At 41.0% G+C, this 124,555-nt stretch overlaps 2 protein-coding genes and 1 pseudogene across 2 annotated transcripts; 2 read left to right on the top strand and 1 right to left on the bottom strand.

Annotated features, from left to right (window-relative positions):
* Positions 1 to 19,961: 19,961 nt before the first annotated feature.
* On the bottom strand, positions 19,962 to 100,077 carry LOC121449920 (pregnancy-specific glycoprotein 22-like). The gene is made up of 9 exons (XM_041654582.1): positions 100,014 to 100,077; positions 98,401 to 98,760; positions 97,609 to 97,968; positions 96,025 to 96,384; positions 94,853 to 94,975; positions 26,123 to 26,482; positions 22,074 to 22,433; positions 21,236 to 21,595; positions 19,962 to 20,233 (listed from the first exon to the last, which is right to left on the bottom strand). Exons 1-9 carry the CDS (start codon positions 100,075 to 100,077, stop codon positions 19,962 to 19,964), a joined length of 2,619 nt encoding a protein of 872 aa, XP_041510516.1.
* Positions 100,078 to 103,213: 3,136 nt separating this feature from the next.
* Positions 103,214 to 103,764, top strand: LOC121449710 (annotated as a pseudogene).
* Positions 103,765 to 118,201: 14,437 nt separating this feature from the next.
* Positions 118,202 to 124,009, top strand: LOC121449919 (pregnancy-specific glycoprotein 22-like). Its single transcript, XM_041654581.1, has 4 exons — positions 118,202 to 118,349; positions 120,831 to 121,190; positions 122,370 to 122,612; positions 123,729 to 124,009. Exons 1-4 carry the CDS (start codon positions 118,202 to 118,204, stop codon positions 124,007 to 124,009), a joined length of 1,032 nt encoding a protein of 343 aa, XP_041510515.1.
* The last annotated feature ends 546 nt before the right edge of the window (positions 124,010 to 124,555 follow it).

Raw genomic sequence — 124,555 nt, 5'->3', positions numbered from 1 at the left:
ATCATAAAAATAAAAAGCTTCAGTGTCTTTTATCTTGGCCATTCTCCCAGATATAAGATGGAATCTCAGAGTTGTTTTGATTTGCATTTCTCTGATGACTGAGGATGTTGAACATTTCCTTAAGTGTCTTTTAGCCATTTTAAATTCCTCTGTTGAGAGTTCTCTGTTTAGGTCTGTACTCCATTTTTATTGGATTATTTGTTCTTTGATGACCAATTTCTTCAGTTCTTTGTATATTTTGGAGATCAGACCATTGTCTGATGTGGGGCTACTGAAGATATTTTCCCATTGTGTAGGCTGTCATTTTGTCTTGTTTACTGTGTCCTTTCCTTTACAAAGGCTTTTCAGTTTTGGGACGTCCCATTTGTTAATTGCTTCTATCAATGTCTGTACTGCTAGGGTTATATTTAGTAAGTGGTCTCTTGTGCCAATGTGTTCAAGTATACTTCCCACTTTCTCTTATATAAATTTCAGTGTGGCTGGCTTTATGTAGAGATCTTTGATCCATTTGGACTTGAGTTTTGTGCATGGTGATAGATATGATTCTATTTTCATTCTTCTACAGATTGGTATCCAGTTATGACAGCACCATTTGTTAAATATGCTTTCTTTTTTCCATTTGATATGTTTGCTTCTTTGTCAACCCTCATCTCAGGCACATAAACTCTTGGAGCCTGTTTGCTGGCACTGTTTGGTAAGAATAAGGAGTCATGACCTTTGCAGGAAGATCATCATTTGTCAAGCTTTGCTGAAGTGCTTTCCTGTAATGATAGACCTTGAACCCTAATAAATTATTTTCTTCATTTACTGACTTGTACATTGTGTTTTATCACAACAAATGAAATAGAAATATATTTACAGAGGTTTCTGTCCTGCCCAGTCCCACAGCCATTCAGTCCCAAAGAAACACAGAAAGACTTACATTAATTATAAAGTGATTTAGCCAGAACCTGGAAACAACCTAGATGCCCTTCAATGGAAGAATGGATGAAGAAAGTATGGAATATATACATATTAGAGTACCACTCAGCAGTAAAAAACAATGACTTCTTGAATTTTGCATGAAATGGACAGAAATAGAAAACACTATCCCGAGTGAGGTATCCCAGACCCAAAAAGAGGAACATGGGATGTACTCACTCATAATTGGTTTCTAGCCATAAATAAAGAACATTGAGCCTATAATTCATGATCCTAGAGAAGCTAAATAAGAAGGTGAACCCAAAGAAAAATATATAGTCATCCTCCTGGATATTAACCTTCATCAGGCGATGAAAGGAGACAGAGACCCACATTGGAGCACCGGACTGAAATCCCAAGGTCCACATCAGGAGCAGAAGGAGAGAGAGCATGAGCAAGGTAATGGAGGAGGGTCATCTTTCTATCTGTTGTTTCATTGGTTATGTAATAAAGAAACTGCTTGACCTCTGATAGGGTAGAATTTAGATAGACGGAGTAAACAGAACAGAATGCTGGGAGAAAGAAGCTGAATCAGTGAGTCGCCATGATTCTCCCACTCCAGGCAGATGCAGGTTAAGATCTTTCCTGGTAAGCCAGCTCGTGGAACTACACAGATTATTAGAAATGGGTTAGATCGATATGTAAGAGCTAGCCAATAAGAAACTGAAATTAATGGACCAGGCAGTGTTTAAAAGAATACAGTTTCCGTGTAATTATTTCAGGGCATAAGCTAGCCATGTGGGTGGCTGGGTGGTGGGACACAGCCCCGCTGCCCCTATCTCAACAGCAAGGAACTCAGGACCACGAGGGGTGCACCCACACACTGAGACAATGGGGATGTTCTATCGGGAACTCACCAAGGCCAACTGGCCTGGGTCTGAAAAAGCATGGGATAAAACCAGACTCGCTGAACATAGCAGACAATGAGGACTACTGAGAACTCAAGAACAATGGCACTGAGTTTTGATCCTACTGCACGTACTGGCTTTGGGGGAGCCTAGGCAGTTTGGATGCTCACCTAACTAGACCTGGAAGGAGGTGGGTGGTCCTTGGACTTCCAACAGGGCAGGGAACCCTGATTGCTCTTTGGGCTGATGAGGGAGGGGGATCTTGATTGGGAGAGGGGGAGGGAAATGGGAGGCAGTGGTGGGGAGGAGGCAGAAATCTTTAATAAATAAATAAATAAATATAAAATGATTGGCCTATTAAATCAGGCTTCTTATTAACCCATATCTTACATTTTAACCCATAATTCTTGTCTGTGTTAGCCACATGGCCTTTTATCAGCAAGGCATTCTCATCTTGCTTCTTCATTGTGTGGGTAATGGCTGCAGACTCAGCCTTTCCTCTTCCCAGAATTCTCCTGTTCTTGTCACCCTGCCTCTACTTCCTGCCTGGTCATCCCACGTATACTTCCTGCCTGGCTACTGGCCAATCAGTGTTTTATTAAAGCAATACAACTGATAAATCTTTACAGGGTACAAAATCATTGTTCTACAGCAGAATTAAGTCTGAATAAATATTTTAGGAAGTGAAACATTTATGGAGTAAATGGAAAAAATCCTAATATGGAATCACCAGAGAGAAACGGAATTCCTTGCCTTCGGAAGGCCACAGTACCTCTGAGAGCCATTTCAACCTCCAAAAATGTCACATGGCAGAGGCTAGAAGTGTTCTAAAGTAGTCGGGTGTTTCTATGCCTCATGAAACAGCCTGGATTCCAATACCAGTGCATCATACATACTGAAAATCCCCCACTACGCTCACATGTGTTAAGTGAACCAGTGCCTGGGATGTCATATTTTTCCATCACAGGTGGTAACCCTGAACTTTGTCAAACAGAATTCTCCTCATATCATACTTGAACCTGGATGGAATCACATGGGCAAGCACAGAATGACTTGGCTAAACTAGGTGTTCATCTAGGTGTTTTATGCTATATAACAAAAAGGACCTGAGCAATCAGTCTCTGTCTCTATAATTCCACTGTTGTATCCATGTTGCTCACAGATAGCAGTTATGTTGACTGAATCACATTCTCTTGCACTCATTGGATCCCAGCTTTACACTCATAGCATTCTGCATCAGTTCTAGCCAAACTGAGAAAAGAGTGCTGTTGCTCTCAGACAGCCCCAAGTCAATACCTTCGAAGAGGCTCTGACAACTTCTCCACCACAAGTCAAGCTATATCCTGACACTAAAGTTCGCAAGTGAAAGCTACCACTTCCTCGCCCTCCACTGAGTAGGAATTGTTCCTTGTTGCTGTATTTAACAATGCTGTGCAGGAAACAGAGAAGAGATTTCTGTGTGGAACCTCTGACACTAGCAAAAATCTCATTAGACTATTATTGACCTCCCACCACTGCCCTGTTGAGTAGAGTATGAAGTAAGGTGAATTACAGGAAACTATAGAGTGAAATCTGAGTGCTCAGAGACAGGAGGGCCTCCTGTGCTATGATAGAGAAACACTGACTTTGTTACATGTGATCTGGGATACACAGCTTAGTGGTAGACAAACCTAGGATGGCCATGCAGCCCAAAGTGATATGTCCCTCCACATGCACTGACCACCAGTGCTCAGCATGGGCCAATGCCCTTCAAAACTTTGCTGTTTAAGACAGTCCTGTAACATGAGGGGGCCTGCTTGTTGGGGGTTTCTGTCCTGCCCAGTACCCCACAGCCAGTAAATCCCAAAGAAAATTACAGAGATTTCTATAAGTTATAAACCTGGTTGGCCCTTTAGGTCAGGCTACTTATTAGCTCTTGTAGCTTATATTAACCCATTATTCTGATCTATTTTTGCCATATGGCTGGGTACCTTTTTTAGCTGGCAGGTCACATCCTGCTTCCTCAATGGTCGGTGCAGGACTGGGGGGAATAAACTTCCTCCTTCTCAGAATTCTCCTGTTCTCATTGCATCATTTCTACTTCCTGACTGGTTTTCCTGCCTATACTTCCTGCCTGGAATCAGTGTTTATTTAAAATGTGATTGACAGAATACAGACAATTCTCCCGCACCACAGTCCTATAAGTAGGTGGCAATGAGAGAGTTCAGTCGCTGCTTCCCTGGGAAGCCTCATAGCCAGTTCTCAGGACATGATTATGAGCAGAAACCTCAACCAGGAGACCTGAACAGGCCTCTTTTCAATTCAGCGGTCCATCTGGAGCACAACATGAGCCATTCTGCTGGGGTGGATCATGAGGACTAGCATGTGACTCTGGCTACATAAGTGTGGGAGCCCACAGAAGTGAATTCATTCCCTTTGACTAAAGATCAGAAAGTTGAAACCTATTCTTGCTCTTTCAAGTTTATATTAAAGAAGATTTGACCTAAGGTGTGACTGGACTACTATATGCTTTGAGTATCAAGAAGGTAATTATTTTGCTTGTTCTTTGTATCTTGGTAAAGAAGTCTTTTGCCTTCCCCCTCTTTCTGAACTGGGCTATATGAAGGCTGTGAGAAAAAAGCTTGATATGAATCCTAGTATTTACTGATGCCCTTCAGACTCTATCAGTTGTCTCTTGTCCATTTCTTTCCTAATCCTCATACTTTCCTCCAAGCACAGATGAATAAGCAGGGTGGGACCTGACTGATGTTGTCACCTGGACATGAGACATGACAAATGGCCTTTAGCGTGGGACTCATGACACCTAAGAAATAAGTATGACTCTAGAAAAGATCTAGGAATGGTAAGGATTTGAGTAGACTTCTGATGGAACCACCTTTTCTCATGGGTATTTTTGCCCCTTCTCATATACATGCAGAGCATGTATAGAGCTTTAGTAAGGTTCAAATGGATAGTGACTATGTGACATACAGAAACTAGGAGTGATGACTTTCTGAAATTGAACTGATGTACCTGGCATGTTCAACATATGTGCTGATTAAGTTGTTTCTCATGACACAAGCTGGAGACTCCTGGGGAAATGTCAAGTAACTGTCTCCTTCAACTAGGCCTGTGGGCATGAATGGGGAGCATTTAAGTGCTATAGATTGATGTGTGAGCACGCAGTGCACTGTGGATATCGTCATTCCAAGCAGGCTATCCTAGGCTATACAAGGAAAAGGTAACTAAGTAAACCATGGAGATTATTCAAGGAAGCATCATTCCTCCATGGTCTCTACTTGACTTGCTGTTGGTTAGAACAGTGATACAATTAAACAATAATAGTTTACAAAATCAATGGACCAAAAGCAAAAGTTTGCTCTTTGAAGTGATTAACAGTTTTGACAAACTTTAATTTAATCAACTTTGTTCTCAAATGATTAACACTAATACTCGAAGTGAAATTTGCCAACTTACATTTCATTTTTCAGATTCTAAGATTCCATGAATACTCAATAGTTATTTGCTAAATGTTGAGTGACCCAGATAAAACACACATTTCAAGAAGCACAGAAACATTCAGAAACACAAAACTGATGATGCCTTTTTGGTTTTATTTCATTTTCTAGGACAGGGTTTCTCTGTGTAGCTATGGATATATTGGAACTCCCTTTGTAGACAAGTCTGGCCTCAAACTCAGAGATCTTACTATGATTAAATGCAGGTGACACCACCACCCAGGTAAAATGAACAGTTGTTAAGGATGAAAGCAGGCAAACTAGAAATAGGATGTTATGGCAGTACAGTAGGGGCACACATGAAAACAAAGAGCCAAGTCTGTATTCAGTGGGGACACTGAGAGCTTTCCCTCTATGACCTGGATCAACACAAGGATGCTGCATTGTTCATTATCCTCTTAGAAGTCCTAGACAGAACAATTAAACAAAACAAAAAATGAAAGATAGTCAATAAACCAAATGTAAAATATGTCTTCAGATGACATAAAGTTATCTGGAGATGCTCTAAAGATGCTAAAGAAGTTTGCAGAACTGGTGAGAAAACACAGGCCTATGAGCTGTATTTCCATAAACACAATTTGATGTCAAGTTTTGTCACATGCATAGAGAAAAATACACTGGAGAGGATGGGACAAGCTTAAAATGCTTTTCAGAATGGTGATGCCCACATGATTGCATGGATGCGTTCGTGCCACTTAGTTGCCCACTTCAAAATGACCAAAGTCAGAAACCCCATCCATCTTTAAAAAATTGTAATAGGAAAAGGAATCTTATGTGAAGTCTCCACTCTCAGAACAGAAATAATCCGAGTCAGCCTTTGCCATGTTTTTTAACAGGAGTGCATCCAACAAACTATGGATCAAATCTATTTAGCTATATCCACGGGGAAAGAGGGCAGTCCTTTCTCCTGTCAACTCTTCCTCACTTGAAATGGATAATTGGTATTCACCACATAATTTTTGTCCTTGTTGTACCCCATCAATAAAAAATACCCTCCTAGTACCTTGAAGAACCAGCCAGATGAGCACTGTTAGAGTGAACTGATGTATGGTCTAGTATAGTATAATAAAGAGAGGGAGAGAGAGAGAGAGAGAGAGAGACAGAGAGAGAGACAGAGACAGAGAGAGAGAATGCTTCAAGTCCTGTGGACCGGGGCATATATGAAGAGATGAAAGAGGAAGGAAGCAGGCTGAGATGGTGAGGGAGTTGATCCTTTGCCCAGCTACAACTCACAGGAAAGTGAGCCATGCACAGAGATAACCTTGTTGATGAGAACACAGGAGATCCAACCCTGAGAAAGTTAGCATGGGAGACCTAGATTATCCCCTTATCTGCCATTTGGCGGTGTGGGCTGAGGAGAGTAGTCCTTCCCCACCCCTACTTTCAGCGCCTAAGGCAAGGGGTAGAGTTGATACTGATTTAATAAGAGTGAGAGAACTTTACTTTCCCCCCATAATCTGCAACACTGGGGAGAGCAGGGCCAGCACCCTGCCAGAGCAACACAATAAAGCCAACCCTGTTAGTGCAGATGTGGGTGAGCCCAGGCCCTAAGTTGTGAGCATGGGAGAGCTGTAGCCATCTCTCATCTGTCTTAGGGCAGCAGGATCGAGGGAAAGTTAACTGCACCCTGGGCCAATCAACACCTTAGGCTGGTGGGAGATCTGGTCCTGTTGTTATAAGAACAGGAGAGCTGCCCCTAACCCATACCAGCTGCAAAACTCAGAACAGCAGGCTTGCATCTCACCGGGGAAGCACAATAGAGCCAATGGTGTTATCGCATGCATGGGGAAGACAGCCCCGAAGTTGTGAGCGTGGAAGACCTGTCCCCATAACTCATCTGAATTGTGTGGCATGGGCAGGGGAGAGATACAGTACTCTTTCTCCCCCAGTCCATCAATACATGTGGCAAAGGGAAATCTGTCCCAGTTGTCATAAGAATAGGAAAGTTGTCTCTGCTCCTCCCCATAAGCTACAACACTGAGGAGTGCAGGCCCTACACCTTGCTTGGGCAACACAATGGAGCTCCCTGTAACCAGCTGCAGCACTCATGAAATGGACTCTGCCCTTCAACTAGACAGCACAGAAGATTTTCCCAGTGGTGGGAGCTGCGGGTGACACAGCCACAATGTTATGATCAAAGGAGAATTGTCCCCATTACTCATCAGATATATGGAAGCATGGGCAAAGGTGAAATGCCCTCTCCCCACCTCATGACCATCACCACCAGAGAGGGGTAGGAGCTAGTCCTGGGTCCATAAAAGAAGGAGGGCTGACTCTACCCCTCACCATTTGCAGCACTCTGAAGATTGGTCCCTTTATCTCACCTGGGTAACACCATAGAGCTAATGATATAAGATTGGTACAGCAGCCCCTGAGGGTGTGAAAGCAGGAAAAATGGACCTATCCCTCACTCATCATTACAAGAGGCAAAACAGAAAGGACAATGTTTGGCAGCATTGATTCAATAATGAACTGACAGTAGTGGGAGCGTGCCTGCAAGCTGAAAGGGAGAACAGGTGAGAAGTGAGACAAATTCATTAATATTGAGACCTTTGTCTTTTGAGGAAAGAGGGGCCCAGTATAGTAAGAAGCTTGGATGCATCACTCAGCTGAGGTGGATGGGAGTGTCTGTCCAACTCAAAGGAAGTAAACAAATGACCTCCATGACCTCAGTGCTCCTCACTGAATCACTTCCTCTGTAGAATTCCCCCATCATGTGCTTCCACACTCACTGTCCTCACAAGGATGCTCACAATCTGAAATTATGGTGGGGATGACTTCACTGACCTCCTCCTCTATAGATCCCCAGTCCTTACACTCTGAACATTTTGATCTCTTCTCACTCTATGCAGCAAACTCCTGACTTCCCTTCAAGATGGGCTTCCTAGTCTGTCTTCCAGTCTAATATGACTGGGGCATTGTTAGGAAAAACTAGTTTGATCTTTCTGGAAGACTGGTATACCTGGACAGTCTCAGATACATGTGGGAGGATAGAAGAATAAATGTCCAAGGGTTTTGCATGTCCAGGTGATAATGAAAGCAGTTACAATTCCAGATTACATTAACTTATGCATGTGGGGGAATGACAGGAAGATGTGAATGTGTGTGAGTGTGGATGTTTGTGCAGGTGTATGTCATCCTGTGTGTATAAATGAGAGCAGATCGCGGCACCTAGATGGAAGTCAAGGAAGAACATGAGGCAACATTGTCTATCTTTCTACATTAGGATATTCTGCCCAGTCTCTGAGTTCCCCTCTTCCCACACATTATCAGAAAGGGTCCTCCTCACCTGTGAGCAGGAGCCAATACCAGGGGCTGTACCATTTGCAAGGAACTATACAGTGAGCCACAATGGAGGCTGTTGCCTGCTCTTCTCCCCACCCCAATGGAGAACACCTTTTGTTCCAGCAGTTCTGGCAACCTCTGTAGTCTTCAACCCTCTGAGCTCAACCTCTAGACAGGCAGGATCACTTCCAAGGGTAATTAATGCTTACTCTTGTCAGGACGGTGCCCATGGCCATGCTCTATCTCTTGAATTCTTAGTCTTCCATGGGGTTCTAGTAAAATTCTCTTTATATATTTTATAGTCTCATATAAAAAAATTTTATATATTTTAGTCCATACAATGAGCAATAAGGCTTATAATAATCTCTGTGCCCTAAGACAATAACTCACCCAAAGGCTGCCATCTGCTGTGTTCTCTGAACATGTTTTTTATGACACAGAAACCTAGATGATCATCATGTAGGCTTTGTATTCACAAACCTCTAAGAACATGGAAGGTAGAGCCTGAAGTGTGTCAGACATGTCTGTGAAAGTTTGAAAGGGATCAGCTGAGTGGTGCTGGGAAAGGGGACATATCCATTCCCAATGGAGTCACCACTCAGGCTGAATTGTCATGGAGGGTTTGTGTGAAATAGAAGATGATCTGAGTCCTACACCAGCGCACAGGAAGAGTTTCAGAGGGACCCTCCAATTTCCTGTGATGGTGGAGCCATGCCTTGGATTTCTCCATGTCTTTCCTGGGATGTAGCTAACCTCTAGGTGAATATCCCATGGTAGGTTCCTGCAGGGAGGGGGTTTATAACCAGGGTTCTCTGGTAGAGTAGTACACTTAGAAACACAGGAAGCAGCCAGTAGGTCTGAGAATGCTGTCAATGACCTCTAGGTCAGGGATAGAAGCTAGGATACAGTTAACCTCATGGCTCCTTGACATGCTTTTCTATGTGTGTCCTTCTACAGCTGCCTAATGATTACTAGAGGAGTTACACCTCATATCTGGGAGCTGTTCAGATCAGCACCTTGTTGTGCCCAGATTACGACCCCCAGAGAGACTACCAGGAGGCCCAGACTGTAATAAGCAAGGTTTAATTAGCATAATACAAGTATGTTCGGAACCCCTGTCCCCAACATCCCACTGTAGCAAGGTAGAGAGAGGAGTTTCATTTCTTCTGTGGGGTTAGGCTTCTAAAGGTGTAACTACAAAGAGACTTTTTGAAGCTGCTTTTGGTACGGGTGCAAGATCTCTTGCTCCCTCCCATCCTGCTAAGTCAGCTTTTTCCTTGTTTTCTTTATCACCAGATGGTTGGCTGGCTGGGCTAAGTGACCTTGTACTTGGAATCTCCCGGGTGGGAGAGGGGAAGGTCACTATCTTCCTGGGAAAACATTCTGCTAGGAAATTTTTTCTTGCCCCTTTGAGAAATACACACCTATGTTACTATTTGTCTGCAAGAGACAACTTCAGAGCTGGACTACCAGAAGACAATCACTTGCAAAGAGGGATTGTGTCCCTTTTTCCTCCCCTTGGGGAACCTGACATTCTGTGAGGTCACATAATTCCATCAGGACAGTAATAATGGTCTGGCCACCTGACCAACTATACTCTGTGCAGTGCCTCTGGGGAAGATAATCCAGGCAACCTAGCCTAACCAAAGCTCTCGTGATCATCACTGGCTGGCTCCACAAACCAATAAAGCCTTGTCTGCTACAAGCTCTAAGAGGATGTCAAAACCATGCCGCGACAAAAAGCTCTCATGTGTCATCTGGAGTCCAGGAAAGGAACAGAGATTTGAAACCAGAATTTCCTGGTCCTCTCTTTGAAGATTCCATGGTTTCATCAGTGAGAGACTGCCTGACTCCCACAGAGTCTTTCAGGGTACATGTGCATGGTGAAAGCTCCAAGTGTCTGGACTGCAGCTGACATCCTGGGGCTGAGTTTAACCAGCACAGGTTCTCCTCCCTGCAGGTAAAGACAGGTGGGATTCTGATCTTTTGTACTATTTCCTCCCTATGTGTGACCCACAGAAAGAGCCCAGTTCACAACATGGGGAAACAATGCAGTGGAAGGGATATCAAGCACAGTCCAGTCCTGACATTCCAGTGGATCAAGTAGGATAAACCATACCAAGCAGGTGGTTGCCATGGAAAATCACATACAGTTTACATGGAGTTGTACATGTGCACTTTCAATTTTTCAAATCTCTGTTTAATGTATCTAATGTGCATGATCATACTTCTTTCTCAGCAGTGCCCTGGAACAGAAGGGATAATTGGTGTACACTGCATCTCTTCTGCTATGTGCAGGCCCCCAAAAGATGGAATTCATGGCTCTGCTATTTTCTTTGTTGTTAAACATCTGGGTGCACTGCACCAATTCATACCAAGAAAAGGTTCCCAGATCTTCTGGCTAATTATGAACAAGAAGAACAATTTCCCCTGTAGCAGTATTCCATGACACTGGCTCTATTATGATTTGGCCAGAACTGAAAGGGCTGCAGCAAATAGAAAGGGAGATTGAAAGGGAAAAAAGAAAACATTATCAAAAAGATTATCATGCTTGGTGGAAAGATGGCAACCTTCATGCTAAGCAGGTGGATTCTTCATTCAGCCTAATGATGCAGGTGTGAGTATTTCTATCCCACAAGGTAGATGTCAACAACATGACCTCTAGTCATTTAGTGTCCTTGATTATGTCATTTCCTCTGCATGGAACTCTCTCCTGGGGTGTCTACATGGTTGCCCCTCACTGCTCTCAGTCAAGCATTGTGCACACTGATGCCCACTAAGGCTGAGATTATGACTCCTCTGAACTTTTTCTCCACAGACCCTACAATTTCATTCTTAGCTTTTTTTCTGTTTCCTTTGTGGTTCCAGTAAATCACTTCTAGGCTGAACTCAGGGAATTCTGGTGAAGAGTTGGTGGAAGGATCCTCTGAGCTAGCTATTAGGGTCAAGGACATCACAATCAAATCCACAGAATTGACTAACCTATGCTCATAGGGGCTCAAAAAGATTGAACTGAAAACCAAAGAGCCTGCATGGGACCAATCTACGCCCTCTACATATCTGTAGGATTCCTAACAGTGGGAATATGGGTTATCCCTGATGCTTTAGCTGGTTTTTGGCAATCTATTCTTCATACTGGATTTCCTTCCCAAGTTGAATACAAGGCAAGGTGCTTAGTTCTATTGCAAATTTATATGCCTTTCTTTTTAAAAATCTATGTGAGGCCTGTCCTTTTCTGAACAGAAAAGGAAGACTGAATTCATAGGCAGAGGAGAGGTGGAGAAGGGGATGGAAGGAGGTAGAAAGCTAAGGTCAGGATGTAAAATAAATAAATAAATTTAATTAATAAAAATATACTAAATTATTATAAACTGTTAAAGGAAATTAAGACATGAAAGGTTTCTTGCTACCTCCCTAATGGCTCCCTCAATCAAGATACCTCTTTCCTTGCTCTCATGTTTGTCCTTCCTCCATCTCCATTATCCTATTCCCTCAAATTCTCCTCAGCCCCCTTCTGCCCTTCCTTCTAGCTCCTGCCCCCATGTTCCCAAATTTTTGTCTGTTTCCAATTTCCAGGATGGTCTATATATGTTTTTCTTTGGGTTCACCTTATTACTTAGTTTCTCTAGGATCATGAACTATAGGCTCAAATATGGTATGTACTCACTCATTAGTGGATACTAGGATACTAGGCACCCTCTCTTTTATTGATTAGGGTGTTAGCATGGGTCATCCTTGTGGATTTCTGAGAATTTCTCTAGAGCCAGGTTTCTTGCTAACCCCGTAATGGTTCCATCAAGATATCTCTTTCCTTGTTCTCATTTCTGTCCTTCCTCCATCTCGACTATCCCATTCCTTCAAGTTCTCCTCGCCCCTCCCTTTCTCTCCTCTTCTTCCCCTTCTACCATCCCTTTTCCCTCCACCCCCATGCTCCCAATTTTGTCAGGTGATCTTGTCTATTTCTACTTTCCAGGTGGATCTCTATGCTTTTCTTAGGACTCACCTTTTACTTAATTCTCTAGGATCCTGAACATTATGCAATTCTTATAACCCTTAATTTAAGAAAAACATTTAATTAGGTCTGTCTTATAGTTTCAGAGGTTTAACACATTATCACCATGGCAGAACATAGTGATAAAGAAGGAGCTGAGAGTTCTACATCTTGATACACAGGGAGTGGAAGAAAACTGTTTATTACACTAGGCATAACTTGAGCATATAATTCCATAAAGCCTCCCAGCAAAGTGATACACTTTCTCCTAAAAGGCCATACTTACCCAGTCAAGGACAGGCTTTTTAATATTGCCATGCCCTATTATCTAAGCGTTCAAATACATAAGTCTATGGGGCCATCCTATTCAAACCACCACACCTAGCACAGTAAATAAACAGTAGTACTTACAGCATGGAAGACAGAGAAGACTCAAACAGAACCACTGCCTTGTTCTTAGCCTGCAATGAGCCATCACCACAGCCATTCCAGGTGAATGTTTTCAGAAGCAGATCTTACGGGTAGAAGATAGAGAGCAAGAACTTGCAAGGACTCTGACTGAAATGGGCAGTTATTTTTGACAGATCTTGGCTAGAGATTTGAGATGCTTATTTATTCTATATGTGACCATTTTACTAATACCAAGGATCTAAGGCCAGTCACTGCAAGGGTTATTTCTATAAAGAGCACAATATGATAAGATGAGAGACAAACACTAAAATTGATTTATTCAGTGACTTCTTAAGCACAATCCCTGTGCTAGATACAATATCTACTTGAAGGGACAAATGTATGCTCTGTCCTTTACCTTCCAGATGTAGAGATGGCAGCATACAAGAAATCACATCACTTACTGTCCAGTAGGTAGTCTGGGGAGACCTGAAATTCTGCAGAAACTCTCCAGAGGAAGGTGACTTAATTCTACAGTCAGAACTAACTATTTGTTTTTGTTCCCAGTACCAGAATCCCCTTAAGCTGCTAATCGCAAAGACTAACATCTTTGTAAAACAGTTCTTCCACCTCCACAGACATCAGAGAAGGCCTCTGGAGTGGAGATATTGAATATGTAACTGTAGGCAGAATGCTTATGCAACACATCTTCCATTTATTTCTTGTATAAGACCAATTTAACCACTGTTTTTTCTGTGTCTGAATATTCTAATATTCTCACATATGGCAAATGAATATTGTCACAGAAATAAGTAGGCTAAATATGAACAAGGACCTGACATTGGGAGAGAACAGCTGTCCACATTAGTCATGTCTGTTACTACTTACCTACAGGACAGAGTTCACTAGACTTATCCCTGAGAACATTCAGTCGTCAGGAGGACCTACTTCCCCTTGCAGACCCTGACATTCATATGAAGTTCCATAAGCCCCTCAGAACAGTTGGCTAAGGGCCTTGGCATTTGTACACTGCTGTTTTCTCCATGCTGAGACTCAGAAGGCCATGCCCAGGTGAGCTAGTCTAACTGTGACTCTCATGGAAACAGTGACTAGTTCCATGAGCTAGGAGATTCAGACAGCTGGTAAAGCATTTTTCTCTGTTAGCTCTAACAGGTCAGATTCCAAGCCTGCCCGCACTCTCCAGCTCATCTGAAGTCATAAATCTTGGACAATGATCTGGTGCCAGGACATTCTGGTGGTTAATCTCCCCTCTAATAAAATTACATAGTTCCCTCATCTAGACTGTCCCTGAGTCTCAAGGTTTCTTTCTTGGGGCTACATTTATTGTGAGATCCACACAATCTAGACTTGTTCTGAAACTTTGGCTGAGTTATTCCAACACATAATCAACTCTTAGCAGGGTGATTTCAGATAAATGTTTGACATTGCACGTAGTCTACTCTGAGTGTGCCTGCACTGGCTGTTTAAACACTAATGTGGGCTAAAAATAAAATAAAATGAAATAAAAATTAAAAATATATCATTTGTTCCTCAGGATGTAATTGGAAATAGCAAAACTCTATTGGAGCACATTGTCTCTCTGCCACTGTGTGTAGACCTTTGATTTTGGATATTATACCTGTATGTGTCTATAAATATAATCCGCAGTTGCCCTTTTGATCAGTAAAACTTTCCTTATGTTGATAAAAATTAAAGATTTTAATTTTTCTCTTTTACCATCATTCCATAGATATACTAAGACCAGTTGGATGTCAGGCAGTGGTGGCACATGTCTTTAATACCAGCACTCAGGAATCAAGGGCATGTGGATCTACAGAATGAGACCTAGAACATACAGGGCTATACAGAAAATCCCTGTCTGGAAAAAAAATGAAAACAAAACAGTAATAGAATATTCTCAACTTCAACTTCTCTGTGAAACAGTGGTTCTATAGTGAGTTAAGCAGTATGAGGAGGGTGCCAGGAAGTTGAAAGAAAGGCCAGGAGTTGAAGGGAAAGCTTCTTGGTTAAGAGAACTGGCTGCTCTTTCAGAGGACATGGAATAAATTTCCAACACCTTCAGGATGGTATACCATAACATTTAACTCCAATTCTAGGTAATATAATGTTTTTCCTGCACCCTGCAAACAACACATGCAGGTGGTACACAGACACACCTGCAGGCAGAACACTCATGAACATCAGCAAATCTTATAAAATTCTTTTAAAAATAAAAATGTCTTTTTTTTTCTGCTTAAGAATTTGTTGCTAGTATCTGGGTTCCCTTTTGATCATTTTGTTCCAAAGATCCTGACAAGGTATTATAGAAGAAAAAGAAATTTGTTTCTCACTATTTGAAATGGAAGTCTACAAGGGGATATCATTTGGCTAGCTGAGGGTCTCCTCACTGTGCTCTTCTTACACAGCAGAAGTCAAAGGGCAACTAGTCACACACTGCATTCAGGGCCCTTTCACGTGGTATCAATCTCACTAACAATGGCTTAAGTCTTCACTGTCCAATAATTAACCTGCTCACTTTGGCCAAATTAAGATATTTATATAATGCATTCAAGACACAGCATAATCTTCCAGGGCATGTCCTGTAACAGCCTTCCTGTCAATATTTTTTTCTTATTTGTATTGTGATGAAGAACATGTGAAAATAACTTGAGGCAGAAGAGGGATTTGAACCTGCTCATAGATCAGTGGCCATTTGAAGTAAAATCTCTGAGTAATGTGTCATGTGTTTATCCTACATTCCCCACTGTCTCCACAAATCACATGGAATTACTGAATAAAAAATGACCTGTCTCATTTCCAAAAATAAAAAATAAAAAATAAAAAAATAAAATAAAATAAAATAAATGAAAACTGAAGCTAGATAGAAAAGAGAGGAATCTTGGTCGCTTTGTATTTCATGGAACACTGGGTCTTAACCTAAGCAGGTATGTGTTCATCCCATAGCTTTTGTGGGAGTTTCTGGGTAGCTCTACAGAAACTGGTGAAGAGAAGCAATGTGGCATGACCTCATTTCAAATAGTGCTCATGAAACAAGTCATTTACCCTGTATGGGATTGTATTCTTAGGTATCTCTATGGTTCAATCCAACTACTTTCAGGGGTACTCACAATTAAGAGCATTTTGTATGTAGGAGATACCTTCTCTACATGCTACCTCTAGAATGCCTGGGCCATCTCTTTCTCATTTTAATTTTATTAGATTTATTTTATTTTATATATGCATATGTTTCTGTATAAACTGTGTTCAGGAGCCTTCTTATGACAGGGGACTTTGTAGAATACCCTGGAGATGGAGTTACAGAAGGTTGGTTGAGAAGCCAACATTGGTACTGGGAACTGAACTCGGGTTTTCTGGAAGAGGAAAAAGTGTACTTACTCATTGAGCCATATCCCCAGACATCCTTTCTCATTTCCTTGCTCTGCACATGGGGAAATCATACTGTACAATTATGGATGTTTGAAGTATATCTTGCCATGCTGATCTATGCTGTAATCTGTAGGAATCACAACTTGGAAGAACAATTTATTGTCTTCCTTTGTTGCCAGCTTACATAGAATCTTCAAGTGCTATAAGGTCTAATCTTCAGAGAAAAGTTTTCTGCATCAGATAAGCATGAACAGGGACTGTACAAATTGGCAAGAGGTCCCTTTCAATTATTATATGCTTATTAGCTGAGTATTTAATGAGACTCCTGACTCTGAGAATAAGCGAGACTCTGACTCCTGTGTCTGTTCTTGGGACTCTTTTGCTCATGCTGAGTTGCAGAGCCCAACATCAACATGGCAGTTTTTGTTTCATGTTATTATATTTTATTTTGTGATGTTTTGTTATTATCTCTTAGAGGCCTATTCTTCTCTAATAAGAGAAAGAAATGAAGTGGATTCCCATGATATAGGAAGTGGGTAGGAATGCAAAGTGCTGAGAGAGAGGAAATGATAAATGGTATATATTGGATGACCATAGAACCTTCATCTGGTGATGGATGGAGATAGAGACAGAGACCCACACTGGAGCACTGGATTGAGCTCCCAAGGTCCCAATGAGGAGCAGAAGGAGGGAGAAGATGAGCAAGGAAGTCAGGACCACAAGGGGTGCACCCACCCACTGAGACAATGGGGCTGATCTAATGGGAGCTCACCAAGGCCAGCTGGACTGTGACTGAAAAAGCATGGGATAAAACCGGACTCTCTGAACATGGCGAACAATGAGGACTGATGAGAAGCCAGGGACAATGGCACGGGGTTTTGATCCTACTTCATGTACTGGCTTTGTGGGAGCCTAGCCAGTTTGGATGTTCACCTTCCTAGACATGGGCGGAGGGGGGCGGATCTAGGACTTTCCACAGGCAGGGAACCCTGACTGCTCTTTGGACTGGAGAGGGAGGGGGAGAAGGGTGGGAGGAGGGGGAGGGAAATGGGAGGTTGGGAGGAGGAGGATACTTTTTTTTTCCTTTTCTCAATAAAAAAAAGTTAAAAAAAGAAAAGAAAAGAATCTATTTTCAATAAAAGGAAAAAAGTTCATTTTTTCAAAGTGATTATTAGCATTAACAATCTTAAATTAGATTAACTTTCTTTTAAAAATAGAAACATCATTAACACTAGACCTGAAATTTGATACCTTGCTATCTATTTTTCACATTATCAAAATTTCTATGACTGCTCAGAGTGATGGGAGTAATTTGTAGAGTAAGTTACATGAAACAGACACATACCTAGAAACACAGAACCTACAGAGATAGAAGCTTGAAAAAACACAAAAATTATTCCATGAATAACTCCTAAGTCTGAATCAATAAAGATATATGACAAAATGAACAATTTTAAATGATGAAAACAGACAAACCAGGGGTAGAAGAGAGGGCAGAGCATTAGGGGCACACAAGAAAAACCACTGTCAACCCAGTACTCAATGAAGACACTGACATCCTCTAAGATATCCAGGATGGACACAAGGATGCTGAAGTGACCACTTTTATTCAGTATTCTCTTTGATGCCATAGACATAACATTAGGCAACACAAATAAATAAAAATTGGACAATTAACTGACTATAAAATAGATCTGCAGATAGCATGAGCTTATCTATTAAAAATCTGAAAGATTCTACAGAAGTTTCTGGAACTGGTGAGCAAACACACTCATCTGAGCTCTACTACTGTAAGCTACTATTGCACACAACCCATTATATGTCCTACTTTGTCACATGCATAGGGAAGCTAAGTAACAAAGAAGACTCATATTGAACCCATGTAACACACTGGGAAGAAGAATAGAAATGATTTTATGGCTATATGGGGGAAGATGGGATGGAAGAAGAGAGTATTTGAAGTAATAACTGGAACAGTGTGGTATTTGGGGAGCAATGTGGAAACCTACTACAGTGGAAACTCCCTGGAATCTACAAAAGAGACACTAATAAAGACTCCTAGTAGTGAGGGATAGGTATCCTGAATCAGTCATTTCTACAACCACAGAAGAATTCAAGTAGTGGGACTGGGACACTAATCCAGCCACAAAATATCCAACCTGCATTCTGTCCTTCCTGAAATATATACTGGGGATAATGGTGGAAAAGAAGTTGTGGGATTGACCAACCAATAACTGGTCAAAATTAAAGCCTACTCCATGAAAGGGAGCTCAGACCTGACACTGCCTGGATGGTCAGGAAACAGAGGCTTGAAAACCCAGAAATTCAGGAAAAAAATCACAAAGATGCATGTAAAAACATTTCAATAAAATTATTAATAAAGATATTCTGTTACACTAGTAGATAACTACACAGCCTAATAGTTATTAGAGCAGCAATGAATGGCTGAGAACAGATGCTGAGAAATATAGCCAAACATGGAAACACTGGGCAACCCCACAGAAATGGGAAAGCATGGTTTATAGGAAACAAAGGTGTTAAGGATACCATGAAAGCATGGAACACAGAAACAATTAGGCAGGGCTTACAGAGGATTGAGAGACTGAAGTTATAATCCTAGATTTTGGCTGGGTTTGAGCGAGGGTATCAGCATAGAAGTTGTAGGAGTGAAGATGGGTATGAGTCTTTTGCCTGCCCTCTGGACCCATTTCTTCCTACTCAGCTGTCTCTCCCAGCTCTAATACGAAGAATGGTGGCAATTCTTACATAACTTACAGAGTTATGTGCTGTAGGTATCCCTGGGAGGCCTGCTTGTTTTTGAAGGGAAACAGAAGATGAGTGGGCCTGAGGTAGAGAGTAAGTAGGATTTAGGGATAAGGGAGGAAAACTGCGATCAGTATGTAATATATAGAGAAGAATAAAAAGGGAAAGAGAGGCATGCTAACAAGAAAAAGACTCAAGGTCCTACCGTGAATGATAATTTCAGGGTGAAAACTGTATGAGCTGCACTTACATGAAGGATTTTACATCTGTACATCAAGCAGATGGAATCAAAGCTGTTTAGAAACCAGCCATGTCCACAGTGAAACACGGGCAGACCCTTCTCCTGTCATTCTTCCTCACTTCAGGCAGCACTGGGCTTGGGTAAATTAGGTAAACAGGGAATGTATTTGAGCATACGAGATATTTTTCCCAATGAAAACAGGGCACCATTTTCACAGCAGACTCAGAGCCTACAAAAACTTGAGGATTCCTGAAATTAGTTCCCATGAATTTTGAGGGAAATATATATATATATATATATATATATATATATATATATATATATATATTTCAACAGCAATCTAAGCTCTTCAGGCCTTTGAATTTTTGTTTCCTAGATTAATGTGTTTATTTTCCTTTTAAGACAACCTCACTTTAATTCTTGGCCTTCCCCTGTATACACGTGTATCCCACGATTATAGAGGTGAGTCACCAGGCTGGCTGAACCTGAATAGTAAGAAACTAATCATTTTCACCACATAACTCTTCTCCATTTTGTACTCCATTGATAAACGAATGCCCCCACCCTGCTGTAGGATGAGAGGAGAGGCCACTCATTCATCACGGCCAGGAGACTGGGAGACTGGTCTTCGAACTGAATCGGTTGGAGACCTCACACTGATACTCTCCAGCATCCGTGCTACTGACAGGATCTATTCTGAGTCCACACTTTGTTGGGGACAGAGTCATCTTCTCTGTGAGCTGCAGATTCTCCTTATTGAAGATCCAACGGATGGAGACATCGGTGTCGGGTGAAATGCAAGTGAAGATCAAAGATCTACGTTCTGCGACTGTGGTGTTGGTGATTTGCACAAAGGGCTGTGTCACATTCTCTGTGAAGAAACAGAGGAGAATACTAAATGGGAGTCGTCCAGAGAGTTCAACCAGGCCCTCTTTAGTTCATATTTATAAAGCTACCAGTGGGAAAATTTTTGTACTGTGACTATAGACATATTTTGTGCTTTTAATCTGCCACCCAGGGACTGTATTGCCTGATTCAAGCACTGTTTCCTATATCTCCATTTCCCAATAATAGGACACACAGTGCTTGAACATGACCATGTCTGTGAGCTAAGCTTAGTTACAAGCCATGGTCTGACCTTGGGATGGGGAACTCCTCATATCATCAACATCTGTTCTATTTACCTGCAGAAAGAAATTCCCTAGGCTGGGCCCCTGAAGTGAAGGAAGAATCTGGAGTAACTGCCTCCTTTGTTTCTTTCCTTGGTGCCTTGACTTTTCATGGACCAGATACTTGTCTACTGAGCCTCAGGAGAAGGAGGTGCACTGGTGACCTACCTAACTACAGCTGTCATGGTAGTATACAGTTGACTCGACACTCTATGGGGTAGTCAGTCCCATGACTCATACAATCAGTAAAGTCACATTTCATGTTGTCTCTGACAGAAAATCTAAACAAACAGTTACAAAAACAACCTCCCCAATATCATACTGTATCCAATCCCGGGCAAAGTTTTAGAATCAGGGATTCATGGTGCTCTCTGTGAGGACCCCATGACTTCATCAGCCTGGGCCTGCCTGACTCCCATGGAGTATTTCTGGGGACATGTGCAAGATGAGAGATCCAAGTGTCTGGGTTGGAACTGACATCCTGGGACTGAATTTACCCAGTGCATGCCCTCCTCTCTGTAGGGGAGGTGTTCTGATCTATTACAGTTTGTCTAAACAATGTGTGTCCTGCAGTAGGGACCCAAACTCTAGTGGGAGACACAGTGCAGTGGTGGAAGAGGAGGCACAGCCCAGTCCTGACAGTTCAGTGTATGAAGTTAGCACAAGCCACACCCAGCAGTTGGAGACCATAGAGAATCACTTACTCTTTAAAGAAAATTCCACATATGCTTTTTGAATATCGAAATTTTTGTTTAAAACTTCTAGTGTGTACATTCCTGCATCTTTCTCAGTGACATTGTGGAGCACCAGAGATCCATTAAAGTACACCATTCCTCTTCTTTTGTGTGCAAGTCCCCAAGTGACAGAATGCATGGTTCTGACATATTCTACAATTCTAAGGACTGGCGTCCTATTCTTTGATTTGTACCAGAAAAAGGCATTCGCGTCTTCTGGAAGATTATGAACTTGAAGAAATATGCTTTCACCTTCAGCAGGATACTGAGGCAATGGCTGGATCATGAGTTGGGAAGAAGTGAGAGGATTACAGGACACAGAAAGGTAAGCTGGGAGGGAAAAGAGAAAAAAGTCATCACTGTGCTTAAGCAGATGGATTCATCAATCAGCCTATATTTGCAGGTGGGTATATGTCTATGCCCCTTAATGAAGGGCACAAACATGACCTCCTCCTTTCCAAAAGTGCCCCTGAAAGTGTCAGATCCTCTAAATGGAACTGTCCCCCTTGGGTGTCTACATAGCTTTTCCCTCACCGTCTTCAATAAAATACTACACACACTCCTAGACATGGGGTTGAGATGACGCCTGCCCTGAACTCAACAGGCCCCAAAATTTTCACTTTCCAGGTTTTTTCTTTTTGCAGGTGGAGTCAGAAAACTAAAGCTGATCTACAGTAATTTGTCTCTATGGGTGTCATACACTAAGTACTCAAACTTCCACCTGGGAAGACAGTGCAAACCGAAGGGAGGCTAAGCCATGTGTGTCTAAGCCCCACCCAGCACCGAACAATCTAAGAGAATCACTTACTCTCCACCTGGAGTTGCACAAGTGCCTCTTCGTTTCCTGTATCTGCTCTCAGGATTCGTAGTGTGTACAATCCACGGTCTTTCTGACTGACACCATGAAGCAGCAGGGATCCATCACTGTACAGCCTCTCCCTACCACTGTATGCAGGTCCCCATACAGTTGGTTTCCTGTCTGCTATATTTCGGATACCCAAAATGTTCTTGAAGTCAACCACTCCTTTGAACCAGACAAACTCTACAATATTTTCTGGGGGATTACGAACAAGTAGAAGAACATTTCTCCCTTCAACAACGCTGGGTGGCACTGATTCAATGGTGAACTGTGAAGAGGTACCAAGGCGCCCACACTTCCAAACGAAAGCTAGAAGGGAAGAGAGAGATCCTCCTAAGTTGAGCCTTTAGTATTTAACTAGAAAGAGGCCCTGTGTCCTGAGCAGCTGTGTCTATTGCTCAGCCTAATTTTGTTGGTGACTATCTCCCTATTCTACTTGGTGGATGTCAGCACATGATCTTCATATTCTCAGTGTTCCCACTTGTGATTTCCACTATATGCCTCTCTCCAGTTGTCATCAGTGCTCTGGCTTACTGCCCTGCTCTGAGTGGCACAAGGACTTGAAAGCAGTGCTTTGATCCCTGATCTCATATGAAGTGGATTGGTGTTGGGGTGATGGCTGTCCAACCTCTTCCTTTACAGACTCTCTGTCTTCACTCCTACTTTTGTTGTTCTATTCCTCTTGAGGTTGCAGTCAACATCTGAATTTCCCTTCTGGCTTTCTTTACTTCAGGTCCACTCAAACTGAGACATCATAAATTTTCTTCTATTTCTTCTATTTTTTTTAAATTTAAAAAAAATGATGCCTAGAAAAAAACTCAGATTCATGGGGAAATAGAATGAGTGAATGATGTCTCAGAACCCTATATAGATATGGACTTTAAGAAACTCAAAGGTGGGCTGGAGAAATGGCTCAGTGGTTAAGAGCATTGCCTGCTCTTCCAAAGGTTCTGATTTCAATTCCCAGCAACCACATGGTGGCTCACAACCATCTGTAATGAGGTCGGGTGTCCTCTTCTGGCCTGCAGACATACACACAGACAGAATATTGTATACATAATAAATAAAATAAAAAAAAGAAACTCAAAGGTTAGGAATACAGTATTAGTAATTCCGTTTGCTTTAATTTTTCACACTTGTTTACAGGTTATACTAGTGTGTGAATAGTGAAAGGGCTTGTCATGGGGGGAGGGTCAGGACACAGTACTTAAGTGGCCGTCAAAGGACTTCTGTTCATTGGTCTCAGCTTGCTAGACAATGAAGCAAAGACTTATATCCAGGGAACCATGTCAGTGATCCACACCAGCTTGATTTTTTTGGCAGTCAAGCTGAGAGCACCAGTCTTCAGAATATTGTGGCCATGTTTACTAACTTTGTGCAAGATTAAGGTAGCACCCTCCCTTTTTAACATTCAATGAGAGCATCATAATCCTGAACCTCTCTCCCACTCTGTATCTTCCCCTTACAAACACTGGCACTGCTTTCATGTCCTTGTGCCACTCAGGGAACCCCAGATAAAATGTCAGTACTCTCCCTCTCAAACACTTTCAAGTCCTGGTCTCCTCATCTGTGACCTGTGATGTGGTACACCTTTGAAGAGGAGTACAGAGGAAGCCTTCATTATCTACATAGACTTATCTGTCATCCCTCTGAGGTACTTCTGCTCCAGCTCAGCTCCTAAACTCTGCTGCCCTTTCCCCATATCCCATATGAGTTGAGCCTCTTCCCAGGAAAGAGCATCTCCCATATTCCCTTGGGCTGAGGGTGGGTCTGTGTTCAAAGCATGGCTTTCAGTGCTACCCCATGTTCTTTTCCCATTCTCTCCTTATGTTTCTCTCCTCTAGAACAGAATGAGAATCAAGGGCAAGGACCATTCCTGTAACATGAGATAATAGAAGCTGACCCTAGAACTGCATACTCCTATGTCCTGGCCTAGGCTTGTCAGCACCAAAAAAGGGAAAATCTGCGCAACTGTGTGGCAAAGAAACCTGGCATAGTGCCCAGTCTTCCCTGTGTTTTCATTGCTCTGGAAACATGGAATTTGCTCCCAGCAGGAAGAGAACAAAACTGCCCTTGAAGTACAAAGGTACCAGGTGAGTGATGTGTGGGGAAAAGAACAAAATTGTTCTTACTAGAGTCACCATCAGACTGGGTTCTGACCGAGGTCAAAGGCCCAAGATTTGTCAAGAATCTCACATCTTGGGTGTATGGGAGGAGATGACCTGACTCCAGAAAAAGGCTCTGAGATCCTTCATCCTGTGCAAAATTGTCCATTTTGTGGGAACAAGACCATGTTCCCACATCCTCTGTTTGTTGAACTGTATAATGGGTCTGCCCCTGTGCTCCATGGTCTTTCTGAGAGGCCTTGGACCTCTATATAGTTGATTCCCCTTGGATACCATGAATTTCCCAAAGGAAATACAAAAAGTGAAAAACAGAACATGATCTCCTGGCAATGTAGCAGACACATTAAGCAGTCAGTAGGTCTAAGAACGCTGTGACCATGATTTCCAGGTCTGTACAAGCAGGGATGAAACAAGACTACAACGTAAGTTCTTGGTTAGGGCACATACTTTTCTGCCAGTTCACTGTGTGTCCTGATGACATCTCTGGTGATCACTGGCAGAACTGTAGCTCCTGTCTCGAAAATAGCCATTTCCCAAGAGAATTCCCCAAGCTGGACCCAGGAGACAAACACTTTTCAGGACAATCTGTGTTCTCAGTCCTCCTCCTTAGGGACCATGACTTTAATGTGAAATCTCATATGCCCAACAAGACAGTTAGTTAATGGCCTAGACAGCTATTGACCTATGATTTCCATGCTGACTCTCTGAAGAAGTTGGCCAAGGAATATAGCCCAACCAAGGCTCTCAGGAGAATACACTGTCTAGTTCCACACATCACAACACTTTACATACTAGGGAACACTGCTGCCCTCTGCCATCAGGAATTCAAAACACTTATAAAATGCTTCTCCTATAGCAATACTGACGAATATCTTGCATATCATCATAGAACCTTCCTCTGGTGATGGATGGAGACAGAGACAGAGACCCACACTGGAGCACTGGACTGAGCTCCCAAGGTCCCGATGAGGAGCAAAAGGAGGGAGAACATGAGCAAAGAAGTCGGGACCACGAGGGGAGCACCCACACACTGAGACAGTGGAGCTGATATATTGGGAGCTCACCAAGGCCAGCTGAACTGTGACTGAAAAAGCATGGGATAAAACTGGACTCTCTGAGCATGGCGAACAATGAGGGCTGATGAGAACCCAAGGACAATGGCACGGGGTTTTGAACCTACGTAATGTGCTGGCTTTGTGGGAGCCTAGCCAGTTTGGATGTTCACCTTCCTAGAAATGGACGGAGGGGGGAGGACCTAGGACTTACCACAGGGTAGGGAAATCTGACTGCTCTTTGGGCTGGAGAGGGAGGGTGAGAGGAGTGGGGGGAGGGGGAGAAGGGTGGGAGGAGGGGGAGAAGGGTGGGAAGGGTGGGAGGAGGGGGAGGGAAATGGGAGGCTGGGAGGAGGAGGAAATTTGTTTTTTTTTCTTTTCTCAATAAAAAAAAATGGAAAAAAAAATAAAATGCTTCTCATGGACACCTGAAGTTGTGTCTGAGACAGAAGTCTGAAGGCAGAGCATGCTAGTGCTCACACCTCTATGAGGATCCCATGTTTTCCACAACCAAGTACAACATTGATTCCCTCAGAGTTTTTCTCAAGGAAACATTCCTGGTAAGAATCCCTAGAGTCTATACAGAGCCTGATATCCTTGGCTGTGTTACCCACCATGCATCCACCTGTGTACAAGATAAAGTCAAATGAAGCATTCTGATCTATTGCTATTATTGTACATCATTTGTATACTGAGCCAAATGCTCAAACCCCAACACAGGGACACAGTGAATAGGGAAGTTAGGCACAGACCACTCTTCTGTATGTGTCCAGTGAAATGAACCTCACCTAGCTCACAGAGTTCACAGTGAATCACTTACCGTGCACTTTGAGGTACTCGGATGTTATTGATGTCCTAGTTCCATGACTATTATAAGTTCGTAGAGTATAGAATCCGGTGTCCGTCGGGTTGACATTTTTTATCAGCAGGGATCCATTGCGATATATTGTCTCTCTACCACTGTACATAGGACCTGGCCTACTCAAATTTAAGAGCGGTGCAATTGCTCCAATTCCTTGTGTTGTATTTCTTAGACCTTTGAACCAGGCTATGGTTGTAGTATTCTCTGGCAGATCATTGACATGGAAAAAGATGTCATCTCCTTCAGCAGCTAGGGCTGGCACTTTTTCAATAGTCATATGGGCATTTGTGGACAGATGCCAGGAGCTTAAAAGGGAGACTAGAAGGGAATTGAGAAAAACCAATATAAGGCATGTGTGATCATCACTCAGCTTTGTTTTGTGAGTAGGGCTGTGCCAAACTTCCTTTGAGGACATGAGCAGCATGACTTCCATTGATTCCCTTCAGTGTCTGAGTGTGTCAGTAACTCTCTTAGAAATTATCTGCTCATGTGTCTGCCTTGTTTCCCACTCAGTGTCCCATATCCCTCCTTATACAGTATACTTCGTGTGAAGAGCAATGCTGCTCTGACTTCCTCTTCTGGAGAGTTCATGTTCTGATTTTGTGTCTGTTCCCTTTGTGATTCTCGTCAATTCATGACTTCATCAGACATACTGACATCAGATACACTAAAAGCAGTGCTTTTTGTTTGTTTCTTTGTTTTTGTTTTTGGATTTGGTTTTTGTTTTAGTTTCAGGGTTTTATTTTTGTTTTTTGTTTGTTTTTTGTTTGAGACAGGGTTTCTCTTTGTGGCGCTGGCTGTCCTAAAACTTGTTCTCTAGGCAGGCTGGACATCAAACCTCAGAAATCATCTACTCTGCTTCCCAAGTCTTGTATTCCCAAGGCTGAACTACCACTGCCTAGCAAAACCAGGAATTTGTAAGGGCAGGATTAGTCTAAACATTTTGGGAGGTTCTGTTCCTGAAAATGACCAAAATACAAGTAGATAAAGAAAAAAGGAAGGATGGAAAGAGAAATGTGTCTCCATTGATTTTTTCTTCATAAGTCCTAGGTTTGGAGCTTTTGGCAATAATTATATTCAGGTGTAAAATAAATAAATGAATTTACACTTCATGAATTTATGTGTGTATTTGTGAAGGTTGCTGACTCCTTGGGCAAATATAAATATGGATGTCACAAATCTGTATGGGGGCACATGTGTTAGACTATACATGTGTGGGTACTTGACACAGCACCAATGTGGAGGGCAGGGTAGAGCCTGCAGGTGTCTGTTCTCTCCATCTACTGTGTGGGAGCTAAGATTTGTTTTCAGGTTGTCAAATCTTTACACACTGAAACATCTTGCTAACCCACCAATTTGATTTCTATTTGAAAGGTCATGCTGTAATGGTTGAAAACGGCTGTCTTAAGGACAGTGCAGTCAATAAAATCCACTATGAATGTGGTGTCCTTTTCTCTTAATATTATCACCTCCTGTCCCCTGAGAACTCCAAGCTGCTGAGCCCCTGTCCCTCACTGTACCCTCAGCACCTTAACTAAAAACAGACACCTTGAGTCTCCTCCCAAGATCCTGTCCTCTTTATCAGACTCCTGGCTACCACTGAGAGGCCCTGCCCACACACTGAGAAAGTGGGTACACTTACCTGTGAGAGAAGTCCCACACACACTGAGAAAGTGGATACCCTTAACTTTGAGCAGAAGTCCCACACACACTGAGAAAGTGTGTACCCTTACCCATGAGCAGAAATTCCCCCACACATTGAGAAAGTGGGTACACTTACCCATGACCAGAAGTCCCCAACACACTGAGAAAGTGGGTACACTTACCTGTGAGCATAAGTCCCCCCACACACTGAGAAAGTGGGTACCCTTACCTGTGAGCAGAAGTGCCACACACACTGAGAAAGTGGGTACCCTTACCTGTGAGCAGAAGCCCCTGCCAAGGAGTACTCCCCTTGCAGAGGAGCACAGTGGACTCCTCCATTAATCTCACTCGCTGTTCTTCCTCTGAGAACAGTCTCAGCTCCAACACAAAACTCAGGCTCTGCTGTTCTTCCTCCTTCTGGGATGAGATTCTTCTCAGACAGGAGCACTTTCCAGAATCCAATGGGCTTTAAGTGGTAGGGTTTGAGTTCAAGGCACTGCTCAAGTCCTTCCACTCTCAGTGCTACCCCACAGCATGCCTCTCAACTTCCCTTTATGTTTCTCCATCAAGCAAGTCATTGAGCAACAATGCGGATAAGCATTCACATGCCCTCAGAGAACAATGGCTCATCCTAGGGATGACACCTGTTGTGTCCTTGCCTTGGGTCTGTCAGCACCAAAGAGGGAGCCTCCATCATTGTCTATGTGTCCTTATGACACAGCGACCACGCTGAGCACCCAGTCTACCCTGTGTTCTCAATGCTCATGGAATGAGGTATTTACATAATCACTGCAGGAAGGAGACAGAAATGTCTTTGAGGAATGGAAAGCGATCAGCTGAGTGATGACTAGGGATGAAGATCGGTGCTTTATCACTACTGTCACCAGTCAAATTAATTCTCCAGGAATGAAGCCCAAGAGCAGTTATGTTTCATGTGCTCATTGTTGGGGAAGAGGTGACCTGTGTGTTCTTGAAAGGACTGTAAGCTCCCTCTTCCTGTGGAGGGTTTCAAGACTACATTATGTGTTGGGTACATTATGTGCACATGTCCTCTCTGATTTTCCTGAGTCACCTCAGCCCTTTTCTAGATTATTTCCAGGTGCTAATCTTGGCTTCCCCATTGTGAGATGCCAGGAGGGAGCATAACTTCATGGGCCCGGGTATTTGTGTGCCCACTCGGGGTTGGGAGTAAAGTTGCTGAGACCATGCCTAGCCTGGCTCTTCCTGCCTGGGTATGTGGTGGGATCAGGTCTACTATAAAGGGGAGGTTTTGAAATACCAGTTTCTGGGCTGTGCCGCCAGCACAACCTCTGACTCTTTTGGGAGACAGAGCATTTGGATGGGGTTTGTGAGCTGATTGCTGCAGCTTGCTTGCTGGCAACATGGACCAGTTTTGTGCTTGGAAGTGGGGGAGTGTACTTGGCTCTCAGAGGCACAAGTGGCTCTACCATGATGGGCTGGGTGGAGCAAACCCGCAGTACCTGTATTTGACCTAGGATTGTCACAGCTTAGATTCTTAAGCTCTTAGCATTTTAAAAGCACAAAGCATTTTCTTTGTGTTTTCTTTTATTTTTAACTGTGAAGGAGCTAAGTACACAGACACAATTCATTGTATGTGCTGCTAAGCTAAGCCAGCATGTATATTATAAAGGTATCTTGACTTCAGAATTTGGATCTAAGGATATGGTGCTTTGGAAAAGAGGTTCTTCTTTTGTTTTCACAGAAGATTAGAACCTGTGCATTGCTTCTACACCGATATGGTTTCATGAAACTAGACCCCCTAAAAGGTTGCTGTGAACACCCCCACAAAGAAAATGCTTTACCCAATTGCTGACTGAGATGAACCTAGCACACAGGATACACCATGAAGGACCTGATTAATAGTGCCCCCATACAGCAGGAAGCAGTTTGGAGAGAAAAAATGTGCCCATATTCCCAAATATTGTTTATAAATGTTCTTTTACATTTAAAGGAGAATATGATATAGATATGAATAATTTACATTGGTATAAATCTTGATTTATTGATACAAATTTAAGGTCAATTTTGTTATATTATATGTATTTCTGATCTTGATTAAGGTATTGTGTTTGTGTAGCTCATTTAAAAATGTAATGTATAATTAATAAATATACGTTAATAGATAATCATCTATAATAGTCAAGTTTGTAGTCGTTATATTTTCTAGATGTGCATAGATATATTTCAGATAGGTATTTTTCATATCTTTCAAAGACTACAGAATATGGCATTTAAAATGTTTTAATAACTTAGGGCTTTTCATGACAATAAGACGCATCTGCTCCCGGCAGCACCAGCTACTTCAAGAGGAAGATGGGCATTAAAGAGGCTCCTTATGGAGTTTGCTAGCCATTTGGGCAAAAAACTGCTCTTGCTGAACTGCTTTACTGGACATGCAAAACCCACAGAGAAATGACTGCTGAAGTTGCCTAAAGGTGAGATGATCCTTTGGGGTTTTTACTTCATAAAAAAGTCTGTGAGACATTCTACAGGACACAGAAAAAAGTGACTGAGCTGTCTTTGAAATTTCCTGCTTCATGAAAAAGTCTGCTGGATACTATGGGCTTGTAGGTTGAAGATGGATGCCCCAATGGTATAAAAAAAAAAAACTTTGGGTGATTATACAGGCAGTGAGATGTCTCTGTCAATTCTAGAGTTTTGGAAATTACTTGCAATGTACTTCCTGTTTACTTAGGCAATATTTTATCCTTCTGGAGTCTTTGATGGAGTTGAAGAATTTATAGGTATAGTTATTGTTTTCCCTTAGTTATGATAAAATATAAAGCAGATATAAATATTGTAACTGTAATTCTTGCTTGGTACCTGTTTTTTATATATAATTTTACTATGTTAAAGTTAAAGCCTTCCTTTTTGTTTAAGCAGAAAAGGGGAAATGGTGTAGGAGTTCCTTCTGTGTATGTTGCTTTCATTGGATAATGAATAAAGAAACTGCCTTGGCCTAGTTGGTAGGGCAGAACTTAGGTAGGCGGAGAAGACAGAACTGAATTCTGGGAGAAAAAAAGCAGAGTGAGAGAGCCACTATGGAGCCGCCAGGTCAGACATGCTGAATCTTTCCTGGTAAGCCATGACCTTGTGGTGATATAGAGATTAATAGAAATGGGTTAAATCAATATGTGAGAGTTAGCCAATAAGAGGCTAGAGATAATGGGCCAGGCAGTGATTTAATTAATACAGTTTCTGTGTGGTTATTTTGGGTGTAAGCTAGTCAGTCTGCCAGGATGGAACAAAGGCCCGCTCTCCCTGCAACAGGTCACCTTGGGTGGCAGTCATTCATTTCCATATTACATACTCATGGGGTCCTTGTTTCAGTTGTAACACAGAATGAGAGTCCGGTTGCCCTCTCACAGTTTCAGCCTATCACCTTCCAAGAAGCTATGGCCATTTATCCCCCATAGGTAGGTTTTACTCTGACACTCGTACACATGCTCTGAGGCTGACATCCTCAAGCTCCGTGGGGTTAGAATCGTTACATTGATGGTGGCTTGGGTAACAATGATATAAAGACAACAAAGAGAAGATGGTCCTTTGTGTGACCTCTGACACTTGGAAAGACCTCTTTCAATCACGGTTGGTCTTTCTAACATCCACACCCAATCCATGTACTTAGAGAACTAGGCAGAAGATGAGTCACAGTCAGATGCTGAACGTCCTCAATACTCAGAGATGGTAGGTCTCTTCTGCTGTGAGGGAGAAACTTTGTTTGACATGTGTGAGATGAGCTACAGAGCTTGCTGATACAGACTTAAGATCTGGATTCAGATGTTTATTTTCTCTTCTGTACGTCACTAAGTCACTGCCTGCCTTGCACCAAAGAGTGTTGTATCCCTCCTGGTGTACTTATATCCACTGCTGGGCCTGGACCAGTGCCCTCCCAGGCAATGATGTTTAAGGAAATCCTAAATAGGACAGAATATGACTCCTTATTTAGCTTCCCTAAGAAACACCCACAAACAGTTCTCAGGATTTATGGATAGAAATCTTACACATGAGACCAGAGTGGGTCTGACATTCAACTAAATGACCAGACTGGATCACAACATGGGCCAATCTTTCCAGGTGTTTGATGGTGACTGAGATAAGGCATGGATCCCCAAAATTAAAGGATGAGTCACAGAATGACCTGGGGGAGAGAAGACAATGGGTTAAGGGTGAGCTTGAATAAGAACAATTGTCTTGGCTTGTGATGTTGTTTTGTATAGGTAAGAGCCATAGCAAGGTTATTCCTGAAAGGCAGCTTGCTGTATCATTTCTTTCACTTTATCTTTCTTTCTTCCTTCATGTCTTCCTTCCTTACTTCTTTCCTTTGTTCTCACATGTATGGTTATTTTTACAACATGTATATCTGTGAACCACAAGTATGCCCTATGTCACCATAAGCTAGAAGAGAGCATTGAATACCCTGGAAATGGCAATAACAGATTGGTTATGAAAAGGCATGGATTGCTGAAAACAGGACTTGGGTCTGATACAAGAGTACCACTTGTATCACTAAGCCATCTCTCCAGCACTCACAGGAAAATGTTTTCAGAGGCAGATCTGACTGGTAGAAGTCAGTGAGCAAGAACTTGCTGTGACTATGCCTGGACAGGCCAGGTGTGTTTGGCAGATATGGATTTGAAATTTAGGATTCTAATACTCTCCATATGAGACCTTTGTTCCTAATACCCACGATCTAAGCCCAATCCCCAAAATTATTTTTGCTTTGAAGAGTACAATGTGGTACAATGACAGGAAGACCCTAAAGCTTGAAATCACTGACTCCCTGAGCAGAGAGACCTGTGTTGTATGCAGGATCTTTTGGAAGGTACAAAGCAAAGAACTTTCCTTTGCCTTTCTGGAGTAGTGATAGCAGCATGCCAGAAAACACACAAAATTTCCTGACCTATAACTGAGCTATGGAATCCTAGAATTTGCCAGAAATTATCTAGAGGTGGGTAGGTTAGGTCTATAATCAAAGCTAACTCTCTATTGTTTTTAATTCATAGAGCAGACATCTTCTCAAGCTTTTAATTGCCAAAATCAGGTAGAGTCTGTGAAAAGAAGCTGCTCCTTCTTCACATATACCTGAGAAGGTCACCATGGCAAAGACATTAGATACGTGCTTGTACACAGACAGCTTCTCTGTCACTCATGGTCTGTGAGACAGATGTACACACTATGCTTCTGTTGTCTCCTTTCCAGTAATAACACATATTGTTAATGAATGTTGCCATAGTAACAAGAAAGCCTCAGATATGAACATGACAGCTGTCCAAGTGAGCACCATCTGTTACTACTTGCCTGCGGAAGAGAATTTGATAGACTCAATCCCTGAGGACATGAAGCCATCAGGAGGTCTCATATCTTCTGTCCCTCCATTAGGGTTCCCTGACATTCCTGTAAAGTTTTATAGGCCTATCAGAACGGTTTGCTAAGGGCCGGGATACTGGAACAGCTGGTTTCTACATGATGATACTCAGAAAAAGATGTCCAGTTGATTAGTGAATGCCTAGGGACTGGATGAAGTCCCTGGAGCTGGAATTGGGTAACTTTATGAAGCCATTTCACATAGGTGCTGGGAACTGAACTCATGACTTCTGAAAGAGCACCTTGTGGTATTAAACACTGGGCCATGTCTCCAGCTATCCTTTCTCATTCTCTTCCTTTTTTCCTTTGAAGTTCTAATCAATCCCTATTCACTTTCTAGATGCCAAATTCCTGTCTGCCTTTGGGTGCATTGAAATTAGAGCTTTGGTAGGACAGAATGCTGCTGCTGTTTTGGAATGCTCCAGTGCCTGGAAAGGCTCACACACAAGTGGAAGAATGAACGAAAGAATGAATGAAGATACAGGGCACTGATTTAAAGAATCTTGTGTTGGCAGATAAGAAAATAGGCAAAAGCCACAGATTGACTATTAATTTACAGTTACTTATGAATTTTAGTTATCTGCATGAAAGAGAAAGAACATGTGTGTTTACTCATGCATGCATCAGTGTATGGGTAAAAAAAAAGTGAGAAAATGTTACTGCACTTATATGGAGCTTAGGTGGCATGAGAGAGTTTGTTCTCCACCAAATTGAATCTAGGATTGAAATCAGCATAACAGCCTTGACAGCAAGTGTCTTTACACACTGAGCCATTTCTGTGGCCCACCCTTCTCTAATTTTCATTTAGAGGGAGATGCTGCCATAGATGGGAACATCAGTTTTCAGAAAATAATGGCCAATGATAATAAATCTGGGGTAGAAAACAATCTGGTTCACCTTCTTTTACTGTTTCCAGTTCACCATGGGCTTCTTGCTGCTGAGACTCTGTCCCTCTCTGTCTTCTCCCTTTGGTTACAAAGACAAACCTTAGTCTCCACTCAAGCTTCAATCTTACAAGACTCCAGACATACTCTGAGTTCTCATCCATTGTCAAGACATGGTCCCTGCTACTTTGTGTTAAAATACATGTTTGAAGCTCTATCCCACATTCCCACAGCCTTAGGTTACATGTCCTGCAGCTCACTCTTGGAAAAAGAATGTAGGCGTTATCTGTGCTGTGACCTAACTACTCTCAGTTTATAACACCTGGTTCCTCCATGATCCTGGTCACATATCTTACATTGAATTAAACACAACATGAAATTTACCTCTGCCCCTATAAGGTTATAGAAGATCAGATGTTTCTCTTTTGCCAGAAATCAGGAGAAGACTGTTCAATGATGTTGCCCAAAAATGGAGAGTGCCCTCTCAAAAAAGGCATTGAGTCTACAATTTCTTTTGGAAAGATTACCATTTTTGTTATGTTGATCCTACCTATCTAAGAGTATGGAAAAGCTTCCCATTTTCTGATATCTTCTTCGATTTCTTTCTTCAAAGACTTAAAGTTCTTGTCATACAGGTCTTTCACTTGTTTTGTTAGGGTTACCTCAAGATATTTTATATTCTTTATGGCTATTGCAATGGGTGATGTTTATCTGATTTCTTTCTTAGCTTTTTTATCATCTGTATATAGAAGGGTTACAGATTTTTTTAGTTATTCTGGTGTTTTGTTGGTATGGGACAATGATCTCTATTCTATCAATTATATTTTTAAATAAACACTGATTGTCCAGTAGCCAGGCAAGAAGTATAGGTGGGACAACCAGACAGGAAATAGAGGCAGGTCAATGAGAACAGCAGTATTCTGAGAAGAAGGAAGTCCTAGTTGGCAGGCATCATGACCCAGCCACAGAAGAAATAAGATGTGACTACTTCACTGAATAAAATGCTAAGCCACGTAGCTAGCATAGACAAGAATAATGGGCTAATTTAAGTTATAAGAGTTAATAAGAAGCCGGGGTTAATGGGCCAATCAGTTTATATTTAATGTAGACCTCTGTGTGATTTCTTTGGAATTTAATGACTGTAGGAACCAGGCAGGACAGAAACCCTGACAACATTACTAAAGGAGTTATCAACTGTAGGAGTTCCCTGGTAGAATTTTTGAAATCACTTATGAATACTATCATATCTTCTGCAATAATGAAAGTTTGACTTCTTCCTTTCCAATTTGTAGCCACATGATCTGCTTTTGTCTTATTGCCCCAGCAAGAATTGCCAGTACTATATTGAATAAATATAAAGAAAGAGGACAGTCTTTTATTGTTCCTGATTTTAATGGAATTGTTTTGAGTTTATCTCCATTTAATTTGATGTTGACTGTCAGCTTGTTTTAACATTGCTTTTATTATGTTCAGATATGTTACTTTTATCCCTGATCTCTCCAAGACCTTTTTTAAATTTTTTGGTTTTTTTTATTTAAGTCACTGCTTGGCCCATTATCTCTAGCTTCTTATTGGCTAACTCTTACATCTTAATTTAAACCATTTTCATTAATCTGTGCATCACCATGAGGTCATGGCAAGCTGACAGATAACATCAAATTAAATGAAGAGAAAGTCAAAGCAATTCTGGGACACCATGAAAAGAACAAACCTAAGAATATGTATAATAGAAGGAGGAGGAGGAGGAGGAGGAGGAGGAGGAGGAGGAGGAGGAAGGGAGAAGGAGGAGAAGAAGGAGGAGGAGGAGGAGGAGGAGGAGGAGGAGGAGGAAGGGAGAAGGAGGAGAAGAAGGAGGAGGAGGAGGAGGAAGGGAGGAGGAGGAGGAGGAGGAGGAGAAGAAGAAGAAGAAGAAGAAGAAGAAGAAGAAGAAGAAGAAGAAGAAGAAGAAGAACTCTAACTCTCATGGGCACAGAAAATATATTCAACAAAATCATAGAAGAAAAATTTCCCAACTTCTCAATGGAAACCATGAAAACCAGAATGTCCTGGACAAATGTGCTGCAGAGACTAAAAGACCATCGATGCAAGCCCAGACTACTATACCAAGCAAAGCTTTCAAAATCACCATCAATGGAGTAAACATGATATTCCGTGACAAAAGAAGATTTAAACAATACATATTCACATTTCATCCCTATAGAAAGTACTAGAAGGAAAACCCTAACCCAGGAAAGCAAATAATACCCAAAAGAATTTAGGTAACCAATAACCTCACACTAGCAAACCCCAAAGAAGGGAAACATACAAACACTACAATCGAAAAATCACAGGAATTAACAATCACTGGTCATTAATATCTCTTAGTACCAATGGACTCAATTCACCTATAAAAAGACACTAAGTGCCTACATAAAAAAACAAACAAACAGAAGCAGACTCACCCAGAAGGAATAGATGACAGGAAATAATTAAACTGAGGATTGAAATTAATAAAATAGAAACAAAGAAACAGTACCAAGAATCAATGAAGTAAAGAGCTGGTTCTTTGAGAAAATAGACAAGATAGATAAACCCTTATCCAACAGACAGAAAACATCCAAATCAACAAAATCATAAATGAAAAGGGAGACATAACAACAGACACCAAGGATATCCAAAGAAGTATTAGGTCATACTACAAATTGCTGCAAAACCTGCCTGTGATCAAGTCAGCTTCAACCCAAAGATGCAGGGATGGTTCAAATAAAAAATTCTACCAATGTAATCTCCCATATAGATAAACTGAAAGAAAAAAACCATATGAACATCTCATTAGATGCTGAAAAAGCATTAGACAAAATCCAACACACCATCATGTTAAAGGTCTCAGAGAGATCAGGGATACAAGAAACACATCTAAACATAGTAAAAATAATATACAGCAAACTGACAGCCAACGTTAAATTAAATGGAGAGAAACTCAAAATGATTTCACTAAAATCAGGAACAAAACAAGGCTGTCCACTCTCTTCATATACATCCAACATAGCTCTTGAAGTTCTGGGTAGAGCAATAAGACAACAAAATGAGATCAAGGGGATACAAATTGGAAAGGAAGAAATTAAACTTTCACTATTGGCAGACAATATGATAGTACATACAGGGACCCCAAAAACTCTAACAGGGAACTCCTCCAGCTGATAAATACCTTCAGTAACTTGTCAGGATACAAGATCAACTCAAAAAAATGTCAGTAGCCCTCTTATATTCAAATGATAAAGAAGCTGAGAAAGAAATCAGAGAAACATCACCCTTCACAATAGCCACAAATAGCATAAACTATTTGGGGTAACACTAACCAAAGAAGTGAAAGACCTACTCAACAAGTCTTTGAAGAAAGAAACTAAAGATGGTACCAGAAAATGGAAAGATCACCCATGCTCTTGAATATGTGGAATCAACATAATAAAAATAGCAATCCTACAAAACACAATCTGTAGATTCAATGCAATTCCCCATCAAATCTCAACACAATACATCACAGATCTTGACAGAACAATAGTCAACTTCATATGGAAAAACAAAAAACCCAAGATAACCAAAACAATCCTTTACAATAAAGCAACTTCTAGAAGCATCACCATCCCTGAAACTAATGATTCAATTAGTTTCAAGCTAATGAAAAGTAATGAAAACAGCTTGGTATTGCCATAAAAACAGAGTGATTGACCAATGAAATTGAATCAAGGACATGGATATTAATCTACACAATTATTAACACCTAGTTTTTAACAAAGCTAAAATTATACATTGGAAAAAAGAGAACATCTTCAAGAAATGGTACTGGCATAACTGGCAGTCAAGAGGTAGAAGAATGCAAATAGATCCATATCTATCCCCATGCATAAAACTCAAGTCCCAATGGGTTAAAGACCTCATTATAAATCTGACCACACTAAACATAATAGAAGAGAAAATGGGAAGCATCCTTCAATGCATGGGCACAGGAGGCCACTTCCTAAATATAATACCAAAAGCACAGGCACTGAGAGCAAAAATAAAGAAATGAGACCCCCTGAAACTGAGAAGCTTCTGTAAAGCAAAAAACACAGTCAATAATACAAAAAGGCAGCCTACTAAATGGGAAAAGATCTTCACCAACCCCACATAAGACAAAGGACTATTTCCAAAATATATAAGGAACTCAAGAAATTAGACATTAAAATCCCAAATAATCCAGTTAAAATGGGGTATAGAACTAAACAGAGAATTCTCAACATAAGAATCTCAAAAGGCCAAAAGACAATTATGGAAAGGTCCAACATCCTTAGTCATCATGGAAATGCAAACCAAAATGACTCTGAGATATCATCTTACACTAGTCAGAAAGGTTAAGATCAAAAACAACAATGATAGTTTATGTGGAAAGGATATGGAATAATAAAACATTCTTCCATTGCTGGTGTGAATGCAAACTTGTACTACGACTCTGGAAATCAGTATGGCAGTTTCTCAGAAAACTGGGAATTGACCTTACCTCAGGACCCAGTGATTCCACTCTGGGGCATATTCCCAAATGATGCTCAATCATACTACAAGGACATTTGTTCAACTATGTTCATAGCAACATTATTTGTATTAGCCAGAACCTGGAAGCAACCTAGTTACCCATCAACCAAAAAATGGATAAAGAAAATATGGTACATTTACACAATGAAATACTACTCAGCAGTAAAAAACAATGACATCTTGAAATTTACATGCAAATGGATGAAACTAGAAAAACATTTTGTGTGAGGCAATTCAGACCCAGAAAGATGAGCATGGTATGTACTCACTCATAAGTGGATACTAGCAAAGGATAATGGGCCTATATTCTTTGACCTTAGAAAAGCTAGGTAACAAGGTGAACCCTAAGAAAATAATATATAGATCCACCTGGAAAGGGAAAATGGACAAGACCATGTAACAAAATTGGGAGTGTAGGGGTAGGGGAAAAATAGAAGGAAGAAGGGGAAAAAGAAGAGGGAGGAGGAGTGCCTGAGGGAACAGAATAGCCTAGATGGAGAAAGGACACAGATGGAGAGCAAGGAAAGAGATATTTTGACTGAGGGAGTCATTATGGGGCTAACAAGAAACATGGCACCGGATAAATTCCCAGGAATCCACAAGAGTGAGCCCAGCTAAGATCCTAAGCATAGTGGAGAGTATGCCCAAATTGGCCTTGCCCTATAGTCAGATTGATGAATATCTTAAATGTCACCATAGAACCCTCATCCAGCAACTGTTAAAAACAGGCAGTGATCTGAAGCAGAGCACTGAGCCAACCTCCCAATGTCTAGTTGAAGAGTGGAGGAGTGAAAATATGATCAAAAAGATCAAGACCATAATGGGTAAACCCACGGAAACACTTTACTTGAGCTAATTAGGAGCTTACCAACTCCAGCCAGACAGTGAAGGAAATGGTATAGGACCAAACTAGACCCTCTGAATATGGGTGACAGTTCTATGGTTGGGGCAGACTGTGGGACTGGCAGTGGCGCCAGGATTTCTCTCTACTGCTTGTACAGTCTTTTGGGAACCCATTCTCTTTGGATGGATGCATTTCTCATAGTAGGGAGGAGCTTGTACCTTCCTCAAAGCACTGTGCCTGACCTCTCTGAGGAATGGATGGGATGGTATGGGGGAATCTAGAGAAATGGATAGAAGAGGGAGTAGGAACTGGGATTCTTATTTAAAATGAAAAAAGATAGTGTCTTTTTAAAAAAGAAAAAAGGAAGCAAAGCAATTTTACAGTATTCCTAGTTTATAAAATGAATGTTGTTTATTCTGTATTTTGGAAGAATATTGATGAGCAGACAGAGTGGACTTTTGACAACAATAAGGTAACAGGTAGTTAGTTAAGCAGGAGAGAGCAGTTCTAACTCAGTTATGACATACTAATATTAGCTCTATGATTTATGGAAAATAGGTGACAAACTATTGACCAAAGCTATGTGAGGCCACACACAAATGCAGCCTGCTCTTGTTGCTGTCGACCAGTTGGAAAGAGTGTACAAGACTCATGTGGAGAGAACTCTCATAATTCAATTTATGCTAAAATTTTAAAAAGAATTATGGAGAAACTGACTAAATAAAACATAGTGCCTATGAGAATGTGAAGGACAGAATACCAGAGAAGAGGGCTGGCCTGAGATCCAGTTCATTAGAAACAATCATGTTAAATGCATCAGAAGAGGGCTTTTATTTTAATTTGTACAAAAGCATACTAGATTGAATATATATTTTATATTGGGTCTATTTGATTTTCTGCCACAAAGTTTCCTATGACATAAATATTTCATCATTGGATGTTCTTAGCTATTTCATGAGAACTTTTCAAAATTTCACAATACTTCTGGAGACTAATACTTCTGGAGCTACAATAATTTATAATAATTTAGAAACAAAGTGTTTTGTTTAAATTTTAGTACATGAACATATGAGAAATTTTTTCTGCTGGTCCCTCAAATACATAAGTATTTTCTCAGAAGTGTATCTTTTCTTATGGGTATAACCATATTAGCATGCTAACCCTAATTAATATGATTTAATTTCCTATGATTAATTTTATCTCCAAGTGGGAATTTTCTCAAGTATATTATGTGGGATTTCCCTCTGTATACTGTGATTACCATTAATGAATAAAGAAACTGCTTTGGACCTATAGCAAGGTAGAACTTAGCTAGGCAAGAAAAACTAAACTGATTGCAGTGGGAAGCCATGAAGCCACCACCAGAGACAGATGTGCTGAAACTTTGCTAGTAGGCCAAAACCTGGTGGTGATGCACAGATTAATTAAAATTGGTTGAATATGTAAGAGTTAAATAAGAGTTAGCCAATAAGAAGCTAGAGCTAATGAGCCATGCAGTGATTTAATTAATACAGTTTCTTTGTGATTATTTCAGAGCTAAGTGGCTGGGACAAACAAGTAGCCTCTCTCTCTCTCTCTCTCTCTCTCTCTCTCTCTCTCTCTCTCTCTCTCTCTTCTTGCAACAAATTGGTGCCAACATGGTTAAGTAAAATCCACTTAAAACCTGAGAGGGCTTGAAAAGGAATTCGAGACACAAAAATACAGAGTTTAACACAGCATCTTCCTGTTTGTTGGCAGCTTGCTGCAACTCCTTTAAGAAAGGTTTTCCTGACTCAGTGGCAGCAAAAAAAAAGCATGATTTTGAAATGCATGCTTTCTGGGCTGTTGCCTATTGTTGCCAGTGCAAACTCTTGCTCTTTTGGGAGACTGGGCATTTGAATGAGGTTTTTGAAAAGCATGCTGTGGCTTGCTTGATGGCAACGTGGACTAGCTATGTGCCTGAACATGGGGCACTGTGCAAGGCACTCAGAAGGGAAGCAGTGAGGAGCTCAACCATGTTGGAATGGGCAAAGCAAGCAAAAGTACCATATATAACCTAGCAATTTAGCAGCTTGGATTCTTAAGCGCTTAGCATTTTAAGAAGTGCTTCTGGTCAGAAAATAATTACAGATATGCAATAAAGACAAATCCAGATTTTTTCAAAAGACCTATAATGGGTCACAGTAATGGATAAATGTATACAGGCTTGGGAGAGAGAAGTAAAAGAATACAGAGAGTTATGAAAAGAAGTAAATTTTTTTAGAAAATAAAACAAAGTCTTTAAAGAAACAGAGTACAGACAGTTAAAGATTAAAGAAATAAAGATAATAAAATAAATATTAAATGTATAGAAAAAGTAATAAAGTAAAAATAAGCCATGTAAAGATGAAAAATTCACAGACAGTCTGGATTATGTATATTATTGTGTTGTCTTTGAAATTTTGATTGCAGAGAGACATTTGATTCTGGAAACTGCTAAGCTAAGCCAGCAGATATATTTCAAAGATATCTTGAAAACAAATTTTGAGTCTAAGGGTATGTTGTTTGGAAAAGAGGTTCTTCTTTTGTTTCCACGGAGGATGAGAACCTGTAGAATCTTCCCATACTAACGTGATTTTATGGACCAAGACCCTCTGAAAGGTTGCCTTGAACACCTCTCAAAAAATTATTTCACCCAATAAACAACAGAAAGCAGTTTGGAGAAAAACTATCCCCATATTACCAAATATTGTTTATAAATGTTTCTTTACAATTAAAAGGGGATATGCTATGGAGATTTACATTTGTATGGATCTTGATTTATTGATACAAATTTAAGGTCAATTTTGTTGTATGTATTTTTCTGCTCTTGATTAATGTATTTTGTTTGTACAGCTTATTAAAAATGCAATGTATAATTAAAAAAATATAGATTAATGGACAATCATCTATTAAAGTCAAGCTTGTAGTCATGTTAGTTAGATTTTTCTAGATTACAGAGATGTATTTCAGATGGATAGGCATTCTTCAAACCTTTCAAAAACTACAGAATATGACATTTAAAGTGTTGTAAGAATTTAGAACTTTCATGACAATGAGACACATCTGCTCCTGGCAGCAAAAATTACTTCAAGAGGAAGATGGGCATCAAAGAGACTCCTTATGGAGTTGGTTAGCCATTTGGGAAAAAAACTGCTCTTGCTTGGACTGCTTGATGAAACAGACATACAGAACCTGCAGAGAAATGACTGCTGATCTTGCCTGAAGATAAAATGATCCTTTGGGGTTTCTGCTTCATGAAACAGTCTACTAGACATTCTGTGGGATACAAAAAAAGTGACTGACAAACTGCCAATATAGGTGGAAATGTCTTTGAAATTCCCTGCTTTGTAGAAAAGTCTGCTGGATACTATGGACCTGTAGGCTGAAGATGGATGTCCCAACAGTACAGAAGAACTATGGGAGACTGTCCAGGCTGCAAGATATCTCTGTCAATTCTAGAGTTTTAAAAGTTGCTTACAATGTGCTTCCTCTTAAGTAATAGTATATTATTCTGGGGCCTTTGATGTAGTTGGAAATAGATAGTTATAGTTTTCCTTAGTTATGACAAAAGATAGAGTATACATAAATATTGTAACTGTAATTCTTGCTTGATACCTGTTTTGTTAAATATAATTTTACTATATTAAAGTTAAAACATTCATTTTTATTTAAACAGAAAAGGAGAGGTGATGTGGGATTTCCCTCTGTATGTTGTGATTACAATTAGTGAAGAAAAAACTGCATTGAACCTATAGCAGGTCAGAACTTAGCTACGTGTGAAAAACTAAGCTGAATGATTGAAGAAAGAAGGGCAGAATCAGAGTGAAACCATGGAGCCATTGCTGGAGACAGATGTGCTGAAACTTTGCTGGCAGGCCACAACCTCACGGTAATGCACAGATTAATAGAAAATAGTTGAATTAATATGTAAGAGTTAGCCAATAAGAAGCTAGACCTAATGAACCAAGCAGTGATTTAATTAATAGAGTTTCTGTGTGATTATTTTAGGGCTAAGTAGAGGGGGACAAACAAGTGGCCTCTCTCTCTCTCCTTGCAACAAATGTAAGCTAAAGTGTAAACTTAATAAACTTCAGAATCATTGTGACTTTGGGATGATGACCTGATTTGTGAAATAATAAATGAAATAAATAAAATAAATATAAACAATATCTATCCACAAACCCATCCCTACAGAAATTACTAGAAGGAAAATCCAACACAAGGAAGTTAGCTGTACCCATAAAAGCACAGGCAACAGATAATTCCACACCAGCAAATCCTAAAGAAGGGCAACACACTCACATACTACCACCAAAAAATAACAGGAATTAACAATCTCTGCTCATTAACATCACTTAATTTTAATGGTCTCAACTCACCTTTAAAAAGACACAGAATAACAGAATTGATATGAAAAGAGGATCCATCCTTCTACTGTATACAAGAAAACACCTAAAATTCAAAGACAGATGTTTCCTTGAAGAGTTGGGAGAAGACTTTCCATTCAAATGGGCATAATAAGTAAGCAGTTGTAGCTATCCTAATATCTTACAAAATAGACTTCAAAATAAAGATAATAAAAAGAGATGAAGAACATTTCATATTCATCACAGGAAAAATCCACAAAAATAAAGTCTCAAGCCTGAACAATTATGTGCCAAATACAAGGGCACTCACATTTGTAAAAGAAACAATACTAAAACGTGAACAATTTATACAATCTCAAAAAAGCAAAGAACATCAACAAGACAAAATGATAGCCTACAGAATGAGAAAAGATCTTTACCAACCCCTACATGAGACAGATGAATAATCTTCAAAATATACAAAGAACTCAAGAAACTTGACATCAAAAAATAATCCAATAAAAAATAGGATACAGATCTAAACAGACAACTCACAACAGACAAATCTCAAATGGTTGAAAAACACTTAAAGAAATGTTCAACATCCCAATATCCTTGGCCATCAGAGAAATGCAAATCAAAACAGCTCTGATATTCCATCTTACACCTGTCAGAATGACCAAGATCAAAAACACTTATGACAGTTTGTGCTGGAGAGGATATAGGGTGAGTGGAATGCTCTTCCACCTGTGGTAAGAGTGCAAACTTTACAGGCAGTTCAAAAATCAGTAAGGTGATTTCTCAGAAAATTAGGAATCAATCTACCTCAAGACCTTACAATATCACTTTTGGGTATATACCCAAAGGAAGTCCAATAATACCACAAAGACATGTGCTAAACTATGTTCGTAGCAGCATTATTTGTAATATCCAGGATCTGGAAACAACCTAGGTACCCCTCAACCAAAAGATGGATAAAGAAAATGTGGTATATTTACACAATGAAGTACTACTCAGTGATGAAAATTAATGACATCTTGAAATTTGCAGGCAAATGGATGATTCTAGAAAAAAAAACATATTGAATGAGGTAACCCAGACCCAGAAAGACAAATCTAATCTGTACTCACTCATAAATGACTTGTAGACACAAAGCAAAGACTAAACAGACTATAGTCCCCATCCCAGAGAACCTAAACAACAAAGAAGACACTAAGATATATACATGAATCTACATAGGAAGGAGAAAAAGACAATATATCCTGGGTAAATTGGGAGAAAGGAAGACAAGGGGAAGGGTAGAGAGATGAGGGGGAGGAAGGAAGAGGAGCAGAGAAAATGTATAGATTAGTAAGAACAATAAAAATCTAAAAATTAAAAAAAGAAGTTGGAGAAATCCCAAACTAGCAAATTAACAGAACACCTGAGAGCTCTAGACCAAAAGGAAGCAAACTCACCCAGGAGTAGGAGACACAAAGAAATAAACAAATTGAGGGCTGAAAACAATAAAATAGAAGCAATAAGAACAATAAAGAATCAAACAAAGTTGGTCCTCTGAGAAAATCAACAATTTGGGCACAATCTCATATAAATTAACCAAAAGGCAGAGAGAGAATATCCAAATTAACAAAATCTGAAATGAAAAGGAGAACATAGCTACAGACACTGAGAAAATTCAGAGAATCATCAGGTCATATTTTTGAAAGTATACCATGCAAAATTAGAAAATTGTTCCACATAATAGAAACAGAAGGAACATTGCCAAACTCCTTTTACAAGGCTCCAGCTACTCTGATGCCCTAGTCATACAAAGAGGAAACAAAAAAGAGAACTACAGACCTATCTCCCTTATGAACAGCAATGCAAAAAAAAATATCAATAAAATGCTTGCAAACTGAATCCGTGGACATGCAATGATATTTCATTTGTATTTTAATAAATAAAGCTTACCTAACATTCAAACAGTAAAACAGCCACACTGATAAGCCTTTCAGATCAGGCAGTGGTGCATGCCTTTAATCCTAGCACTAGAGAAGAATATAAAATGGGAGGAGACAGCTCTCATCTCACACACAGTCTCATTCTGAGAGGCAGGATCACCATTTTGGACTGAGGTAGAGGTAAGAGCCAGTGGCTGAATGTTTTGCTTTTCTGACCTTCAGATTGATGTCCAGTTTCTATCTCTGGGATTTTATTAATTGTGCTATAAAACACATCAAAAATCATCCACCATACTCAAGTAGGTTTCATCCCAGAGATGCAGGGTTGGTTCAACAAATGGAAATTTGTCAATGTAATCCATCATATAAGCAAATTGAAAGAAAATATCATGATTATCTTGATAGATGCTAAAAAAGCCTACAACAAATTCCAACAACCCATCATGATAAAGGTCTTAGAGAGATCAGGGACACAAGGAACTTATATAAACATAATAAAAGCAATTTACAACAATCTAACAGCCAAATTAAATGGAGAGAAATCAAAGCAATTCCACTAAAATCAGGAAAAAGACAAGTCTGTCCACTCTCTCCATATCTATTCAATGAAGTTCTAGCAAGATCGATAAGACAACAAAAGGAGATAAAGGTGTTTACAAATTGGAAAGGAAGATGTCAAACTGCTGTAATCACAGATGATGTGATAGTATACATAAGTGACACCAAAATCTCTACCCAGGAAATACTACAGCTGATAAACATTTTCAGTAATGTCACAGAATACAAGATTAACTCCAAAAATCAGTAGGCCTCCTATATACAGATGATAAATGGGCTGAGTAAATAAATCAGAGAAATATCACCCATTACAATATATTCAAATATAAAATATCTTAGTGTAACTCTACCCAAGCAAGAGAAAGACTTGTATGACAAGAACTTTAAGTCTCTAAAGAAAGAAATTGAAGAAGATATCAAAAAAGAGGAAGATCTCCCTTTTACTTGGATAAGAATAATCAGCATAGTGAAAATTACAACCATACCAGAAGCAATCTACATATTCAATGCAATCCCCATCAAAATCACAATTCTTAGAAGACCTCAAAAGAACAATACTCATCTTTATAGGGAAAAACAAAAATGCAAAATAGCTAAAAACAATCTCTTACAAAGAACTTCCAGAGACATCTACATCCCTTTCTACAAACTCTACTACAGAGCTATAGTAATAAAAACCAGCTAGGTATTGGAATAAAAACATACATGTGGACCAATGGAATCAAATTTAAGACCCTGACTTTAATCCTCATACCTATGAACACCTAAATTTTTTACAAAAAAAAGGAAAAATGGTACAATGGAAAAAAGAAAGAATCTTTAACAAATGGTGCTGGCATAACTGGATGTCAAATGTAGAAGACTGCACCATGCACAAAACCCTAGATCGCCATGAACAAAACCCAAGTACAAATGGATCAAGAACCTCAATGTAAATCCATCTATATTGAACATGATAGAAGAGAAAGTGGGAAGTAGCCTTGAATGCACTGGCACAGGGACCACTTCTTAACCATAACACCAGGCACTGAGAGCAACAATCAATAAATGAGACTTTCTGAAACTGAAAACCTTCTGTAAGGCAAAGGACATAGTAAATAATAGAAAATGGCAGCCTACAGAATAGAAAACGATCCTCACCAACTTCACGTCTGACAGAGGGCTGATCTCCAAAAGAAATAAAGAACTCAAGAAACTAGACATTAAAATGCAAAATAATCCAATTAATAATGGATTACAGAGCTAAACTAGAAATTGCAGCAGAAGAATCTCAAATGGCCAAAGGAAATTTAAGGAATTACTCATAAAATATAGTCATCATGGAAATGCAAATCAAAATGATTCAGAGATAGCAGCTTACACCTGTCAGAAGGGCTAAGATCAAAAATACTGGGGACAGCTTACATTGAAGATTATGTAAATTCAAGGGATCATCCCTCTACTGCTGGTAGAAGTACAAACATACAGTCACTTTGAAAGTCAGTATGGTGATTTATCAAAATATTGGGACTCAATCTACCTTAAGACCCAGTGATACCACTTCTGGGAATACACCCAAAGAAAACTCAATTGTACCACAAGAACACTTGCTCAACATTGCTTATATCAGCATTATACATAATAGCCAGAACCTAGAAACAAACTAGATGCCTCTCAACTGAAGAATGGCTAGAGAAAATGTGGTTCATTTACACAATGGAGTATTACTCAGATGTTAAAAAGGGGATACCATTAAATTTGCAGGCAAATGGATGGAACTAGAAAAGGCCATCCTGAGTGAAGTAACTCAGACTCAGAAAGACAAACATTGTATGTACTCACCCATAATTGGATGTTATATGTAAGGCAAGGGACAGAAAGAAAAATCTACTTTCTATTTATTTGCTTTCATGATTACCATGATTCGGAGGTCGAGAGAAAGAAAAATCTACTTGACTTTAAGTCTCTGTTTGGAAAGTCATTTCTCTGACACAACGCATCAATACCAGTCCAGGGACACACAAAAGAAATAAGGGATACAAGAAGTGGAGAAAGAATCATAGCAAGAATCTTTTTTTATTATGTATACAACATTCTGCCTTAATTTATGCCCATGCGCCAGAGGAGGGCACCAGATCTCAGTACAGATGGTTGTGAGCCATCATGTGGTTGCTGGGAATTGAACTCAGGACCTCTGGAAGAGCAGCCAGTGCTCTTAACCACTGAGCCATCTCCCCAGCCCTCATAGCAGGAATCTTATGAGAGTATTCAGATTTTTCTGTGCTCATGACATAGGCTGGGAATTAATTTCTAGATCTATCCATAAAGCAAACGCTTCATTATTTCATCTCAAAGCTCAGTGATGTCATTTCAGAGATCCACATCTCAAAATCCGTAATTTTCTTCACTTTGGTTCTATTAATGCCAATGGCTGAGTTCTGGATGAGGAAGATAGAGGATCTTCAATTATTAGTAGTAAGGATGGGTATAAAATACTCTTGGCAGGCTATCTCAGGCTGCCCATTGACAAGACAGGAGTACAGTGCAAGTGTGTGAGGAGCAACATGATAGAAGAGTTTGGAGTTTGATCCTGGATACAAATGAATACATGTGAGGAATATGATCAGGTCAGCTGAACAATCTGAAGCAAATAGAATAAAGCAGCACATGATGTCAGCAGATGGAAGAAGAAATCCTAGACTATAGAAGGCTATAATAGGTCTGGTATAACCTTACTTGAGCAGGCCATATCCACAGCTGGAGTGCAGAGTAGAAGAATACTCATGTAGCATTCATGATACCTGATTGATATCCAGTACAACACACAAAATGGTCCCCACTGTACACTGGATAGTGTATATGTTTGCAATGAACCAAGTTTGAGATATCCCCAATTTCCATCACTCTAAGTCTTTCTACGCAGAGAAGACCTAGGAGAAGGTCCCTCCAACCAATTCTATCTCTATGCTGGGACTGGCTGTGTATATTTGGGACAAGCCAGAATTCAAAGGCCAGCCTTGGTATCTGTATGATAGGTCTGTGTCATGAACCCAAAAGGTAGCAGGTTCCCTGGCTCTAGATATCTGTATTTAGGCAGTTGAAGCCAAGATGAAATGTTCTCACAGGCAATGTTCAGGTTGAATGTGTCCCTTTGGGTATCATTCATTGTATTCCCAGCTTTACAATCATAAAGTTCTTTGTCAGTTGTGGCATTCATTAAAGTGAGAGTCCATTTGCCTTCTGACAGTTTCAGCCTTTCGCCTTCTATGAGACTTTGACTAATTTTCCTGAACAGGTAGATTGTATTTTGACTCTCATATACATGTTTTAAAGCTATAATACTTGACCTTCATGGACTTAGAACTGTTGCTTGTGATGGTAGATTTCAGTAACAGGTTAAGGACCATAAAAAGTCATTTCTTTCTGTCTTTCTTACTTTTCATGTGTATAGTTTTCTACTAAATGTATATCTGTGAATAACATGTATGCCTGGTGTGCACAGTTGCCAGAAAATTTGTTGGAATTCCCTTGGAAATTGAGTTACAAATTGCGTATGAGCTGCCATGGGTGTCCTGAGAACAGAACCTCAGTCCTCTAGAAGAGCAATCATTGTTCTTGAGCAGTGAACCGTCTCTCCTGCTCTCCAAGGAGGATGTTTTCAGAGACAAATATTACTAGTAGAAGATAGAGGTGTGTTTGGAAGTACGAGGTTAGGAGTTTTGGAGTTTAATATTTCTCATGAAAGACCCATTGATGCTCATACTCAAGATCTCAGTCAAATCCCTGAAAAGATGGCTTCTCTGAGGAGTACAATGAGGTATGATTAGAGACAGAAGCTAATGTTGTCTGAAACAGTGATTTCCCGGACAGAAAGAGTCCTAGATTACATTCAGGCTCCATTAGAAGGAAGAAAACAAAGTCTTGTCCTTTGCCTTTCTGAAGTAGTAGCAGCAGCATTCCAGAAAACACATGATTTCCTGTCCAGCAGCTGGTTGCAGAGTCCTGGAATTTTGCACAAATTCTCCTGAGGCAAATAGTTTAGTTCTAGAGTCAGATCTAACTGCCACCTGTTTTCACTTCCTGGAACAGATATCCCCTCAAATTGCAGATGACCAAGATTAACATCTCTGAAAAACAGCTCCTCTGCCTTCACAGACACCTGAGAAGGTATCCAGGCTGAAGACTCTGTATCCATGGCTGTATACAGACAGTTTGTCTGATACCCATGTCCTGTGTAAGATAGATCTACCACTGGGGTTTCTATGTCTCAGTTTCCCAGAGACAATACACATGATTAATGCACGTTTTCATGGCAATAAGATAGACTCATTTATGAAAAAGGCCCTGAAACTGGGACAGAACAGCTGCATGGATCAATGGCATCTGTTAACTACTTACCTGTAGGAGAGAATTCGCTATACTTAATCCCTAAGGACATGCAGTTAAAAAGAGGATCATTGTCTTTTGTCTCTCCCCATGGGGACCTTGACTGTCTTGTGAAGTCTCATAAGCCCATTAGAACCATTACCTAATGGTCTGGTCACAAGTGCAACTTGGGGGAGTCTATGCTGAGACTTTGGAGGAGACGCCAAGTTAACTATTGGGAGTTCAGGGATTGTATGGAACCCCTGCAAATGTAGTTAAGTTCAGTTGTGGTTTCTCTTCACATAAACCCTGGGAACTGATCTTAGATTGCCTGGAACAGCAATAAGTGCTACTAAACACTGAGTCATCTCTCTCATGTACCCCTTTCTCATTCTCTTCCTTGTTCCCTTTATGGATGTAGGTGATGTGGAAGTTCCCTCTGTGTGCTGTGATTAACATTAATGAATAAAGAAACTGCCTTGGCGATGAAAGGAGACAGAGACAGAGACCCACATTGGAGCACCAGACAGAAATCTCAAGGTCCAAACCAGGAGCAGAAGGAGAGAGAGCATGAGCAAAGAACTCAGGACCTCGAGGGGTGCACCCACACACTGAGACAATGGGGATGTTCTATTGGGAACTCACCAAGGCCAGCTGGTCTGGGTCTGAAAAAGCATGGGACAAAACCTGACTCGCTGATCATAGCAGACAATGAGGGCTACTGAGAACTCAAGAACAATGGCAATGGGTTTTTGATCCTACTGCACATACTGGCTTTGGGGGAGCCTAGGCAGTTTGGATGCTCACCTTACTAGACCTGGATGGAGGTGGGTGGTCCTTGGACTTCCCACAGGGCAGGGAACCCTGATTGCTCTTCAGGCTGACGAGGGAGGGGAACTTGATTGGGGGAGGGGGAGGGGCATGGGAGGTGGTGGCGGGGAGGAGGCAGAAATCTTTAATAAATAAATAAATAAATTTCTTAAAAAAAGAAAAAAGAAGAAACTGCCTTGGCCTGTTGATATGGCAGACCTAGGTAGGGAGGGAAGACTGGACTGAATGCTGGGAGAAAGAAGGGCAAAGTCAGAGAGATGCCATGGACCCAATGGAGACAGGCATGGAATTTTACCCGGTAAGCCACTGCCATGTGGCAATACACAGATTAATAAAAATGTATTAAATTAATATAAGAGTTAGCCAATAATAAACTAGAGATAATGGGCCAAGCAATGATTTAATTAATACAGTTTCTGTATGGTTATTTAGAGGCTAAGCTAGCTGGGAGGCTAGGACAAACAAGCAGGCCTTCCTCCTACAGGTAGGCAATCCCTGACTTTGTCTTATAAATGACTGTGTGCCATCTAGTCCACTGCAACAAAGGTTTTGATAGGACAGAACACCCCTGCTGTTTTGGGGGAAGTTTCAGTGCCTAGAATAAGCTGAGATATCTGTGGATGTAAGAATGAATGAATGAATGAATGAATGAATGATTATTCAAGGACACAAACTTTTAAAGGAATCTAATGTTAGTAAATAATAAATAGGGTAATATTACAGTTTAACACTTACTTGTACATTTTACACACACATATATATGTGTATTTATATGAAAGAAAGAGAATGTGTGTGTGTTTACTAATGCATACATCAGTGTATGGGTAAGAAAATGCTACTGTACATATAAGGAGGATAGAGGACATGAGTGAGTTGGTTCTCCCCTTCTACCAAGTTGAAACCTGGGACTGAACTTAGATTGACAGCCTTGGAAGCAAGTGCCTTTACTCACTGAGCTAATTTGGTGGTCCCACTACTATTATTTTCATTCAGCTGGAAATCCTGTCATAGTTGAGAACATCAGTCTCCAGAAAATAACTGGGAATGATGATCATCTTTGACAAGAAAACAATATGGTTCTGGTTCTCGCTCCCCTTATTGTGGCCAGTTCACCAAGGACTTCCTGCTACTGAACATTTTTCCCTCTCCATCCCCATTTATGCTGTTATAACAAACACTTAGACCCTCTCAAGCTCCTTTCTTAGAAGACTTTAGCCATACTCTGAGTTCCCATCCACTGTAAAGGCATGATCTCTGATGTGGGATTCGCCTCTGTATGCTGTGAATACCATTGGTTAATAAGAAACTGTCTTAGGCCTGCTCAAGGCAGAACTTAGGTAGGCGGGGAAAACTAAACTAAATGCTGGAAGAAAGGAGGCAGGGTCAAGGAGATGCCATGGAGCTGCCACTGGAGACAGACATGCCAGAACCTTGCCAGTAGTCCATGAGCCTTTTGGTAAAATATAAAATAATGGAAATGGGATAAATTAATATTTAAAAGCTAGCCAATAAGAAGTTAGAACTAATAGGTCAAGCAGTAATTTAATTAATATAGTTTCTGTGTGGTTATTTTGGGAGTCTGGGCAACCGGGAAACAAACAAGGGGCCTCCTACTACAGATCTCCAATACTTTGTGTTGGGAAACAAAACTGCAGCTTTAGCCCATGTTCCCACAAGTTTAATCAGACCACATCTACCGTAGCTTGGGCCAGGACAGAGAGTATAGGAGCTATCTGTGCTGTCACTTATATATTCTCAGTTTACAACACCGGGTTCCTCTGTGGTCCTTGTCATTTACACTCCACTTAACTAAAAATGTTGTGAAAATTCCCTCTGCCCCTATAAAGTCATAGATCACACCTTTAATATGTGCTGGGGATTGGGAGAGGAGTACTCAGTGATGTTGCCCACTCCTGGAGAGTGCTCTCAGAAGAGGCTCTTTGGACTCCCTCCATGATCACTTTCATGGCAGTTATACCTTGTTCTCATACTCTCCCTAACTTTCTTTTATTTTTTCCTCCATTCTAAAGTTTTTACAAGTACTATTTTAGAATTCTCCACATGCTTATTGTATTTACAGCATTTTCATTCCTCATGTTCCCCTCTGCCTCCTTCCATGATTTCCATACTCTCTCTAATTCATGCCTCTTCTGTTGCTATTAATATTATACATATATTTAAATAAAATTGATGAATATATGAATACAATCTAATAGGCTTATTTAGTGTTGCTCATGTGTGTATGTTCGTGGCTGACAATTTTGGACTGGATCAAAGGCTCATTCATAGAAAATACTGATTTTTCCCTCTCGCAGAGTTCATTAATTATTCTATCACCTTACTTACGGGTGGAGGCCTGGAATATACCCTTATCCATGCTAACACATAAGTTAGTGTCGTCATTATTTAGGTATTGTTTAGGCAGGCATATAGTTTAGAATTCTTAGGTAGTTTCCTTGTCATATATAGAACACACAATATCACAGTAGACATGCTGCTCCCTCTGACTCTTACAATCTTTCCACCTCAACATTAGATGATCCTTGATTCTAAACAAGGGGACTATGGCACAGATAAATCATTGGGACTGGACATCCTGTGATGTCTATTGGTGTACACATTTGGACAAATATTAGAATTCTTTGCTGGTCTCGACATGTGCAAATTGAGGCTTTGTTGTTGGCTATGGGAGGTACACTTAGCTGTATGTATAGGAATGTGTACTTAAATTTACCTTGATAATATACTGGTTTAGAAAGTGCCCATAGTGTGTATTCCTCTGGGATCAATGACATTATTAGCCAATTGTAGTTGTCTGGTATTTCCAATACCAGAAACGATTCCCCTCCTATCAAGCAGATCTTAAGTCTAATTAGACAATTGTCTGTTACCTCCAAGATATAAGTGCCACTCTAGCAACTTTGGTGATATCTTCACATGTTGTTTATTGCTGAGGTTTGTTGACATTACAACTGAGCAGGACTACCTACCTATTGTTTCCCTCTGTTTCCAGGTTTCATAGAAACTTCAATTACTATAAAATCTATTCTTCAGGGAGAAGCTATCTAGGTCAGATCCATTAGACTCCTCAAAGCCTTGTGTCCTATTAGTGCAGTTTATGTTCAATAATAAGAAAATGTTTTTAGACACTTCCAGGCCATCCTACAGGGGCTATACTGCCCAAACCGCCTCTCTATTTCTATCCCATTCAGCTTACATCCAGATCCTCACACCCCCTGTCTCCCTCCCTCTCTCCCTCCTTTGGGGCATAGCGCCTCCCTGCCCAGCCTGCTAGGACGCTGGGACCGAATCCGAACCGGGAGGACAAAGGGGTGGCCGGTAGCGAGCAGGGTGGGCCCTTTGTTCGCGAGCTAACCAGGCAGCGCGGAGTTTCGATCTGGGCACCGAGTGAAACATCCTTGTGGTGAGTGAGTGCTGCAGCAGCTGGGAACATACCTCAGCCCGCCCACACTTCCAGGCCATCCTACAGGGGCTATACTGCCCAAACCGACTCTCTATTTCTATCCCATTCAGCTTACATCCAGATCCCCACACCCCCTGTCTCCCTCCCTCTCTCCCTCCTTTGGGGCATAGCGCCTCCCTGCCCAGCCTGCTAGGACGCTGGGACCGAATCTGAACCGGGAAGACAAAGGGGTGGCCAGTAGCTCCTTTGTTCCCATAGCCTGCCCTCCGAACCGGGAGGACAAAGGGGTGGCCGGTAGCTCCTTTGTTCCCATAGCCTGCCCGCAGCGAGCGGGGTGGGCCCTTTGTTCGCGAGCTAACCAAGCAGCGCGGAGTTTCGATCTGGGCACCGAGTGAAACATCATTGTGGAGAAACATCTCTGGGGAGTGACATCACTGGGAAGGTACATCAGTGGGCAAAAAGACCTGATCCTGTAAAAGAAGATCCAAAGGAGAGTATTGGGAGGAAGAGATGGGCAGACGCCAATGCAGGAATTCTCCCAACAATCTGAAAAACAACACGAAACCACCAGAAGCCAGTGACCCCACAACAGGAGGACATGAACACCTTAATCAAGAAGAAGTAGAAAAAACTGACTTCATGAAAGTGATTGACACCCTTAAACAGCATATAAAAAACGCCCTTATGGAAATGGATGAGAAGTATAATAGAAAGTTCGAGGAATTGAGTAAATCAGTGAATGATACCCTAGGAAACCAAGGAAAAACAATCAAGCAGATAAAGGAAACAGTTCATGACTTGAAAACTGAAATGGAGGCAAAGAAGAAAACACAAACAGAGGGCCGGCTGGACATGGAAAATCTAGGTAAACGAATAGAGACTACAGAATCAAGTATAACCAGCAGAATACAAGAGATGGAAGAAAGAATCTCAGATTCTGAGGACAACATAGAGAAAATAAACACTCTGATCAAAGAAAACAGCAAGTCCAACAAACTCTCATCACAAAACATTCAGGAAAAATGGGACACAATAAAAAGACCAAACCTAAGAATAATTGGAGTAGAAGAAGGAGAAGAAGTGCCGCTCAACGGTACAGAAAATATACTTAATAAAATTATAGAAGAAAACTTTCCCAACCTGAAGACAGATGTACCTATGAAGGTTCAAGAAGCATACAGATAACCAAATAGGCTGGATCAAAAGAAAACATCCCCTCGCCATATAATAATCAAAACACAAAATATACAGAATAAAGAAAGAATATTAAGAGCCGCAAAGGAAAAAGGCCAAGTTACTTATAAAGGTAAACCTATCAGACTTACACCTGACTTCTCTATGGAAACCATGAAAGCCAGAAGGTCCTGGATAGATGTTCTCCAAAAACTAAGAGACCACGGATGCAAGCCCAGACTACTATATCCAGCCAAACTTTCATTCACTATAAATGGAGAAAACAAAATTTTCTAGGATAAAAACAAATTTAAACAATACGTAGCCACAAATCCAGCCTTACAGAAAATAATAGAAGGAAAATCACTAACCAAGGAGTCCAACAATGACCACAATAACTCAGACATCTAGAGACTCTTCACCAGCACAAATCAAAGAAGGAAAACACACAAACCCTACTACTAAAAAAGTGACCGGAGTTAACAACCACTGGTCATTAATATCACTTAATGTCAATGGGCTCAACTCAACTATAAAAAGGCACAGGCTAAGAGATTGGATGAGAAAACAGGATCCAACATTCTGCTGTCTACAAGAAACACACCTCAACCACAAAGACAGACACCTACTCAGAGTAAAGGGCTGGGAAAAGGCTTATCAAGCAAATGGACCTAAGAAACAAGCAGGTGTGGCCATACTAATTTCTAACAAAGTTGACTTCAAACTTAAATCAATCAGAAGAGATGGAGAGGGACATTTATACTCATAACAGGAACAATTCATCAGGAAGAAGTCTCAATCCTGAATATCTATGCCCCTAATATAAAAGCACCCACGTACGTAAAAGAAACATTACTAAAACTCAAGGCAGACATCAAACCGCACACACTAATAGTAGGAGACTTCAACACTCCTCTCTCACCAATGGACAGGTCAATCAGAGAGAAACCTAACAGAGAAATTAGAGAATTAATGGAGGTAATGAAGCAAATGGACTTAACAGACATCTATAGATTATTCCACCCAAAGAGGAAAGAATATACCTTCTTCTCTGCAGCTCATGGAACCTTCTCGAAAACTGACCACAGACTTGGTAACAAAGCTAACTTACACAGTTACAAAAAAATATTAGTAACCACCTGTGTCTTATCAGATCACCATGGATTAAAGTTAGAATTCAACAACAATGCTACCCCCAGAAAGCCTACAAACTCATGGAAACTGAACAGTCAACGACTGAACCATACCTGGATTAAGGAAGAAATAAAGAAAGAAATTAAAGTCTTCCTTGAATTCAATGAAAATAAAGAAACAACATACTTGAACTTATGGGACACTATGAAAGCAGTCCTGAGAGGAAAGTTCATAGCACTAAGTGCCCACCTAAAGAAAACAGAGAAAGCACATACTGGAGACTTAACAGCCCACTTGAAAGCTCTAGAAAAAAAAAGAAGCAGACTCTCTTAGGAGGAGTAGAAGACTGGAAATAATCAAATTGAGGGCTGAAATCAACAAAATAGAAACACAGAAAACAATCCAAAGAATCAATGAAGCAAAAAGCTGGTTCCTGGAGAAAATCAACAAGATTGATAAACCCCTATCCAAACTAATCAAACGACAGAGAGAGAACACGCAAATTAATAAGATCAGAAATGAAAAGGGGGACATAACCACAGACACAGAGGAAATTCAGAGAGTCATTAGATCTTACTACAAAAGCCTGTATGCCACAAAACTGGAAAATGTAAAAGAAATGGACGCTTTTTTAGATAAATACCATTTACCAAAACTAAACCAGGACCAGGTGAACAATCTAAACAGACCTGTAAGTCGCGAAGAATTAGAAGCTGTTATCAAAGACCTCCCTACCAAAAAAAGCCCAGGACCAGATGGTTTCAATGCAGAATTCTACCAGAACTTCCAAGAAGACCTAATACCTATACTCCTTAATGTATTCCACAATATAGAAACAGAAGGGTCATTACCAAATTCCTTTTATGAAGCCACAATTACTCTGATACCAAAACCACTCAAAGACTCAACCAGGAAAGAGAACTACAGGCCAATCTCACTCATGAATATCGACACAAAAATTCTCAACAAAATACTGGCAAATCGAATCCAAGAACACATCCGAAAAATTATCCATTATGATCAAGTAGGCTTCATTCCTCAGATGCAGGGCTGGTTCAACATACGAAAATCTATCAATGTAATCCAGCATATAAATAAACTGAAAGAAAAAAACCATATGATCATTTCATTAGATGCTGAAAAAGCATTTGACAAAATTCAACATCCATTTATGTTAAAAGTCTTGGAGAGATTAGGGATACAAGGGTCATACCTAAATATAATAAAAGCTATATACAGCAAGCCGACAGCTAACATCAAATTAAATGGAGAGAAACTCAAAGCCATCCCACTTAACTCAGGAACACGGCAAGGCTGTCCACTCTCGCCATACCTCTTCAATATAGTGCTTGAAGTTCTAGCAATAGCAATAAGACAACATAATGGGATCAAGGGGATTCGAATTGGAAAGGAAGAAGTTAAACTTTCGTTATTTGCAGATGATATGATAGTGTACATAAGCGACCCCAAAAACTCCACCAAAGAACTTATACAGCTGATAAACAGCTTTAGTAATGTGGCAGGATACAAGATCAACTCCAAAAAAATCAGTCGCCCTCTTATACACAAAGGATATGGAAGCAGAGAGGGAAATCAGAGAAGCTTCACCATTCACGATAGCCACAAACAGCATAAAATATCTTGGAGTAAATCTAACCAAGGAAGTGAAAGATCTATTTGGCAAGAACTTTAAGGCATTGAAGAAAGAAATTGAAGAGGATACCAAAAAATGGATGGACCTCCTTGCTCTTGGATTGGGAGGATCAACATAGTAAAAATGGCAATTCTACCTAAGGCAATTTATAGATTCAATGCAATCCCCATCAAGATCCCATCAAAATTCTTCACAGATCTGGAGAAGACAATAATCAACTATATATGGAAAAACAAAAAACCCAGGATAGCCAAAACAATCCTATACAATAAAGGATCTTCTGGAGGCATTACCATCCCTGACTTCAAACTCTATTACAGAGCTACAGTAATGAAAACAGTGTGGTACTGGCATAAAAACAGAGAAGTCGACCAATGGAATCGTATAGAAGACCCGGATTTTATCCCACAAACCTACGAACACCTCATTTTCGATAAAGGAGCTGAAAGTATACAATGGAAGAAAGAAAGCATCTTCAACAAATGGTGCTGGCACAACTGGATGTCAACCTGTAGAAGAATGAAAATACACCCATATCTCTCACCGTGCACAAAACTCAAGTCCAAATGGATTAAAGACCTCAATATCAGCCCGAACACACTGAACCTGATAGAAGAGAAAGTGGGAAATACCCTACAACAGTTGGGCACAGGAGATCGCTTCCTATGTATAACCCCAGAAGCACAGACATTAAGGGCAACATTGAATAAATGGGACCTACTTAAACTGAGAAGCTTCTGTAAAGCAAAGGACATGGTCACTAAGACACAAAGGCAACCTTCTGACTGGGAGAAGATTTTCACCAACCCCACAACAGACAAAGGTCTGATCTCCAAAATATATAGAGAACTCAAGAAACTAGACTTTAAAATGCTAATTAACCCAATTAAAAAATGGGGCACTGAACTGAACAGAGAATTCTCAACAGAAGAAGTTCAAATGGCCAAAAGACACTTAAGGTTGTGTTCAACTTCCTTAGCCATCAGGGAAATGCAAATCAAAACAACTTTGAGATATCATCTTACACCTGTCAGAATGGCTAAAGTCAAAAACACCAAGGATAACCTTTGCTGGAGAGGCTGTGGAGGAAGGGGTACCCTCATCCATTGCTGGTGGGAATGCAATCTTGTGCAACCACTGTGGAAGTCAGTGTTTCGGTTTCTCAGGAAATTCGGGATCAACTTACCCCTGGACCCAGCAATACCACTCCTGGGAATATACCCAAGAGATGCTTTATCAAATGACAAAAGCATTTGTTCAACTATGTTCATAGCAGTATTATTTGTAATAGCCAGAACCTGGAAACAACCTAGATGCCCTTCAATGGAAGAATGGATGAAGAAAGTATGGAATATATACACGCTAGAGTACTACGCTGCGGTAAAAAACAATGACTTCTCGAATTTTGCTTGCAAATGGATGGAAATAGAAAACACTATCCTGAGTGTGGTGTCCCAGACCCAAAAAGATGAATATGGGATGTACTCACTCATAATTGGTTTCTAGCCATAAATAAGGACCACGGAGTCTACAAGAGGTGAACCTAAAGAAGCTAAGTAAGAAGGTGAACCCAAGGAAAAACATATAGTTGTCCTCTTGGCTAAGGGAAGTAGAACAATTTTCCGGGTAGAAAATGGGATCCTGGGGATGGGGTTGGATGGGGGTAAAGGGAGATGGGGAGAGAAAAGGTAGAAGGGAAGGAGGGGGGACCGTGGAAACAGGAGAATTGGGATAAAGGAAAGGTGGATAGGGGAGCACGGAACCACAATTCTTAGTTAAGGGAGCCAGTTTAGGGTGGGCAAGAGACTTGACCCTAGAGGGTCTCCCTAGTGCCCAAGATGAGGTTCCCAGTTAGTTCCTTGGGCAGCTGAGGATTGGGAACCTGAAATGACCCTATCCTAAAGCAATACTGACGAATATCTTGCATATCATCATAGAATCTTCATCTGGTGATGGATATAGATAGAGACAGAGACCCACACAGGAGCACTGGACTGAGCTCCCAAGGTCCCAAGGAGGAGCAGAAGGAGGGAGAACATGAGCAAAGAATTCCGGACCATGAGGCGTGCATCCACCCACTGAGACAGTGGAGCTGATCTACGGGGAGCTCACCAAGGCCAGCTGGACTGTGACCGAAAAAGCATGGGATAAAACCGGACTCTCTGAACATGGCGAACAATGAGGGCTGATGAGACACCAAGGACAATGGCAGGGGGTTTTGATCCTACTTAATGTGCTGGCTTTGTGGGAGCCTAGCCAGTTTGGATGTTCACCTTCCTAGATATGGACGGAGGGGGGAGGACCTAGGACTTACCACAGGGCAGGGAACCCGGACTGCTCTGTGGACTGGAGAGGGAGGGGGGGGAGAGGAGTGGGGGGGAGGGGGAGAAGGGTGGGAGGAGGGGGAGAAGGGTGGGAGGAGGGGGAGAAGGGTGGGAGGAGGGGAAGGGAAATGGGAGGCTGGGAGGAGGTGGAAACTTGTTTTTTGTTTATGTTTTTTTTCTTCTTTTCGCAATAAAAGAAATTAAAAAAAAAGAAAATGTTTTTAAATTCTAGGAGGCCACCAAGAGCAATAGCAATAACCTATATTGTTCAGGGAATCTCTTGGACTATCTCTTTGACCAAGAATTTGAAATGAGGACTCTCACATCTGCTGGGTGTCTATAAGAATGCTCTTTGTAGGGAGCATTCTCACCCCAAGCAGTACAAATACATTTATATCATATATGTTAAATAATTTAGGTAAAAATAATATAACAATATGCGTCCCTATAACTTTTCAAACATCCTTAAAGCTATTTACCCCTCTTCTGTCCTTCTTCCTCTGTATTCCACTCATTCACCTTCATCAGTTAAGAACCCAACCTTTCCCCATCCCCCCTTCATAGTATCTTTGAAATTCTCCTCCTATCTCCACTGTATCTTTTAACTTTCCTACTTTCTCTGTCTTTCTTGCTCATGAGAATTAAAAATATGAAAGAGTGTATGGTTGTCTTTCCTGATCTTGGTTACCTCAGTCATATTTTCTAGTTCCACTCATTTATCTGCAAATTTTATATTCTCTATTTCTTACAACTGAATAGTTTCACTGGATATATGCACCACATTTAAACATAAACTGCATAATTACCATACTGGATGAAGAAAAATACCTTGATAAAATCTAAAATTCCTTCATGGAAAAAGTTCTGGTGAGAGTAATGGTGGGGAGAACATGCATCAATAAAACAAGGGGTACATATGAAAAATACACAGTCAACATCATCCAAAAAGAGAAAAACTTGATATGATCTCATAAAACCAGGAATAAGACAGAGCTATCCATTATCTCCACTCTTTTTCAAAATAAGACAAGAGTGGGAAATGAAAGTCATATAAATAGGAAAAAAGTAGTTAAACTATCCCTATTTGCAGATGATATATTATTCAGAAAAGACCACAAGATTTTACTAGAAGACTTCTAGGAGGAATCAACAATTTCATCAAAGTGGAAAGATACAAAACAAACTTACAAACATGAGTGGTTTCTCTAACAGCTGCCGCCATACTCCCATCCACAATGGACTCGGAAAGTCCAAGAAGAAACACAACCAAGGAGGTGTAAGATCTCTATCATTAAAACTTTAAATCTCTTAAAAAGAAGATTGGGGAGGAGAGAAAAAATGAAAAACAATCCATGTTAATGGATTGGTACAATCAATATTGAGAAAATAAATATTCTAACCAGACAATTTACAGACTCAATGTAATCTCAAACAAAACCCCATTTCATTTTTATAAAAATTGAAAAAAAATCTTAAAATTTATGTGAAACTGCAAAAGATCCCAGGTAGTCACCACTATCTTGAGCAAAAATAGCCATGCTGGAGGGACTACAATTCCAGAAGACACCAAACATGAGTACACATAATTATGTCCAGCTGGTATTTGACAAATATGCCAAATAGCAACTGGAGAAGATACAGCATTTTCAACACGTGCTAATGAGAACATGGAATGTCCACATACAGCAGAAGAAATGTCTATCGTTCAACACAAAAGCTGATGCCTAATGGGCCATGTACCTCAATGTGAAATATGAAATTCTGAAAGAACTAGAAGAAAAATTGGCAGTGTCCTACATTATGTGAGATTATAAAAGGCCTTTCTGAACAGAATTCCTTTTGTCCAAGAATTATAAAAATAAGTAAAAATGGAACTTCAGAGAAATAAAAATCTTCTATACATTAAAGAAAATATTAAGGCAGCTGAAAAGACAGCTCATAGAATGTGAGAAAATGTTTTGCAGTTATCCATCTGACAGAGGATCAATATACAGAAATATTTATATAACTCGAAGAAGCCCAAAGATTTAAGAAAAAAAGCAGAGCCTGGCACAGCTATAATCACCTAATCTCAGTACTCAGGAGGCAGAGACAGGAAGATCCCCCTAAGTTTGAGGCCAGTCTGTTCTAGAGAGTGATTTCCAGGACAGCTGGGGCTGTATAGAGAAGCATTGATCTCAAAACCAGAGACAGAAAGACAGAGAAGGAGAGAGGTAGAAAGAGAAAGAGTGATAGAAGAAAAAGAGAAAGAAAAAAGAAACAACTGATTTAAAATTGGCTAGGGATCTGAACAGAGAGTTCTCAAAATAAAAACTAAAAATGACTAAGAACTATTTTAGAAAAGTCCATCATCCTCAGCAATTAGGGAAATATAAATTAAAACTACCTTGAGATTTCACATTACCCCCATAGGAATGGCTAATAGCCTACAACAAATGCTGATGAGGATGTGGAGAAAGGGGGGCCCTCATTCACTGTTGGTGGGGTTCCAAATGGTGTAATCACTTTAGAAAAAGTCTGGAGAACTCTCCCAAAAACTAAAAACAAATCTACCACACCTCACAAATCTGACTCAACTACACCACTTTTTGCATTTGGTCAAAGTACTTGACATCCTACTCCACAGATACACGCTCAGCCAGGTTCATTGCTACCCTCTTCACAAAAGCTAGAAAGAGAAACAACTTGAATGAATTAATCAATTGATTAATAGAACACCAAAAAAGTAGTATATATACACAGCGGAATAATGTTCTGAGTGGTGATTGCGTGTCCTTATGTTGTCCCCTAGAGAACAGTAGGAGACCTACAGCTTGTGTCTGTGGCTACAAGAGGAATGGCAACCAGGCTCAAATGCTGTGAAGTGGCCAGGTCCTTGGGCACAAGTGCATTGCAGGGCTAGTCATCATGCTCACTGTTATTCCAGGCAATGTGGAGTGAATCTAGAGAGAGTTTTTGACATTTTCTGATAATTCCTGGCCCAGAGACAAAAGTATATATCTAGATGATGGGCACACCCAGTGCTTCCAAAATATGATAGGAAAGTCCTATCATTTTCATTTGAGGTCAAAGGAGAGGATAGACCGGGGACTGCACCTGCACTTAACTAGTCTTAGCTTGGTTAATCTCTTTGCACAAAGGATGCTAATGGCTTTAGTAAAGAGAATATTAGTTATGATACAAATAGATGCATTTTGTGATCTCAAATAAAGATTTTAGTTCTAGTTTGTTTTTGTTTTGTTTTGGTTTGGTTTGGTTTTTTGAGACAGGGTTTCTCTGTGCTTTTGGAGCCTGTCCTGGAACTAGCTCTGTAGACCAGGCTGGTCTCGAACTCACAGAGATCCGCCTGCCTCTGCCTCCCAAGTGCTGGGATTAAAGGCATGCACCACCACCGCCCGGCTAGTTCTAGTTTTGATTCTGCTGTTGTGTAAACACTTTGAAATCAGCAACTTAGTGAGCAAAGAATTTACTTGCTTGACACATTGCAGTCAAATGCATCACTGAGTGAAGACAGGGCAGAATTCAAAGCAGGAATGTGAAGGAAGGAACTGAGGAGGAAAGTTGCATGCTGTCTCTCCTTCTCTCTGCCACCCTGTCTCTTTCTCTGTGTGTCTTTCTCTGTCTCTCTGTCCCCCATGTTCTAGTTTCCTTAGAAGCCAAGGCCATCTGCATATGACTGGTGCTATCCACAGTTGATATGGACCATCAGCCTCCATCATGAAAATCAAAATAACCCCTCACAAACAATTCTGCAGACTGACTTGATTAAAATAAAGGCTCACTTGAGACAGGGGTCCCAAAATGTTCACTTTATGATGTGTCAGTTTGATACTTAATTCAAGCTAGAACAAGAAGGGGAGGTTTATGGAATAAACAGAATGAATCCAAAAGCCAAATCGCCAAAAGAATTCTGTCTTTAGAACACCACCTAACTCTGAAACAACATGTCAACCTCCAACACTGTCACACAAATTGGGTCTATTAGTGTACTGAAGATGCTTCTGTTTCAAGCACAAAAGTCTGGACTACAATATCAAGACATCACACAAACTGAATATCTTCAACTACACTCATATATGTTAGGAGATCATGAATCGAGGATTTCACATTTCTCCATCATAGTTGGAAACCCCGAGCTTTCCCAGACAGGAGAAATCACCCCTCATGTCATACTTTGTTCCCCGAAGAACCTGGATAAATGTGCAAGAGCAACTACAGGAAAACTTGGTCAACATAGATGTTGATACATGATGAAACCTAATGAACTGATGATTCTGTCTCTGGTCCTGTGGGTTCCACAGTTGTAGCCATGATGGAAAATAGTTACTCAAATGTAAATGTATTGACTGAATCACATTATGTTGCATTCAGTGGGTCCCAGGTTACACACCCAAATCATTCTGAGTTCGTCTTAATGACACTGTGAAAAGTGAAAGTTCTTTTGATCTAAGACAGCCTCAGTCTAACTCCTTTTGAGATATTTTGACCACTTATCCACCACATGCTAGGTTATATCCTGAGAATAGGTTCACATGGTATTACTACTGAGTTCTCAATTTTGCTGGGCAGGAGTTGCGATTTGTAGCTCTGTGTGGGGACAATAACTTGCTGAAACTAGACTGAAGTTTCAGATGTGTTTGACAGGTGTGCTGGTTACTTTGTATCTCTTAACATAACCAAGAGACATCTGAGGAGCCTCAAGTAATTGCCTCCATCAGCTTGGTCTGTTAGTATGTATGGGAAGAATTTACTTGTTATTGATTGGTTGTGAGGGCCCAGTCCACTGTGGATATTTTTAGACAGGTGGTCCTAGGCTATACAAGAAGAAGACAACTAAGCAAACTTACAGAGTATGCCAGGAATCATTGTTCTTTCATCATCCTTAACTGACTTCCATTGGGTGAATAAGGATACAAGTAAATAGTAATAATTTGTCACCTTAAAGTCCATTATTCAGAATTTTAAGAATTCTGAGAGTACTCAATACTTATTTATTAACTGTTGAGTGACTCAGATGAAACAGACATATTCTTAGAAGTGCAAACCCTACAGAAGTAAAAGCATGAAGAAACACAAAACTAATGCCATGAAAAACCAAAACAACTGAATCAATGAAGACAATTGAAAAAATTAAGCCGAGTTGCTGAGGAATCCCATCAGGACGGGTGAGTGTGTACTACCCAGCGGCGGACTGTCCCGGAAGAGAGCACAAACCCCCTCCCCCAGCTCCTTCTGCAGGGCTGTCTTTCTTTCGCACAACCCAGCACCCCCAGCACCCCTCCCCAACCCTGCCCTGCTGTATGCTAGGACCAGTGCTCAACTACAGTCTTAAGCTCCTAAACTAAGGCGACCCACCCAGAGCAGTGAGTGCCTGCCAGCCGGGCAGACCTCAGGGTCCCCTGTAAGGGAGCCGGGCACCTTCAGCTCCGGCGCCAGGCTTCCTGCGCGCTCCTGGATACCACCCCTCCCCCCCTGCTCCATTCATCCTGTTGGCCCTGGATCATTGGGCTACCGGCGGCCCTGTTTAGTTGCTGAGGAATCCCATCAGGACGGGTGAGTGTGTGCTACCCAGGGGCGGACTGTCCCGGAAGAGAGCACAAACCCCCTCCCCCAGCTCCTTCTGCAGGGCTGTCTTTCTTTCGCACGACCCAGCACCCCCAGCACCCCTCCCCAACCCTGCCCTGCTGTATGCTAGGACCAGTGCTCAACTACAGTCTTAAGCTCCTAAACTAAGGCGACCCACCCAGAGTGGTGAGTGCCTGCCAGCCGGGCAGGCCTCAGGGTCCCCTGTAAGGGAGCCGGGCACCTCCAGCTCCGGCGCCAGGCTTCCTGCGCGCTCCTGGATACCACCCCCCCCCACTTGCTCCATTCATCCTGTTGGCCCTGGATCATTGGGCTACCGGCGGCCCTGTTTAGTTGCTGAGGAATCCCATCAGGACGGTTGCGGAGGAATCCCATCTGGACGGGAACGGTTCCTGCTTCTACACTGAAGAGATATACCCTGAGAGTCAATCACAGCAAAGTCTGGACCAAGAGACCAGGCCTCTCCTGGCTCCATTTGAAGGAAGAGATGGGAAGGCGCCAATACAAGAATTCCTCCAACAATCTGAAAGGCAACATGACACCACCAGAAACCAGGGATCCCGAAATAAGAAGAATTGTACACCATACTCCTGAAGAAATAGAAGAAATCGACTCAAAAGTGAACTATATGAAAATAATAGAGGACCTTAAACAGGAGGTGAAAAACTGCCATAAACAATTAGAGATTACAAACAAAAAGGTAGAGGAAATGAATAAATCACTCAAAGACACACAAGAAAACCAAGAGAAACAAGAAAAAGCAATCAAACAGGTTAGGGAAGAGGTTCAAGACATGAAGAATTAAATGGAAGCAATGAAGAAAGCACAAACCGAGGGAAGAATGGAGATGGAAAATCTGGGTAAACAAACAGGAAAGACAGAAACAAGTACTAACAACAGATTACAAGAGATAGAAGAGAGAATATCAGACACTGAAGATACCATAGAAAAAATAAACACACTGATCAAAGAAAACAGCAAAACCAACAAATTCTCATCACAAAACATTCAGGAAATTTGGGACACAATAAAAAGACCAAACCTAAGAATAATTGGAGTAGAAGAAGGAGAAGAAGTGCAGCTCAACGGTACAGAAAATATACTTAATAAAATTATAGAAGAAAACTTTCCCAACCTGAAGAAAGAGGTACCTATGAAGGTTCAAGAAGCATACAGAACACCAAATAGGCTGGATCAAAAAAAAACATCCCCTCGCCATATAATAATCAAAACACAAAATACACAGAATAAAGAAAGAATATTAAGAGCCGCAAAGGAAAAAGGCCAAGTTACTTATAAAGGTAAACCTATCAGACCTACACCTGACTTCTCTATGGAAACCATGAAAGCCAGAAGGTCCTGGATAGATGTACTGCAAAAACTAAGAGATCATGGATGCAAGCCCAGACTACTATATCCAGCCAAGCTTTCGTTCACTATAAATGGAGAAAACAAAATTTTCCAGGATAAAAACAAATTCAAACAATACGTAGCCACAAATCCAGCCTTACAGAAAGTATTAGAAGGAAAATCACTAACCAAGAAGTCCAACAATGCCACAATAACTCAGTCATCTAGAGACCTTTCACCAGCGCAACTCAAAAAAGGGAAACACACAAACCCTACTACTAAAAAAGTGACCAGAGTTAACAACCACTGGTCATTAATATCACTTAATGTCAATGGGCTCAACTCACCTATAAAAAGGCACAGGCTAAGGGATTGGATACAAAAACAGGATCCAACGTTCTGCTGTCTACAAGAAACACACCTCAACCACAAAGACAGGCACCTACTCAGAGTAAAGGGATGGGAAAAGGCTTATCAAGCAAATGGTCCTAAGAAACAAGCAGGTGTGGCCATACTAATTTCTAACAAAGTTGACTTCAAACTTAAATCAATCAGAAGAGATGGAGAGGGACATTTTATACTCATAACAGGAACAATTCATCAGGATGAAGTCTCAATCCTGAATATCTATGCCCCGAATATAAAAGCGCCCACGTATGTAAAAGAAACATTACTAAAACTCAAGGCAGCCATCAAACCACACACACTAATAGTAGGAGACTTCAACACTCCTCTCTCACCAATGGACAGGTCAATCAAACAGAAACCTAACAGAGAAATTAGAGAATTAATGGAGGTAATGAAGCAAATGGACTTAACAGACATCTATAGATTATTCCACCCAAAGAGGAAAGAATATACCTTCTTCTCTGCAGCTCATGGAACCTTCTCGAAAATTGACCACATACTCGGTAACAAAGCTAACTTACACAGTTACAAAAAAATATTAGTAACCACCTGTGTCTTATCAGATCACCATGGATTAAAGTTAGAATTCAACAACAATGCTACCCCCAGAAAGCCTACAAACTCATGGAAACTGAACAGTCAACTTCTGAACCATACCTGGATTAAGGAAGAAATAAAGAAAGAAATTAAAGTCTTCCTTGAATTCAATGAAAATAAAGAAACAACATACTCGAACTTATGGGACACTATGAAAGCAGTGCTAAGAGGAAAGTTCATCGCACTAAGTGCCCACTTAAAGAAAACAGAGAAAGCACATATTGAAGACTTAACAGCCCACCTGAAAGCTCTAGAAAAAAAAGAAGCAGACTCACCTAGGAGGAGTAGAAGATTGGAAATAATCAAACTGATGGCTGAAATCAACAAAATAGAAACACAGAAAACAATCCAAAGAATCAATGAAGCAAAAAGCTGGTTCCTGGAGAAAATCAACAAGATTGATAAACCCCTATCCAAACTAATCAAACAGCAGAGAGAGAATACGCAAATTAATAAGATCAGAAATGAAAAGGGGGACATAACCACAGACACAGAGGAAATTCAGAGAATCATCAGATCATATTACAAAACCCTGTATAACACAAAACTGGAAAATGTAAAAGAAATGGACACTTTTTTAGATAAATACCATATACCAAAGTTACACCAGGACGAGGTGAACAATCTAAACAGAACTGTTGATCGCGAAGAATTAGAAGCTGTTATCAAAAACCTCCCTATCAAAAAAAGCCCAGGACCAGATGGTTTCAATGCGGAACTCTACCAGAACTTCCAAGAAGAACTAATACCCATACTCCTTAGTGTATTCCACAATATAGAAACAGAAGGGTCATTACCTAATTCCTTTTATGAAGCTACAGATACTCTGATACCAAAACCACACAAAGACTCAACCAGGAAAGAGAATTACAGGCCAATCTCACTCATGAACATCGACGCAAAAATCCTCAACAAAATACTGGCAAACCGAATCCAAGAACACATTAGGAAAATTATCCATTATGATCAAGTAGGCTTCATTCCTCAGATGCAGGGCTGGTTCAACATACGAAAATCTATCAATGTAATCCAGCATATAAATAAACTGAAGGAAAATAACCATATGATCATCTCATTAGATGCTGAAAAAGCATTCGACAAATTTCAACATCCATTTATGTTAAAAGTCTTGGAGAGATTAGGGATACAAGGGTCATACCTAAATATAATAAAAGCTATATAGAGCAAGCCGACAGCTAACATCAAATTAAACGGAGAGAAACTCAAAGCCATCCCGCTTAACTCAGGAACACGACAAGGCTGTCCACTCTCTCCATACCTCTTCAATATAGTACTTGAAGTTCTAGCAATAGCAATAAGACAACATAATGGGATCAAGGGGATTCGAATTGGAAAGGAAGAAGTTAAACTTTCGTTATTCGCAGATGATATGATAGTGTACTTAAGCGACCCCCAAAACTCCACCAAAGAACTTTTACAGCTGATAAACAGCTATAGTAATGTGGCAGGATACAAGATCAACTCCAAAAAATCAGTCGCCCTCTTATACACAAAGGATATGGAAGCAGAGAGGGAAATCAGAGAAGCTTCACCATTCACGATAGCCACAAACAGCATAAAATATCTTGGGGTAAATCTAACCAAGGAAGTGAAAGATCTATTTGACAAGAACTTTAAGGCATTGAAGAAAGAAATTGAAGAGGATACCAAAAAATGGATGGATCTACCTTGCTCTTGGATTGGGAGGATCAACGTAGTAAAAATGGCAATTCTACCTAAGGCAATTTATAGATTCAATGCAATCCCCATCAAGATCCCATCAAAATTCTTCACAGATCTGGAGAGGACAATAATCAACTTTATATGGAAAAACAAAAAACCCAGGATAGCCAAAACAATCCTATACAATAAAGGATCTTCTGGAGGCATTACCATCCCTGACTTCAAACTCTATTACAGAGCTACAGTAATGAAAACAGTGTGGTACTGGCATAAAAACAGAGAAGTCGACCAATGGAATCGTATAGAAGACACGGATTTTAACCCACAAACCTATGAACACCTCATTTTTGATAAAGGAGCTAAAAGTATACAATGGAAGAAAGAAAGCATCTTCAACAAATGGTGCTGGCACAACTGGATGTCAACCTGTAGAAGAATGAAAATAGACCCACATCTTTCACCGTGCACAAAACTCAAGTCCAAATGGATTAAAGACCTCAAGATCAGCCCGAACACACTGAAAAGGATAGAAGAGAAAGTGGGAAATACCCTACAACAGATGGGCACAGGAGATCGCTTCCTATGTATAACCCCAGAAGCACAGACATTAAGAGCAACATTGAATAAATGGGACCTACTAAAACTGAGAAGCTTCTGCAAAGCAAAGGACACTGTCACTAAGACACAAAGGCAACCTACTGACTGGGAGAAGATCTTCACCAACCCCGCAACAGACAAAGGTCTGATCTCCAAAATATATAGAGAACTCAAGAAACTAGACTTTAAAATGCTAATTAACCCAATTGAAAAATGGGGCACTGATCTGAACAGAGAATTCTCAACAGAAGAAGTTCAAATGGCCAAAAGACACTTAAGGTCATGCTCAACTTCCTTAGCAATCAGGGAAATGCAAATCAAAACAACTTTGAGATATCATCTTACACCTGTGAGAATGGCTAAAGTCAAAAACACCAATGATAACCTTTGCTGGAGAGGTTGTGGAGGAAGGGGTACCCTCATCCATTGCTGGTGGGAATGCAATCTTGTGCAACCATTATGAAAGTCAGTGTTTCGGTTTCTTAGGAAATTCGGGATCAACCTACCCCTGGACCCAGCAATACCACTCTTGGGAATATACCCAAGAAATGCCCTATCATATGACAAAAGCATTTGTTCAACTATGTTCATAGCAGTATTATTTGTAATAGCCAGAACCTGGAAACAACCTAGATGCCCTTCAATGGAAGAATGGATGAAGAAAGTATGGAATATCTACACATTAGAGTACTACTCTGCGGTAAAAAACAATGACTTCTCGAATTTTGCATGCAAATGGATGGAAATAGAAAACACTATCCTGAGTGAGGTATCCCAGACCCAAAAAGATGAACATGGGATGTACTCACTCATAATTGGTTTCTAGCCATAAATAAGGGTCACGGAGTCTACAACAGGTGAATCTAAAGAAGCTAAGTAAGAAGGGGAACCCAAGGAAAAACATATAGTCATCCTCTTGGCAAAGGGAAGTAGACAAAATTGCCGGGGAGAAAATTGGGATCTTGGGGTGGGGTGGGTTGGGGGTAAGGGGAGATGGGGAGAGAAAAGTTAGAAGGGAAGGAGGTCGGGCCTTGGGAAAGCAGGAGGATTGGGATAAAGGAAGGTTGGACAGGGGAGCACGGAACCACAATTCTTAGTTAAGGGAACCACTTTAGGGTTGGCAAGAGACCTGACCCTAGAGGGGCTCCCAGGTGCCCAAGCTGAGGTCCCCAGTTAGTTCCTTGGGCAGTTGAGAATAGGGAACCTGAAATGACCCTATCCTTGAGCAATACTGATGAATATCTTGCATATCATCATAGAACCTTCATCTGGTGATGGATGGAGATAGAGACAGAGACCCACACTGGAGCACTGGACTGAGCTCCCAAAGTCCCAATGGGGAGCAGAAGGAGGGAGAACATGAGCAAAAAAGTCGGGACCACGAGGGATGCACTCACCCACTGAGACAGTGGAGCTGATCTATTGAGAGCTCACCAAGACCAGCTGGACTGTGACTGAAAAAGCATGGGATAAAACTGGACTCTCTGAACATGGCGAACTATGATGGCTGATGAGACGCAAAGGACAATGGCACGGGGGTTTGATCCTACGTAATGTGATGGCTTTGTGGGAGCCCAGCCAGTTTGGATGTTCACCTTCCTAGATATGGACAGAGGTGGGAGGTCCTAGGTCTTACCACAGGGCAGAAAACCCTGACTGCTCTTTGGACTGGAGAGGGAGGGGGAAAGGAGTGGGGGGAGGGGGAGAAGGGTGGGAGGAGGGGGCGTAGGGGGGGGAGGAGGGGGAGGGAAATGGGAGGCTGGGAGGAGGTGGAAACTTGTTTTTTTTTCTCCTTTTCTCATTAAAAAAAAATGAGACATTGACCAATGGGGAAAAAAAAAAGAAAAAATTAAGCCTTTTTGTTTTGTTTTGTTTTGTTTTTCAAGACAACGTTTCAATGTGTAATCCTAGATGTCCCCAAACTTGTTCTGTAGAACAGGCTGGCTGAGAATATAGGCAAACATCACCACCATGAACCTAAAGTGAATAATTTTTTTTAAAAAAAATTAACACAGGCAAAGTAGGTATAGAATACTACACCATGTCAGTAAGGGCACACGTGAAAACATAGTACCAACAATGGGTTTAGTGTGGATACTGACAGCTTTCCCTAAAGACCAGGATCAACACAATCATGCAGCCATAGCCACTTCTGATCAATTGAGAGAGTTGACCTTCCCCTTTACCAGCTATAGTAGCACTAGGGCAATTGAGTCCTGCCCCTCACCTAGACAGCATAGTAGAGCTGCCTGGTGGTTGGAGCTGAAGGTGAACCAGCACAAATATTACAAACAAAGGAGAGCTGTCCCCATTACTCCTCAGATATGTGATAGCTTGGGCAAGGAGTGATACCCTCCCCCACCTCTTGCCAAGTAACACCTGGAACAGGTAGTAGAGCTGGTCCTAAGTTCATAAGGGGATGAGGGCTGTCCCCACCCCTCATCAACTGGAAAACTCAGAAGAGTTGCCCTTAACCTCACCTAGGCAACACAATAAAATGGTTTTAATGCTATAGGTGTGGGAGAGGAGACTCTGAGGGTGAGAAAACAGGAGAAACAGCCCCACCACCCCTTGCTCACTTCTGCAAGAGGTGAATTAACTGGAGCACTTCAGGTAACTCAACCAGCTCCTTCAGAGTAAATAAGCACATAATAAAGTCTCCAGGGTAGAGAAATTTGGACTGTTACAATACAGAGGATATCTGGTTTTCAGATATGTCACCCACGACTTGTGTGGCTCTGAGTCAGAAAGTATTTCCTGGGACTCTATTTCCTTTCACTTGTGCAAACAGTGCATGATCACTGTGTCCCTAAGTCAAGCTTAGATATGAGCAATGACCTGCCCTTGGGAAGGGGGTGCTGCATAAGGCAGCAGCATGTTACCATTTACCTGCAGTAGAGAATTCTATATATAGGTCCCTTGAGAAAAAGCAGCTGCCTGAAGTAACTTCCTCCTCTGTCCTTTCCTTGGGGACCTTTCCTATGAAGTCTCTTAAGCCCATTAAAAAAAAGTTGCTTTATGTCCTGGCACCTGTCCACTGAATACGACCCATCATACTTTCATTAGCAGTTACTACATTCATGCAATTTCACTTCAGCTGAGTAGAGTGTTTTACCCATCAACAACTTCAAGAGCATTTATTCAGTAATGAATTGATCATTGGTCCAAGGGTCACTCCAAGCTCAAAGGAAAGAATGAGAGACAAAGTCATCAATATTAGGACCTTTGTCTTAGAGAAAACAAGGATCCCTGTGCATTGAGAAGCTTAGGTTAGTTCAGTTGAACTAACCCAGTTGAAGCAGGTTGGAGTGTCTGCACCTTCACAGTTATAACACTTACAGTTTGTCTCTTCTGTTGATTTTTTCAAAAAATCAATTCTTGGTTTCATTTGTCCCTTGCATTGTTCTCTTTGTTTCTAGTTTGTTTTTAGTTATAAACCGATTGGCCAATTAGCTCAGGCTTTTTATTTACGAAGTCTTATAACTTACGTTAGCCCATAATTCTTGTCTGAGTTAGCCACGTGGCTTGGTACCTTATTCGGTGATGCAGTCACATCTTGTTTGCTCCCTGTCTGGACCATGACTGCAGACTGTAGAATCCTCTTCCCAGAATTCTCCTGTTCTTGCTGCCCCACCTCTACTTCCTGCATGATTGCCAAATATCGGCCAATCAGCATTTTATTGTTTTTCTTTATTTTTTTGTTTATTTTTTTTAGTTGTTGAAAAAAATTTCCGCCTCCTCCCTATTTCCCATTTCCCTCACCCTCCTCCCACACATTGCCCTCTCTCCCTCCCCTCCCCCTCTTCCCCTCCCACCCACTCCATTCCTCCTCCCTCTCAAGAATGAAGAGCAGTCCAGATTCCCTGCCCTGTGGGAAGTCCAAGGTCCTCCCACTTCTATCCAGGTCCAGGAGGGTGAGTGAGGTATCCCAGAACCAAAAAAATAAACATGGGATGTACACACTCATAATTGGTTTCTAGCCATAAATAAAGGACATTGAGCATATAATTTGTGATCCTAGAGAAGCTACATAAGAAGGTGAACCCAAAGAAAAACATATAGTCATCCACCTGGCTATGGGAAGTAGACAAGATTGCCACGCAAAAACTGGGAACTTGGGGGTGAGGTGGCATGGGGCTAAGCGGAATTGGGGTGAGAAACGTGAGAAGGGGAGGATTGGGGGAGCTTGGGGAAATGGGATGGTTGGGATAAAGGGTAGACACGGGAGCAGAGAAATATATATCCTAATTAAGGGAGCCACCTTAGGGTTGGCAAGAGACTTGACTCTAGAGGGGCTCGCAGGTGTCCAGGGAGATGTTCCCAGATAGTACCTTGGGCAACTGTGGAGAGGGAACTTGAAATGACCCCATCCTATAGCCATACTGATGAATATCTTGTATATCATCTTAGAACCTTCATCTGGCGATAGATAGAGATAGAGACCCAAATAGGAGCACCAGACTGAACTCTTAAGATCCAAATGAGGAGCAGAAGGAGGGAGAACATGAGCAAGGAAGTCAGGACCTTGAGGGGTGCACCCACCCACTGTGACAGTGGAACTGATCTATTGGGAGGTCACCAAGGCCAGCGGGACTGGAACTGAATAAGCATGGGATAAAACCGAACTTTCTGAACATGGCGGACAATGAAGGCTGATGAGAAGCCAAGGACAATGGCACTGGGTTTCAATCCTAATACATGAACTGGCTTTGTGGGAGCCTAGCCTGTTTTGATGCTCTTTGTTTATATTTCATAGATTTCACCCACCAGTTTACCATTTCCTGCTATCCTCTACTCCTCTGGGGTATGTGTGTCTATTTCAGTTCTAGAGCTATTGGGTTTTCTCTTAAGTTACTAGTATATGCTCTCTCTAATTTCTGTATGAAGACACTTAGTGCTATAAAATTTCCTCTTGGCACTGTTTTATGTGACCCATGAATTTGTGTATGCTTTGCATTAATTTTCATTTAATTCTGGGAAGTCTTTAATTTCTTTCTATATCTCTTTCTTGACTCAGTGGTAAATCAGTAGAGCGTTGTTCCATTTCCATGAGATTTTAGGGTTTCTATTGCCATTGAAATCCATGGTGATCTGAAAAGATGCATAGGGTTATTTCAGTTGTCTTGTGTCTGTTGTGACTTCCTTTGGTAACCAAGTATGTAGTCAATTTTGAGAAGGTTCAATGAGATGTTGAGAAGAAGGGTAATTCTTTTGTGTCTGACTAAATTGTCCTGTCATATCTGTTAGGCCCATCTGAACTATAACATCTGTTACTTACATTATTTCTCAGTTTAGTCTCTGACTGGACAACTCTGATTGGTCTCTGATTGGTGAGAGTGGGGTATTCAGGTCTCACACTGTTAATGTGTAATCTCCACTGTGTGCATTGAGTTACAACTGTGGGTAGCCTTGCATTTGGGGTATAGATGATCAGAATGAAGATGCCATCCTGGTAGATATTTCCTTGAATGCTTAAACATTGTCTTCTCTATCCCATTTGATTAATTTTGCATTGGAATCTGTTTTGTTAGATATTAAAATAGCTACACCAGCATGCTTCTTAGGTAAATTTGATTGGAAAATTTTTCCCAACAATCTATTCTTTGATGAGGTGTATTTCTTATACACAGCAGGATTCATCCTATTTTTTTTTAGCCATTCTATTGGCCTGCATCTTTTATTGGCAAATTCAGACCATTGATAAAGTGATGGAGGAAGGTCATTGGTTAAGTAATAAAGAAACTGCTTGGCCCTGATAGATTAGAACATAGGTGGGTGGAGTAAACAGAACAGAATGCTGGGAGGAAGAGGAAGTGAGCTCAGTCGCCATGCTCTGCTCTCCCAGGCAGATGCAATGAAGCTTAGACCCAGGATGGATGTAGGCTAGAATCTTCCCAGTAAGCACACCTCGGTGCTACACACATAAATAGAAATGGGAAATCAAGATATAAGAATTAGCCAGTAAGAAGCTAGAGTAAATGGGCCAGGCAGTGTTTAAAAGAATACAATTTGTGTGTTGTTATTTCGGGGCATAAGCTAGCCAGGTGACCAGGAGCTGGGGCGGCAGGAATGCAACCTGTAGCTCCTACTACAATAAAGAGTGCTATTAATGACGTGATTGTTAAATCATGCTATTTTTTTTAGATTCTAGTGCTAATAATGGTGTGTGTGTGTGTGTGTGTGTGTGTGTGTGTGTGTGTGTGATCATTTATTGCCTTTTCCTTTGCTGGGGCTGCATTTTTAGGTAGATGTGGTTTAAATTTTACTTTTCAAGAACTATCCTGTTTTTACCATCTACAGTGACTGAAGTTTTTTGTTTATTTTTCCATTCAAAAATTTACACTTCCTCACCTCCTCCCATCCCCTCCCACTCCCCCACTCACCCTCCTCCCACCCCCTCCTTCCTTAAGACTGAAATTTTTTGCTGAATATAGTAATCTCAACTGGAGTCTGTGATCTATTAGAGTCTGCAAAACATTTGTGCGGCCCTCCTGGTTTTAGATTCTCCTGAAGAGAAGTTAGGGGTAATTTAAATAGGTCTGATTTTATATGTTACTTGGTGTTATTCCCTTGTAGATTCTAATATTCTTTTTTATTTTAAATAAAAAATTTAAAATAAAATTTTGGTTTTGGTTATTTTGTGACTTGTGTACTTCCTTTTCTGGTCCAATCTACTTGGTGTTCTATAAGTTTCTTGTAATTTTATAAACATGTTCTTTTAAGTTAAGAAAATTTTCTTCTATGATTTTGTTAAATATATATTCTGAGTTTTTGAACTGGAATATTCCTACTATTCTTGGGTTTTGTCTTTTAATAGTGTCCCAGATTTCCTGGATGTTTTGTGTGACTCTTTTAGATTTGATATTTTTTATGTCTATCATATCTCCAAGGCCTGAAATTCTCTTCCATCTCTTGTATTCTGCTAGACATGGTTGCATCTGTAGTTACTACTTGCTTACCCAGATTATCCATTTCCAAAATCCCTTTAGTTTTGTTTCCTTGCTTCTATTTCAATTTCCAGATGTTGAATAATTTTCTTCACCTGGTTGTTTGTTTTTTCTTGTCTATCTAGGCATTTATTAAGCAATTTATATATTTCTTATAATTATAAATATCTTCTCCCTTTTATTTAAGATTGTTTTTTATTCCCTTTTTAAGAACATCTATTATCTTCTTAAAATTGTTTGAAGGCCATTTTTCTCGAGTTGTGGCAGCATTGGAATATTCAGGTATTGCTATCAAAGCATACCTGAGCTCTGGTGGTGTCATATTACCCTGGCTGTTGTTGATTGTATTCTACACCAGTGTTCAGGTATCTGTGTTTGGAATAATTAGGTCTAGGACTTTATTTCATTTTTATGTTTTCTCTTTTTTATTACTTTATAAATAATACCAATCAAAATTCCCACTTTCTCCCCTCCTCCCACTTCCCTCCCACTCTCCCACACACCATCCCTCTCACCCCCTCCAGTCCTAAGAGAGAGCAAGGCCACTTGCCCTGTGGGAAATCCAAGGTCCTTCCCCCTACATTTAGGCTTAGGAAAATATGCATCCAAAGAGAATAGAATCCCAAAAAGCCAGTACATGTAGTATAAACAAATCCCAGTGCCATTATCATTGGACCCTCTGTCTGCCCCAATTGTCAACCACACTCAGATGGAGCAGGGTCTCTTGCAGGGTTCCAAGGACCTCGTAGAAGAAAAGGCAGGCTTGGGTGCTGGGTGGGATGGGAGAAAGAAGGCCCAGCAGCAGGAAAATTCCCTGCTGGCTCTCAGGTCCCCTCACCCCTGAAGCAGACTGTGTTGGGGGTTCCAAGGTCTTCGCAGATGAAAAGGCGGGCTTGGAGGCAGGGTGGAATGGGGTAAGGAAAGCCAGCAGCAGGAACACACCCCACTGGATGGCCAGAAAAGCTTAGGGAATTCCAGCTTCCCCATCTTAAAGACAGGCCATTGCTCATATCTAAGCTTGACTCAGGGACATTAAAATGATCATGTACTCTTTTAAAGAGAAACAGAGACCCAGGAAAGCATGGCTGAATCAGGGTCACATATGCCATCAACATCAGATCTGTCCCACAAGAAACTGCTCTATTATCACAGTTCTGATATCCCCGACCTGGGCATTTTTAAGTGTCTGCTTAAAATACCTGAAGATTTCTGTCATTTCCCTCCTCTTCTGCTTGGCAGAGCCTGTGACACAGCCCTTTACCCAAGTCCCAGATACCACAGTTACAGTATAGAGCACTGTGGTCCTCACCTGCCTTACAGCTCACTTCAGAATATGCAATCAATAACCAGAGTCTGTAGCTCACAGAGAGGATGGCACTGTCCTTGACAAGGTGATGACTCTGCATAGTTCCTATCAGGAAGGAGAATGATGAAGAGTATAGAGTGTTCTCCAATCCTATCAGTTCAATGACCATTCACCCTTTCATGCTGGTAGTGATGAATGAGTGACCTCTCTTGTCTCATCATACAGAAAAGTGGGGGCATTTCTTCTTTTGTACTTTGTTTTTGTTTTTTATTTTAATTTATTCTATGCATCTTTCACATTACATATCCTGATAGCATTCATTTCCCTGTCCCTTTGCTTCCATTCTCCTCTCTTATACCCACCCCCAAAATAAGACAAAATTGAAGGAAAAATAAAAGAGGGAAACTTGAAGAATATCATTATGGAAGGTGCAATGTGACACAGTGAGTCTTGCAGTAAACACTTTTGTCCATATATCTTTACTTGCAAGTGTTTATTTCAGAGTGATTATTCTGGTTCAAGGTCTTTGGTTTCCACAACTCTATTGATGCTGGGCCTTCACTAGGACTCTTCTTGGATAGCCTGTTGTTGCCATGTGTTATTGAGATCCTGCAGCTTTGGGTTTGCAGGTCATGTCATTCATGTGCTTCAGCAGGTCATAGATGGGTAGGTATTGGTTTAGGCCAAGTCATTAACCTGGCTGTGGGCCTGGACAGCTATAGAATTAGTCTGCCAGCCAGATCTCCCCTGTCCTCAGCACCAGCGTGAACTCTCCAGCATTGTCCCACCTAATTTACCTCTTGCAACAATGAGCAGGGGGATGGGCCAGTTTTCCTGATTTCACACACTTGGGGGTCTCACAACTCTACCTTTAGAATCAGCTCTATGGTGTTGCCAAGGTGAGGCACAGGGGCCAATCTTCAGAGTGCTTCAGTTGGTGAGGGATATGACCAGCCCTCTCACTCTTATGTTGTTGGGGCCAGTACCTGCACCTGTCCCAGGCATTGATGGGCATGAGGTGGGAGTAAAGTCATCTCTCTTCTGCTCATGCTACTGGAGGTCTGATGAGTAATGGGGACATCACTCTGTTGCCCATAACATTGTGGCCTTGTCAGTACCAACCACTGGTCAGTTCTGCTCCACTGTCTAATTAAGAGGTGTCTTATCAGATCACCATGGTGTAAAGTTAGAATTCAACAATACTACTCCCAGAAAGCCTACAAACTCATGGAAACTGAACCGTCACCTACTGAACCATTCCTGGGTAAAGGAAGAAATAAAGAAAGAAATTAAAATATTCCTTGAATTCAATGAAAATGAAGGTTCAACATATCCAAACCTATGGGACACTATGAAAGCAGTGCTAAGAGAAAAGTTCATAGCACTAAGTGCTCACAAGAGGAAAATGGAGAAAACTCACATCACTGACCTAACAGCATGCCTGAAAGCTCTAGAAAAAAGGAAGCAGACTCACCCAAAAGGAGAAGATGACACGAAATAATCAAGTTGAGGGCTGAAATCAACAAAATAAAAAGAAAAAAACATACAAAGAATTGATGAAACAAAGAGCTGGTTCTTTGAGAAAATCAACAAGATTGACAAACCCTTATCCAAACTAATCAAAAGACAGAGAGAGGACATCCAAATTAACAAAATCAGAAATGAAAAGGGGGACATAACAATGGACACTGAGGAAATTCAAAGAATTCAGAGTATCATTAGGTCATACTACAAAAATCTGTACTCCAAAAACCTGGAAAATGTAAACGAAATGGACAATTTTTTATGTAGATACCACCTACCAAAATTAAATCAAGACCGGGTGAGCAATTTAAATAGACCTATAGGCCACGAGGAGATAGAAGCTTCCAATAAAAACCTCTCAACCAATAAAAGCCCAAGGCTGGATAGTTTTAGTGTTGGATTCTACTAGAACTTTCAGAAGAGCTAATACCTATACTCATCAAAGTGTTCCACATAATAGAAACAGAAGGCTCGTTGCTAAACTCTTTTTATGAAGCTACACACAGTGGGATTGATCTATTGGGAGCTCACCAAGGCCAGCTGGTCTGTGACTGAAAAAGCAAAGGATAAAACCGGACTCTCTGTAGAACATCCCCATTGTCTTAGTGTGTGGGTGCACCCCTCGTGGTCCTGAGTTCCTTGCTCGTGCTCCGTCTCCTTCTGCTCCTGATTTGGACCTTGAGATTTCTGTCCGGTGCTCCCGTGTGGGTCTCTGTCTCTGACTCCTTTCATCGCCTGATGAAGGTTAATATTCCTGAGGATGCCTATGTGTTTGTCTTTGGATTCACCTTATTTAGCTTCTCTAGGAACATGAATTATAGGCTCAATGTCCTTTATTTATGGCTAGAAACCAAATATGAGTGAGTACATCCCATGTTCCTCTTTTTGGGTCTGGCTTACCTCACCCAAGGCCAGCTGGCCTAGGTCTGAAAAAGCATGGGATAAATCCGGACTAGCTGAACATAGCGGACAATGAGGAATACTGAGAATTCAAGAACAATTGCAGTGGGTTTTTGATCCTACTGCACGTACTGGCTTTGTGGGAGCCTAGGCAGTTTGAATGCTCACCTTACGAGACCTGGATAGAGGTGGGCAGTCCTTGGGCTTCCCACAGGTCAGGGAACCCTGATTGCTCTTCGAGCAGATGAGGGGGGGGACTTGATCGGGGGAGGGGGAGGGAAATGGGAAGCGGTTGTGGGGACGAGGCAGAAATCCTTAATAAATAAATAAATTAAAAAAAAAAACGGACTCTCTGAACATGGCGAACAATGAGGGCTGATGAGAAGCCAAGGACAATGGCATGGGGTTTTGATCCTACTTCATGTTCTGGCTTTGTGGGAGCCTAACCAGTTTGGATGTTCACCTTCCTAGACCTGGATGGAGGGGGGAGGACCTTGGATCTCCCATGGGGCAGGGAACCCTGACTGCTCTTTGGACTGGAGGGGGAGGAGGAGAAAAGTTGGGGGAGGGAGAGAGCGGCGGGAGGAGGGGGAGGGAAATGGGAGGCTGGCAGGAGGCTGAAATTTTTTTCTTTTAAATAAAAAAAATAAAAATAAATAAAATAAATAAAAAAGATTTAAAGTTCTTGTCATTAAAGTCTTCTACTTCTTTGGTTAGAGTTACTCTGAGATATTTTATGCTATCTGTGGCTATTGTGAAGGGTGATGTTTCTCTAATTAATTTCTTTCTCAGCTCTTTTATCATATGAGTACAGAAGGGCTGTGGATTTTTTTAGTTAATCTCCTATCCTGTTACAGTACGGAAAATGTTTATGAATTGTAGAAAATCTTTGGTAGAATTTTTGGGGTTGCTTATGTAAACTATCATATTTTCAGCAAATAGTGAGAGTTTGACTTCTTTTCGATTCATATCCCTTTGATCTCCTTTTGGAAGCTAATTGTTCCATTTAAGTCCTCAAGGACTATATTGAATAGATATGGAGAGAGTGGACAACCTTGTCTTGTTCCTAATTTCAGTTGGATTGCTGGGAGTTTCTCTCCATTGAGTTTGATGTTGGCTGTTGGCTTGCTGTATATTGCCTTGATTATGCTTAGGTATGTTCCTTGTATCCCTTCTCCCTCTAAGACCTTTATCATGAAGGGATCTTGTATTTTGTCGAAAGCTTTTTGGGCATCAATGAGATCATCATATGGTTTTATTTTTCAGTTTTTTTATATGGTGGATTACATTGACAACTCTACTGTATCCTATCACAGGCCAAGGCAGATTCTTTATTCTATAACCAATTGTATTCACAGCATTCAGATGTGAATCCCAATCACCTCCTCTTTTCTATTTAAATAAAAAGGAAGGTTTTAACTTTATCTTACTTTAACCCACTTCTATTAATCTTTGTATCGCCACGTGACTGTGGCTAACTAGCAAGATTCTAAACAGCCACCATCTCAGGCAGAAGATCCATGTCTTCTCTGACTCTGCCCTTCTTCCTCCCAGCATTCAGTTCTGTCTTTTCCGCCTACCTAAGTTTCGCCCTATCAACTAGACCAAGGCAGTTTCTTTATTCATTATCCTATGAAAGCAACACACAAACAGATGGAACTCCTAGACAATTTGCCCTTTTCTGTTTAAACAAAAAGGAAGGCTTTAACTTTAACATAGTAAAATTATATATAACAAAACAGGTATCAAACAAAAACTACAGTTACCATATTTATATCTACTTTATCTTTTATCATAACTAAGGAAAACTATAATTATAAATTCTTCAACTCCATCAAAGATCCCAGAAGGATATAATATTACCTAAGTAAACAGGATGTGCATTATAAGCAACTTCCAAAACTATAGAATTGACAGAGACATCTCACTGCCTGGACATTTACCCAAAGTTCTTCTGTACCATTGGGGCATCCATTTTTGACCTTCAGGCCCATAGTATCCAGCAGATTTTTCCATGAAGCAGGAAATTTGAAAGACAGTTCCACCTATATTAGCAGTTTTCAGTTACTTTCTTCTCTGTCCTGCAGAATTTCTCACAGACTCTTTCATGCCTTGCCCTCTCTTATGATTGGAGGGTGTGGGGTAGGAGGGTGTGTAAAGGGAATTGGAGGAGGGGAGGAAGTGGGAATTTGGATTGGTATTTTTTTAAAAAATCTAATAAAAAATATCCCCAATCAAGATTATAGCTATTTTCTTTGGAAGTTCTGAGAATTGGACAATTATAGTGGTAAGTTATATACCTCAAATGGTTAAAACAATAAGTGCTATGTTATGTTATACAAAAAAATAAAAAAATAAAGACTTTGTTTTATTTTTTAATAATTTACTTCTTTTTGTAACCTCGTACAATTTTTCTTCTTTCTCCCAAGCCTATGTGCATTTATCCAACACTGTGACCTATTTACAGGTCTTTTTCCATCTGGATTTGTTTTATTGCATATTTGTAATCCTTTTCTAATCAAAATCACTTTTTTAATGCTAAGCTGGCATGGCTAGAGTCAACTGGGCCCTCAATGTTTGCTCCACCCAGTTCAGCATGGTGGAGGCATGTTCAACACCTCTGCAAGCCACACATATCACCCCAATTTCAAGTATGCAGTGGGTCTATGTTGAGCCATTAAGCAATTTGTAACATGCTGCTCACAGACCCCACTTAAATGCTCCATAGCCAGACCCTGAAAGACTTAGAGCCATTTATACTGGCAAATCAGGAAGCCACTGTTTCGAAAATGCATGGTTTTTGCTGCTACCACTGAATCAGAATACCTTCTCTTAAAAGAATTATAAATCTGCTTGCTTCTAGAAAGGAGAGCCCACCCAAGAAAATGCTTAACTTTGGGGGTTTTTTTTGTCTATAATTGCTTTTTAAGCTTTCTCAGTTTTATGTGGATTTAGCCACCATATGGGCACACCAATTTGTTGTAGGAGGCTGCTTGTTCATCTTCAGACTCCCAAAATAATCACACAGAAACAATATTATATAAATCACTGTTTGATCTATTAGCTCTAACTTATTATTGGCTAGTTCTTACATCTTAGCTTAACCCAATTCTATAAATCTGTGTATAGCCACATGGATGTGACTTACCAGGTAAAGTTTCATCTGGCATCTGCCTCCTGTGGGTCTACATGGTTATCCTGACTCCATCTTCTTTCTCCCAGCATTCAGTTTAATTTTCCCAGCCTAGCTCTACTATATCCCATCACAAGCCAAAGAAGATTTTTTTATTCATTAACCAATCATATTGACAGCATACAGAGGGGACTCCCACATCATGGAAATCATGGATCTCTTTTTATTCTTCTACAGTCCACCCTCGAGTTATGCCAAGACCATTTATTGAATATGTTTGCTTTCTTCTGTTGTATAATTTTGACTCTTTGTCAAAAATCAGGTGTTCAAAGGCATGTGGGTTTATTTTATGGTGTTCAATTCAATTCCATTGATCCATGTGCCTGTTTTTAACCAATACCAAACTATTTTAATACTATAGCTCTATAGGAGAACTTGAAGCCAGGGTTGGTGATGCCTCTGGAAGTTTCTTTACTGTACAAGATTGTTTTAACTAACCTGAGTATTTTGTTTTTCTATATGAAGTTGAGTATTGTTTTTTGAAGTCTGTGAAGAATTGCACTGGGATTTTGATCGGGATTGCATTGAATCAGTAGATTGTTTTTGGTAAGATTGCCATTTTTGAGTGATCTCCATGGTAGTGGGCCTGAGACAGCACCTCCACAGAAGCAAGTATAAGGGAGCAGCTGCCAAGGGAGTATACTGGACAGAGCCAGTGACCTCTGCAGGACTGGGAGCAAGTCAGGTACCTCCAAGGGAGCAGGCCCAAGCCAAAGACCTCCACAGGAGCAGGCTTAGGCTAGGGACATCTACATAAACAGGCCTGAGCCAGTGATCTCCACTGGAGCAGGCCTGAGGCATCAACCTCAACAGGAATAGGTAAAAGGGAACATCCTCTGAGGGAGCAGGCCCAAGACAGGGACATCTGTGAGAACAGGCCTGAGCCAGCTACCTCAACTGGAACAGGCCCAAGCCAGTGACCTCTACAGAAGCAACCTTAAGCCAGTGGCCTCTGCCAGAGCAGGCCTGAAGCAACAACCAACATAGGAGCAAGTACAAAGTAGCCACCACTGAAGATGCAAATACAAGCCAGAAACCACTGTAGACCAGGCATGAATCAGTGACTTCTGAGGTAGTAGGGCTGAACCAGCAATCTCTTCCAGAGCAGGCCCAAGGCAGCAAGCTCAGCAAGCAACCTCCATGGAGGAAGGCCCAAATGACCCCTGGTGTTGGAGAGCAGCCTCTGGAAGTGCTGAGCTACTTCAGGAACATGGAGAGACCAATGGAGTGACTGGAGCTATGGGCCTGACAGCAACATGAGGAGCCTTGGATCCACTGCCACCTGGAAGATTGATCACTAGAGACACAGACAGCTCCAACTACATCGATGAGAGGAAAAGGTGGGTAGACAAGGTAAGAACACACGCAACACCACGAAGAGCAACACGACACCAGTAAAATCTAGTGGCCCTACAACAAGACTTGAACAACCAAATATAGAAGAAGCAGAAGAAAATGACCTGAAAAATAACTTTAGGAGATTGCTTGAGGCACTTAAAGAGGAAGTTAAATATTCCCACAGAAGAGCTTAGAACAGAAAGAGTAAAGACACAAAATGGAAAGAAAAAAACAACATTTTGGCATTCCAATATGGAGTTAGAGTAAAAGAAAATAAAGCAACACACATTTTCATTTCTGATTTTGTTAATTAAGCTATTCTCTCTCTTCCTTTGGGTTAGTTTGGATAAGAGTTTGTATATCTTGTTGGTTTTCTCAAACAACCAACTCTTGATTCTTTTTATTATTCCCTTTGTTTCTTTTTTATTGATTTCTGAATGTAGGTGGGTCTTTTATCTATCTGTTGTTTCATTGGTTAATTAATAAAGAAAACTGCTTAGCCTGATAGGTCAGAACATAGGTAGGCAAGGAAGACAGAACAGAATTCTGGGAGAAAGAAAGCTAAGTGAAGCAGATGCTATAGCTCTCCTCTCCAAGATGGACGCAGGTTAAGATCCTTCCTGGTAAGCCACCACCTCATGGTGCTATTCACATTAATAGAAATGGGTTAATCAAGATGTGAGAGTTAGCCAGTAAGAGGCTAGAGCTAATGGGCCAAGCAGTGTTTAAAAGAATATAATTTGTGTGTTGTTATTTCGGAACATAAGCTAGCCAGGACTGCGGGAGCTGGGTGGGAACGCAGCCCGCAGCACCTCACTACAGATTTCAGCACTAAGTTTGATTATTTCCTATCATCTACTCCTCCAGGTGAGTTTCCTCCTTTGTTCCAGAGCTATCAGGTGTGCTATTAAGTCACTAGTATGAGATTTAATTCTTTTTTTGTTTGTTTAAAATAATAATTTTATTTGACAGATGTAAAAATATTAACCTGTTACCATTTTAAACAAAATTACTCTGGATAGGAAATTGCTTAATTTTTAAGAGCCAAATATAAATATTACAAGTGAAAGAAACAGCAATATGAGTTTCCAGCTTGGAAAATCAAACTGTATTAAAGTAACAAGTGATTAGCAGCTTAACCCCTCCAAGTTTTATGGAGTGCAATGGTACTCTGTTAAGTATTATTTGAGCTTTAAGACCACATTCTAATCATCTCAATAAGAGTGCTGTCTAGAAAATGGAAGGCATATGCTTGTTAAATTCACTTTTTTATATTTTTATTTTATTTATTTATTAAAAATTTCCCATTTCCCTCCCACTTCCCCACTCCCCCTCCCCCTCGCTCTTTAGTCTTAAGCGAAGTCAGGGTGCCCTGCCATGTGGGAAGTCCAAGCCCCCCATCCATGTTGTAATAGGAGCGGTGGGGCTGCATCCCCAGCACCCCAGCCGCCTGCTAGCTTATGCCCCGAAATAATTACATGGACACTGTATTCTTTTAAACACTGCTTGACCCATTAACTCTAGCCCTTACAGGCTAATTCTCATATCCCGATCAACCCATCTCTAATAATCTGTGCAGCATCAGTCTCACCGGGAAAGATTCAGCATGTCTGACCTGGCAGCTTGCTTCATGGCGTCTTCCAGGGAGAGGGGAGCATGGCCTCTGTCTGAGGCGTCTTACCTCACTTCCTCTTCCTCCCAGCATTCTGTTCTGTTTATTCCTCCCACCTATGTTTTAACCTATGAGGCCAAGAAGTTTCTGTATTACTTAACCAATAACCTTCCTCCATCCCATCTAGATCTAGGAAGGTGAGCATCCAAACAGACTAGGCTTCCCAAAAGCCGGTACATGCAGTAGAATCAAAATCCGGTGTCATTATCTTTGGCTTCTCAGTCAGCCCTCATTGTCAGCCACATTCAGAGAGTCCAGTTTGATCACATGCTCGTTCAGTCCCAGTCCAGCTGGCCTTGGTGAGCTCCCATTAGATCAGTCTCAGTCCCACCGTCTCAGTGGGTGGGTGCACCCCTCGCAGTCCTGACTTCCTTGCTCATGTTCTCCCTCCTTCTGCTCTTCATCTGGGTCTTGGGAACTCAGTCCAGTGCTCTGATGTGGGTCTCTGTCTCTATCTCCATCCATCGCCAGATGAAGGTTCAGTCTGGATGGTTGTCCTCAACTGAGATTTAATTCTTTTGTTGTTGTTGTTTTTGGTTTTTTTTTTGAGACAGGGTTTCACTATAGCTTTGGAGCCTATCTTGGAACTAGCTCTTGTAAACTCAGTTGGCTTTGAACTCACAGAGATCAGCCTAACTTGGCCTGAGTGTTTGGGTTAAAGGTATGTGCCACCACCACCCAGCTCCAAATTCTTTATGCAGGCACTTAATGCTATGAACTTTCCTCCTCTTCTTTCATAGAGTTCCATAAATTTGGTTATGTTGTGCATTCATTTTCATTTAATTCTATGAAGTTTTGAATTTCCTTCTTATTTCTTCCTTAACCCAGTGGTGATTCAGTTGCACATTGTTCAGTTTTCATGAGTTTGTAGGCTTTCACTTGATTTCGAACTTTAATCTATGGTGATCTGATAAGATGCAGGGGGTTATTCCAATTTTTTGTGTCTGTTGAGAATCACCCTCTCATAATTGGAAACTTCAGTCATCAAAATATAATGACCAATGTTGATTAACTTTGAGTAGTCAACAACCTGGCATTTTCCTGTCCTCTTAACATTTCTTGCTCACCAAGAGCTTCTTGCTGATGAACTGTTTTCCCCCTCTGTCCACTACAAGTACTCTGCAAGCACAAACTCTGAGTCCCCTCCTAAACACTTACCTTAGGAAATTACAGCTCTTAGTTGAGTTTCCCTTCTCTTATCCATCATCAATGCAAATTCTCATTTTTGTGTTAGAACACAAGTCTTCAGCTTTAGGCCAGATACCCACAACTTTAATCAGACTACAACTCCTGCAGCTCACTCTAGGGCAGAGTGTAGAAACTGTCTGTGCTTTGACCTGACTAATCACAGTTTACAGTACCTGGCTACTCCATGCTCCTTTTCACTTACACTACACTGAACTACATCATATGGTATAAAACACCCCACCACAGCTGAAGGATGATAAAATATCAGACCTTTCTTTCTCCTGGGCATCAAGAAAATACTGATCCAGGATGTTGCCAAGAAATGGAGGGGAGTATTAGAAAAGGCTCCTCAACCTCCCATCATGATCACTCTCTTAGTAGTTATTTCTCACTCTCTCTCTCCCTAGCACTCTCTTACATTTATTTTTATTTTTAAAGTTTTTAAAAAGTACTTTTTAGAATTTCCTACATACACATTGTACTTGAATTATATCCTTTCCACCCCACCCTCTCCTACTCGGCATCCTCTTAGGACTTTCCACACCCTCTCAACTTCATGGGTTTTTCTTTATTATTATTAAATACATATTTATGTATAAATCAATAATGATATAAATACAATTTGATAGGTCCATTTAGTATTTCCCATGTGTATATTGTTCACGGGGATAATCCTTGTGGGATTAGATTATTTTTTAAGGGGTCTCATCCCTAAAGAACACTGACTCTCCCTCTCTCAGAACTCATTAACTACTGGACATCTTTATGTAGGAGTGGAAAGTCTTCAGATTTCATCATGTATTCTATAATGTCAATTGATGTTATCATTTTTCAGGTCTATTTATGCAGCCATATGGTTGACTTTTCTTGGGTGTAGTTATCTCATAATATATAGAAGACACAATCTAACAGAAGACATCATGATCTTCTGCCTGTGACAGTATTTCCAGTTCTTTTCTAGGATGTGCCAGAGCAAGGGGGTTGTGCTATAGGTAGATCAGGTAGGACTAAACACACCATGGTATCTATCTTGCTTAGGATTTTAATGCTGTAAAGACCAAGGTCATGACAACTCTTACTAAGAAAAACATTTAATCAGGGCTGGGCTAAAGTTTCAAAGATTTAGCCTATTATCATCACAGTGAAAAGTATGGTGAAGTATGGTGACATGCAGGTGGGCATGGTGCTGGAGAAGGAGCTGAGAGTTCCACATCTTGCTCCACAGGAAGCTGGAGACAGTATGACACACTGGGAGTAGTTTGAGCATATGATACTTCAAAGCATGCATCCACAGTGACAAACCTTTTCCAACAAGGGTACAAACACCCTAACAAGGCCACATCTCTTAGTGATACAAATTCATAAGGGCCAAGCATTCAAACATGTGAGTCTATTGGGAATATTCCTATACATATTACTAACCAGCTGTTGTTCACTGTTTTTGGATTAGTCTTGAATTTCTTTGATGCCCTCTCTACAGAAAAGGGCATTTTTAGTATAGGGCTATGTAGTAAGAGGACACTTGTTTGTTCCTGGCTACTCAACCCTGAAATAACCACACAGAAACTGTATTAATTAAGTCACTGTTTGACCTATTAGCTCTATCTTTATTGGCTAGCACTTATATCTTAATTTAACCCATTTCTATTAATCTGTGTATTGCCACAGGGCTGTGGCTTACTGGCAAGGTTCTGTCTAGCATCTGTCTCTGGCTTGGCTACATGATATCCCCTAACTCTGCCTTCTTTCTTCCTGCTTTCAGTTTAGATTTCCCCACCTATCTCTATTCTTCTCTGCCAGGCAAAAGACCACTTCTTTATTCATTAACCAAAAAAAGCAACACATGTACATAAGGACCTCCCACACCATTTCCCCTTTTCTGTGTAAATAAAAGTGAAGGTTTTGCCACACCTCCTGCTGGTACAACTTCATAAGGGCCAAGCACTCAAAAATGTGAGTCTATGGGGAATATTCCTACACATATCACCAAGTAGCCATTGTTTATTACATTTGGATTCGTTTTGCATTTCTTTGATGTCCTCTGTGCAAAAAAAAACCATTTTTAGTGTAGGGCTAGAGCTACACTTGCCTGTGGGAATAAGGATATATATTTAAAATAAACCTAGAAATTAAACAGGTTTAGGAAAGTGGTCATTATGGATATCCTCTAGGATCTATAAAATCACTATCCATGTACAGTTGATTGTATTCCAGTACCAGTCAAAATTCCTTCCTTTTGAGCAGTCTGGCGTCCTATTAGACAGTTTTTGATTACCTTCCAGGGATAATGGTCACTCTTGAACATATAGGGTTATCTTCCATGCTGGTAATTGCTGTAGTTCGTAGGAATCACAACTGAATTGGCAATTCACTATTTTCCTCTGTTGCCAGCTTTCATACAATGTTCAAGTACTATAAAGTCTAGTCCTCAGAGAAGAGGTTCCTTTACCATATCAGCATGAGCAGGGACTACATGAGTCAGCATCAGGTCTTATGCAGGTATATTACAGCTATTAGTTTAGTATTTTTATGAGACTCCTGACTATGAGAGAAAGTTAGTTTCTAACCCTTGTGTCTGCTCTTGGGAAACTTTTGATCCTGTTGGGTGGCAAGGTCTAACACCAATGTGATAATTTTGTTTCATATCATTATATTTGATTTTGTAATTTTTTGTTATCTCTTAGGGTCCTATTCTTCTCTAAAGAGAAAAAGAAAGAGAGTGGATCCCAGTGATAGGGAGGTTGGTAGGAACTGAGAAGGGTTGAGAGAGGGGAATCTATAAACAGTGTTTATTGTATGAGAAAAGAATATATTTTCAATAAAAGGGGAAAAGTTCCTTCAGCAAAGTGATTAATGGCATTTCAATATTTAATTAGATGAACTTTGTTTTTAAAGTAGTAATACTATTAACACTGGTAGTGAAATTTGAGAACTTCCTGTCAGTTTTTCAGATTGCTAAAATTTCCATGACTACTCAACAGTGATAGGGGTAATAGTAGTGTGACTTACATGAAATGGACAAATACCCAGAAGCCCAGAACCTACAGAAATGGATACATGATAAAACACATTACAGATGACATGAATAACTCTTAAGACTGAATCAATAAAGAAGTTTGACAAAAGTGAAAATTTTTAATGATGAAAACAGACAAATGAAGGGTATAAGAGAGGCCAGGGCATTGGAGGAACATGTGAAAAACCACTGCCAACTCGGTACTCACTGGGGACACAGATAACTTTCATTCTAAGGATGCTGTGGCAGCCACCTTTCTTCAGTATTCTCTTAGATATCCTAGACAAAACAATTACACAGCACAAATAAATGAAATGTGGACAAATAATTGTGTGTATAATAGATCTGCAGATGGCATGAACTTATTTTTTAATCTAAAGATTATACAGTAGTTTCTGGAACTGGTGAACAAACACACCCATCTGAGCTCTACTACTGTAAACTAATATTGCACACAAAACAATAGATTCCCTGTTTGGTCACATGCATAGAGAAGCTAAGTGACGAGGAAGACTCAATTTAGGACACCTGTATTTCCCTTAGAAAAAGAAATATAAAAGATTTGTGGATGTATTGGGGGTAGGTTAGGGTAGGAGCAGGTGGAATCTCCCTGGAAGATACAAGAGTAACCCTATAAAGACTCCGGGTACTGAGGCATAGGTAACCTGAACCAGGCATCTACTGTAACCACAGGAAACTTTAACAAAGGGACTGGGGACACCAATCCAGCCACAAAACAATTGACCTACAATTTGTCTATTCTGAAATATATACAGGGGTAATGTTTGAAGAGAACTTGGTGGATTGGCCAACTAATAACTGATCCAAATTAAAGTCCATGCCATAAGAGGGAGACCAGACCTGATCTTGGCTGGGTCACTAGGAAGCAGACAGAGGCTTGACAGCCCAGAAATTAAGAAGAGAAACAAACACAACCGAAAAAATATTTCAATGAAATGCTGACTAATGAACATTTGTTCTACTAGAAGATCAGTGTCCAGCCTAACGGTTATCAGAGTGCCATCATCCCGAAAAATATGAAAACAGATGCAGAGATATACAGACAAACATTTGGCAGAACCTGGGGAACCCCAAAGAATAGTGGAAGGATGGATCGTAGGAACCAGAGAGGTCAAGGATGCCATGAACGCATGGACCACAGAAACAACTGAGCAGGGCTTATAGAGGATCACAGAGACTGAAGTGATAATCACAGACCTGGTATGGGTTTGAGCTAGGGCCTTAGAGTATAAGTTATGGTGATGCAGATTCTTCGGGAACTCCTAAAGGTGGAAATAGAGGATATCTCTGACACTTTTGCCGGCCTTTGGACCCTTTTCTTCCTACTGGGTTGCCTCTCTAAGCTCTGATACGAGGGATGGTGGCAAGTCTAACATAACTTGATATGCCATGTTCTGTAGATATCCCTATCATTTTTGAAGGGAAAGAGAAGAGAAGTGGATCTGGGGTAGAGGGAAAGTGGAATTTAAAAAGGAGTGGGGGGAGGAGGTAACTGTGGTCAGTATGTAATATATGAGAGGAAAATAAAAAGGAAAGAAATACATATTAACAGAAAAACACTTATGTTCAAAATCCCACTGTGAAGGCCACTTTCAGGATGAAAACAGTGTGATCTGCCCTTATGTGAAGGATGTTACTTCTGTGTATCAAACAAAATGGATCAAAGCTGTTTAGAAACCAGCGATGACCACAGTGAAAATAGACAGACCCTTCTCCTGCCACTCTTCCTCACTTCACTTGGCTGGCTGGTGTGCAGGCACATTGGGTTTAGGTGACCTAGTGAAATGAGGAATGTGCTTGATCATATGAGAGGATGTTTTTCTCAAAGAAAACAATGCATCACTTTCAGAGTATACTTAGGGCATCCAAAAGCTTTAGGGCTCCTGAAATTAGTTTGCATGAATACTGAGAGATCGTTATATATTTGAACCACAAGCTAAGCTTTTGAGGCTTTAGATTTTTGTTGATGTCTTTATTTTCTTTTTAAGACAGCATCACTAGAATTCCTGGCCTTCCCTTGTACACACATGTATCCCAGGACTATAGGCATGAGTCACCATGCTGGCTAAACCTGAGTAGTACCTAATCATTTTCACCACATAATTTTTCTACATTTGTACACATTGATTAAATAGATGTCAGCATTCTACCCTGGAATGGGAGGAGAGGTCACTCACTCATCACGGCCAAGAGACTGGGAGACTGGTCTTCATACTGACTTGGTTGGAGACTTCACATTTGTATTCTCCAGCATCCTCTCTCCTGACAGGATCAATTCTGAGTCCACACTTTGTTGGGGACAGAGTCATCCTTCCTAGGTGAGGCATACTCTTGTTATTGAAGATCCAACGGATGGAGACATCAGTGTCGGGTGAAATGCAAGTGAAGATCACAGATGTACCTCCTGTGACTGTTCTGTCACTGATATGCACAAAGGGCTGTGTCACAGACTCTGTGAAGAAACAGAATATCAAATGGCAGTCATCCAGAGAGTCCAACCAGGCTCTCTTTAGTTCAGACTTAATAAATCTTCCAGGGGGGAGAATTTGTAGCTGTGGTTAGACACATAACTTATGTTCTGGATCTGCCACCCAGGGACTAATGGACCCTAATTCAGGCACTGTTTTCTGTGTCCCCGTTTCACTGGGATAGGACACACAATGAATGATCATTGCCATGTCCATAAGTTAAGCTTAGTTACAAGCAAAGGTCTAAGCTTGGGATGGGGGAACTGGTGACATAAACAGCTTCTGTAACTATTTAGCTGCAGAAAACAATTCCCTAGTCTGGATTCCTGAGGTGAAGGAGAAATCGGAAGTAACTACCTCTTTGATTTCTTCTCTTGGTGCCTTGAACTTCCAGTGAGGTCTCATAAACCCTTCAGAACATTAGGCTAATGGCCCAGACACCTGTCCACTGAGTCATATGTAAAGGAGACGCACAGGTGACCGACCAAACTGCAGCTGTCATGGCAGTAGACAGCTGGTGTTACACTTTAGGATCGTAGGTCCCATGACTTGGACAGTCAGTAAAGCCTTGTTCCCTGTGACTCTGATGAAAATCTAGACAAACAGCTGCAAAAATCTCCCCAGTGTCACCTTGAGTCCAGCCTGGGGCAAAGTTGTGGAGTTGGGGCTTTCTGGTTCTCTCTGTTAGGACCCTAAGATTTAACTATCCAAGAACTGCCTGACTCCAACAGAATCTTTCTGGGGACATGTGCATGGTGAGAGCTCCAAGTGTCTGGACTGAAGCTGATATCCTGGGGCTGAGTTTACACCTTTCTGTATGAAAGTTCCTCCTTTCTGTACGAAAAGGCAATTGTGGGATTCTGATCTATTACAGTTTATCTACCCCATGTGTGTCCTGCAGTAGAGACCCAAACCCCAGTGCAGGGACACAATGCACTGGAGGAGAGCTCAGTAAAAGCCCAGTCCCGACATGTTAGTGTATGAAGTGGGATCAGACTCTTTAAGCAGTTGGAGACCATAGAGAGTCACTTACTCTTTACATAAAATTCCACGTATGTTTTTTCAATTTTGGAATCTTTGTTTAAAACTGCTAGTGTGTAGATTCCGGCATCTTTCTCAGTGAGATCCTGGAGCATCAGGGATCCATTATTGTACACTATATCTCTTCTTCTGGCTTCAGGCCCCCAGATGATGGAATTCGTGGCTCTCCAGTATTCTACAACTTTACGGACCGGGTTTCTATACTTTGATTTATGCCAGGAAAAGGCTTTCAGATTTTCTGGAAGATTATGAACTTGGAGAACTATGCCTTCCCCTTCAGCTGCATAGCGAGGCACCGGTTGGATCCTGAGTTGGGAAGAAGTGAAAGGGTTGCAGAACTGAGAATGAGAAGCTGGGAGGGAAAAGAGAAAAGAAAAAGCCATCACATGGGGATCATTATTCTTGGTGAAAAGATGTTAAACTCCATCCTGATCAGATGGATTCATCACTCAACCTACAGTTGCAGGTCTGTGTGTGTGTGTGTGTATGTGTGTGTGTTTGTGTATCTATCCAACTTAGTAGAAAGTAGATACATGACCTCCTCCTTTCCAACAGTGCCCCTGATACCATTGCATCCTCTGCATGGAACTGCCCCTGGGGTGTGTACATGGCTGCTCCCTCACTTCCCTCAGACACTGCACACACAGATGAACACTGTGGTTCAAGATGATGGATGATGACTCCTCTGAACTCAATAGACCTGGAACTTTCACGTTGTAGGATTTTACTTTTTTTTTTTACTTTGAAACAACACTCAATTTATGACTTCAATAATAGATATGCTTGCTCTGTCAAGTATCCATTAGGTTTGGAGCTATATGGAACCTGGGGAGCAGTCTGATCTTCAAGGCAGGTTCATGTCTTTAAAATGCTTGAGTAATAGGCTGAATAGTTTTATGTCAACTTGACACAGCTACAGTCATTTGGCAAGAAAAAGTCTCAGTTGAAAACTCCACCACCAGATTGGCTGGTGGGCTAAGCTACAGGACATATTTTTAAATTTGGAATTGATTCAAAAGAATTCAGACCAATACAGGCAGTTCAAGCATTGGGCAAGGAATCTTGGGTGATATAAGAGAGTTGTTGGAGCAAGCATGAAGAGCAAGCCAAATGGAAGCACTCCACCATGGTCTCTGTACCTGGATTTTATTCGTGACACTCTCCATTTGGAGCTAATAAATACCCTAGCTTGACATGGATGATCCAAAACCATTTTCCCTATCAGCCTTGAAAGGATGTAAGTGTAGAGCACTAGAAAATGCTCCCCGGTGTCACTTTAGTCCAATTTTGGAAAGATGACAGAATTCAGGGTTCCCTGATCTACATTCACAAAAGACTGGTCTGACTCTGACATCCTAGACAGAGTTGTTTTCCATCAATGTCTTTCTTGATGCAGATGGACTCAGAAGATGGAAGGTGAGCTGTGGCCATTTGTCTCTACCGGTGTGACCTACATTAAGTGCACAAATCTCCCCCTGGGAACACAATATAGAGGAGAAGGGCAGCTAGGCCAGCCATGGCAGTCCTGTATGTCTAAGGCCTACCAGGTACTCAACAATCACAGAGAATCACTTACTGTGGACCTGGAGTTGTATCTGTGCTTCTTCACTTCTCAAATCTGTTCTCAGAATAGCTAGAGTGTACAGTCCAGGGTCTTTCTGAGTGACACCATGAAGCAGCAGGGATCCATCACTGTGCAACATCTCTCTGCCACTGTATGCAGGCCCCCACACAGTTGCTTTCCTGCCTGGTATATATCGGGCAACCTCAAGTTTCTTGGACGCAGTCATCCATTTGAACCAGGCAAGGGCTTTAATATTCTCTGGTGGATTGTGAACAAGTAGAAGAACACTTCCCCCTTCAGTAATGCAAGGTGGTACTGATTCAATAGTAGGTTGGGCAGAGGTGACATGGCGCCCACAAGTCCAAAAGATGGCTAGAAGGGAAGAGAGAGATCCAACCAAATTTGAACATTAGGATCTGACTAAGATGAGGCCCCGTGTCCACTGCTCAACCTAGGTATGTGAGCTACTTCCTGTCCTTCTTGGTGGAGGTAAGCACCCAATGTTGATTCCTTTGGGGTCTTTCTCAAGGACACACTCTTTTGAGAACCCCGGGAGTCTAGACATAGCCTGTTATTGTTATCATAGACTGAGTTACCCACCATCTGTCCACCTGCCTGTAAAGAGAAGACAAATGAAGGACTGTGATCTATTGTCATTACTCTACACTGTGCATATCCTACACTGAATACTCAAAGCACAAAATTGGGTTGCAGTGCACAGGGGATGGAGGTACAGGCCACTCTACTGTGTGTGTCCTATGAAATGAAATCCACCCAGAACCCAGAATTCACAAAATCACTTACTGTGGACATGAAGGTACATGGTTGCTGTTGACACAATAAATACATGTCTATTTAAGATTCGTAGGATATAGAATCCTGTATCCTTCTTGGTGACGTTTCTCAACAGTAGGGATCCATTGCTATATACTGTCTGTCTACCACTGTTAAAGGTCCCTGGTACACTTAAATTTTTGTCCAGGAAATATGTTCCAATTCCATAGTCCATATTTTCCACACTTTTGGACCAGACTAAAGCTTTAGAACTCTTTGGCAGACCATTGACAAGAAGAAGGACATTTTCTCCTTCAACCACTTGAGGTGGGACAGATTCAATTCTGACTTTGATGGCTGTGGGCAGGTGCCAGCATGTTAAAAGGGAGGCTGGAAGGGAGCAGAGAAAAACCATCAATGTTGAGTTTATTTGACAATCTCTCAGCTTAGATAAGGGGAAAGAAATGTGTCCATCTTTCTTGATGAGCAACATGATTTTCATTCCCTCAGAGCCTCACACTGTATGACCAATTCCCTTAGGAATCCTCTGCTCAGGTGTCTGTCTGCCTCCCCCATAAGTGTTCCCATATCACTCATCACATAGAATATTTTGTGATGCCTTTCCGAACTCTAGAGAATCCTCCCTTTCTGACTTTTTTCTCTGTCCACTTTATAATTCCAGTCAACCCAGGACATCATCTTGCAGATACACTGATGTCAGGTCCACAAGAGCCAAGGCCTTGTGAAGATAGGGATTAGTGTGGCTGTTTTGGAAATTTCATCTCCTGGGAAAGATTCAGGCAACGTGAATAAAGGAAAAGATAAAAGGAAGGAAGGAAGGAAGGAAGGAAGGAAGAAAAGAAAGAGGTATGTGTCCCCATGAGATTATCTACAGAGTTCCCAGGTTTGGAGTTAATGGCAATAATTATATTCAAGTGTGATTTAAATTATTTTAATTTACTAGTGTATATTATATGTGTATTTCTGAAGGCAAGTGTCTCCATGTATGCACGTGAAGAGTGTGCCAAAAACCAGCCTGGTCTACAGAGCTAGTTCCAGGACAGGCTCCAAAACCACAGAGAAACCCTGTCTCGAAAAACCAAAAAAAAAAAATCTGTGTAGAAACATACGTTTCATTTTGCCCATGTGTGGGTACATGCCACAAAACATATGTGAAGACACTTGTCTCAATGTTAGCATCTATGTTAGCATCTGTAGATATACACCACAGCACCTGTGTGGAGGGCAGGGAAGAGCCTTCCAGAATCTGTTCTCTCCTTCTACAATGAGGCAGCTGAGGATTAAATTCAGGTTGTCATGTCTCCACACACTCAGCCATCTCTATAGTACACCCCTGTTTGATTTCTATTTGGACGGTCATGCTGTCATGGTTGGCAACAGCTGTGTTAAAACACTGCAGACAAAGTAATTGACTGTGAATATTGAATGTTTGAGGCTTGTCTCTCCCCCTCTTCACATCTGTCTGCTCAGGCTTCTGAGCCTCAGTCCCTCATTGTACCTTCTTCCCCATGACTTCAAACAGAAACCTCAAGTCTTCTCTCAGGTTCCTGCCCTCATTAGAAGACTACAGCCTGCTTCTGAGATTCTCTCTACCCTCACAGTCAGAGAGTGTATACCCTTACCTGTGAGCAGAAGCCCCTGCCATGAGGTACACCCATTGCAGAGAAGAACAGAGGACACCTCCATCTCCCTTCTCACTGTACAATCCTCCCTTTAGGAGAAGAGCTTCAGTTCCAGCAAGTAGCTCAGTCTCTTCTGTTCTTCTTACCTCTAAGCTGAGTTTCCTCTCAGACAGGAACACTTCCCAGAACCCAATGGGCTGTTGGGGGTAGATTATGTGTCCAAGGAACTGCCTTGTCCCCTTCACTCTCAGTACTGCCCTGTATCCCTCTTGACTTCCCTTTATGTTTCTCCTCCAAGGAACACATTGAGCAACAATGCTGATAAGCATCCCCACACCCTCAGAGAACAATGGCTCTTCTGAGGGCTTATATCTGCTGTGTCCTTGCCTTAGGTCTGTTAACACCAGAGGGAGCCTTTATCACAACTATGTGTCCTGTGACAAAAATACCTAACTGAGCATGCTGTCTGTCCTGTACTCTCAATGCTCTATGAAGATGGTATTTATTTAATCCCTAAAGGAAAGTGACAGATGTCTCTGAAGGTGGGAGGGAGACTAGATGTATGAGAACTATGAGTGAAGGTCAATTCTTTATCAATAATGTCACCAGTCAAAGTTCTGAACGAAGAGAGATGGCCAGGAGCCTTTAATTACTGCTCACCTGGTATTGTTTCATTTTGGTATATAGTATCTATCTAAAAAATTATCCATTTCTTTTACATTTTTCAATTTTGTGGCATTCAGGCTTTTGTAGTAAGACCTAATGATTCTCTGAATTTCCTCAGTGTCTGTTGTTATGTCCCCCTTTTCATTTCTTATTTTGTTAATCTGAGTGTTCTCTCTCTGCTTTTTGATTAGTTTGGATAGTGGTTTGTCTATCTTATTGATTTTCTCAAAGAACCAGCTCTTTGTTTCATTGATTCTTTGGATTGTTTTCTGTGTTTCTGTTTTGTTGATTTCAACTTCAGTTTAATAATTTCCAGTCTTCCTCTCCTCATGTGTGAGTCTGCTTCTTTTTTTCTAGGGCTTTCTGGTGTGATGTTAAGTCTCTGATGTGAACTTTATCCGTTTTCTTTATGTGGGCACTTAGTGCTACACTTAGAACTTTCGCCTTCATAGTGTTACATAGGTTTGGGTATGTTGTGTCTTTATTTTCATTGAATTCAAGGAAGACTTTAATTTCTTTCTTTATTTCTTCTGTAACCCAGTAGTGGTTCAGTAGTTGATTGTTTAGTTTCCATGAGTTCGTAGGCTCTATGGGGGTGCTTTATTGGTAAATTCTAACTTTACTCCATGGTAATACGATAAAACACAGATGATTACTCTGGTTTTTTTTTGTATCTGTGGATGTTTGCTTTGTGAGTATGTGATCAATGTTCGAGAAGGTTCCATGATATGCTGAGAAGAAAGTATATTCTTTCCTGTTTGGGTGAAATGTTCTATAGATGTCTGTTCAGTCTATTTGATTCACTACATCTGTTAGTTCTCTTATTTCTCTGTTAAGTTTCTGTGGTTGATCTGTCCATTGGTGGGAGATAGGAGTGTTGAAATATCCTACTATTAGTGTGTGGGCTTTGATGTGTGATTTGAGTTTTAGTAATGTTTCTTTTACATATGTGCATGCTTTTATATTAGGGGCATAGATATCTAGGATTGAGACCTCATTTTGATGAATTGTTCTTGTTTTGATTATAAAGTGTCCTTCTCCATCTCTTCTCATTGATTTTAGTTTGAAATCAATTTTATTAGATATTAGAATAGCCACACCCACTTGCTTTTTAAGTCCATTTGATTGGAAAAACTTATCCCAACCCTTTACTCTGAGTTAGTATCTGTCTTTGAGGTTGAGATGTGTTTCTTTTAAACAGCAGAATGCTGTATCCTGTTTTTGTATCCAGTCTCTTAACCTGTGCCTTTTTATAGGTGAATTGAGTCCATTGATATTAAGTGATATTAATGACCAGTGGTTTTTAACTCTGGTTATCTTTTGGTGGTAGTGTTTGTGTATTTCCCTTCTTTGAGTTGTGTTGTTGGAGGGTTATCATGTCTGTGTTATTGTGGGTGGTGTTAGCTTTCTTTGCTTGAGGTTTTTCTTCTAATGCTTTCTGTAAGGTTGTATTTGTGGATACATATTGTTTAAATCTGTTTTTGTCATAGAATATCTTGTTTTCTCCATCAATAGTGAAAGGAAGATTTGATGGATATAGATGTCTGGGCTTGCAGGAAGCAAATTTAAGAACACGATATCTGTCAAGCGGTGGTGTAGGTGGGATAAAATGGTAGTTCAATGGGTTATAAGTGTTTGTCATTGTTCAGAGTGGTTGGTTACAAGCTGTTATTGGTAATGGTCAGGGAAAAAGCTAAACAAAATAGATTACATTCAGGGTTCTTTTTTAAAAAGAAAAACAAGCACATATATATAGATATATATATAGATATATATATATGTATATATTGGGTGACAATATCTTTGGGGGCTCTGGAAAAGAAAATTTTGGGTTAGTTGTCAAGCCCTGGGATAGGTGGCTCTATCACTTGTGTGGAGGAGGGTCATCTGTCTATGTGTTACTTTCATTGGTTAATAAAGAAAACTACCTTGGCACTTTGATAGGACAGAAAATTAGGTAGGCCGCATAGACAGAACAGAATGCTGGGAAGAAGGGAAGTGAGGCAGTCGCCATGCTTCTCCTCTCTGAGACTGATGCAGATTAAGATCTTTCCTGGTATGCCACCACCTCGTGGTGCTACACAGATTACCAAATATGGGTTAAAGCAAGATGTGAGAATTAGCCAATAAGAGGCTGGGACTAATGGGCCAGGCAGTGTTTAACTGAATTCAGTTTCCATGTAATTATTTTGGGTAAAGCTAGCCTTCCAGGAGCCGGGCGGTGGGAAGTGGCCTGCAGCTCCTTCTACACACTTGTTGTATAGTTTCTGTATAATGGGCTTGTCTCAAGTCCTAACTAAAGTAGTCTGTGAGATTGGATCATATGAGCTAGCCATCTCAAAATTGTTCTGAGTAGTTTGTAGTCCAAAGCCAATCTTTAGGTGGTGTTTTTCAGTTTAGTGGTATTATAGTACTGGAGGAATCTTTGTGGGGCCTCATCATTCAAAGGTCACTGTTTGGTGTGGTCATGGTTCACTGTATAAAACTGATAGAGACTCGCTCTTCCTGTAAGCGGCCAGAGGTGACCTGTGAAGATGGTTTGCTACTCTCTTGACCCAGAAAACCCTACAAAATCATACAAATCGAGAGGATCAAACCTTCGGGTTCACTTTAAGAACACCCATGAAATGGCCCAGGCCATCAAGGGTATGCATATCCGAAAAGCCACCAAGTATCTGAAAGATGTCACTTTGAAGAAGCAGTGTGTGTCATTCCGACAGTACAATGGTGGAGTCAGTAGGTGCGCCTAGGCCAAACAGTGGGGCTGGACACAGGGTTGGTGGCCAAAAGAGTGCAGAATTTTTGCTACACATGCTTAAAAATGCAGAGAGCAATGCTGAACTGAAGGGTTTAGATGTGGACTCTGGTCATTGAGCACATCCAGGTGAACAAAGCACCTAAGATGCGCCGACAAACTTACAGAGCTCATGGCCGGATTAACCCATACATGAGCTCCCCCTGCCACATCGAGATGATCCTCACTGAAAAGGAACAGATTGTTCCAAAGCCAGAAGAGGAGGTTGCACAGAAGAAAAAAATATCCCAGAAGAAACTGAAGAAACAAAAACTTATGGCATGGGAATAAATTCAAATGAAATAAATGCAAAAAAAAACTGATAGAGATTCAAACCTGAAATCATGTACAGGAAGGGTAGATGAAGATTTTGCCTAGAATTAATTAGTACTATATATGACCATTAATATCATGACAAAATTTAAAAATACAAATATATTAATCTTATAAATTTTGTGATAATATGTTTGCCTTAAGAAATGCTTTAAAGATACAATATAAAACCAAAGGATTATGAGATTAGTGGCAATAAAATAGTACTTAAATATTTGTTTTTCTTCTGTCCCATATCAGGTGGCTCTTCTGACATGAGATAGAGATTTTGGATTTCACTTTAGTAAGCATGCTTGGATTTAGAGGAAAAGAGAGCCACATTTCAACTACAAAGACAGCTTTTTAAATTTTCTTTATTTATTTATCTATTTTAAAAAAATCTTTTCTCATTTTACATGCCAATTCTAGTTCCCACTCCTTCCCCTCCTCCTGCTCCTCCTACCTTTCCCCCATCCACTCCTCATGGAAGGTAAGGCTTCCCATGGAGAGTCAACAAAGTCTAGCACATTTCAAAGCCAGCTTTAATCCTGAATTTTACTGCAACTACAAAAACACCATTGGCATTATATGTCTGTAGAAAACCACAGAAACAAACATTTGGAAAGATTTATGAAATTTTATCCTGTTAGATATGTGATATGACAATAGGCCAATTTACTCTTTTCTTGAGACATTTTTTTCTGGATGACTTGTCGTTTTTCTTCAGATCTCTCATTATTCCAGTAGTCTTCATATTCCTTAGCTGGATACCTTTATTTCTCTGAAAATACAGAAACACAGTTCTTCACCAACCCTAATTTTGGGGAACATTCTCTTTATATCTGATAAAGTGAAAACTGTTTCATAGTTTTCTAGGTAGGTTAAACTACCAACCTAGTTTAGGTAGTAGATTAAATCTAGGTAGGAAGATTAAACATCCATGCTGTTTTATGAAATATCATCTCTTCTAATTATGAGGTATCTCTTGTTCCAGTCAAATATTCATCAATTTTGATGGTATCCATAGCCTTTCTTCTCCTGTGGAAACAAAAGCAAAACCCCTTCCCCAATATGACATATGTCCTGGTTTCCATTCTGAGGCCAGTATATTTGTAAAGTATATTGGCTGATTTAATTCAGAAGTTTTTACTACTATCTCTCATACACATATCTAAAATGCATAAGTAATGGGAAATTAAAACTTAAACCATGTTATTAATCTATTTTGTTATCTACCAACATGAGATTCCTTCAAATAAGTTCCCTTGTATGATTCTTCACTCATTAACTCCATTCCTATTCATTCGCAGGTGTCTGAGCCATTTCTAGGACTTGGAACATTCAAACACAGCAAGGGCATTCTGCCCTCCCAAAGCCCTAGCTGCAATTGACCAGAATGTAGAGAGATAGTCGGGAAGTGAATTCAGGGGTTGAATGGAACCACAGAGGGAAAAAAGAAAATAATGATAAAGGAGGGATAGAGATATGGTCCAGTGTATAAAAGCACATGCTACTCTTCCAGAGGACCTGAGTTGAGTTCTAAGCACCTATGTGAAGAGGCCTCACAAGGTTACCTAAGTCCAGCTTCCAGAAGACTCCACAATGTCCCTAGGCATCAACTAGCCAAATGGGAATCTTCTTCTGAGTCTCATTATGAAGAACCCAGCTGCTCCAATGCCCAGGCCCTTAGCCAGCTCTTCTGACGGGCGTATGCGACTTTACAGGAAAATCAGGGAGCCTAAAAAGAGGACCAGAAGACACAGGTTCTCCTTCTGGCTCCAGGTCCTTTGGGATTAAGTCTAGCAAATTCTCTCCTGTAGTCAAGTAGTAACAGATGGTGCTAATCTGGACAGCTGTCCTGTCCCAGTGTCAGGGACATGTTTGTATTTGAGACTACCTTATCGCCATGGCAAAATACATTAACAATGTGTGTTATTACTGGAAAGAGATACAGAAAACATACTGTGTACATCTGTCTCCCAGGTCATGGTGACAGACAATCTGTATGTGTACAACCACGTATCTAGTGTCTGCACCCTCAGAGCCTCCTCATGTGTATATGTAGCAGGATCAGCTGTTTTTCACAGATGTTATTCTTGGCCATTGAAAGCTTGGGAATATGGCTGTTTTATGAGGTGAAAACAAATGGAGAGTTCAGTTTGACTCTAAAACACTTCTGGATAATTCAATTAAATCCCAGGACTCCAAAGATCATATACTGGACAAAAAAATCCTGTGTTTTCTGGCATGCTGATATTACTACTCCAGAAAGGTGAAGGGAAGGGATTTGCTTTGAACCTTGCAAAAGATTCTGCAATTAACATAGGGTTCTGCTCAGGGAGTCACTGGTTTTAAACAAGTTTAGCATCTGTCTCTCATAAAACTTCATTGTACTCTTTAGAGAAGCAATGGGGATTGGCCTTAAATCCTGGGTATTAGTAACAATAATATCATATGGAGAAAGTAAGGATCCTAAAATTTTAATCCAGATCTGTCAAACACACATGCTTCTTCGATTCATAGTTCTAGCAAGTTCTTGTTCATGACACTCTAACAGTCATATCTGCCTCTGAAAACATCCACCCGGGAGTGCTGGAGAGCAGGCTCAGTAATTAAGAGCTCTGATTTTCTTGTAGAGAATCCAAGTTCTGTTTTTAGCACACCCATGACATCTCATAACCTATCTGTAATGCCACTTCCAGGATATCCAATGCACTCTTCTGGCTTCTGTGAGCACTGGGCATACTTGTGGTACACAGATATACATGCAGTAAAAATAACTTCATACACATGAAAAGAAAGAAAGAAAAGAAAAGAGGAAAAAGGAAGGAGGGAAGGGAAGAAGGAAGGAAGGAAGGAAGGAAGGAAGGAAGGAAGGAAGGAAACAGCAACCTGCATTTCAGAAAATACCTAGTTATGGCCTTTAACTGTACAAAACAAAGTATGGCAGGCCAAGACAATGGTTCTGTTTCAAACTCACCTTTAAGCTATTATCTTTCCTCTCCAAGATCATTCTGTGACTCATTCTTTGAATTTGGGCATCCATGCCTCATTTCAGTCACCATCAAACACCTGACAAGATTGGTACATATTATGATCCAGTCTGCTCATTTATCTGAATGACAGAACTACTTCTGGTTTTATTTGTGATATTTCTGTGCACACATGTCCTGAGGACTGATTTGTAGGTACTTCTCAGGGAAGTTAAATAAGAAATATTATTCTGTCCTATCTGAAGAACTTCTTTAAATTTCATTGTCTTGGAGGGCACTGGACCAGGCCCAGCAGTGGATATCAGTACAGCAAGAGGGACACAGCACTCTTTAGTAGAAGGTATGCAGTGTGTCAGTGATATCCAGAAGAGACAATAGGTATCTGACTCCAAATCCTGAGTCTGTATCATCAAGTTCTGCATCTCATCTCACACGTAACAAAAATTGTTTCTCCCACACAACACAGGAGAGCCACCATCTCTGAACACTCAACATCGTGCATCTGCCTGTGATTCTTCCTTGGCCTAGCGCTCTAAGGACTTGGAGTGTGGGTGAAAGTTAGAAAAACCAACACTAGTTGAAAGGGGCCTTTGCAAGGGTCAGAAATACCACAGCAGGCCATCTTCTCTCTGATGTCTACAAAATACTGTTGCCTGAGGCCACCATCATAAGCTATGACCAGCATTGAGCTAGAATGCCTTGGGGGACATCTCCTTTATAGTGAGGCTCAGGGTGATGAAGACAGGGGAAATCTCAGACTCAGGCTCAGTGCTCACATGAGAGTCCAGTGGGATTCTCTTGTGTGTTGTGCCAGTGATGGATCAAGGACTATGTATGCTATATGAATACTTTTCTAATAATCTGCACATCAGCTGTGGGTGGTACATGCACAACTAAGGTAATAGAACAGATACTAGAGCGTTCTAAACAACAATATTTTCCCTTTTCTTTGCAGGTATCACTTGTGGCTTTATTAAGTTTGCTCCAGAGGGTTCAGATGATCTGATCATATCCCTCTCAGACAACTATTTTTATCCAGAGTCAAGCCTCCACCTCTTTTACAATAATGCCACTCACCCACCTGCACAGCACTCTTGACTTATCAGTGGACAGCCCAAAATTTCATGCTAAGAGTTTTTTATCCCCAACATCATTACCAGTACTTGAAAATCCTATATCTCCCTTATCTAGAATTCAGCCGTTGGCATCAGTAGAACCAAAGTGAAGAAAATTTACAGATCTTGGGAAGTGGATCCCTGAAATGACAACACTGAGCTTTGAGTGAAGCCTTGGTTTTATGATGTAGGATTCCTCTCTGAATGCTATGAATATGTTTTACTATCATTGGTTAAAAGAAGAAGCTTCTTTGGCCTATTGCAGGGCAGAACATTTCAAGGCAGGAAATCTGAGCAGAGATAGAGGAAGAAAGAGAGTGGAGTCAAGGAGAGACCATGTAGCTGTCAAAGGAGAAAAATGCCAGAAACTTACTGGTAGGTCACAAACTCTTGCCAATACACAGATTAATAGAAATGATTTAATTTAACGTATAAGAATGAATTAGAAATGTGCCTGAGCCATTAGCCAAATGAGGTTATAAATAATGTAGTTTCTGTATGATTCTTTGAAACTGAACGACTGCAGGCAGAACAGAAACTTCCATTTACAGCTTTATGAATACATACAGAAATTAATTCTCAGCCCGTGTCATGGTCACAAGCAAATTCCAATCCTCTTGTGAGATTCCAGTTATGATTCTCCCTTCCCTCCTGACATCTCTTATTTCTTTTGGCTCACCTTGGACTGCTATTGAAACATCAATTGGGAGGCTTTCTCAAAGGAGGGAGAAATGTCCCAGACTTAGAGACTTTACTTAAGGATAAGTAGATTTTTCTTTCTATCACTAACTCATGCATTCTTTTACCCCCACTTGATAACACGATCTCTATGACCCAGAAAGAACACGCAGAACTTGGGGTCATGTTCCTTTATCCCAAATGCTTCCAGATCCTGTCTTTCACAGATGGCAATTAACTTCTGCTCTGATTCCAATGGAACCAGAAGAGGCAGGTGATGAATGTGCCTGGGAGGCCTGTTCTGTGTCAGAATGAAACTTAAGTTTTGATGATGCTGTTTCATTAACTCTTCACAAATTCTGTAGAGGAGATCTCAGACAAAAGAGTTGGCAAATGAGTTTAGGGGTGTTGGTGGCACACACCTTTAATCCCAGCACTCGGGAGGCAGAGGCAGGCAGATCTCTGTGAGTTCGAGGCCAGCCTGGTCTACAAGAGCTAGTTCCAGGACAGGAACAAAAAAAAAGCTGCAGAGAAACCATGTCAAAAATCAAAAAATAAGAAAGAAAATGAGTTTATAAAAACAACACACCTAAGGAACAAGCTGGTATATCTATTCTAATATGTAACAAAATAGACTTAAATAAAATTAAATCAAAGATATGGAAAAAGACATTTCATATTCATCAAAGAACAAACCACACAGTCTCAACAAAGAAAGAATTACAGATCTGTTTCCTTCAGAAACACATATGTAAAATTAACCAATAAAAACTCACAAACAGAATCCAAATACACATCAAAAGATGATCCTATATGATCTAGTGGGATTAATTCCAGAGAATCTAAAATGGTTCAACATAAGAAAATCTGTCAATGTAACCCACCATATAATGAAACTAAAAGTATGAAACGCTCTGTGAAAATCTCATTTGATGCTGAAAGGCCTTTGCAAATATAACAGTCCTTCATGATAAATGTATTGGAGAGAATACGGATATAAGGGAAATACCTAAACATAGTAAAGGCAGTATACAGGAAACTAATAGCCAACATCAAATTAAATGAAAAGAACCTAAAAACACTTCCAATAAAATCATGAACAAGACAAGGCTGTCAACTCTCTCTGTATCTTTCTAAGAAAGTACTTGAAGTTTTAGATTGAGCAACAAGACAATTGAAAGATATCAAGGGGATAAACCAGAAAAGAAGAACTCAAAGTATCCTATTGGCAGATGATATTATTGTTTACATAACCAAGGCCCAAGATTCTACCAGGGCACCCCTAGAGCTGATATACACCTACAGGGAAGTGGATGATTACAAAAGTAACTAAAAAAATCTGTAGCCCTCCTTCACACAAATGATAATGGGCTAAGAAAAAAATCAGGGCTAAAACCCCCTTCACAGTACCCACAAAAAATAGAAAATATCATAGTGTGCCTCTAACCAAGTATGGTAGTTTGAAATAAAATGGCATCCAGGAGGAGTGATACTCTTAGGAGGTGTGGCCCTGTTGGAAGAAGTGTATCACTGTAGGAGTGGGTATTGAGGTATTTTGTGCTAAATCTTTGCTTTTATGACATACAGACCATTTCCTGTTGCCTAGAATATGTACGACTCTCTGCTATAAGCCCACAGGACTTTATAGTGAAAGTACAGCTTAAAAATCTCTAGACTAACTCATGGAAGGAATCCAGTAAGGAAACCCATTTGTAGAGCTTCAGGAATACCTGACTTTTGAATACCTGTCACTGTCATTTATGAAATTACCCTTGTAAAATCATAGTGTACCCCCCTTTCCATAGAGGGTTTCATTCCAAAAATCCTCAGCAATGTAATTAATCATTCATTGAGCATAACTTTTTATGTACTGGTAGCTGGATGAACTTTTCTCACACTGTAGAGTCTTGGAGTAAAAGTATTCACCCAATCAAAGAAACCTTTGTTCTCATAGTCAAATCTATATAAAAATAGTTACCCACAATTATCCTTTATTGCAGGACATCTGACAAGGAGAGTAGTTTTGCAAATAGACCACATGAAAACCTCAAAAGACAGGCACTGATTAGAAGACAGCATGGCTGCCCTTATTGATAAGCAGGCCTGGGCAGCCCTGAATTCTCTAGCAGCTGACTCAGGAGAATTAACCTATTGACCTTTGTTCTACCCTATAAGCTATTAATATTCTGTACTGATATTCACCTCAGTTTCATTTGACACAAGATATTAATCTAAGAAATTAACTGTTTGTGCCTTTACCCCTAGAAATATAGGGAAAAAGCTTGGATCACTAAGCCAGCCCCAGAAAAAGAAATTCCTTTTCACATGGCAACCAACAGGCACCTTGCCACTTAACCAGGGTCTAAAAAGGACAGTCTCTGGATTCTACATACCTTCAGCTTTCACCTTGACCTAGTGCAAAGAAATTCCCTTTAATTCAGCTAGCAAAAATTCCAATGCAAATCAAGCATCATAGCTTTATTCCCATGATTCATGTTGGTTGCCATAGTTACCATAAAGTTGTTTCCTGAGCTGCAGCAGAAGGAAGCAGAAGAACTCAGAAAGTGCAATGGCACTGCCAAGTATTCATCTCTCGTTTTACTGCATTTATTAATTACAAACTTCTAGCTTAACTAGTTACACTTAGGAAACGTAGTTAGTAAATGAAATCCCTCATTTTTCCTCTTCGTAGAATTCTTGACTGATTTAAAGTCCCAATCCTTAATTAATTCTCGCAGTAACTACAGGGGAGCTTCAGTCATGTCTCCTCTGAGACATAGTAAGCTAACAGGCACCCACTTTGTCAGATTTATCTGTCTTCCTGGAATGTGAAATCCATGATTGGTATCATTGCTATTGACTAAATGATTGCTAATTGTGTCTGTCCATGTATATAAACTGAAAACCTTGAGGGGAATGGGAACTCTTTATTGAAGAATAAACAGATATGAGGAGGAAACATGTTTGAGCTGATTTGTTCAACCTCAGACCCCTTCTAGCCAGTTTTGCTTGGTGTAAGTATCCTGTTCTGAAACCTGAGGGGAGGTAAGACCTTAAGTAATAATGGAGAGGATGAGTTCACTGGTCTTGCTCTGTAGTCAGATCGATGACTATCTTAAATGTCACCATAGAATCTTCATCCAGAAACTGATGGAGACAGAAACAGAGACCTACTGCAGGAAGCTTGCCTGCTGGCTGCGTAATGAAGCTGATGCAGGTAGGGAATGGCCTTGGGGTTGTGTCCAGCAACCAAGGGCCTATAGAATGGGGTACCGAGCTGACTAACTGATCACTCAGCTCTTGGACCATTGTGTGTAGTTGCAGCCTGTGCTCCAAAGTTTCTCTGAGATCTCAGGGTATAGGTAACACATACATTTCTAATCTTGTTCAAGGTATAATACCTATACAACTCAATTAATAATGTAACACAAATTTCTAGTCCTTGAAACTTATTATTACCAACTGGTTAGGATAATAAGGAGATGTGGGTTAGTAGTTAATCACCTAGTATAATCAAAATTGTCACATTAGGTATGTTTTCAAGGTCAAACAAAGATATATTTTAGATAGATATATCATCTTCAAACACTTCAGATATATACAGAATATGGCATTTAAAATGTTTTAATAACGCATTGTTTCATTTTTATGACAATGAGACAAGTCTCCTTTTGGCAGCACCAATTATTTCAGAGAATTTGATGGGCATTGAAGAAACTTGTGACTAGGATAGCAATTTGGGCAAAGAAATTGCTCTTGCCTTGATTGCTTAATGGTATAATCTATGAACTGGATTTGTAAGACCTACAGAAAAGTGACTGCTATACTTTCCAAAAGACAAAACGGTCCCTCAGGGTTCGTGATTCACAGAAAAAAAAACTGCCAGACATTCTGCAGGATGAAAGCAGCGGATGAACTTTGTCAGTACAAGGAAGAACAGAACTTCAAATTTCCTGCTTCTCTGAAAAGTCTCCCGGATATTATGGGCCTATAGACTGAAGATGGATGCCCCAACATTACACAAAACTTTGGGTGACTGTCCAGGCAGCAAGATAGCTCTGGTTTTTCTAGAACTTTGAAAGTTGCTTACAATGCACTTCTTATTTATGCACATAATATTGTTTCCTTCTTGGGTCTCTGAGGGATTTGAAGATTATATAATTATAGTTCTCCTTGTTTACCTGGCAGAGAAACCAAGTTATGATAGAAAGTGAATTAGGTACAAGACTTTGGACTCAAAAAAATCATATAGATATGGAGTATTTCTCTGAATTTGTCAAGTGCAAATGGACTAGATATTGTTGACATATTTATTTCCTGTATATAATGCATATAGTCACTGTGCTTATTGTATATAGATTTTTTATATTGGTTATAGCATTCTTTTTGTTTTAGACAGAAAGGGAAAATGTACTGGCATTTCATTCATGTTTTAAAAAGTAAAGCTTCCCATCTCCCCTTACCCCCATCCCACCCCACCCCCAAGATCCTAATTTTCTCCCCGGCAATTTGGTCTACTTCCCTTAGCCAAGAGGATAACTATATGTTTTTCCTTGGGTTCACCTTCTTACTTAGCTTCTTTAGGTTCACCTATTGTAGACTCTGTGGCCCTTATTTATGGCTAGAAACCAATTATGAGCGAGTACATCACATGTTCATCTTTTTGGGTCTGGGACACCTCACTCAGGATAGTGTTTTCTATTTCCATCCATTTGCATGCAAAATTCGAGAAATCATTGTTTTTTACCGCAGCGTAGTAATCTAGCGTGTATATATTCCATACTTTCTTCATCCATTCTTCCATTGAAGGGCATCTAGGAGGGGGGACTTGGGGAATCAGGAGAATTGGGATAAAGGAAAGGTGGATAGGGGAGCACGGAACCACAATTCTTAGTTAAGGGAGCCACTTTAGGGTGGGCAAGAGACTTGACACTAGAGGGGCTCCCAAGTGCCCAAGATGAGGTTCCCAGTTAGTTCCTTGGGCAGCTAAGGATTGGGAATCTGTAATGACCCTATCCTAGAGCAATACTGACGAATATCTTGCATATCATCATAGAACCTTCATCTGGTGATGGATAGAAATAGAGACAGAGACCCACACATAAGCACTGGACTGAACTCCCAAGGTCCCAATGAGGAGCAGAAGGAGGGAGAATGTGAGCAAAGAAGTCGGGACCACGAGGCGTGCACCCACCCACTGAGACAGTGGAGCTGATCTACTGGGAGCTCACCAAGGCCAGCTGGACTGTGACTGAAAAAGCATGGGATAAAACCGGACTCTCTGAACATGGCGAACAATGAGGGCTGATTAGACACCAAGGACAATGGCACGGGGTTTTGATCCTACTTAATGAGCTGGCTTTGTGGAAGCCTAGCCAGTTTGGATGTTCACCTTCCTAGATATGGACGGATGGGGGAGGACCTAGGACTTACCACAGGGCAGGGAACCTGGACTGCTCTGTGGACTGGAGAGGGAGGGGGAGAGGAGTGGGGGGAGGGGGAGAAGGGTGTGAGGAGGGGGAGGGAAATGGGAGGCTGGGAGGAGGTGGAAACTTGTTTTTTGTTTATCTTTTTTTTCTTCTTTTCTTAATAAAAAAAATCAAAAAAAAATAAAATAAAAAATAAAGTAGAAAAAAAAAAGTAAAGCTTGCCCAAGGATCCACACTGGGCAGCATTACAAACAAGGCAGCAATGACAAAAATCTTTAACCCCAGTAGCCACAATAGCTTGCCATAGAAACCAGGCAGTAGTGCTGCATACTCTTAATCCCAGAACTAGAGGGATTATAAAATGTGAGAGACAGCTCTTAGGCTCGGTCTCATTCTGAGATTCCTGAGGGCAAGATTGCCGTTTGGAACTGAGATAGAGATAAAAGCCAGTGGCTGGGTACTTTGCATTTCTGACATTCATGTTGAACCATAGTTTCTGTCTCTGAGATTTTATTAATCATGCTTCAGGGAGGAGAGGAAGGAGAGGAAACTGTGGTCAGGATGCAAAAACAAACAAACAACAAATAACAGAGTCTCTACCAAATCAAGTCAGGCTGTATATTTCTGTGAGTGATTGTCCTAATTGATATAGGAGGCACAAACCACTGAAACAACATCATTCATAGGCAAAAGGTCCTTGGTTGTAAAAGAAATGAGCTAAGCATGTCCAGAGTGTGAGCCAGTGAATGAGCCAGCAAGCAACATGTATTCTGCCTTGACTTCCTTTAGTGATAAAATATAAAACAACTCCAACAGGGAAATGGACTTTTCTCTCTCCTAAAATGCTCTTTTTCTGGGTGTTTTTATCACCCCAAGAGAAAGAACCATAGAACAGTGTATAGGGAAGAAACGACTATTTGAATCAAAGTGATTTGTACTCAAGAGCAAACCGCCTCGGCACCCTCTGGGCAAGAAGGTAAATTTAGAAAGAGATGGTAGGATTTAGACAACATTGATTGGCCAGAAAGTGCAGGTGCAGCCCCCTACAAAAGTGTCCTCTCCTTTTTTTTTAACCAGATGGGAATTCTCTGTGTAACACCAAATGTTTTGGAACTTGTTCCATAACCAGGCTAGCTGGAAGATATTCTCCTGTCTCTGCTTCCTTATTGATGATAGGATTAAAGGCATTCACTGTCCTGCACAACTGTGTCCTATCCTTCTAACCTCAAAAGAAGTATCCTAGGACTTTCCTTCAAAATTTCCTGAGCACAAGGCTCCTCCTGAGAATGCCCATCCTCTGGATTCACACTACTTCCAACGTTAGTTCTGGTCTTACCAGAGCAAATCTGAAACCCTGTCTAGACCCATCCTACAGAAGAAGAAATTAAAAGTCCTGAACAGCACAGTGATTGGAGTGATGTTCCCTGCACACTACCTGTGCGGAACATATCAGGGAAGTTCTTATTTGGTTCTTTGACCATGTTTGCTGTAGCTCTAGACATGAAATTACAGATCTTCCAGTGATCTTCAGGGGATGTTAGTGGGGCATATTCTCAACGCTCTGAGGATATTTTCCCTGAGCAGACTGACTTCCATCTCTGTCCCTGCTAACCTTGAACTCCCTCCCTAGACCATTTTCTGACCGACTGTATCATTCCTTTGTCTGAGAACACCTTTCTGCATGGGTACTGTGAATGTCTCCTCCCTCCTGTCCTCTCTCATAGAGGAAGACTTGATTACAACCAAGGAATCACCTGGGAAAAAGCAAAGGTGACCCAGGAAAATCAGAGAGGACACGCGCAAATCCGACACATAATGGAAAAATGTTGTCTTGAAACATAGAATGAAGGATCCCATAGTCCTTTCAAAGACACACAGGTCACCTCATGCCCAACATTGAGCACATGAAATTCCTCACACAACTGTCCATGGGCCTCTCTTCTAGATCATTAATTTGACTGGTGACATTAGTGATAAAGGATTGATCTTTATCCCTAGTAATCATTCAGCCTGCCTCTTTCCAGCCGTCAGAGACATTTCTGTCAACTACTTGCGAGAATTAAGAAAATACCATCTTCCCAGAGCATTGAGAACACAGGGTAGGCTGGGTACTCAGCTTGGTCTCTGTATCATGTGGACACATAGACAAGATGGAAGCTCCCTCTTTGGTGCTGACAGACCCTAGGCAAGGACACAGCAGGTGTCAGCCCTGGGATGAGTCATTGTTCTCTGAGGGCGTGGGGATGCTTATCACCTTGTTGCTCAATATGTTCCTTGGAGAAGAAGCATAAAGGGAAGTTGAGTGAGATGCAGGGCAACACTGAGAGTGGACGGGATTGAGCATTGATTTGGACTCGAACCCCACCACTCATATCCCATTGGATCCTGTAACAGTCTCCTGTCTGAGAAGAACCTCAGAGCAGAAGGAGGAAGAACAGCACAGCCTGAGTTCTGTTTTGGAGCTGAGATTTTTTCCCCTCAGAGGGAGAACAACGAGTAAGAACATTGATGGAGTTCTCTGTGCTTGTCTACAAGAGGTGTACCCTCTGGCAGGGGCTTCTGCTCACAGGTAATGGTACCTACTCTCTGACTCTGTTGGAAGGGGAACTTAGAAGCAGGCTGGAGTCTCCTAAAGAAACCAAGATGTTAAGAGGAGAGTCGGTTACTGTGTGCGCTCATGGAGCAGAAGGTACAGTGAGGGGCAGAGGCTCACCATCCAGAAGCTCTCAGAGGATAGGAGGTGATTATGGCAAGAGAAAAGCCTGAAGCACTTCATATTCACAGTGAATTTCATTGGCTGTAATGTTCTGAAGACAGATGTTCCCACTGTGACAGTATGGCCCTCCAAAAAGAAATCAAACAGGGGAGGGCTAGTGAAATGATTCAGAGTGTGAAGATACGGTAACCTGAAACTAATCCTCTGCTCCCACACAGTAGACAGAGAGAACAGGTTCCTGCAGGCTCTATCTTCCATCCACATAGGAGCTCTGGTTAGAACTCACATATATACACCCTGGAACATGTGGCCTCACACAGATTTTGGGCATACATCTTCAGATGTACACAAGAAGACACCAGCCTGCACAATTGCACACATATATTTAAATTAATAAATCTAAAATCACTTATTTCACACTGAAATATAAGTACTGTCATAAGTCCCAAACATAGGAATTATAAAGAGAAATTCATGGAGACACATTCCTCTTTCCTTCCTTCCATTTTTTCTTTATTTATGTCTGATTCTTTTCTAGGAAATGAACCTACCAACAATTCAGAATAATATTGCTCTTATAAGTCCCTGGTTCTGAACTGGCAGTTCTGCTTCAGCCCTTAATCCCAGCACTCTGGAGGCAGAAGCAGGTGACCTCTGTGAGTTCAAAGTCAGCCTGGTCTATATAGCAAGATCCAGGACAGGCAAAGCTACACAGATAAAACCTGCCTCATAAAACAAAAATAAAAAATAAAAAAGTCCTGGTTCTCAAACCTGATGTCAGCATATCCAATGGGAAACCGTGAGTTGACTAGAATCACAAAGGGATCAGAGAAAAAATCAGAAAGTGTGGAGTCTTCAGAGGAGGAGTTCAGAGAGGCATTGCTCCTCACAACAAATACTCTATGGCATGTGGAGGGGGGAGGGTTGGACTTCCCACAGGTCAGGGTTCCCTGCTTTCTCTTAAGGAGGGAAAAGAAAGGAGGAGGGTTAAGTGGGTGAGCGGGAAGGGAATGGAATGAGAGAAGGAAGTGTAAATTTTTGAATGGAAAAATATACGGTACGTGAAGAGGGATGATGGACACTGAGGGGGAACTAAAAAGACACCTGAGCAGAGAATACCTGAAAGAGTTAATGGCACACTGAAATACTCTGAGTCAATGAAGTCATGTTGTTCCTGTCTACTAAATAGGGTGGGCACAGTCCTACTTACTCACCAAACAGAGAAATGATCATACTTCTTTAATATTGGTGGTTTCTCTCAATTCCCTTCTAGCCTCCCTTTTAACCTCCTGGCACCTGTCTTCCACTGCCAATGTGACCATTGAATTACTGCCAACTCCTGTGGCTGAAGGAGATAATGTCCTTTTCCTCGTCCAAAATATGCCAGAGGAAATAAAAGCTGTAGCCTGGTTCAAAGGGCTGGGAAATAAGAAACAACAAATTGCAGTGTGTGTACTGAACAAAAAATTAAGTAAGCCAGGTCCTATGCACAGCGGGAGAGAGACAATATATCACAATGGATCCCTGCTTCTTGAAAAGGTCACCCAGAAGGATGCAGGATTCTATACCCTACGAACCTATGATAGAGGTGGAAAATTTGTATCAACAATAACCATGTACCTCTACGTGCAAGGTAAGTTATTCATTGAGAACTCTGTGAGCTAGGTGAGGTTCATTTCACTGGACACATACAGGAGAGTGGTCTCTGCTTACCTGCCTTCCCTGTGCATTGTATCCCCATGGTGGGGTTTGAACATTTAATGTGGGGAAACAAATGGTGGAGAATAATGACAAGAGAATCAGGATCCTTCATTTGACTTCACTTGACACAGGTGGATGTATGGTAGGCAACTCAGCCAAAGATACAGCCTCTGTCTAGAGTCTAGGGATTCTCACAGGTTTGTTTCCTTGAGAAAGACTTTGAGGGAATTAGCATTGTACCTGGTGGAGGAAAACATAGAATCCTCAGAAATGTGAGCACCAGGACGCCCTGGCTCAAGATCTCTGTCCAAGACTCAACTCCAGGTGTCCATGAGGAGCATTTTCTAAGTGTTGGACTTTAGCTTTTAAATGGCAGGGAAAAGTGCTCCGTGGTAGTCGATGTCTTGTGAAGTGAGGAATTAGAGAGTGCATTGTCCTGAGAGCCTTGGCTAGGTTTCATCCCTTAGCCATCTTCTTCAGAGAGTCAGTAGGGAAACATAGCTCAACAGGTGTCCAGGCCATTAGCTAACTGTCCCGTTGGGCATGTGAGATTTCACATGAAGGTTGTGGTCCCAAAGGAGAGGGACTCAGAACACAGAGCCTGTCCTCTAGGACCAACTAGGGGAATTCTCTCCTTCAGGTAAATGGCTACAGACTACTCTGATCTGACAGCTTTGCAGACATGAGCTGTAGTTCCCCTGGTCATCACCGGGGATGTCATCGGGATACACAATGAACTGGCAAAAAAATACTTGTCTAAACCAGGAACTATCCTAGTAACCTGGTTTCACCCCTGTTCTTACAGACCAGAAAACTATTGTCTCAACATTCTCAGAGCTACTGGCTATTTAATGTGTCTGCTACACTACCAGGAGACCATGTTCTCTCTTCCCACTTCATGTGTTCCCTGTGGGAATCCCATGGTATCCATCGGGAATAAACTAGACAGAGGTTCAAGGCCTCTCAGAAAGACCATCGATCACATGGGCAAACCCATTATACAGTTCAGCAATCAGAAGAAGTAGGAGAATCATGTCGAAAATCATCCACAGGTTGAAGGATCTAGCAGCCTTTTTCCCAGAATCACCTCCTCCCACACACCAAAGATGTGAGACTCATGACACATTCTGTGCCTTTGACCTCAGCCAGAAATTAGTCTGATAGTCATTCTAAGGAGAATCGATTCATTTTTTTCTGCACACATCACACACCTGGTCCCTTTGTACCTCGAGGGCAGTTTTTGTCACCTTCTTGCTGAGAGCAAATTCCAGGTTTCCAGAGCATTGAAAACGAGACAGATTGGATACCCAGCTGGGTTTCTTTGTCACACAGTTATGCAGATTTTCCATTTTTCAAGCTGCCAGAGCCTAGACCAGCACACAGCAGAGTGCAGTTCCTGAGTCAGCTGCTATTATCTCTCCTCACAGGGATGGTCAGTAGCCTTGACTCTCACTCTGTTCTAGAGGAAAGAAACACCAGGAGAGAATGGGAAAGGAAATTGGGGCAGCACTAAAAACACCAGGGCAGTGTTTTGAAAACAGACCCACCCTCAGCCCATAAGACTCTGGGAGGAGCTCCTTTCTGGAAGAGACTCAGCTGAGAAGGGGGAAGAACAGCAGAGCTTGGGAGCTGTGGTGGAGCAGAAGTTCCTCATAGAGACAGAAAGATGACTGAGACAATGGTGGTCCTCTCTGTACTCCTGTGAAAAAGGTCACCACATGCCAGGGCTTCTTCTCACAGATGAGACCAGTGTGTGCGAGGAGGGACTGACATACTGTGGAGTCTCCTGAGAGGCACAAGGACATGAGAGGAGCCTCGGTATTTGTAGGTCAGAAGATGCAGAGTGGGGGAGAGGCTGAGCATTAAGATATCCTCATAGAATATTAAACAGTAAGAGTGGGGGAGACATTATTCTTCCATCAAGTTCATATTCATGACCACAATATTCTGAGTACTGATGTTCTCAGCTTGATGGTCTGAATAAAAATTCAAGATGGTGTGGATCACTAACATGATCCAATATAAACAGGCATTTGCTTCATTGTCTGACAAACTCAGACAAATGAACAGAAGAAAGCCAAGACGACTTGTGCTTCTTATGATGATGTCCCAGTTTGAGTTAACTTGAAGTTAAAAAAAAAGCTGGAAAATGAATTCATAACTCAGGTGTTGGCTGTAGGCCCAAGAGGAACAGAGCAGCAATAAAGCCAGAGAGTGAAGACACATGGTCTGTAGGGGAAGAGGTTGGGCATGCATCGCCCTAACACTATAATGTGAGCAGTCAGCTGGGTAGGAAAGAGAAACCCACCTAGAAACCTAGGCTGAGCAAGGGACAGAGCTGCTCAGGACAGAAGACCATATCTTAGTCAAATACAAAACTTCCAGTTTCAATGGATCTCTCTCTTCCTTCTAGCTTTCCTTTGGAAGTGCGGACGCCTTGCTACCTCTGACCAGCCCACCATTGAATCAGTGCCACGATGCGTGGTTGAAGGGGGAAATGTTGTTCTACTCGTTCACAATCCACCAGAGAATATTTTAGGCTATGTCTGGTTCAAGGGAAGGGCTAAATTCAAGAATATTGTGGCCACCCGGTTAATACAAGATATGAAAGCAACTGTGTGGGGACCTGCATACAGTGGCAGAGAGACATTGCACAGTGATGGATCCCTGCTGCTTAATCGTGTCACTCGGAAAGACTCTGGATTGTACATGCTACGAATATTGAGAACAGATGCGGGAAGTGAATACACACAAGTGCAACTCCAGGTGGACAGTAAGTGATTCCCTGTGATTGTTCGGTGCTTAGGTGGGGCTTAAACACACACGACTGTCATGGCTGGCCTAGCATCTCTTCTGGGTCCCCATGTTGAGGTTTGAGCACTTAGTGAAGGACACACTGGTAGAGCCAAATGGCCATAGATCAGCTTCAGTCATCTGACTCCACCTGCATCAAGGAAGACCTTGATGGAAAGTAATTCAGCCTAAGATGTCAGCCTCAGCCCACTCTCTTGGAGCTCTAGACTAGGGAGCCTTGAGTACTGTCATCTTTTCAACACTGGAGCAAAGTCACCCAGGAGAACATTTTTCTATTGTTCTTCTCTTAATTCTTTCAAAACTGATAGGGAACAATGGTGTTAGAATCCCATGTCAAACTGTGGTATTTATTAGCTTACAACTGAGATTGTCATAACTAAAATCCAGGACCTGGTACAGAGACCATGGTGGAGTGCTGTCTATTGGCTTGCTCTACTTGCTTGCTCAGTCAGCTCTCTTATGTCACCCAGGAGTCCCAGCCCAGGGCTTAAACTGACTGAATTGGTCTAAATTCTTACATCAGCCCCAGTTTAAAAACTGTACTAAAGTTATGCCCAAAGGCCAATTTGGTGGTGGCATTTTCAACTGAGTTCTTTTCTTGAAAAATGACTGTAGCTGGTGTCAAGCTGATATAAAAACAATCAGCCTAGTGGTCAAGCCTTTAAAGAATGTAGCCTGCCTTGAAGATCAGACTGCTGCAAGCCCCCATATAGTCCCAGACCTAAAGGCTATATGGCACAACAGGAATTGCTTCTATAAGGTGAAGTCAGGGGTTGAGTGTTGCTTCAAAGAAACAGAAAAAAACCTAGAAAGTGAAAGTTCCAGACCTGTTGAGTTCAGGGGAGGCATCATCTTAAATGTCAGTGTTCATGAGTCTGTACAGTATCTGACTAAGGGCAGTGAGCGAGCAGCCATGTAGACACCCAAAGAGACTGTTCCACAGAGGACATGACACATTCAGGGGCACTGTTGGAAAGAAGGAGGTCATGTTTCAGCCCTGCTTTAAGAGGAGGAGAAACACACATACCTGGAACCCTAGGGTAAGTGATGAATCCATCTGCTCAGGATGGAGTTCACCATCTTTTCACGAAGCACAATGATCCCCATGTGATGGCTTTTTTTCTCTTTTCCCTCCCAGCTTCCCAATCTCAGATCTGCAACCCTTTCACTTCTTCCCAAATCATGATCCAACCGGTGCCTCGCGATGCAGCTGAAGGGGAAGACGTAGTTCTCCAAGTTTATAATCTTCCAGAAGAAATGAAAGCCTTTTCCTGGCACAGAGCAACGTATAGAGCTCCAACCCTTCATATTGTAAAATACAACAGAGCCACAAATTCCATCTCCTGGGGGCCTGAACACAGAATCAGAAAAACCTTATACAGTAATGGATCTCTTATACTCTGGGATCTCACAGAGAGAGATGCCGGAATCTACACACTAATAGTTTTGGGCAAAGATTTCAAAATTACAAGACAATACGGGGAATTTTTTATAAAGAGTAAGTGACTCTCTATGGTCTCCAAGAGCTTAAAGTGTCTGATCCCACTTCATACACTAACCTGTCAGATTTGGGCTGTTACTGCACTCTCCTGCATTGCATTGTGTCCCACCCCCACTGCGGTGTGGGTCTCTACTGCAGGACACAAACGGGGTAGACAAACTGTAATAGATCAGAACCACACACTTGCCTTTCCGTACAGAAAGGAGGAACTGTGCTGTGTAAACTCAGTCCCAGGATGTCAACTGCAGCTCTCACCATGCACATGTCCTCAGAAAGAGGGGGTCAGGCAGTTGCTGAATAGTTAAACCATGGGGTCCTCACAGAGGCTGTCAGCCTGGACTCCAAAACTTTGCCTCTGGCTGAACAGTAGGTGACAGTGGAAAGTTTATGTCACTGTTTTGGTCAGATTTCCTGTTACAATCAACAGGAACAAGGCTTTACTGACTGTCCCATAGAGTGTAGAATCAGCTGTTTACTGCCATGAGAGCTGCAGTTGGGTAGGTCACCTGTGCAACTCCTTCTGAGATTCAGTGGGAAGGTGTCTGGGCCATTAGCCTATTACTCTGATGGGCTGATGAGACTTCACAGGAAGGTCAAGGCACAAAGGGAAGAAACTGAGGAGGCAGCTGCTCCAGATCCCTCACCCTGAGGGGTCCAACCTAGGGACTTCTCTTCTGCAAGAAAACAGTAGCAGATACTGCTAATGTGAGCAGCTCCCCGACCCCAAGTTCAGATCATTGCTCATAAATAAGTTCAACTCATGAACACAGCAATGACCAGCCACTATGTGTTCTATTACAGGGAAACTGAGACACAGAAAACAGTGCCTAAATCTGGGAAAAACAGTTCCTGAGTGGCAAATCCAAACCACAAGTTATGTCTATAGTCACAGCTCCAAATTCTCCCCGCTGGATGTTTTAGAAAGTGTGGACTAAAGAGGGTCTGGTTTACTCTGTGGACTACTGTCATTTGGTATTCTCCTCTGTTTCTTCACAGAGAATGTGACACAGCCCTTTGTGCGAATCACTGACACCACAGTCTCTGGAGGTACATCTGTGATCTTCACCTGCATTTCACCTGACACTGATGTCTCCATCCGTTGGATCTTCAATGAGAAGAATCTTCAGCTCACAGAGAGGATGACTCTGTCTCCTACAAAATGTGGACTCAAAATAGATCCTGTCAGGAGTGAGGATGCTGGAGAATACAAGTGTGAGGTCTCCAACCGATTCAGTTCAAAGACCAGTCTCCCAGTTTCCTGGGGTCATCATAAGTGAGTGACCGCTGCTCTCATCACACACCAGAGTATAGATATTTCTTTATTAATGGGGTACAAAATGGAGACACACTATGTGTTGAAAATGATTATTTACTACTCAGATACAGCCAGTATGCTGACTCATACCTATAATACTGGGATACATATGGGTATAAGGAAAGACCAGGAATGAAAGACCTCATTTCACCTCTACCTTGGAGCCACTCATCTTTGCCTTTAAATAATGAGCAGGCTTCCAGGGATATCCACAGAACATGGCATAGCAAGTTATATTAAACTTGCCACCATCCCTCATATCAGAGCTGGGAATGGCAATCCTCTAGGAAGAAAAGGATCCAAAGGCAAGCAAAAGAGTCAATGATGTCCCCCTATTCTACCTTTAAGAGTTCCAGAAGAATAGCCATCTGCATTACTATAACTTACATTCTAGGGTCCTAGCTCAAATCATGTAAGGTCAAAGATTATCACCTTGGTCTCCGTGATTCTTTATAAGCCTTGCTCAATTGTTTTTGTGTTCCATGTGTTCACAGTGTCCTTGACTCAT

This window comes from Microtus oregoni, unplaced genomic scaffold, assembly GCF_018167655.1.
Source record: "Microtus oregoni isolate MIOR12 unplaced genomic scaffold, Mior012 000006F_ref0000085, whole genome shotgun sequence".
Taxonomy (NCBI): Eukaryota; Metazoa; Chordata; class Mammalia; order Rodentia; family Cricetidae; genus Microtus; species Microtus oregoni.
This window is presented reverse-complemented; position numbering and strand designations above follow the sequence as displayed.

Coding starts and splice junctions, on each gene's coding strand:
- LOC121449920 (XM_041654582.1), bottom strand. CDS start 100,077: ATGGAGGTGTCCTCTGTTCTTCTCTGCAATGGGTGTACCTCATGGCAG. Junction 94,976..96,024: donor CGTGGAATTTTATGTAAAGA/GTAAGTGACTCT, acceptor GTTTCTTCACAG/AGTCTGTGACACAGCCCTTT. Junction 22,434..26,122: donor CGAGTACCTCAAAGTGCACG/GTAAGTGATTCA, acceptor CTTCCCTTCTAG/CTTTCGTTTGGAAGTGTGGG.
- LOC121449919 (XM_041654581.1), top strand. CDS start 118,202: ATGCACAGCGGGAGAGAGACAATATATCACAATGGATCCCTGCTTCTT. Junction 121,191..122,369: donor AGTGCAACTCCAGGTGGACA/GTAAGTGATTCC, acceptor TTTCCCTCCCAG/CTTCCCAATCTCAGATCTGC. Junction 122,613..123,728: donor AATCAGAAAAACCTTATACA/GTAATGGATCTC, acceptor GTTTCTTCACAG/AGAATGTGACACAGCCCTTT.